The sequence below is a fragment of the Chelon labrosus genome (assembly GCF_963514085.1).
Source record: "Chelon labrosus genome assembly, chromosome: 12".
Taxonomy (NCBI): Eukaryota; Metazoa; Chordata; class Actinopteri; order Mugiliformes; family Mugilidae; genus Chelon; species Chelon labrosus.
In genome coordinates this window covers 6,263,079-6,407,257 of record NC_140345.1, presented here as the reverse complement: position 1 = coordinate 6,407,257, position 144,179 = coordinate 6,263,079, and the positions used below count along the sequence as shown (strand labels likewise).

Below are 144,179 nucleotides of genomic sequence, written 5' to 3'. Positions count from 1 at the left end.
TTGTCCATATAAAACCTGACAAACAGTATTTATGGATGTTATTTATATGCATACACTGATTGTGGGAAGCCTGACCAGAGTGGCTGGAATTGTGTAGGAGGCAGACTTGTGTGAAACTGTGCCCGGTTATTACAGAGTGGTTTATTTACATGAATTGCCACCATGCTACATGTGCAATCAAAGACGTGCAAAAAAATCTAAACCAGCTAAAGAGTTAACTTGACCTCAACTGATATTAGCATAATCCTAATTTAACATCACATCTACAACCCCATGTACTTTCTGTTCATAAATCATGTGTAAACACATCACATTTAACATACGATGAATATCACTTAAATACAACACAAACATTCTTTATCTAGTTCTTTTCACAGTTGGTCTTCCCCAGTGAATTCATTGGCGTGAGAGGGCATCGCCTCCTTATGTCCCTATGTAACAAAATAAATCACACACTTATCAAGCACAACACAAAAACAGTACACAATAATTCATCTTAATACTTGGCAGCGTTTTACTTTAACAGAAATGATGATGGTGTATGAACTGTAACCACACATAATGCCAAACACAAACAAACCTAGGATAGTAGCATGTGTCTGCATGCTACGAATCAGTGATGCAGCTAAAACAATTAACAGGCATGGTTATGTTAGTGTGCCATCTGCCAGTGCTGGTATAAATGTGGGCAAGTGAACTTTAGCAACTGAAAGAGCAACACAATACTAACACTACTAAATCGCAAACTTACACAATGAAACACTTGCACTTAAAGAAGTCAAAAATCCTGCTTGTTTTGTCTATTTCCAGTCTGAGAAACATTTATAGATTGTGTCCTCACTCTGTAACAGGGCAGTAGGGGTGTCTGTGTCATTTCCTGCTTCATACGTGAGTGTCAACATATCAGGAACTGAGTCAGCTACTGGACACACTACATGTGTCCCTCCCTGAAGTAAATATCTGCTCTGTTTGTTACCTTTCTCTGACTGTCTCATACGATCTGGCTTTGAAGATGTGAAAATTTTGCAGTTCTCCATTCAGTGATTCTTAATTACTTTGTAATGTCTAATTACTATGTAATTATTACGTAGTAATTTGGACTATGTAACAGATTCAAGGCCTCATTTCTCACATCAGACCATGCAGTCAACCAGCAACAATGCTTAGCGTTTTTGTCAGCATCAGAATGCATGTTTCAGCAACTGCACATGTTGCTGATGTCAGCAGAGGAGTCTAACTGGACATTTTCAGCATGGGCTATGCAGTCAGCTCTGATAGGCCGGCTTTCGTTGACACACGTCTTTTCAAATGGCGTCAGCACCAGGGACTGTATTTGACCCTGCTTGCCTTGCCTTCATTCATGTTTACAGTGGCTGCTGGATAGTTTGGATCCCACTGTCAGTCGTGGCTTGACAATTTGTCCAATTTGAGGACTCTGGTGCAGATTCCACACAACAGAAACGCTGCAGTGCGATGTTTGTCCGTCCACCAGCATCAGAATGCATGGGGCGATGAAAGCTTTTTACAGTGTATGCTTTTGCTTTTCTGTAGGTACATTTTTCACACTTTGAAGAGGTGTAGCATCCAAACTCAGTAACCTAATCATCGGTTTATTTAATTGTATACTGATAGTTTGGCTGAATCTCTGTACGTAATGTGAAAGAATTCACTGAAGCACTATATCTCAATATTAACCTTCATGCCGTTCTGAGTATGGGATATTGATAAGTATTCAAGCAAAAGGACATCAGTGTCAATCAAAGGCAGAGTTAGCCATGTTTCCTTTCAATAATCTAAATTTCAGCAGTCTATCTCATGTGGTTAAAATGTACTGTATTAACGAGTGGATGTTACAGAATAATAAATAGCTTCCTGTGCACGTTGTGATACGCTATAGCTTTATGATTTAAGGGTATTACATAGAGTCCATTTTCAGGATGACATTTGGAGATTATCTACCCTGTAACATTCCAGGTTAATACGAAGGATTCTCCTTGTAATCGGAGTCATATGTTCGCCCCAGATTACTGAAATTTTGACTTTGTCAAAGGTTTTTGTTACCCAGCTGAAGATGGACTCTTATGTAGTGATATTTGGGATCTGCGCTACCCCTTCTCATATTAATGCCTCTCAATTCGACATGTGGCCTGTCACTTCAGCTGTATTTTACTTTCATGAAAATCTCCTAAAGCCCCATCGGTTCGCTGTGGCTGAGGGATTCTTTATTTTACAGAGACACTGTTGAGACCACTTTGTCTGAGAAGTGAGAAATAGTTCTCAACATGTAACACAGCCATTTCTAATGCCTATAAAAAATTTATCTTTTTAAGAAAAACTACAGTACGGATTCAGAGTGAAGCACTATTTGTTCTGTTGCATATTTAAATGTCCATTATGTGGAATAGTATGTGTGGACTGAATGAGCAGATCAGTGTTAATGTGTAAGCAGGATCAGGGAAATAAATAAATATTTGCACATGTCAGAGTTGCAGCAGATTTCAGGATGCCTGCCTACTATTCATTTGTTATCATCTGTAAGTCCAGTTTAATGATAGTGGTAGTAATCCTTTAGTTATGCTAGGAGCTAATGCATCCCAATTGGCTTCCTTCTCTCCAGGCAGACCCGGAGGTGTCAGACTTCATCCGCTCCCGTCCTGCCGGAGGGGATATCACCCGGTTTGATAAATGAGGAATTCCTGAAGGATCGCCTCTAGTCAGTCAGCGGACAGAAAATAGCTCACAGCTCACATGACGAATGTTACCCTACCCACACACTCCATTTGACCCAAGGAAAGATGGACAGCCTGCCTTTGTTGTTATTTTTACTCTATCTTTTTAAAACAACACGCTTGACTGTCAGTAATGCTAACAATTACCACGTCCACCCACCAAATGGGTACATTTTCTAGGGACAGATTTAATTCCTTTAACATACGCGTGAATTGATTGTTAGCTTCAGAATCGTTAATGAAAGCACAGGACATTTCCTGGCAAGCTGCACATTGATGGAGAGCAGATCATTAGTGGCCCTTTGGGTCCTTTTAATATACTCTTCCGACAGTGGCCGATTCAGCAGTGACTTGTGTGGGAGGACCCAACTCGCAAATCAACCTTGTTGACCTGTAATTTGTTGTGGGCTGGATCTCAGCTGCACTAAAAATAAGGAGACACTCCCTGGCATTTACCATTTATTGCTCTTACATTAGCTATTTGTTGGAAGAAAGCATTGGTGTTTACATGTCTAGTAAAATTACAACGGACACATAACCAGTAATTACTAAAGACTTGAGGATTTGCAGTAGTTCCTATTTAAATGAATCCAGTGAACAATAACAAGAATCCTCAATGTCTTTATTTAATTTTGTCTGTGTGTGCCTCTATTTGCCTGCATATCTTCCACACTGTAAGTTGTGTTTGAGCTGTTTAGACGGGCGGGTCACCCTGAGGCCCATGGTTCAATAGCAATGATCACCAATCTAAAAAATCAATTATGTCCTTATTTCCCTGCTTGTAGTATTGGCAGCTTGATAGATCTACTAAGTTCAGGGTATTGCGTAATTAAAATAAGTGAAAAGGACCCTCATGGAGGGAATGCATTGTATTACAAATGACTTCAGAAACTCATATTCTGCTACAAAAAGAGAAAGAAAAATGTGCACAGAGGCATCGACCTCAACTTGAGCACATGAAACAAAACATTAAACTGAGCGTCCCCACACACACCGTAAAAGACTTGTGACCTTTACGAGAAGGAAGTGCTCACACTCCATTGACTATGAACTCAGAATGATGGGGAAAATGACATTCTTTTCGAGGGCACCATTTTTGAACAAAAAAAAAAAAGAAAAAAGGAAGAAGAAAAGAAGCAATGAACCAATAGGTTGCCTATTCTCGAAGCCATATCTCTGTGGGCCCAAACATTTGGAGGAGGCAGCTCTCTTGTGGCCACCAAACCCAAAGAACAGAAAGACTTCAGGTCACAAATCAAATGAAGCACTCGATTGCATCTTCAACCAATATTGATTACCCGGGTCCGTAGATGACCACAATTCAATGTCTGGCCACTGATTAAACACCAGCGGCATGTTTGACAAAGTACTAGAGGTTATCTCCTGACTGTCAACGGTACCAGTGGGAATCCAATAGTTATTTTTAAGTGGTTAGCTCAATGAGCAGCTTCTTACTAACCAAGCAACCTCTGACATATGGGGGCTTCTACTGATCTTGATACAATTACAGTCACGACCAGAAAATGGATTTCAGGCCCAGAGACTACAAATTTATGCATGAAGAAAAATTAGGTTGGAGCAGAATGAAGTTTAAACTCATTGCCCCCTGATACTGAATGTAATTGCAGAACCCTCAAGTGCAATTAATCGGGAATCAAGACAAAACGTAACCTTTTATGACCAAATAATATGTAAAAAAAGGACTTTAATATCCATTCTATGCATGTACAAATGAAAGTCTCTGGGCAGACATGAAGGTTAGAATTTGCCCTCAGCGATACTGCTGCAGCTCAAATGATTTCTGTAAAACATGGTTCTCGTCCATGGCTTTGAAATATTCATAGGTGCAGCCAAAATGACAATGTCTGTCCTTAGTAAAAGAGCAATTCTGTCCTTTGAAGCCAAATTAAACATCACTTCAAAGTATTATGAAGTATTTGAGGTATACTTCAGTAACATTATTTGTACCTATCACTATCAGGTGCCCTTGTCAGGTGCTACTGATCTCCAAATTTGATTCAAAATCTGTGTGTGGGAAAGGCTTAACACAACAAAGATTCAAATATTGAGGCACAAATTTTGCTAATTAATATGGCGCTATTTTAAAGCCATTCACTTTTGAAACCCGAGATGAAAAACGCACAGTTTGACCCTCCAGAGAACAAAACAGGCTTGTACCATTTACAATTTTATAGCTAGGCCCGAGTCTAGCGTTATCTGGTAAGTTGCTGAACTCCAGATAAAATGTGCAGTAAGGAGTTTTCCCCTTCAAGGAGGATGTAAACGGATGGGGTGCTCTGCTAGAGTGAATTTGGGGGAGCCAGCCGAGGCTGACTAATCAGAGGGTGCTTGGGAGAGCATTAAGACAGACGTGTGGAGGGGAAATGTGACACCTGGAAATTACACAATGTAATGGAATCAGCCAAGTGGTAAATGTAGCTTTTAAATAGGTTTTGTGTTCTCCATTAACTTGCCAGACACTGATTGGTCCTGACAGCAAGGGAAAGTGACGGTCAGCATGTTGCCCACTCCCCTCCAGTAAAGCCTCGACACCATGTGCGCACACACAAACGCACACTTCTCACTGTGGAACACAAAGTTTGCTGTAGTTAGTAGGGTGTCTGAAGCTGGAGCAGGTGATCACAGCACAGTGGCTGCAGTTATGCTCCAGTGGATTATTCTTTTAGTTATAGTATGTGCAGAAACTGAAAATCTGAGTGATTACAGTACAACAATGTTTTGAATTATATAAAACTACTCCACAAACTAACTGCAGTTGTATTTTATTTTATTTTTGGCCGGTATTACGGAGTGCCTACTCATTTTGTAACCATACTCTTTCCATATTTCATTCTTCAGGCAAGCCAGTAATGCGCCTGTGAGAACAGTTATCTTGTGCGGAGCTATAATTTCTTGGTGAGATTTCTGATTAAATTTCCCGTTGAGAGTGGATTGGAATTTTATTGTATTAGTGAGACGGGCTTAAAAGGCTCCTAAGGCTCCTAGTTTGATGATATTTCATAGTTAGAACAAAGAAGAATGACGTGACTAACGTTCTAGTGTGGGGTTCGGAAACAACTACTACAGTTGTCTCATTGCTTTATTATTGTAATTTCCAAATTGTAAAGTAATGCCATGTTTTTTAATTTCTGTCATAGAGGAGTTAGGGGAATCCTTTTTATCATCATTTAATCAGATTTAGACACTCACGTTTTATGCTTAGAAAAATGACAGTGTAGTTAATATGCTCTATTTTCTTATTGGTTCCACAGTGATTTTGGTCATGTACAATTATTAATTAGTGGTACTTTCCTTTTCTAACAGTTTGTTTTCCAATTAGAGAAGCTAGCAAGACTAATTGGGTCCTCTTTGGAAGCTAGCTAGCTTCACATAGCATCATCCTGTAACCTCTTCACTCTGTGGGGAATTTTGAAATGGGATAATATAAGGAATCACAGCGGATCCTAAATGACCGAAGATACTAAGCAATGGCTGACAACTCTTTTGCTGGTTAACTGTTTCTGTGGTCGCTGACAGTGACTTGATATTATCAGTCACTGTCTGCTGTTTGATACCAATCAAATAGCAGTTGTCGTGGCCGAGTGGTTAAGGTGATGGACTATGGATTTAGGGAACTGTGGAGCAGTGGTTTGCCTCTATGTCCATGGCTGCGGTGCCCTGAGCAAGCACCTAACCCACAAATTACTCCCCGGGCACAGTCCCTAGAGGCTGCAGCCCACTGCTCCAACTGTACACACTACTGTCTGAACGAATGGATGGGTTAATATTAGTAGTTGGTCCCTAACATTCTCACACTACAGTATATGGAAATTTTTAAGGAGCTTTTGCTGTGGAAAATTATAGAAATTAAAAAAATTTGTAGCTTCAAATTTTTACTAAAATTGCCTTTTTGTTCAGCCTACCCAGGCAGGTTGTAAAATACATCATTGTTAAGATAGTCTACACTCCAGTATTTACTTGAATTTCCGTGTCTATTTTATGCATAGCTGCCGAAAATGTGACTGGGGGCAGTGTGTGCTGTTTCCCTTGCCTTTTCTGGGAGCTCTTACATGTTCTCCAACATGTGGGAGTATGAACTGGCTCAAGGGGGCCCACACAGTGCCATGAAGCTCACGAGCCTCAGCCTTCACATGAACCCTGCAGTCCTTTCAATGCAAATGAGAAAGGAAAAGAGAGGAGGGCTTAGCTGGGTATGTTCAGTATCTGCCTCCCTGCTTTTGCATTTCAAATGAATAAATGATAAAAGCCGCCTTTTTAGTTAGTTGGTGACTGTCCTCCCTCTCTCTCTCCCCCTTTTCATTTACTGAGCACCCTCACTCTCTCCACTCCTCTTCTCATCCTTCCTTTCCTTTTGAGTTTATTGTGACTTTCCCATGACTGCGCAGCTATTCTACGTCTTATGAATCTGAAGTTCCTTGTGCATGATATCTAAAGCTCATATTTAATGGATAATTTGACCATTTGTTAGTTGTTATTCTGGCAATTAACTGCATTTATTTAAAGGCCCCTTAGGCTTACAACTAGCTGTTGAAGGGAAAAAGAAACATTGAATCACTGGAAGTGGATTCTCCCTGAAGTCAGTCTGTTCAACAGAGCCATTCTTGTGTTACTGTGGATCCCTTGTGACAGGCAGGTGCCCCCTTTCAACAACTGTTTCCACCTCTGCTCTTTAGCCTTAGCAGCCAGTGGTAATGCTATCGTCGATTTGCATTTGGCCATTACTGCTTCTGTTTCAGAGGAACCCCGGAAGCCCCTAATGTTAAGTATAGTGGGAGCATATGAATGAACCTGTGCCCCACCTCAAGGGATGGAAAAGTGTATGATGGAGTCAAAAATCAATTACCGTAGGCACTGAACTCTGGATAATCTGCAGCGAGAGAAATAGAAACACTGTAGAAAATCTGTACGGTCGGAAGTTTTGGTTCCAGTACAAGATGGTGCTCAGACCACATACCTGCCGAAACTCTCCTGGGAAACTCCTGTAATTTGCATGGTGCTCAAACTCTATTATAAATGACTGTCACACATAGATCCATGAGTCATTCAGCTTTCCAAATCATGTATGAAGCACACATTCCGTGCTCCGCATATAATTTCAATCCATCTGGTGTTAACCTGGGAACTTCAGATTCAGGTGGCATGTGAACTTTGCGCAGGCAGGTGCAGTGGGCCAGCTGAATGCTGAATGAATCGGCTAGCTAACCCAGCCGTTGTCACAATGTCAGGGAATGACAGAGTTCCACATATAAAGCCAAGTACAGTTTCAAATTAGAGCTGAGTTGAGCTGATTCATTTACACCTGTTAGGCAGTAATCCAAGTTAATAATGTCTTACAGTTATAATAAGATAAGATAATCCTTTAATTTATTCCACAGTGGGGAAATTACTTCTAGCCAGTAACTAGTTTAAAGAAACTGGCCTAAAGTACAATCACCAATTCCAGAAAACTATTCTGGAATTAGTTCAGCAATTGTGTCAGATTTTACACAATGTTAGATGCAGAGGTGAAATAAGTGTCTGTGTGTTCAGAGCACAGACAGTATAAAGACGGATGGTGGAACTGTTCCTCAAAAGCGAAGCCAAAGCAAGTAGAGCTCCCCCTGGTGACTGGCTGCAGCATAGGTCATAAGCGCCCCCTCCTTCATGTCAATATTGGCTCTGCATGGCTCTGCATGGCTCTGCTCTCAGACCATACTGCGCAGACTCTAGCTCCAGTTACAAGATGCCGGTGCCCGCATCCCCGAGAAAATAGCATCAGTTTGGCCACTGTAAGGAAGTGGCGAGACGTTGTCCATGTTTATATACAGTCCATGGTTCAGAGGTCCTGAGATGTGCTAGCTTGGCACAAGGAGTTGAGTGTGTGCAAGGTGTTTGCTTTGAAAAATGGGACTCAACTAACTTGAAAGTTATGTTTTAACATGTTGTATATTCTTAGCCAGCATTAGCTATGAGTAAGGCCACATTGAGGAATCAGCTGTGTTTTTTTTTTTTTTTTTATAGAGGTGGAGGTTGACGTGAACCCTACAGCTTCACTTTGAGGATTGGGCTACTAGGGTGCTTTATGCAGTATTAAGCTCACAGTTTGAATCTGAGTATTAAACCATAATGACTGAACACTTATGTCAGATGTGAATATGCCATAAACTAACAATAAATATGCCGCAAACTGAAACTGTTCAACGACAGAGCTTTAATAAAACTAGATTGTCAGGAGGAAACAGTTGGCAGGATTCAAATAATGGTGAGTTCTGAGATCAAGAGCTGACACAGAGACTGCAAATATAGACTAGTTGGTCACCATGTGTTCAGTCACTACACCGACTGGGAGATATTCACAAAAACAAACTCATGTTCTGTCTACTGTATAATCCCCTTCAAGGTAAATTGGGCAAAATTGTAAAAAACTGGAGCATACACTGGCAAACGTTTCAATTTTGTTTTCAGTTAAAACCTCGTCCTGTGGATAAATGAAGGTGACAATGAGAGGAAACTGTGTCACTGCGAATCCTAGATAATACTGTCCATCTCGAGGGACTCGCTGGAGAGTTACAGCATAACATTCATATCTGAATAATTCTCTGCAGGCTATTTTCAGTATAAAACATTATTCTTTGATGAGTTCCTAAATTCCTACTGACATAAAAATTCATAGGGAGCATATATCCCAGTGTTGACAGCATCAATTGAGGCTTATGTAGTGAATTATTCAAATTACACAACGAAATACATAAAAAGAAAATAGACACAAAAAAACAAAAAACAAAAAAACAACTAGGTTAGGTTTTTATACTAGAGTAGAAAATGTATGAAATTAGATATTGCACTTCGAAATGCATAATAGATTTTGGAACTGAAGTTTTTCTCATTATTTCAACACCAGAATGAACATAGTGACAATGTTAAACCACATGACCACGTAACACACATTATTATGAAGTAAAAACCTAAATGTTTTTTTTTGTCTGACAAGAGATATCTGGTTTCGGCCGCAGACGATTTGCAAGCTGGGACAAAATCTGGGACAAATTTATTCATTATTAAATGAATTTTATTTCCAAACTTTCTCATTAGATTATCTGCTTTCAGATAGGGCAGCTCTCATTTGGCTTCACACATTATTAATTAAGGTATATACCAGTGTTCAGACACAGTTAACTTTCACACTCGTGCTATCGTGTGTCTTTGTTACAAATTTATTGTGGCTGTGGGATGTTTTAGAAAACCCTGATGTCACTGAAATACAGTAAATGGGTATGGTGACAAAAAATATATAAATATATATAATCATTATTGTAATGTAGTAACGGAAGGGTTCAGCTTATTCCAAGTAGGGACTACTCTGAAGGAGGAAACACAACAATGCATTAGTCAAGGTGTGTTTTTCTGTGTGTTCCAGTATTTTCAGTGTCTATGTCTGGTGAAAGCTGGAAGGTGAAACTCTCCACTGCTTCCAACTTTAGCTGTTCGTGTTTTCTGCCCTTATGATGCTATGTGAGTAGAAATTCTATTAGACTCAACATTTACCACATTTAATCTTTAATGAGACCGCTTCTAATTTTATCACATTTCCCTTTTCCGAAGCATCAGTCAGAACCGTCCACGCCTTGTGGAAACTCATGGCGCGAGACAAGTCTTATCTGGGAAGACAGATGGGATTGTCGATAGTTGACAGACATGCTGATAAAGGATTTTGGTTTTATCTCCAATCGCTTCATAGGGTGGAAAGCCTGACAGCCTGCATCTTCAAAGCGACAAAAGGCCATAAACACACCATGCTATGACAGATGGAGAGACTGTGTTTGTAATAACCTCGGTGCCACCCCGGCCCAGCAGCGATGCTGGACACAGGGGTGCCAGTGAGGGATACCGCACTGTTGTCCCTTCTTAGCTGTCACATCTGTAAGGCAACCTTTACAGATAACATCTTTTTCTAGCATTACAAAAATGGCAATATGGTAGAAGGGGCACTTGTGGTGTGGAATTTGCTCTTTCATTTTGCTTTGAAATGTTAATATCTCTTTTTCATGTGGTCAGATTTAAATGGAACAGCCAGATGTCTGGTCACACGTTTGCATTCCTTTGAGGTTGCTTAATTTGAAAGTTAAGTTAATGCACCATTCCTGAACAGTGAAGTTCATATAGCACGTCAGATTTTTTTTGTCTTGTTTACTTGTTTCACATTCATGCCACCGCCTTCAAGTAAACACAGCCACTGTCAGGTCAAAGACATTTATCTTCGTAGCAAAGCTCACTCATGTGACGTCTCCACAGCTGGACTGACGTCTCCCAAGCTCCAGCAAAGCTGCTTTAACTGTCTCCCTGACAGTTACAGTAAGAGCCACAACTGACTGCAGAGCGTTAACGTGAACCGATCTCATCTTTGAGCAGCGCACTGAATTCTAATTCAGTCCAACAGTCTTGCTCATTTTTCATTAGCGTTATGAATCACTGCCTCTGCTCATCATACTGCTGCTTTAATGACTCACTGCTGTGTAGGTTTAACACAACCAATCATTCCCTCAACAACTCACGGAAGCAGCAGAGATTCGCTGGATTAAAATGCAGCAAAGATAATCATTAAAAGAAACCAGAGAGCATATACGATAACTCTCGCGTACTGAGACACTTGAGCTCACTCACACATCATATTGCAGTTAAGTAGTGGAATGGAGAGCTCCACCGAGTAAAGAACTGACTATTGACTGGCCGGTGATAAATAATATATAACTCTACAGCGCAATCTGATGTGAATGGCAGAATGGCTGTGCTATGAGGTTCTCTGTTTAATGGGAGCACCATGTAGAGGTGTTGATGGCAAAGGTCTGTTTAGTTATTTAGATGAACTCAAATAAATTAATGAAAAAAATGGAGTGACAAACTGAGTGTTGAATCCTCCCTATAGCCCCATCCACACAGAAAAATATCCACTCATTGCCAATTGGCTTATAGCTGACAGTTGGTTGCTAGTGGATGTTCCAGGCTCTGGTTGCCAAGGTAACCGTCTTGTATATTTCCCACCCCAAATGCTTCCAAGTGAAACAAGCAGAATATAAAAATATGGCTACTCTCCTTATTTCTAGTCCTGAGGTCTATTTTAAAAGACGACACCGTCAACGAAGCAGTTTCTCCATTTGGGTTCAGCTGATGCTCCAAGCCCACTATCAGCATTGTGAATTTGGCGGTGACTTTGGTTCATTTGGTATGAACCAAATTTGTGGATGGTGACTCCTGGATGAACTCCGTGTTTGCGTCATATTTCAATACACTGTGTTGGTTGCTCCCATTAGTCATCACCTCAATCATCTCAGTAGCTTCTCTTGGTACCTGCCAACTTTGTGTTGCTAAATTATTATTATTATTTTACGTGTTTACAGCAGGTCTGGATGATATCTGTGGACTAGAGATATTACAGCATACTGCGGTTATATCAGGTAGGATGGGTCCTTGGGTCATACAATATACAAATACTTGATTTATAGAGGATGGACTGCAGATGGATGAAATAAGGGAAGGTTTGTGGTCACCTGAGCCAGCCACAACTTTAAGCTTAATCAAAACATGAAACTTTAAGCCTAATGTTCAAAGTGGAGAGGGTGACTGCCTCCTGAACCCAAACAGAGATCTGGTTCCAAAGGAGAGGGATGGTAGCTATAGACTCTGTCATTCTCATTCAAGTAAATCTAGCGGTGCTGGTACAGTCATTATTTAGTGCTAAGCATCAGCACTAAGGTACTGTTCAATATATAATATGGAACTTTTGTACATATTATACATTGAAGATATATATATATATTTATTCTCGGATGGTATTCAGTCGTCGAAGATTACGTAGAGAGGCCGAGCAGTCAGCAGAATCCTGCTGGTGTGTGCATTTTGTGATTCAATAGATTTACTGGTGCTACATACTGTAAAAATAACCCACACCTACATCCTACAGTTCGTCTGTCAAATGCCACAGAAACTGTCCTTACAGTTTTAAAAAGTGGACAAACCTGTAGTCTGTTCTCACTAATGGGATAAGAGAGATTTATTTTGATTTGTCAGCCCTATGTTATTAGTCTTGTAGGTTTAGCTTGCCCAACCGCTATCTGAATTCCCAGCACAACAGGGGAAATGACAAATTTGTTTGCTCCATTGTTTTGACTGAGTCACCTCTACCTAAAAACACAGTGTACAGCTGTAGTACAACCTGCCCCTAAAAATAACAGCAGACTGTTGATGAGCAGCAGGGAACCTCAGGCTCAACTATGCACATCTGTCAGGCAGGTTTGAGCAAAAGTATGCTGCATTATTAATGACGCGCCGCTCGGAGGCTAAGCCTAGGGATGGCATCTGTCAAAGAACGGCACATCTCTTTCTAGGTTGGGGTACTTCAGTCCAGACTGACGTGCGGGGCGGGGAAGTGTGTGTGTGTGGGGGGACTCTTCTAGTTGACCTTCACTTTACTTAAGCTTTATTCATTGCCCATTTTTCCAACTAATTTCTTACATCACATTATTTTTCACTGTGTAGTGTTATACTGCTTTGTCAGACAACACACTTGAGGCTATTATAGAACTCATTAGTTTAATTGGCAATAAAGTGCAATTATTTTTGCAGCTGCAAACTGCATTTCTAAGCTATTACGCATACTGTTGGACTAGCAAATGAAAATAATGCCAGCTTCCCTGGATTTCTGCCTCTCTGTCCTGTGCAAAGTGATCATAATTACTGCTCAGGGGGTAGGGAAGTTCATCTAGAAAGATCCGCGGCCCCAAAAGAGTCGATTTCTTCTCCCATGCTTTAATAATACTACATTTGTAGGTTTGTCTGTGGCTTCCGTGACTCAATAAAAAATAGATGAATAAATAATAAGCTCAATTGAAGGCACTTGGTCGACATCCATGCTCCAGCTTCTTCTCCCTTACACAGAAACCTCCTCTCTCCCTGCTCACATGAATTATTTATACATTTAGGAATGCAAGTATGTGGTTGGAAACCTTACTGATGGGACAGAATTGTACACATAGATACATAGACCAATATTTTGGTACTCCAATTAATCTTGTCACTACAGTCACCAAATAAAAAAAATAAAATAAAAAATCTAGAGTCAAAGGGTGAGTTTTACATAATACATGCAGTATGGTGCATGATGACATCTACTGTAGGGGTGCAATAGATATGCCTGTAATTACAATATAGATATTCTCGAAGTTTGTAAGTGCACAGAGAAAAGCAGAGCATTGTAGTGTATCTGTGCAATGAAAACTGAAGGTTGAAAGAGACAGTGATATTAATTTACTAACCAAAAGATCTAAACTCATTTCAGGCCAGTTAATGGCCAGCTCCACAACTGTATAATGTATCCCAAAGAGGTACAAGGTCTGGTTCAAGACTGGTGTGTCAGAGGTTGTGCAATTAACCTCTGTGAGAGAGTATTTACTGCAGAGACGTGGATGTGTTGTGTGCGTGCGTGCGTGGATTTTTCCCCGCATTTGTTTTTCATGCGTACACGTGCGCATGTGCATGTGTGAGTATATCTCTGAGGCAATGAGACCTTGGACAGGAGAGTAATTGATTCAGAGAATCTTCAAATCAATTCTTAGACAGCTGGGGCCAAGGAGATTAGAAGTGAAGCACAGGCGGCCCGGAGTGCAGTCAGACAGGCCCCAGAGCAAACAGTAATCTCAGGATTATAGACCTGGGGGAGATGTACCTGTTTTCTCTCATTTCGTTCCCTCTTGCTCTCCCAGCAGTGACAGTCTATATTCACTACTAACCACTTTCCACCAAAATGCTGCGCTCGCCCCCTTCCATCTGTGGAGCCTACCAACAAAAAGGTGACTAAAAGCTTCTGCTGACGTTGAGGCACAACTTCAGCGAGAGCGTATGAACGCGAGGCAATTGGTGGAGGATGCAGTCTGACTGATATATGCCGCAGAATGACTTTTGACCTTTTCATTCTCAGCATTTTCTTTAAAAAAAAAGCTCATCGCAAAAGTAGCCAAGTCAGAGGCAAGCGGAGATTATCTGGCTGCACAGCTCAAAGGAACCACTTAACCTAATGAAGTAAATAAGGTAATGTGTTCAAAGGTCATTTGTATAATTGTTTTGGTCGGACTGACTGTAGACGAATGATGCAGACCTTTGTCCCATGGCTGGAATATATCTTATTGCCCTTTCCAATTGACTGAATTAAATCACAAGAGTAAATGTGTCAGCTTAATGGGGGAAAAATTGGCCTAAGAAGGAGGTAAGGAGGGTTACTTTTAAAAGAGCCTGGAAAAAGACAGTACCACGGCTGCAGTAGACTCAAAATAAGTCCTTATAGCTTTCTCTATGTGCCATTTTTTCAGTTTGACTGCTTGTTTTTTTCTATCGCTGCCTCTGAGCAGTCATGAAAAATACTCTATACACATAAAACACTAATTAACCAGAGCTCACAAGGTCCACAGAATATGTGTTTGAGTTCACAAAGTGTGCCTTAACATGAGCATCCATATGAAAATCCATATCCATTATGTCGTCTGCAGCATTTTCCAAATTTTTAATTGTTTCTCAGGGGAGTTTAATGAACAATGCCATAGCTGAACATAGGCCAGTGGGCTAGTGCACATACGACAATCATTCACACGAGGTACTCAAACAGAAATGAATCAGGCTCGTTTTTCTCGTTACTATTTAGAGAACGAACGCTTTCTGAATAAAAGTCTAGAAATTAAAATTTTGCTTCCAGCAAATGACCACCTTAACAGTGTCTCACAGTGTTTTCTGCTCATTACTATTTTAATAGGCTGTGGGACAACCGTTTTCCTCCACCACATAGTGGCAGTTCTGGAATAAAGAGATAACACGAATGCAAAGAATAACAGAATACCTAGCAGTACCACTGGGCTGACACTACCAAATGAACAGTGTTGTACAGTTGTCCAGGACAAATGAGTCACTAATTTCTGACTGATCAGTCTGTTTGTCAAACTACCTCATGTTACCCTTCCATTTGGCGCTTCAAGACTAAAAAAACAGCTCTTATTCGTCTAATATTTCAAACTTCTAAAAATCACAATAAATAAATCAATAAGAAGGTCTTCTGCAAACACATCCAAGTTCTGATTAATCAGAAGTTGCAGGGATTGTTAAGGTAAAATATCAAACAGAAATGTTGAACATTTCTGGGATTGCCTCTTCAGTACTATTATAAACTGAGCTCCTTTGCATTTGTGACTGTAACTGTCGTATTTGGTTCAATTAGTACTAAAGAAATAATCCATGGAGTTTGCGTGTTCTCTCTGTGTCTGCGTGGGTTCTCTCCGGGTACTCCAGCTTCCTCCCACCGTCCAAAGACATGCTGTTAGGTTCATTGGTGATTCTAAATTGGCCGTAGGTGTGCATGTGAGTGTGAATGGTTGTCTGTCTCTCTGTGTTAGCCCTGCGATAGACTGGAGACCTGTCCAGGGTGTACCCTGCCTGTCGCCCAATGACAGCTGGGGTAGGTTCCAGCACCCCCGCGACCCTTCACAGGACAAGTGGTTACAGAAGATGAATGAATGAATGAAATAATCCATCTAATAGTGATTAGTTGCGACGCTACTCTACATATACATCACAGACACTCTCTTCTTTGAGGAATGTGAGATCAGACGCTGACATCCTCTCCTCACAGTAGCTTAAAAAACAAAACACAAAAAAATCAAATTGAAAATGTTCTGTGTGACGAGATTAGAGCAGGGACAATAGCTGGAGGATGAGTATCCCTGTCAGCATATTCCTGCTGGAGGGAGTTCAAATGAGGCCCTGTAACAGGATGCGACTGCTGTCAGCTGTGTGGTCACATTGATGAGAATGGTGGCTCCCACAACGCTCCATCAAGGGCTTGACAGGCTCTTAAGGTGATTACTGGCTGATTAGCATTACGGTAATCACAAGATGATTCCTGATATGGAAGTGATTGTTTCTCCGGAGTTCACGACCTCGGCAGAAGCATCCTTTCTGGCAAGTGAGTGAGATGAGGCTGGACAGTTGAGAAAACCTCTGACTGTGGTCCTGACACAGGAACATGATGAATTCAGCTTACATCTAAGCACTGTCATTTTGTATTTTGCAGTCTGTCCCTCAGTATGACATTAGAACCCACTGAATTACTGACCCTGGGTAATTTACTCTTATCTCAATGAGCAGGGGGTAGATCTTTGAAAGTAACAGTCACCAGTGATGTTTCACCTAAGAATTGGTAATCTGGTGTGACTGATATTATTTAGAGAAGTATCAGGAAGCATTTTTGTGATGATAGGAGGATGTGTGACAGTGATCTAAACGTAATACTAATTTCAGCATGTTAACATACAATCACAGTGTGGGTGACGTTTATGAGGCATAATGTTGACTGTATTCACTCTTTTATGTCATGATTTGCTAATTAACACAATGGACACTGGGTCCTCTTCTAATTGAAGAAGTGGACACCCTGAAAGTGATGGTGCTAGAAGAAAAGAAAAGTGAAAAGGCCACAAAAGTTATTAAACATCACCCTGAAGGAAGAACGTGAATATCTAAATTTCATGGCGAACACATTGCAATACACTCATTTGCCGGTTCATTTGGTACACTAGTAACCAAATGAACCATACTAGAACTAACATTCTAACATCAACAATGTAACAGCCTCGCATTAAACCTGAGCTTCGTGAAGGTTATAGCATTCTGCATGCGTTTAAAATAACCGAGGAGCCGCTCAGACTTGGTTATTTAAATTTGTTTTCTGCGACCCGATCACAAGTAAGCAGCTAAAAATACACTGTTTACACCTTACATTTTAAATGCATCTCCAAAATGCGTCTTGAGATGTAATCTCATGTTTCGCGCTCTTGTATGCAAATAAAGACTGACATCATTCGGGGCACAAAAGAATACTGGAACAGCTACTGTCTCTAATGGATTGCCATTGGTGTATCAGAACTACAAACAACACTGTTTGTTGTGTGTGGGTTGTGAAATGAAGACTTGTACTGTGTTGTACCGTTACATGTTTCTATTATTTGAAATCTCTATTATAGTCAGTGGGCTAGACTAAATAACAGAAACACTTTTGTGTTTAATTGAGTACAGTTAATCAGGACCACAAACTACATCCTACAAAATGTCAAAACAGTTGAATGACCAACTTTCTTACTTTCTTATGCTGCTTCAGCATAAACTGAACATTAGAACGGTTATGAAGGAGGATTTAGAGCAGCTGTTACACTGGAAAGCATTCATTTTCCCTAGGTCGCCTAATGTTTTAGCAAGTAAGTGTATATGCTAATCTCTTTGTTGATTGTGCAGAAATAGTTAAAATTCTGGTGAGCCGCACTCTGAGCACAGCCAGGAGGCCTTGGATTAACGTTTTCCTATGATGTCAAGTGAGGGAGTGGGGAAATCTTAGTGGGGCGTTTTTCCAGAGGAATTTTCGAAAAAAATCGAATGCAAAAAAGGAGGGAAGAGAGGCAGCCGGAGCTTGTGAGTAGCATTGGTAGTAACACACCATGGTATGTGCGCAGTGATCCCCCGGAAAAAGAAGGGATCAGATCAGAAAGAGAAATTATAAGTGCTTCTTCTCGTAAAGCCCTCCACTGAAAGCCTGAGGTTTGACAGAGCTCTGCAATTTTTATACTTGTCAGGATTTGTACCAGATGCATGACATGTAAATTGATCTGGCAACAAAACACAGCCAGTGGGCGATGAAGGCAACAGAGGTCTGACGTTACCCTAAAATATCCATGTGCCATTGTAGCTGCTGGAGGAGCTCTATTACTCTCCGCAAAAATAGTCAGGGGGGTTGAAATTCCTGCCTCACTTGTCTACCATTGCCAGTGCCAGTCAAACAAAATCAATAAGTCCAGAATAAGACTGCTGTGGCTCCAAAGCCTCTATTACTCCCACGTTACCAATAAGTTCTGCAAACAAGCACTGTCCTTAGCCACCCTGCCTCAGATAAACTAATATGAGGTAAGAATGACTTACAATGCATCATGCAGTCTTTTAGAAAAAAGGGAGGAATCCACTCTGGAAAACATTGTTATCTGCACCAATCACATCAGTTTTTTATTTCCTGCACAAAAAGAATAACAGTACTGTAAGTTTGCTTGCTGGTTGACATATGTTGACTTTTTAAGCAGGCTCCCAGAGAAGAGCAATTTGGCATTAACCTGAGCTGTTTTGGTCACACCACAATGTGCAGGATTTAGGCAGGTGTAGTTTTCTTTTTATTGGTAGTAAACAAAACCTTCAGTGTTGACCGCATGGGCCTTTCAGGCCATCATTTTATGAAATGATTTTATCTCCTTCCTGAGCCCAGACAATGTTTAGTTTATACAGTAGTATACATCGCCAGGATGACTTTCAGTATATCAAGAGAAGAAAAGCACAATAGCAAACTAGTGAAATTAATAAAGTTAATAAAAGATGAGTTGCACCCATTACTCAAAAAACTGCCCTTCATCTTTAATGGATTTAGGCCACATTTACACATAGCCGGGTATTTAGAGAAACGAATATTTCCTCCCCTCCGTTTTCAATAATAACATTGTGCACACAACATCGTTTTCAAAAAACTTGTCATTTACATCAACCCGCATAAATACGCCGTCGAGCGCCATAATAACTATGCCAAACCTATGGGCGGCAGTATAGGGAAAAGAATAAAGCCATGCAAGCCAATCAAAATCCTCAGAATCGACACCAACGAATAACACGAGCGACTTCCTGTTCCTTTCAAAACAGCAAACATGGCGCGAGGTCACATGACGTTAAGCATTTTCTGGCGCATAATGTGACGTTTGAGAACCTAAAACCCCGTTTCTCCCAGTTGACACGGCAACACATAACCGGCGTTATCAGAAATCTCCCCTTTGGCCGGAGTTTTTAGAAATAATCGTTTTCTGTGATAAAAACGGGGTTTTCGTGTAAATGAGAGGCCAAACCACAGGGAAATATCTGCGTCTTCCCTTCGTGTAAACGGGGCCTTATTCTGATATAACTGCTGAACATGAAACACCAACATAGTTTTAGAATGAGGTCCTTGATCTCTGGATCTCAGATTGAAGCCTGATGTTTAGATATGTTGTATACATCTTAACAGACCAGAATGGAGCTACATTCAGATATCTCAGGTTAACATCACATGGTCCACAACCAGACAAGAAATTTGTTATACAAAGTACTTCACTGATAATATAAAGGGCTGAAATATAAATACATAGTAAAAGACAGACTTCATTAAATGAGCATTCGTATTACATTATTTGACACTGCAACCTTTGTTATAGTAATATTAATTTTTTGTTTCAAACACCGCTCACCGCCAAATTTGATTTCAAGTCTTCCTTATGTATTCATGTATGCAGCCCCCCCTTTTCCAATTTACTGCATAGGGAGCACATTAGTTTGATTACCAGGTGGCCCCAAATGTTGATTAACGTGATTTGATGCAGGGAGATAATTCTGCCTGATGCCTAATATTTAGCTGATCCAAAAGACAATGGACATTAATTATCATTGTTACTAATGCTTCTGGCGTGAAATGTTCTCATTACCTATTCCCATCTAATTTAACACCAGGAAAGGGAGAGGGAGAAAGAGAGACTCAGAGAGGGGGAAAGAGAATTTGCATGCAAGAGAAAGGAAGAATGTAGATACATAAACGGATAGATAGATTGATAGACAGATCACATGGTATACATGTTAATGCACATTATTGCAGCTTATTTATCCTTTCTATGTACACAATATATATTTACTTGTGTCTGTATTTCTTGTATATTTGTTCATATTCAAATTTTGTACATTTTTTGCTCATACTATTTTATTTTACTAGATTTTTACTTATATTTTAAAGTTAATTTTACTGGTTTTTTTCATTTTTTTTTAAAAACTTTATTCACCTCTCCAGAGTGTTTTTTACGTGCAACTGAGCTACTGTGACCAAGCGGTTTCCCTTGTGGATGAATAAAGTCTGTCTAAATCTATGTCTAAGTCTATTATCTACTAGATATTACTATAGATATAATTTTTATTCGCTTGATTTATAATACAGTGTTACAGTGGATGCAAAAGATTGCACTCTTATACAGGACACACTCTCTGGACACAGGTTATCAGTCTCTGTAGAGCCAAATGTTTTAACATGTGGACAATTCCAAAGCTTCACAAACCTGAGGTGGTTGCCGAGCCATGATCAGAGAATTCATGCTTTTTTTTGATAAACTGTCAAATGACCCACTTTGGTTGTTTTGTCACTGTCGATGAGGACTTATGATGGTTTCAGTTCAATAAGTGATTGAGAACACATTTTGAGCCTGTAGTACACGACTTTATATTGTGTTGACGTAAGTAACTGATCCTTAGGCAGAGCTTAGGAACTGCCTCTCCTTGAGATGATAAAAGAATGGTGCAATGCCTCCCTATCCAGCATTCAATGGGAAAACAATAAACAAGCCTGGAGGGGGAGACGGAAAGATTGATAGGCATGCAGTTCTGATCACTCAACCAACAGAAACTCACTTTACCGGTTCTGTGCTTTATGCACATTTGTGTTTATGAAATTGCAATCGATTGTTTCTATTACATGCGTGGCTGGACCATAACGTTGTCACAATTGATGTGCTACTCCGAGTCAACCTTGGTTAAAAAAAAAAAAAATCATTCCAGTTGTGAGTGATGTTAAAAAAACAAGTTTTTTTTCCAGACTATTTTTTGCATCATACTGCAGGTTGAGGAGATGCAGGCAATAAAGGAGACTATAGTGGTGAATATGGAGACATCCCAGACAACAAAGTGGTAGCCTTTGTTCTGACCCGCATCTTTGGACTCAAGCTTTGGCTAGTGACCATAAAAAAGAGATCATGAGTGGAAGCAGCTGAAATTAGGTTTCTCTGTAGGTTGGTAAGCCCATCTCAGTGATATAAAAGGACCTTGGATTCAAACCACTATTTCTTCAAACTGAAATGAGTCACCTGCTGTAATGTAACAAGGACACCTGGTTAAAAAAACCCTGCAGCTGACCACTTTCTGTAAGGGCTGTCACTAAAGCAGACTCTTGACTCGCTGGAGAGACTATGTTTTCATAGAAAGCTCTTGTTACTGTACAGTACATTGGCAAACACTGGATTCTCAGGCTGAATTATCAGAGGCATTGATTTTGTGTATGTAGCTTTTAGAGCTTAGCTCAATGGTGATTAAAGCTGCCTTACTTACAGGTTAAAATCTCACTGAAAGACCACAGAAGCCTTCTTTAGTACTTGAAGCTGACGTCAAGGCTATCCAAAACAGCGCCTTCAAATCAAAGTGTGAATGTGGTGATGCATTTGATTGGGGACATGCACCAGAACCACATTTGTATTCATAGGAATTAGGTACATATTGGGAAAACCTGCATAATTTCTCCCCAACACCATGTTTATGAATGGTTTAACAACAAGCTTTTTTCCTACTTTCAGTCAACCGTTCAAATGGCCTTATTAAGTTCAAAGAAAAAAAAAAGGGGGATTTTTAAAATGTTGTCAATGAATTTTCTATAGATTAATTAAGGGTTACTATTTGAGAGTGCTACGATCACAGTGACAACAAGCTAAACGAAAGAAACCAAATCAGTGACATGTTCTGTATTTTTGCACCTAGTTGGTGGAAACTGCTTAGTTACAGAGGAAAATGCCATCTTGGCTTCGAGCCTGACTGGCACAAGCACCGCAAATATGGATTGGTGCCTTTATTCGAATGTGGATGATTTAAATCAAGTGTACTATGCATAATAAGTTTAAAGTCCCCATGATGAGTGCTTTCCCAGAGGCTGTTATCATTTTATTGCTCTCCGAGGAGTGGATGATGTCGTTCGGTTGAAGCCCCGCAATCCTTCCTCAAATTAAGGGTGAATGACTTAGTTTGAAGAGAAAAATTTTTTGGTGTTGTCTCTCCCACTGTGCCAAAATAAGTACTGGTGTTTTTTTGTGATTGCACTGTTAAAAGCAGTCATTGCACCCTGCAAACATACCACACAACTTACATAAGCAATGACAGGAAGGCAAAGAGAAATCATGTAACCCACTGTTAATTACCGCTACTGCACCTGTGTTTGATTACTGTCTACTATAGATCATTTCTGGGTTCACAGACATGTCAGCACACCGTGTCAAAAAGGATCCTCATAATAGGATGGCAATTAATTGCTCTGTGCCTCAATTAAATCAAACAGCGCTAGAGGAATTGAATATTTATGCCCTGATCGCAGCAGGGCTAGAAAAGATAAGGTTGGCTTGTTGGTCAGCCCATCTCTTTGTCTATCTGTTGCTCATTTCCAAGAGCAAGACATCTCAGATTTCTGGGCAGATTTTCTTAAACTTTCATAGTCTTTCATGGCAAAGGCTAAGTTGGGGAATTGTTTGTTTCAAAGGATGTTTTCCGTTCATGGTATCCCTATCATCTTCAAGCACCGCCTTTTTCTTGGATTTTCCTTTGTTTTCCTATTTTCATGTTTCTCTCAAGACCTTCAGGAATACCTATGACCCTCAAACTTCATTATGATAAGTCATCGTACACAGAGCCATAAGCATTCATCAAGTGCAATTTAAGCCAACGTCCAGCAATCCAACGTACAATATCAACCCATCTGTTATCTCAACCTGGGAACCAGATTCGAGGGGCGTCTCCGCAGCTGTTCCATGTGCGGGCATGTTGTCAAAATGTCAGGTTGTGTTCCGCCAAAAAACCCAAATACACCTGTAAATTTAAGCCTGTTTGGACTGAATGATGTCAATTCAGAGGCGCTGATCACCAGGATTGTGGTCATGCCTTAGGCCAAAAATGTCATGCTCAAATAGCACGTGGACTATATGGAACAACTTTATTAGACCAGCTTGTGGTAACATTCATTCATTCATTCATCTTCTGTAATCGCTTGTTCCTGTGAAGGGTCGCGGGGTCTGCTGGACCCCTATCCCAGCTGTCATCGGGCGAGAGGCAGGGTACACCCTTAGCAGAGCTAACACATAGACAAACAACCATTCACACTCACACCTACGGCCAATTTAGAATCACCAATGAACCTAACCAGCATGTCTTTGGACAGTGGGAGGAAGCTGGAGTACCTGGAGAGAACCCATGAAGACACATGGAGAACATGCAAACTCCACACAGAAAGGACCCAGTTGGCCCATGGATTCGAACCTGGGACCTTCTTGCCATGAGGCATCAGTGCTGCTTGTGGTAACAATCTATTTAAATAATCTTATTGTCCTTTTTAACATACGTATATACTACAAGTTCTGTTGGAGTCTTGACCTTTCTACAATTTATTTTTCCTTCGGAATGGACCATGGAGAAGTAGGTGAAGTGATGCCAGAAATACAGTTTATTTCAAGATGTTCAAATAAAAGTCACATTTCCTCTAATGCTATAGTCAAGCTGTTCAGTCGAGTCCAGTCAAGCTGAAATATCTGTATAGAGATCATATTAATTGTCAGTTTTGTAATTGTAATATGCTGAGTGCTTGGTCGCTACCCAAACACTTTTGTGACAAACATTTAATTTATGGCTCCACTGCTGGCAAATCACAATCAAGTGATGTAATGAAATAACAAGAAATGCAAAAATGCAGCTTAAAAAAAAAAAAAAACCTATTATTGCAATTGTACGTAATTCTCAAGCTTCCTCCATAGTGTTTTGTCTCATTTAGTGTGACAGCTTGAAAGTTTTACGATTATAAAGTAAGCGATCGTGTTTGTTCCATCAACTCTCAGCCTGGTGTCGCATTAATAACAATGACATATGAAACCCAATTTGTTTACGTTCATTATGCCAGACATGGACATTCATCCTCTATTTGTATTTTCATTTTGTGTGCTTATGTGTTACTGATGTTTCTAACCATTTTAAATGACATAAACCTTATGTATTATTTAAGAGTGGCAGAGACATTTGAGACTGTGCCTGTGTTTAAGGGCAATTAATTACACTTGACTTGCCTAGAAAGACCTCTTGGGCCACCTTAAATTTTCAGCGATTGTGATGCCTCCCTTGCAGTCCTGTTTCTTTGCATAGTTATAATTCACTGACAAAGGTTGGATGCACCCCACGAGTAAAATAAAAACTCATTGTCAACTCATTTGTCCTTTCCCACAGCTTACAACTCCCCTCCCTCACCCGAAGTCTTTCAATTTACTGAGGTAGCACTAAGGTGTTGATTGAAATTTCATTGACTGTACACAAATCCCTGGCCTCTAATCCCCATAATACCAGCATATTGTATTGTCATTAACCACTCTCTGGCTGGTAAATACAAATCCTTTCACCTTTCACTTTGTAGCCCATGGATAATTGCTGTATCCTCTCCTCAGAAGCATTCCCATGGGGAGAACCAAGCAGCACACAGGAAACAGGCGTAGTTGTGCTTGACAGTGTATATGGAGCTACAGTAAAGTGAAGATCACTTGGCAGCAGAAGGAGAGGCCTTGTACAGGTCTGCCATTGCTGACAGAGCAGACACAGTAGCTAATTAGACCTTTGCAACCTCCCAGTGGTGAAACACTTAAATGTCTGGTCTTTGAGTTGAAGCTCCAATCTGTGAGGTTGTTCCCTGGTGGAGGCAGAGTTTAGCACTTTACTGGTTTATTTCACAAAATGAGGGATGCTAACTTAAAAGTGGAGATGTCAAAATATAAAAAATACAGTAACAAATATATTTGGAAGAGTGGCCACGGGAAATTTGTCAGGAACAATAAACCGGCAGCTGTGTCGTTTCAGATGCAGAAGAAATGAGCGCCAGTGTTCATTTGGTTACACACACAGACAATACAGCAACTTAAATAAAATTTATGCTCTTGTCAGGTCACTCCCTCTTATTGACTATGCAAGGAAAGGAGGAGCACTCGGTTGCATTATTTCCCAGAGGACCTTCAAGGGATGTCACCATGAACAATACAGGTTAATTAATTCCCAAGAGACTTGTATCAGTCAATGACAAGCATCTTCACAGAGATTTATTTAATAACTGAGCACAATCAAAAAAGCTGCTGATGAGGTGCTGATGGAGACTGTTGCCGCAAGAGGAGCATCAGTAGAAGGAGCTTCATTCTTAGATGCAACAAAAATATACTTATATTCACCGATCAGGCATAACACTATAGCCACCATTCTAATATTGTGTAGGTCTCCCTTGTGCCTCTAAAACAGTTGTGACTCATCAGAGAATGGACATGGGTCTTCTGAGGGTGTCCTGTGGTGTCTGGCAACAGAATGTTGTTAGTGGGGGCCATTGGGTCCTATGGGTTGAGGGGAGGGGCCTTTGTGGATCAGACTGATACTTGATCAGTTTGGGATCTAGTGAATTTGGAGGCCAGGTCAACACCTTGTGCTGTTCTTCATGTTTTTTTGAGTTATTCCTTTTTTGAGCGTTTTTGTGTGTGTGTCTGTGTCAGGCTGCATCCTGCTGGGGATGGCTGCTGCCATCAAGGAGTGTCATTGCTATGGGGTGGGGGTGCCTGGTCTGGTCTAGGTGGGTAGTACATGTCTAAGTAACATCCACATGAATGAATGCCAGGTCCAAAAGTTTCCCAGCAGAACATTGAATTGTCACAAGATGCTCAATGTTATTTACTTCTCCTGACAGTTTGTGGCTGATCGGTGTAGAATCATCTCATTCAACTAAAGTTGAGCTAATATCAGTTTATTTCAAAATTATATTGCTTTGAGTCTTTTTTTTAGTGAAAGCCAGCTTACATGATACAAGAAAATATGGAACATGTCATATTTTCATCTTATTTTAATGCTGGTATCTTATTTTGTTTCTTTATCAAATAAGCTGAAGTAAAAATTGCACTGGAAATTAACTGAATATTTTACCTTGTTCTTCTGCATAAAGCTCATAATCTTTAATTATCAAAAGTTCCATTACAAATCTACCAGTGTCTTCACCAGTGTCTTTGGATTACAAAAATTGTGGTTCTACTTCATGGTCCCAGCAAGTATGACTCATTTAATTATCTGCAGACGTGGATTAGAAAAAAACTACGAAAAGATAAATATAAATAGTTTCTGGCTGCTTTTCACTCTTGTCAGTCATCTTGTAATACTCTCTTGAATGCCAGTGAGCGTTCCAAACTCCAATTAGGAACCACTGCAAAAGCCTGAGTCCAATCGGACCTTCAGGACATGAAACATAAATGATTATATAGGGTATTATCAAGTGATGATTCGTCAGATGTTTGCACATTAACTGCACTTATGATGTTCTACATTTTCCACACCTCCATCCGCAGAATGACTGCCTCTGCGTAGTCAGTTTAAATTGTATTCCAACCCTCCATTACTCACAATCAACATCAAACTGTAACCAAATGGATACGTGAAATCTATCTGACAAAAGCGCTTTTGATGTTTTCAGCTCCGCACAGATAACATCACATGCAGCGATCCACCGGAGTCTGAGTGAGACTGACTCCTGTAACTCAATATATGCAAATGTCAGCCAGGCAAGGTTCACTTGTAGCGATTATCCATGTACAAGATCTTTGATTAAGCCAGCACGGTGCAGTGTACATTGATTGAATGAGCACATTTCCAAACGACCCCTGTCTCTCATTACAGTTATTTTTTTTCCTCTCTTTTTTCTTTAACCCACCCCGTGATTACTAGTAGGTGTGGTGGTCATTATTCCAGGGCACTTACAGCCATAATCAGTCAGGCATTAAATAGGTGTTTTATATCTAAACAAGAGCATTGTAATCACCAACTTTTCAACATCTAATAAATATTCCATGAATGATGTATTGGGGGTAAATCTAATAAATAATATCTGTAACCGTATTATCACAATCTCAGACTCGCTGCACCTCATCGTGTTATTTGATCGCTTGTCTTCCAAAAGTCTTTTAAATCCTCTCTGTGAATAAGTCTCATTATCATATAAAATATGAAGAAAGGAGGGGAGGGAAGAAACTGTATATTTATGTGAGCTAATTCTTATTTTCATCCATGATAAAGTATTAAACTAATTGAGACCGTCCAACATTTTTAATTGAACACCGTACACACTCACTCAGTTTAATGTGAGCGACAAAAGATAACTGATTTAATGTTGAATTATTTTTTTTTTTTAGTCCAAATGCCTTTCTGTTTGCTTTATCTTAAGTTGATTAACAAAAGGTATAGATCTTAAAGTGTAGTCGAAACAGGTTATGAAGTAATCACACTACAGCTTGTTCCTTGACTCAAGTGTGACGCGAGGGACCTGCCCAACATGAAACCGTGAGTGACATGCTGCTGGTTGTTTATGTGCTTCACTTCACACTCATCTGCTCCAGCAATGATGGACAGCACACATGCATTCATCTCCACGGGGAGATACGTCCCAGGCCCGGGCCATACAAGACATAAATGATCCACGGTGCCCGAGGAATACGTTACGGTGGCTTCCTTCATTCATATTTTCAATCTATCCATCTCCGCTATTCGCTCTCTCTCCCTCTCTCTGCAAAAGAACGACTTCAGCTCCCCTACTGCCTTACAGCCTCTGCAAGCATTCCACTGCTTTGCTACGCATTATTTTTAAATTCCTTATCACGCGCAGCACAAAGGATAATCCCCGACTCACATCAACAAATACCATGGTGTGAGTTTATCTCCCAAGATTAATAAATGTGTTTTTGTGATTTAGGAAAGCTAATTCTTGTACAACAGTGAATGTAATTGTTCAAGACTCCAGCGGAGACATTAATGCGGGAGAGCATGAGCACTTTGTAACATAATTAAAAGTTGTCCAGGGGTAGGGACTGCTGCAGGGTGTAATTACTCATAACTGCCAGTGATAACATGAAAGTCGGTGGATCGCTGTATTGTGCAACACGGTTCAGATTGGCGAGCCACTTTCTTTCGCAGGTTGCCTAAATTTGCGTGGATGCACGTGTTAGATAAAGGACTAACGTTTGCATCCAGGATGTTGCAAGCCTGTGAGACTCTATGACGGCTCTCTTTGACTGATATTAATAACATGTGTCCTGTTCCGTTAAACAAGAGAAATGAAGTTGAAATGCAGCAAACCTCATGGATCATTTATCCACACAAGGAGACGTAGCATGGACATCAAAATCAAACACGTGTGCTTTCGTGATACCCATTTTATGTTGCTGCAGATTTTTTAATGGGCCATTTATTTGGCAGACGCAAACGAAAACAAGGTGGAAATGCCTTCTAAACCATTTATAATGTAGTTTTGAAGCCACTACGCTTGTTTGGGTTGGATGCTGCATATAATTAATGTCTCATTGTTTGTGTTAGTCGGGGTCATTTAGGTTAATTGAGTCTTACTTCAAAATTCTGGCTAGGGGCCACACGTGCAGTCTATACTGTACATTCATTTTAATTAATATAAAAAGAATAGGCAGCCTGCCTTGCCGAGCCTAATGACGGGCAAATGCTGTGTAAACAACAACAAAGGCTGGCCCTGTTCCGCTGCCTTCGCAATATTAGCAGACATAACGTCTAATCGTACTGTGGCTGTCACCGCTGCTCCTTTCCATCACTGATAGATAGGCTACTCGAGTGAACTGTGTAGAGGGTGAGGATAACCTCCCAAACAAATCCTTGTGCGTACTGGCTGCTGGAGCGTTTACGGCACATTTCATGATACAAAGCTCTGCCTCTGCTTGTCTTTGAAGCACTCTCTGGAGATAGCAAACACACATTTAGGGGTTTTGCAGATGGCCTTAGTATAGTTCTAAAACAAAACCCTCGGAATTAGTCACATATTTTTATGCATATTCGAAACCTCTAAGGCCAGCACAGCTAAAAGTCCAACTGTTTCCCCACTCCTGTTCAGTATACAGTATTTTTATATTACAGTAAGGAAAGTCAGCATCTGAAACGATCAGTCAGTTAATTAAGTAGAAATTAATTTGATAGTTGAAGAATGACTTCAGTTATTTTGAATGAAATTATTACAACTTCTCGTGGGTCTGTCTGTGCAGACCTTTGTGTTTTTGGATTCTGGTGACATTTGAAGGTGTCACCATTCACTTACATTTCATTAGCGTTTCAGGGACAAAACAATTGATTAGTTGACAGGTAAAATAATCGTCAGCTTTGTAAATAATGAGAAGATTTGTTAGTTGCTATGGAGATATGTCCATGTCTGTGTTGTTTTCAAATTACTTCCTCCACTAAATTCACTGACATACTGACACGTTTCCCTTCTGAACCCCTTCAGCTTGTAATTTACAGAGTTTGTAAATTATTTTTATTCAGTACACGCTTGTTGCTTTGTGTGAATTATATCTATCTAGATAGATAGATAGATAGATAGATAGATAGATAATATAATGTTAGTTATAAATGTTGATGGAATTAAAGTTTACAAAAGGCAGTCAAAATCAGATTTGGAAAAAAAAAAAAGAATACAAACAGCATGACAAAGTTCACCATATGACGTAGTATGCAACAACAAACTGTTCAGCTCTTTTTCCCTGTCACCGAGGTGTTAATAGAACTATATACTGAGGTCGTACTTTTATCCAAAGGTTTTCAAATATTCTGCCTCTTGTGCTAATGTGTAGGGTAGTCTCAAATTACCTTCTCCAGGTACATAATATACTATTGAGGACTTGAAAATATCGAATAACAGTGATTAGAAATTCCGCCCTAATTAGAATTTGACATGTTGAGCTTCAGCATGTCCAAGGGGCCATTTGCAGAGGTTTGGCATTCACAAGTTGAGTTATGGCTCATAATGTGTTTCGCGAGGCCACAGTGACCTTGACCTTTGACCACTACAAATTCTCATCAGTTCACCCTTGAATTTAAGTTTGAGGCCACATTTGAAGAGATTCCCTCGAGACGTTCCCAAGATATCGATTGCATTCACAAGAATGAGATGGATGTTAGGGTACAGTGACCTTGACTTTTGACCTTCAACCACTGGCATCTGATATTTGATAAACTGGTTTATTCTTGAGTCAAATGGAATGTTATCACACGTAAATATTGTTGTCTGCGCTGAGGCACAAAAATGAGAAACACTTATACAATATGCAGTGCAGTGCATCCTTTACCTGTGACTGCAGTAATAAACATCTCTGAATACACGCATACTCATCAAAGTCAAGAAAAACTGAACATTTTGCAGAGGTGGAGTTTACGGCATACAGTAACTGAACCGAATAGAGTGTAAAGGCGCAGCTAATGAAGTGGGCACTGAGTGTATTTTGAGTGTTTAAGCAGAGAACATTGCAGTCTGGTCGACACAAATATTATGTCACACAAAGCAGGGGTGAATTTATCTTTCTGAAATATAACATTGTCGTGTTAAACAGCCACATAACACTCTGAGCACCCGTTATATCCAAAGCATGACTATATGAATAACATGACCCAGCGTAAGGCAAAAACAACGTTCTCATCCTAACTGCGTTCAGATGACAGCCTGAGTGTAGGCCAGGACCGTTGATGCATACAGCGCACACGGGGTCAAGTACAATCACAGGGAGTTTTGTGAGAAAATTAATCACACCTTGATTGCACTCTATAGGTTCTCCAACAGAGGTGTTCAAGTATAATTTTAATTCCCCAGTTTGCCTCCTTGACCTTAAATGTCTCCTTGAACATCAAGGACCAGCAAGAACTGAATGACTTTGTATTTTGTTATAATTGCGTGACAGGCTCACATAACCATAAGCCTTTCTGACTTTCGCACTCATCATCTCATTTCTGTAGTAGCTAAAATCCAAAAACAGAGGTGCTGATTTACAGGTTGCGAAGATGTGGCCGGGATTTTTCTGCTTCTTTATACTCACGTCACAATTTTAAGCTGGCATTCAGTAGTTATTGAAGATGGACGATGGGGATGATAAGGATGATAACACTAATAATTCAATTGATAAATCAGGTTGGTCAGGAATCTATTATTACTCAGTGCCTTTCTCATCTATAACCAGTGGCTGAACCCCGCTAGCAGTCATTTCCCATCTCACAGACTGTCTGGATGACTGATCAGGGTTGTGATTGTCTCCCCTCGCCCCAACACACCCGCCGCCACATACGTCACCAGCAGCACATACATCTTGAGCAGTCTCTAACTCCGAGCTAGAGCAGTCCAGAGCCCCAGTAAACGTTGCAATCAGCAGCAGAATTGAGCCAATTCCTCATAACCTTGTCGCACATGGCACCTTGCATTGAATCAAAAGAGCGTGAGGCTGTAGCGAGTGTTCAGTCTGACAGCAGAGCAGCTATATTGCCGCAGCGCAGTTGAAGAGGGTAAAATGACATGGACATAAAAGCTGTATGGGCACTGTGGTCTTGACAGTGTCATGATAGCCAAAAGTCACAGCCTGTTTCCAAAGGCTGTTGTGTCGTGATGTGTGACAGCAGGCAGGTATTTTGAGCAGAGGGTTTCCAAGTGTTTTAATTCGAAGTAAATACAAGCTTTCACAAAAGAAAGACGTATAAAACAGGCATCACAAGTGTACTTTGTTCCACTCACAATGAAACCCCAGATATGGAATATTCACTCCCAGGCTTCTGTGCCTTCAAAAGCATTTTTGATTTGTCACTATCTTTTCTTCCAAGAGATCAATACAACTCTCTCATAGTTTGAAAAGTTGACTCTGTGGTCTTTTAATGAAACAATCATCTTTTCTTTAAACAATGCCAAAGCTGCACCTTCCAAAAAACGAAACGCAAATCCCATCAGAAAGACTTCAAAAAATGGCTTATAATTTATAACCGCATTATACACAGAGATGAGTTCCAATTGACCATTGTTGAAAGGAGAAGTTCGATCTTCAGCATTATGTTCAGTCTGGCAGCGGAGTTCTTTATGTTCCTCTCGAAGAGAAAAGTAAAATCAATGGCGTAAATGTTTCACATGATTCATTTGTGAGGGTCGATCGAAGTAGCAGCAATTTTTCCAAATAATTACGAACAATCTAACATCTTGAACTGCACATCTTCACCAGCCAATCATAGGCGCGTAAGGAAGCAGTGCAAGGCGTCGTGGAAATTGATTGTCCTTTCTCCTCTCTCAAACTCTTCCACAAAGATACAAAAAAATAAAAAATAAATAAACAAAATGTGCTGATCAATCTAGTCGCATAAGCACCCCCCTCATCAATATCTCCAGCTTTACAGCTTTTGGAGACTTGATGTTTCTGGAGCCATTAGTTATGACCAACTTGTCAGACGAGGCATTGATCGCTGGCCGGCTGTAAATGCAACAGCAATCATTTCACAAAGGAAAAAAATAGAGCCGAGTGCGCCGTTAGTGGGTGTGTGACCTGCTTAAAAACTTGAACGACTTTTTAATTTACTCACGGTAGAGTCTGTAGTTATTTCAAAAGCGGCTGTTATTATAGACCTCAAGTGTCACTTTTACACTTCTCTTTGCTTCAGGGTGGCCTTGCACAGCCACATCAGACATCACATAGACAAGAGGATAGTATAAAGCTCCAGCACATAATACCCCATTTGTGTAAACCTCAATGGAAAATCTATTCATACATCCAGTAGGCACACGTTTGCGCATCCTGCTTTAATTATGTTCAAGTGAATTGACACTTCTGACCTTTGAGAAATGACACTGTGGTGAAAGGCATCAGCTTAAGGTTGGAGCACCAGCGTGTATATATGCTTGATTTTGTTTGAAATATAAAAAAGTTTTAACTTTATGCTATTTTTACATTTCTGAGCCAAATTTTGTTGCTTCACATAAATGAGCTTATAAAAGTATTAAAGTATTAAACTACACGTCGCCATTCATTTATTTTATCCTGTGACTCTTTACAGTCGGAAGTCTATGACCTGTTGGCGGCTCCAACAAAGAGACATTTCCATTTTAAACATGACACTTTAAGTACATTTTTATTTAAGTACATTTTTCTAATGTAATTATGGCGGAGCACTGTATTGGTACAGTAAATAGAGTATACCAGATTCTCTAAGCTTTTCTAGTAAGTAAGGTAAACTTCCCAATAATATAGTATATTTATTTAAATAAAGGGTCTGACCACTGAATTCAAACCCTTCTGTACAACATAACATGAACAGCGTGGATGTGTTAGACACCAGAACTGCTCTGGTCTTTTCTAATAATCCTCTTGGCTTCGCTCTCTTTACGCCAACACTGCCAACTGTATTTCTCATAATGGCTGAGACATTATAACATATGGCACTTCTTAGAATGACGGGGAGACAAAACTGATGGCTCTGTGGAGATTTAATGTCAGATGCTGTTGATAACAGAAACAGTCCAAATCCAGTTTGCGTCAACAACTTACTAAAATGTTGGAAATTGACTGAGACAGTTAATTTGATGTTTTTCGCATTTCCTCACTGTCACAGTGGGGTTTTTCTCCTGCTCCTGGGTCTGACTCCCTCCACTTATCAGCCTAGGTGATTGAGAGCACAGACCGCCATCTCTCCATAGAGGGCACCCACAGACCCGGAATGTCTTGTTTGCTAGAGCTGTGTACATTTTGTATTTGAAAGAGCAGCAAGTCAATGAATCTCGATAATGCGAGAGCCGGGCCACATAACTCAAGTTGATAGTCCTTACATTGTGCCAAGAAGCGATAAATCTGCTCTGGGAGACATGAATATGCAGTGGCAGTCAGTCTGGCTTGTTCTTTGCTTGCATGCCCCCTGATGCACAGTTTATTCCTCTCCCCCATTACAAACAGAAAAATAAAACCAATGAGCCGCAGCACTATCTCATCAACTGCGTGGTATTAAGCACAAAAAAAAAAGCAGCAGTGCATTTTTCAGAATATGTTTAATAACTGCAAATCATTAATGTAAAAAAATACAATTTGTGGTGCTCATTCAAATTTAGGATCTAAAATATTAACTTTTTTGTGATTATAATACGATTATAGGTTTCCAGAGAATCTATTTATAATCAGGATTTCATTGTTTTTGTGGTGCTAGAAGTTTCAGTTATATATTTTAGTGTATAATGCGCAATACACTTGCTGAGATCTGTACCACAAACACACAGTTCTGTACATCCAACCCAGCTTTGCCTCGTTCTCCGCAGTGGTGAGAGAGGCATAAGCAGCTCTCTCTCTTTACGTGCTTGCATATGTAACCTGCAGCTTGTCTCGTAAGGAATGAAAAATGGAAAGTCGAGATGGGCGCCAAACAGTTACGGTGAACTGCTGTACTCACTGACGCAGACAGAATGTTTGAAATTACTGCGATAAGAATCCTGCTTTGTCAGTGGCACAACCCTCAGCTGACACTTATTTCCCTCGTTCAAATCATTTATCCAATTCACAGTATTGTAGGCAGTTCGGGGGTTTCCTTGTTTTTGCACGAGGCAAATAAACATATTGTAAATGCTGTCTCGGTGCCAGAAAAAAAAAAAAAAGAATCTGAATCAATCTAGAGAACACGTAATAACACAAACCCTAAATCTCATGAGAATAATGTGATGGAATTAATGCATATCGTAATACAAGCGTATACAACATTTGGAGATGCACATAAACAGGTGACTGTTCGGAACACTGTCACCTCCATAAAACACTTCTTGGACATAGTTGACAACTATGCGTAACGACGCGTGCCTCTAGTGGCACCGTGGAAGGAGGGTCGTCAGACGCACGCAGATGCACAGCTTTCTGCACTGCCTTTCCATCCAGCACAAACTGGGGATTTGTAAAATGAACACTGTGTAACAGAGAGCCCTGTGAGCAGATCTGGACGTTCTTCGATGACCAGCCTCGTGCAATCACTGTGCGTAACTGGAGAGGAGCGTCGTGGAGCGGGTTCCCTTCATTGTGTTCTGAACTGAAATCTTTAGCGGAATTAAGGACTGGAGTCATTAAACTCTAACAGGCACTCCTGAATCTCTTAAGTGTGTTTAAATTCAACAATTTAATGCACTCATCGTGCAACGTTTTTCTCCGCTTGTCTTTGGGACGACAGAATCATTCGAGGCGACCCAAAGTTCCGCAGGCGCAGTTCTCCTCTTCCACAGCGGTGCAGGAGCCCGGCTCGGCTGTTGCCGTGGAACTTGCTTGTAGACAGATAGTATCGTCGGTAGGAGGGGATACAGAGACTCCTGCAGGCTAATTGTAGCAGCCTGCGTTCGCAGGTGTTTCGCTGATCCTCCGCGAGGGACTGAACGCTTCATCCAGATCGAGTCGCTCTCAGACTTGTGAGAAACTGAAAAAACCCCAACAACAGAAAGCCTGGGAGAATGTTGCACCAAGTACAATGAGCGCAGATTTGTCGCAGACACCAATATCCATACATGTTCCGTCGAATTCAGTTCTGATGAACAATTTGTCTTTGGAATTTTAAAAAAAGTGGATCCCGCGACTTTAGAACCATGCGAAATACTTGGCTGTCTCCCCGGAGTGCGATTTGGGAATACTGGACATCGCTGATTGCATGTCTCTTTTGGATTCACTACTCTTATGGGATGCCTCATGTCATTCGAATAGGTAAGCTGGCCACATTTACATCTACACATACAAACACCGTTGTATTGTAACCTTGAAAGTTGCTCTCCACTGAGCGCATTTCTACACCCGCGTTTTCGCGGCGGCTCCACCAGGTTTTGTAGTAAATGAGCAGTCCCTTTCGTTTACCGTTCGCCTCAGTCGGGTCTGGTGCGATTTTCTTTATTTTACTTAAACAGGGGGTAACCAGTAAGCAACAGGAGAGGAGTGCATTTTAGCACACAATTGCCTATAAAATTGAGGATGCCTTCTCCACTCAGAGACCATGCAATGAAATATTGTGGGTTTGTGTGACCTCTATGCACTCTGCTTTGTCTGTTCCATTTTTCACAGCCAGCGTGTTGAGTCACCGGCTAAATTCAGGCTCACTGCCATGCCTTCTGGAAGTAAGTTTTTTAAGGACAGTATGTAAAATGAAAGAAACCAGTTTTAAATCAAGAAAACCATCTCGGTCTGAAAGTTTTAAACAAGATCTCAAATTCTCAGACAAAACGCACAAAGCACGGCAGACAAACAAGTTTCCTTGGATATCGATTACTTCTTCTAATAAATAATGTGACAGACGCAGAAAGAAGGAGTCAGCTTTGTGCTGGCGTTGTCTCCTTTTAATCACTCACTGAGGAACAATGTGAGAATTGTCATTCCGAGGCTGGCGATGCGTTGAAACATTTTGCGCGGCCAAGAGATAGGGACAGAATGAAGATCAATACGTTTTTTGTCACAAGGCAAATCGTTTTTGACATTTGGCGGAGTGCCATGCAGGACAATTACTCAAAATGGCATTGGCCCACATTAACATAGCACTACAACAGCCCGAGTAGCAGGCAGTGAGTGAGAGCATCGTAATGACACGGGGCTCTTTGTCTTCCTGGTATAAATAATGGGTTAAAGTGGATGAATGCAAAATTGCATATCCCACATGTTGTACTCAAGCGGCGGTAAATGACCTTTTTAAACCAATTGTCTGTTTGTGTGAGATATCTACAAATCATCAACATCCCACTCTGTATTTCATAATTCCTGGCAAGGGCTGTGGGTGGTCCCCGAAAACTGCAATAATTTAAATCAAAGTTATTAGACATGGAACAAGGTGAAGTCTTGCTGCATTTTATAGCAGGTTAACCTTGGCTGAAAGCTGTTGATCTTTTGCATATTTAACACACACATATAATATATATAACATATTTATATATAAACTCAAAGCACTAAGTCGTAAGATTTGTGGAATAATGTTTGCTGCTGCGTATCATGTGCAGTCATCAGGATGACCCAGCATGTACCTGTGACTGACCTCTAATATCGCTGTGTATGGACTTAAGTGATGTATTAGAAACTACATAAATCCTACAGCTCTCTTTGTACTGATCTGAACCGACATCGTTTGGTCAAAGGGCCATTTTTTCCCCTTTTATTATTATTATTATTTTTTTTTTCATATTTTTTTTTTTACTGTTGCAGCAGCTCAAAATAAAGACCTGAAATAGACTTGACAGGCTTTGTTTTTGAAAATGTCAAAGTGCTGAGACAAATCTACCCTGAAACGTGCTACAGTCGCGCTATTGCTTTTTATAGAATCTATCATTGCTGGTGGTGCAGGATCAGTTTGGCTTTTTTTTTTTGTGTGTGTGTGTGTGTGTGTGTTCCCGAGATTGTATTTTGACAAGCTGAGAAGAGGGATGTGCGAGAGAAGGTCGCTGAATTCACCTCAAAAGAAAAGAAGAAAAAAAAAGAAGAAGATAAAAACACAATTCGGAAGGCCTGTGTCTTTGTATGATCTTTTGAGTGTTTATGTGCAACGGCCATTTGTTTTATTTGTTCTTAAATTGAAAAAAATCAATCGGCATGTGTGGTAATAACATAAAATATATCATAATATTCTTTAAAATCACCTTTACATGATGCAGTTTTATTCATGATAGTGGATAGGCTTAAGGGAGTGTAGAAAAAAATGCAGCGTGTGTGCATTATTGTAAACATAGTGTAGTATTGTCTGTGTGTTCAAAATAATCTACTGATTCATTTAAGGATGAGCGCTTCTTATAGTAGGCGTGTAGTGGACCTTTTTTTTTTGCCTTTTCTTTCCAATTTGGTGTGCAAGCCCGCGCGCTGCTATGTGTCACAGCCGCCCTGCTAAAACCAACAGAGGGCTCTCTTATAGTCAGAGCACGGTGGCTAATGTTGCTCCTCCATACTGGTTACCAACACGAGCGAACCAGTGAGATTCATGGAGGTGGGCGGTTGGTATTCAAGCCCGCCGCTCTCTGTCTCTGTGCTGTGTCTGCTCTTGGTTAGGTGGCCTGCAGTTCTCCAAGTACACCATCTGGGTAATGGTGGGCATCCAAGGTAGAGTTGTTGCCATTGATTTTAGTGCTTTTACAGTGCATTGCTCTAAGTTGAGGCCAGATGGTCGCTCCGTCTCATTCAGCAGCTTCTATTTGTTGGAGGGAATAAAAAGACTACTCCTCCTGTATTTGTCCTCTTACATGCTGTGCTTCTCTTTAGTCTCCCTCGGCTTCCTTTCATAATACTTTTTCCTCTTCCTGACATGTTTTGCAACCTCTCTTCTCATCTGGGAGCGATTTCAGTTGAAAATGCAGTGGTTTTAAAAAAAAAAAAAAAAAAAGAGCAAAGTGCTCAGGGATGTGGATATCATTTTTCTTTTCTCTCTAAAGAAACGACGTGTCCGTGGATTCTGTAGATAATTTTTATTTATGCCGACACAAAAATAGACAGGTCTGAGTTGTGTATGGATAATTTAATTGGATCTGTGTAGATGATTTTTTGCTTCATTCTGTAACGCCAACTACCGCCATTCTAACTGCAATTTATTAATGCCCGACATGCACGGCCTATGTCTCCAGATCGGGATTGCCCAATTTGGAAATTTGTTCGGATGAAAATGTATTCATAGCTAAATAATTAAAGCACACATTAATGACAGATTATTATATATTGTCTCTTTCATCTGTAGATTAATGAAACTAATTTATCTCTTTTTTCTCTCAGTGAGGTTATTCACTGCCTGACAGGGATTTATTGAATAATCAATTACTTTATCTACCTAATACTTAAAGCACTTTATCAGTGCCACTTAATCAATCTCCCTCATGATTTCATGTTGATTTCATTTCCTTAGCTCCTCTCTCTGCCTCTAGCAACACCTGGTCACATGCATATTTCATCCAGCTTTCCAGAAATGCTTTGGGCAGGCAAGAAACCCGATTTAATTATTGCGTGTGAAACGGCCCCAGCGTTTAAACGTGAGCTGACAAATGGCACTTGGGGCTGTATACAGTGCGGCCACTCACAAGCTCGTGGTCACTTTTTGTCGAAGGCTCCAAACGCAGTGCCACTTCAGTTGCTTGTTGTTACCCCTGCACCAGCAGCAGAGAGTGACCGAGAAGTTTTCATGTGATTAACTCTTCTAGCGAGCTGGGGAGAGTGCACTCTCCACTCGCACGCTCCCTGAGATCCTTCTCGCTGGGGTTTGTGCAAATGTCTCATCTGAAATGACTCAGACATATTTCAAGAGACCGCACAAAGCTGTAATGGTACTTTGCAATTCTACTTTTAACAAAGTCAAATCCAAAAGGATGCTTGTACTGAGAATTACCCAGAGGAGTATGTGTGGGTGGGAAGATTGGGAAAAGGAGAACATATATATAAAAAAAAAAAAGAAAAGAAAGAAAGTTTGGTGATGGCAAAAGAACAATAAGGAAACACTGCATCAAAAATTATATCAAATTAAGATGGCCATCAGTTGCGGAGTTGAAATGAATATTTCATTCTCATCTAAATTTAATCTCTCCCTAGACAGGGAGAGGAAGCTGGGAGAAGCCTCCTGGTGGAGGCTTGGGGCCGGGGAGTTGTTGTGGTAAATATGAACAAAGGCTTGTAGAGGTCACAGAAGAATTGGATAGAGAAATAACCTTCTTTGAAGTGCAATTCCATTATCTGTTAGCAAAAGCAGAGATTGAAATGGGAGGAACACAACAGTTGTTTTACATGCACTAACACACTCCCCTTCATCCACTTGTATAAACATGAATGGATAAACGAACCACAAAAGAAATAGCCGGGACCCATTTTGTGCCTCTTCCGCTCCCGGGCCGTTGTACTTCAGCTTGCACTCACACACACACACACACACTCACACCCGGACACACACTATATAAACCCATCTTCCATCCACAATATTTTCTAAAACATATGTCTAGTCTCAGTGGACCTATTGTACACAATCCAGTTCCATTCTCTCTGTCAGCACTCTCGTGGCTCATCATTAGCTTCAATCTCGCTGATGAGAAACGGCAGATGTTCGTTTTGTTGAGCGGAGGACTCGTTCCTGAATGTGCCGTCTTCTCTACTCATCTGTGATGCTTTTAGATGCGCGAGGAAGGAACGCTTTGCGTCCACAAACAAATATGTGCTCCAGACATGCCGTCGTCTGTCTATATGTTAGGTCAAAAAAAAAAGCATACAGTCTAAGTATATTAAATAAACAGCATGTGTAATGTCAATGACAAGGTGCAGTAAATGCATATGGCTCTCAAGTGTGCTTGTAGTGTGTCCGATCACTAAAATTAACAAGACTGAACGGAGAAAGGAAGCGCAGGTCCTTAGCTCTATGTTCAGTCACTCATAGTAATGATCATCCAATAATCCAAGCCACTAGGGGCTAATAGAACGGATCTACCATTGAGTAAAATAATCCTGTGACACAGCAGGGCCCTATCCAGCCCCAGCTAGCATAGCCTAGCCGCTGCTCACACACCAGATGGTGTTTTCATATCGTACTACAAAGTGTGTGCTGCGTAGTGAAAGGTCTGCTGCAAGCATATGCTTCTTCCTATTGAAATAAATAAGGTGGCGAGTTCCTTATGGTTATAGATGTCATCTTTTTCATTCAAAAAGTGAGGCGATCATTTTGTTATTTGCTTGTAAGGTCATTATGGAAACTATTTAACAGATTGCCAAATGGAACCTTTGAGGCTAAAGCAGGAGTTTTAAAGGGTCAATTTATTTACCCATAGTGCTATGATTCCATGCAGACAGTTTTGGTTTTACACCTCAATACTACGTCAGTGTATATGGCTTAAAAAAAAAACGTCCGCCCTATTTCTATATCATTATTAACATAACACACTGTTACAGAAGAAAGTAGTTTTGGCGTAAACATAAAGTCTGTGGATTATGCACAATATAATCCATGGTACTGTGGTATGGAGGCAGAAATCTTATTCTATATGTTTATAAAGTCAAAAAACAAATTCCATTCAGTGCCATTGCAGTGGACCAGACAGTTCAGATGCTTTTCAGATCACGGTTTAAAATAAAATAAATTCGCTGGATTAAATAAAGAGAATGAAGATGGAAAAAAAAAAGTAAATGCCAATGTAGTAGTAAACGGGAAGGAAAGGGTGAGTCAAAGTGTATAAATCGCTTGGTGATTGTCTGGGAGGGAATTCCACAGGTTGGAACCCTAGCAACTAAAAGCATTTTTAGACTGAATTGTGAAGAAGGCTTGCATGTTACCATGCAACGATCTAAGTGACCTTTTTGCTGCCACAAGGCCATGGCTGCCTTTAAAGACTATAAGAAGAATCTTAAATATGACACGGGTTGCAAAATCTGAGAAAATAAAAGTGTGTTATCTGATATCTGACCAGTCGAGGAAGAATTAAATTATTATATATATATATATATATATATTGGTAATTTGAGTGAAACAATCCATTAAACATCTTCAAACAGCTCAGCATAGAGATGTCAATCAAAAACAACAACCTGATTGATTTGGTCCACAATTTCCCTGAGTTCCCCTGCAGGCCCCTCAGGGACTCGATGTCATTATAGCAGGACGTGTGCTCTTTGGATTTGACAGTGTTTTGAAATTCATGGCATGTCAATGTTGGCTATTTCCCTGTGAATATCTCTGTACCAAGGCAATGAATCAAATTTCATGCTCTGCCCATTTGTCTTTATTATGTGCCCTTGTCCTTTCCATTTGACTCTCCCGTCTCAGCCTTCCTCGGGGCTCTGCCGGAAAAGTCGAAAAAACATCCGAACAGTTCCAAAAGAAAGCGTGATCACAGGGCATTTTGCTTTCACGCTAGCAATATAACATAGTTAATTAGAGTGATCTTGTTGGAGGTAATTTGGTAATTATTTTTTACATTTCAGCGTGGGGAGCAATTTGTCTTTACAGACACACTGTATATGTTGGCAAACCGCACACACACACACACACACAATGGGCATGCAAAATACTGCAGCAAAAGAGGTACAGGGAGGGAGAAATAACCAGGATGGTTACACAAATGAAGCTAGGGGACTCTTATTTAGCTGGTTAATTAGCTTGAACCTTTTGATCCCAATTTTAAAACTCGCCACGTTGCAGTGCTGGCTCCTTTTGTGTGTTGCCCCAAGCTAGATAAAACTCAGCTTTATTCCTGCGCCTTTCAAACGCCGCGGCATTCACCGGAGCTGTATGAGCTTAGCTTTCCCTCCCTGCGTGCGAGCGTCATTCTTATCTATTCCCAGACGCTCTGTGTAAACTTGGTCACCTCTGACACCTCAGTTACATATAGTTCCACACATGCGCTGCAATAACAAGACCTTTTCTTCTCGCCGCTTTAAAGCAATCAGAAATTGACAGAGGAGGTATCAGCCGCAGTGCACAGGTTTAAATCCTATTTAACTCGGGCTAAGGACAATGAATGCAGGGTGACACTGTTTCATTCTGTCCTTTTAATCAAGCCGGCATTGTTATAGGTGCGCGGCAAATGTCAGGTCTTGGTTGTGTGATTCCCTCAAATTGCTGTTCCATGACTGTAGGGTGTGCATGAGCGTGTGTTTTGGATAGGGGAGGGAGTGCGAGGAGGAGAGGAAGTGTGAGTGTGTGCATGACAAGGGGATGCATAAGGGGAGCTGGCATAGAATCCCTGGAGCGTAGGGGTAGAGCAGGAGTTACTAATCAACTGTGAGAGAGCAGGCTAGACAAGACTCACCCTTTATTTTCCCCCCGGAGAGAAAGAGAAAGAACAGATAAGACAAACCTCTTCAGGCCAAAACCACTACAAATGAATGGCTATCACCAAAAATATTAAGGGGGGAAACGGACATCCTTTCCTCACATCTTCTTTTCTTTTCTTTTTTTATCCCCACACCTTTGCATCCTGGCAGTAACAAATGCGAGGACTACTGCAGGAAGTGCATAAGACTCGGGGGTTACCTCTCTAGACCCTGCGCTCATCCCTCCACTGATGGATAGCCAGGAGGTGGGAAGCCAATGTCAATTTAGTTAACACAGCCAATACCCAGAAGATTCCACTCAGCACTCGCGCTGTGTGCAGGCAAGACAATCTGGGATGGTCTGTCCGCCGCCTCAGCGAGTGTTTTACCGGCTGCCGATCTACTGTCCAGGTTGCCCCAGGAGAGCAGCGCGGTTAACCGCAAAACGTTCCCCCGCGACTCATCTGAAGACAGCGTGTCTGCATGCGACCACCTTCAGATATATGGTAGAAGACGGAGATTATCATTGACAGGGAAGGGGGGAGAGGAAAAAAAAAAAATTAAAAAAAAAGCAAGAGTCTGTGGGCGGTTTGAGGCTGGCAGTACATTTTAGTAAAGCTATTAGTGATGCTTGTATGAATTAGGCTCTTTAATGTAAAGCCAGACAAGACCAGAAACCAACTGTCCCGCAGTTGTTGTTTTGTTACCCTCTCAGATGAGGTTTGAGATTTACAGATGGCTGTCATAGTAACCACTTAGTTGGTGAACTGGACTGATTAGTGGAGATTATAGCTTGTGATTAAGCAGCAGGCTTTTTTTTTTTTTTTTTTTTTTTGCTCAAATCAATTCTCTGTCACAGAGAGTTAATGAAGAATTAGGCTTGTGATTGTTCTTAAATCACGTTTTCCAGTCTCGAGTGCTTCTGTTTCCCGCCTCAACTATTTTTTCCTACCTCTGTGTTCAGTTTTGAACATTGCTGTTATTTTTTTTACATTGCCACTGCACCTACAGTCAATTTTAATTTAGTTAAAATTCATTGATTTTCATTGTGTGCTGACAATGTGAAAAAAATCTGCCTTAAACAACAGATTTCAATATACTGGATCTCTTTTTATTTTACCTCCAGTACTGTACATTTTCCAGACATTAAAACATGTAAACCACAGCTGCCATTTACTTTTTCTTCTCGTGTTCACTTTCAAGAAAATGAAGCAGAGCATTGCCCGTTTTTCAAACACTTAACCTCAGAGTTATGTTTTTACTTGTCCAGAGAAATGAAAGAAAATTAATTCAGTGAAAGCTGGCTAATTTCTGTATAACACCAGACGAACTACGCGCTATGCTCCTAATTGCTTTTCACCAAGACTGAACATAATACCATGAAATTTTCCCGTGCCAAAATAATCTGCAATCAGCAAGTATTATCTGGTTTGATGAAAAGGATCAATTGAAGCAATGCTGCGATAATCATATGCAAATTTAATGAGGCATCTGCGTTGTATTAGGCTGCTTATTTTCACTGCTAAAGCAAACAATGCATGTCCTCCTTGGCTGCCATGTGAGTCAGAAATGCCATAAAGCATTAGCGTTAGATATCATCAGGCGTCTTTGAAACACATTTAAAGTGTTTGTGACATTTAACAGCTGTAGCAATGACAGTGTGTGCGTGTGTGTTTGGGTCTGCAAAACCACAAGTGGCCACCGTATCAAAATGTAAAACAGTCCTCAAACAGTGACTCAAAACGAGGAAAACAAAAATAAGCTCTTTGCTGTAATTACATGTCTAGACTTACGAATCTATTCAAAAAATTAGGAGGTAACACTGTTTAGAAATGTCAATATTCTAAATGTCTTGAAAGGTTTATTATAAATGTCACAAATTATGGGGAAGTGGGGGTGATGCTGGTAAATGGATACGCGTTTAACCAACACAGAGGTGTTATATTTTATTCAAAATGAAATTTCCGTCCAGTTCCACCTACAAATTATCTCTTATTTTGGTCTAAGGACATTTTTAGTGGATCTTCCAGTTACACAAAGGAGCTTTTGTTACTTCCATTGTGACTTGGAGAAATTTATGACCATCAGAACACTGACCACATTAAAAATAATTGGCATCATGCTGGCATCACAGAATTAATGCTCAGTTAATGTCCTGCTCAGCCTCCCTCTGCACTGTTCACTTATGGATTGCCTGTCTGCCAGAGCGGTAATTACTTCAAATGTGGCTGGGTATGGAGAAGCCAGACTACAATACGCAGTATATGGGAAAAAGAGCAATCTCTTAATGAATATATTAAAACGACTACTCGATTAATCTGTCAAAAGAAAATCTAAACCTTTTTCGGAAGATATTAGCTCGGTAGCAAACAGTCAGTTGTACAGTGTCGGTTATGATGAAATAATTTATACGATTAAACTACAAGTATACATCATACAAATGGCATTTGACTTTAATTTCAATGTTATTTGTTATTGAAAAAACAATTTAGAGCTGAAACAACTAGTTGATCAGTCAATTAGCTGATCGTTCATATTATATTTATTCTTTGAAATGAGTTCCAGCTTCCGACTATGTGATGATGTGCTCTTTTCCTTGTCTTATGTGATAGTAAATACAATGTTTTGGGGATTTTTACTTTTAAAAGTTAGTTCTTTTTGGGGTTTAGGAAACTGTAAAGATTAGTTTTCACAATGTCTTGACATTTTCCTGCCCAGACAGTCAGACATAACCCCCAAAATACTCAACGGTCTTGTAGTTTGATTGGAGCTCGCATTTAAAATAACAGTTATGATGGTCTGTTCAGCAGCAAGCACAAGACCTTGAAATGCCTCTATGGAAATATGTTGTAAAAATTCAATATTTCCCCTATCAGAGATATAACCAAAAGTTGGGTGTGGGTGTGGGTGTGGGGGGTGAAGGCTTGGGGACAATCAGCAGGTTCCGCGATCTGGATTTCCAGTCTGTAATAATCTAGCTTGAGCAAAGACAGAGCACGTATTTTGGTCGATATTCCGCCATTGGAGGACAGTGTGAGATGACAGAATGATTCTTGTGAGTGTGTGCTTTTCTGAGTGGAGGCTATTACTGTGGGGAGCCTCTCCAGCCACTGCCAGACTTAAAACAGAGGACAGGAGGAGATATTTCCTCCAATTACATGCCGTGGTGCATTTGAGAAGTCGGAGCCCTATCAAGCTGCAGGCCTGTCAGACTCTTTTCCATTTATTAATTCATTTTTGTTTCCCATTATATGTATCATGGCGATAGAAAAGAAGCCCCGCATTCCCCTTGTCTTGTCTCCTTCTCCTATTCCCCACCTTCCTGTCCTTATGAAAAGAAATGACCATTGAAGCCGTGTTCTTTTAAGAGGGTAAAATAAAAGCTTTTGTTTAATTCCCATTCAATGCTCTTCCTCTTTTCTTACCAGACAGAAAATGTGACCCCGCTAACATATGCTCATTGTGTTAATCCCTTGCCAGGGTAAAATGAGAACTCTCCTTTCTCACCTGTCTTGACCTGTACACCTTCTGTCTCCTCAGCACACTGTATTACAAGACTTGCATTTCAATTTGCAAGCCCAATCACTGGGATCTTATGAGCTGCTGGTTGGAAAGCAATTGGGTCTCATTCAATCTGTTCCCCTCGTGTTTCCAATCCTGCTATGATTATTTAAAGATATTAAATGGCTTGAACAAACCGCTTGCAGATCCAAAAGTTTTTTTTCTTTCCCGTTCCTTTCTTCCGTCTCTCTTTTTTTAACACTTCATTTGATTGCACCCACCAGTCACCTTTGCTTCCATCCAGTGCTTCCCTGGTCATCTGTGCACCTTGATTTGAGAGTCGGAGGTTGGGGGTGGGAATAACAGCACATGGAAATGGGTTGGTGATTGCCTTCCTCCTGGCGTGGTGATGGAGGGCTTGAGTGATCGCCCCCCTCAGGCCCCTCCTTGGTGGTTGATTAGCTGTGGAGCCCTGGAGCTCCGGAGTGACACGCAGGCTCATCAGACCCAGCTCAGCCTGTCAGAGACCCCCTTGATTGCACAGTGTTTCATAATTGTCCCCCTTTCTGCTGTAGTGTCCGGTATGCTGCCTTCTCATTTTCATGTCGGCGAACGTGCCGCTACGCGACGCTCAACTTTTCCTGTTGCTCTTCACAGTGTACACACTTTAAATGTTTTGCATAAAAGAGAAGTGTCATAAAATCTTCAGCCATCCAGAAGACGCGAGTTACTAATAAATGACAACATGGTATTGCTCTTGGAGAGACATTTGGTGCACAGAATTTATAGTAAGCCTCAAACATGCCATCCCTCTGACGCCTGATCTCTCAGTCACAACGCATAATAAATAGAAAATGAAAAGGTCCCTTCCAGATGCCAGTAAAAGGAATGCTGCGTTGTAATAGTACGTACTGAATTGTATGGATGCAATTGGCAGCTACGCAAAAGCGGTACAACATTTATGTCAAGGAGTGCTTCTTCTTGCTTCTTGTCGGTGTCGATGCCAACACCAGCAGCTGCAAATGGGCCTGGTGTAATGTCTTTTTTAGTAAGGCAATTGGAAAAGAATTGCCATCATGGCATTTATAATCACTAAGTTGGTAGACATGATTGAAAGTTAAAGCAGTCAGAACGGAGAACTTAGAGGGCTCTGACCCAAGTTATTGATTCATATAGCTTATGTGGGTGAACTGCCTGAGGTGGGGAACTCATCAAATCATAGACTATATTAATTATTTTTATGTCCTGGCATTAGCCTCAGGTGACACTTGAATTTCTTAAAGTTGAGACTTATGCCCACTCCACTGCGATCAAGCTGTAACATTAATTTGAAGCAAGACTTCGTAGCCTGCACTGGATAGCTATGGGTTAGGACCTAGAATGTGTGCAATATATTCAGAGGTTTATTTGTCATACACAGACTCAAGGAAACCTACACTAAAAGAAATATACGACAATATACATACAAAATCTATGTTGAAAAAAAAATATAAAAAGTACATGTACATGAAAGAAGCTTTTGCTTTTTGTGAGACAGAAGCATTTGCCTGACTGTAGAATCAGAAATACCCAGTTACTGGAGTGGCGAGGATCCTTTATAATCCTACTCGCTCTGGTTCTGTAGAGCAGGGAGTACAGATCCAATGGTTTGCTTTGCTCAGCTGAGCAAACCACCCTCTCCTTCCTAGGCAGTGTTGTTTCAGAACATCTCACTGGTGCCCCCTGTTATGATGCTTTCCACAGCAACATAGTAGTAGATCTTTAGGGCTCTGTAGGTGGTCCATTTCAGATTCTGCGTATGCGGCTGGCGGATGCCGAAGATGCTCATCTTCTCCAGCAGTGTGTGATCCTCTGAGTAATATAGTTCCTCCCGAATTCCACAAATAGCTGTTTGATTTAGCTGGTAAGAACTCTTTGACCTCCCACAACAGCGAAGCATCATCCATCTCTTCCATATCTACCAAGAACTATTGGTAATGTTTCCTATTACAACCATAGACCGTATATAAATATGGACAATGTGTCCCCACTTCCTTGCATTGGCCAAGCTGATGCCAGTTTTCTGAGGATATAGCCACACAATATTGCGACTTTGGAGCCAGAGTATGCACATTGCGGTCCGAGAGTGGAGCCACACAGAGCTGCATTATCTATAACCAGTCCACACTTCCTCCAGACTCACTCTCCTTTTCATTGAATACTGCGCTCTGCTCTACCAGTTTCAATGCAAAGTTGGGTTATACACTGTATTTATTTATTAATTGATATTTCCTACTCTCACGGTCCTACGGGACCGCTTCATGGAGCGGTTGGCATGGCATCTTGTAGTGATCATGACGTCACATGCTGTTTCTATAACGTCAAATGACTAACTAAAATGAAACTTCACAGAAAAATAGACAATTGAGTATGCATCAGGATTATATATATTAACTACCTAAAATTACTGAAACCATCCTTGGAAAAAAAATATTTGACGTGCATTTTAGTGTTTTAGTTCGGCCCAAGTCCCATCCACTTACATGGAGGAGGTGGAGTTTATGACCTATACTGCGGCCAGTCACCAGGGGGAGCTGTACTTGCTTTGGCTGCACTTTTGAGAAGCTGTTCTGTTGTCTATCTTTATACAGTCTACGGTCACAACTTGAGCTTTTCTTGAACACATTCATCTGTCTATAAGTAGAGCAACTGGGGGCCAAGTCCACCACCTTGAGAGGTTCCTGTTGAAGCATTTCAAGGTTGCTGTCTACGGTGCCATTGAGGTTTTTAATCCCATGCCTAATAATGGCATGTTGCCCAGGAGTCATGGCATGTTGCCCATGAGTCATTGCATGTTTTTAATCACCTTTCATCCAAAAGACTTGATGGTTTCATATGAGTCTTGGCTTAGCTTAACAGAATAACTCTGCATCGCATGCATCAGACAACCATTCCTGCTCTCTGGTTGTGGTTTCAGGACCATTGTTTTGCTGCTGGTGACAGCCCAGCAGTACAGCTCTGTCTACACATAATTGTAGGGCTTTTCCTTTTACCAGATAGCTGGGATGAACTCCAGTTACTCAACCAAGGCATATGAAGCAATTGCCGATGTTCGAGGCCAAAACAGTACCTACGTAGTAAGATGTAAAATGTAAAAGATAACTTCCATGTTTTGTAGAATGACTTGCCCCCTGTTTAAGATACGTGCAATTGCATTTTAGTCTTCTTTAGTCTGTCTTGGAAATTTGGAAGTGGTGACTGTGGCCACAGGCATATTCGTGTCCAGACGTTTTACTCATCAACAGGCGATTAACTGTTGTCAGGCTTTGAGTAAAATCCCTTATGAGTGTTTGTTGTTGTGTTTTCCTTCTTTTCTTTCTTTCTTAATTCTTATTCCTCTATTTTTTATGCCAAAAGTAAAAGCTTGATTTCTGATGTCTCATATCTGCACTGACTTTTTCCCACTCTTGTGGCTTTGTGTAACAATCTACCTTGGCACATTTAACCATTGTGTTTTCAATGGTTTCTTCTGCTGCACATTCACAAGACATGGAGTAGGTTACTTTTTCCTGTGTTACTTTGATAGAAATCTTGATAGAAATTATAGTATCACAGCTGAAAGCTCTAGGAATCAATGTCTAGCCTTGTACATGATGATAGACTGTCTAGTTCTGGGAGAGACTTATATTCTATATTGCAGCAGATGCAGATGAGCAGCTCATTGTTACATTACACATTTGCTCAGTCAATGAGTCAAGGTGTTTGCCATGCACCAAAGGCCTCAGAGAAAATATCAACTTTTGGCAAGGGTCCCTGAAGACTGCTGTAACCAGGGTAAAAATGACATGTTGGTTTATATCACCTCTCTATTTGGGTGTCTGTGTTTATATCTTTTTAAGTGTGCAGCACAAGGATAATGAAGATACAGTAAATGATAGTATGCCATTTTTGCCTGAACGGACTGGAAACTGATTATTTTCAATCTTTCCGAATTTTAGTCAAATGGTGTGGTTCATGGCAATGATGCATAGGGATCAAATACATACATTTTTGTTTGATTTTGTCAGCTTCATTTGAACATTTTGTGTTTCTATTTAATTTGCAACAGAGATATGCGATTTGAGTGTGTTTGCAAGTGGAGATGAATCTAGTCCTCTGAACAACGTTGAACTGTCAAGCAAATTAAGATAAATTTCTCTGATGAATTTGTTTCCAATTTTCAAGAGCTGAAGAGGAATTAAAAGACTCGTTTTTAATTCTACTGATTCGATTCACGATCACGATTCACAGTATGACTGGTCTAACAAAGTAGATGGTGCTACAAACTTGGTGACATGATGGCTGGTCAGTTATTTGGGCCGCTGTCCTTAGTGGCAAGATTGACATGAAGAAGAAAACTCTGTCGGAGGGGTTTATGAGAGCATCACGTTTGAGTGAGTCTGCTAGCCAAACAGTGCCACTTTTCATTTATTTTATAACATCGTCTACTTTCACAAAATTTACATTGAAACACCATTTTCCACGTTGTTTTATCTGTTGTTTATCCAGAAAAACATTTTCCCAATGTAAAAATCAGCAACATAAACTCAACTGCATCAGAACTCATTACAGCTCTGACCAGATCACATGCTGCTTTGTTGTTAATGGGTATTAGTCAGTCAAAAGCGGAATTGAAAAGCAGAATAAGAGTTGTCATTCATCTTGCCATCATATTGGATGTTCGTTGATTAATTGAGTGCATAATCACAACGGCACAGAATATTTTCAAAAAAAGCAAAAAGATATGCGATCTTCTTTATTTACTGATGGAATATAGGGTGAAACATGACTCCTGAGTCCACAGCCTACCGTCAGTTTATTCCATCTTTTTGGACTGAATGATATGTAAAATCTTGGTAGCTCCTGGTAGCATGTCACTGCTGGAGACAGGTACACTCCCCTCAGTTCAAAGTACAACATGTCATTTTGTTGACACGCTGTGGCTGGATGCTGGTGAGAGAGCTTGGAAAGACATAATTCTGTAAAAAATCTGTATCTTGACAGTCTGTCAGAGGCGTATGCTCTGATCACTTAACTGGAGCATTTATATGTGGCTGAGAACCTAAGGTCAAATGTTGATGGAGCTGAAGCAGTGTTTAAAGCAGAAACAGTACACTGCTACTAAAGAAGCAGATAAGGGGCAGTGTAGGTGAGTTACAGCCAAAAATTCATAGAAGCTTAACAATGATATATTCAAAGGCTTAGTGTCTAAAATACATTTGCTGCAGTTCAGCTTAGAGGCAGTCTGCAGAGTTTTCTTGTAAACAGTTGTGTTTTCAGCGAAAATCATGGAACACTTTGAATGCATTTTCTTCCTCATAAAACATTTTTTGAAAATTTGCAAAAGAGTTGATACTGACTGGCAGTCACGGTCTTTTGCTAGCATATTGAAATGCAAAACCAACTGCTAATTTTGCTATACCAAGAAGTCCCGTACTTATTTTATTTACATTTGAACTACTGCCACTTTTGTTGGTAGAAAATGACAAAATGAAACACTGCTCTATAGCACCACCAGTGGTCAAAATCTCCAAAGGATGCCTTTAATTGGTCGTTTGAAAGACTTTCTACTCTAACATGAGTTTTAAAATGTAATATAAAAATGCTGTTCAGCTTTTGTTGTTCATTTTTTTTCTTTTCATTTTTTCTTTTTTTTAAGAAGGCATTCACAGTTCAATTAGTTGCCTGAGATGGTAGTTACTGTGAGTGAGATAAGATCTCCTTCAGGCTACATCCTTGACCTCCTGGTTTCCAAACCCACTTAGCTGACCTCAACTCCAGGCGTTAGGCCACATGAATGCTAAACAGCAAGAGCATGCATATATAATATTGCCTTACCTAGTGTGTCACATAATTCATTTTCAATTACATAAACTCTCTGAAGTAATGAGAATTGTTGGAATCAATAGGTTTTGCCTATTTCACATTGCAATGAACTTGTCCAGAGATTCAAGATGTTGCAAACTGAAAATAACTTCATATTTTAAGAAAATTAGTTATTTTCAGTTTATAAGTTATTTATTTATTTATTTATTTTACATTGAGTTTGGTTTGGGAGCAGAAAGTCAGTGCTGTGGTAAATGGCTATTCGCTTGTTGTTATTTAACATTTAGCAAAGCAGAATTCTACCTTCTACCCCGTTGCCACTTCTGCCAGTACTTTCTGTTCGTATTCTGCAGAGTATAAACATTACCTCTTGAACATATTTATTATTTAAGTGTAATTGCAAGACTCTCCCTAGCACACTATCATGTGAAATGACCTTCAATTAAAATTCTGCCAGAATAAGGTCAGTGTATCTCCAAATGTATTCGGTGCAAAGTTTGTTCAAATATAAGTGGAACTGCTCCTCTCTTGGCTCTCTTATTAATTAACAAAGGGGTTTCCATTAGGTTCCCTCTCACATCACCTCATGGTTGTCATGCTCTCTGACAGTGTTTAATTGAAAAAGGATGTCTGTAAATTTCTTAGCAAGTTCACCATCAGCTCTGATCACAGAGTGTGTTGATGTAAAGTGAAACTTGTCCAAAAAGGACACTTTGAACACTTTCTGCTCAGTGTCACCATGACCATTACACATCCCTCTCTTTGCTCCATTCCTCCCTCTCTCTCTTTCACCACACATTCAGATTAGGGGTTTCTGTTTTCTGGGCTACATTCTATCACACCATGCAACAATGAATGTGAGACAAGTCATCCATTAGAACAAGAACTTGATTGTTTCTGTAGTGGTAAAAAAAAGCCCCATTTAATGCCAGCGCCGCGCACACACGGTTGCACACACATACCTCAGTGCAGCCTGGCCAGCCTCTTCCATAATTTTCTTGTCAAACATAGCAGACAGGGTAATGTGAGAGGGCAAGCACAGAGTAAACAGTGGACAGATTTTAGATGTATCACCGTAATGGAGTAATTACCCGTCAGCATGGGACTGCACAGTTCTGCTTACCAATACTCCAGTTCAAGAAAATCAAAACGAATCTTCAAACAAGGTTTTAAATTTTAATCACTGGTGCCTTTTGGCGGCTTAGTTTAAGTTGCTCCATGTTTTTGTATCCTTAATGCCAATACCCACTGTCCTCAAAAAATTGTTGACACAGTTTTCATTCATTGAGTGGTGGAACAAGAATATTGGAAGGCACTCACTGACACCACAGAGATAAAAGTAACATTTTGACAACTCATGGTTTTAGCAAGCCACAGAGATTCAGACGCCTCTAGTTTTGTGATTAATTTAATTAGCAGATAATGGCCTAATCAAAAAAACTTATTAAAGAGAAAGTTAATACTCCATTTTAACTTGAGCACACCCTGCCACGTGGCCAGAAATTGCTCAGTTGATCGTGTAAGTTATTTCATCATTTGCTGCTCTTTCTCATTGCAGGTTGGTGTAATTGCACTGTTGTTGCAATTCTGCCTTTCTCTTACTGTTTTAATTGTTTTTGGTTGTATGTCATGTGTCTGTTCACATTATACTGATGTACACAATTGGCATAAAGCCTCCCAGGGGTTGCGTGTTGTACGAAACAACAACAACAACAACCATCTCTGGGCAAGCAACCTAAGAGCTGAAAGGCAAAGAAAGAATCTGTTTACAACATTTGCTCTTTAACTGGGACGTACTTGCATCATCCATTTTCTGACATGGCCATAGTCAGCCAGGGTTTATTTGCCACAAATTTAACCTAGCAGTGGCATGCACCTGTTACATCATCACCTTCAAGGGCCAGTAAAAGTCGTATTATGCATTTGACTCCCTGTACGCCGTACTATTTTGTTGCCTCTTCTTTTCAGCCATTTTAATGACAGTGCTTGCCTCCACACAGGCAAATTCCCCGACACTGTTCTGCAGGGACATCATCAATGCAGCCTGGGCTTCGCTTTTACACCAAAGTGACTGTGATTAGTTTAAAGAAATACAAAGAAGCCAGAGCATTTTCCCCTATACTGGAATGGTAATTTATTATGGGCTATTGAAGACAAGAGTAATAACTATACAGATTTATGCTGCAGTAACTATCGCTTCAGTATCTCTTGATCTATTGGAACAGTCAGTCAAGTTAATGAGTAGGACTGCTTTATTGGAAAATTTGATAAGTTGATATGATTTTGACATTAATGTGTCGAAGTGTTTCAGGTGTTTAAATGACTGGAACAGACGAAGAAAAACATGTTGGTTAAACTGCTCCATTGGCAGTTTTTCGTCTACACTACTCGCTTTTTCTTTGTTGGCAAAGCTGCTGTCAGGGTTTTGGTCAACATCGATCAGTATGATGGAAAATTACGAAACAGCCTCAAAGATGAGAACGATGGAGTTAATAACCATGTGGCAGATTTTCATCTCACTTTTTCACTGGGAAGCACGCAGTAGGAAGCACGGGATCTCTCTGGTGTTCACAGTTTGCTCTGACTGCTGTACTGGAAAAAAAAGAATGATTTGATTTAATAGTATGTAGGAGAGAGAAAAGCAATGAATAAATAAGAGGTTATACAGTGGTGCAATTCAAATCAGCCTTGGATTCAATTTGTCGATGGAATGGTAATAGGAAGGCCAGAGAGAGGAATCACAAAATGGTATGTGATTTCCTCCGCTCGCTTGCACCATGCTAATTTGTCTTTCATGCTCTGCGAATGCAAGCATGGAACGCAAACCTTGGCTCACAATTAGATTTTTTTTTTAGTTTGTAAGTATTATTTATTTAATTGCTTTGAAAAGCACTGTCCTCAAAATCAGTTTCATCTGAACTGGTGTTTAGGGCTCTGTCATGAGAACTACAGTACATTGTGCCCGAGTGGCGGCTCACGTTTCGTTTCCATGATGTCTCTGTAGCCTTGTGGCTTCCTTCAAAGACCGCAAAAAAAAGTGTGTGAATAAGAGAGGCACAGTGTAAATGGCCCTCTTAATGACTCCCAGCAGGACTACTCCTTGTATCTTTTATGAGCCAAGAAGAAAGCTGCGCATCATTATACAGTGCCCATCTGAAATTCACCAGCAGCATGATGCTCAACAAAAAGAATCCCCTCCTGGCAAATCGGGCGTAATGGGACACATTAGCGTATCGTTAGCCTGTTAGCATGCCTGGAGGTCAGACACTCTGCCAAATTCCTGCTGCTGTAGAAAAAGAAGAGCTGGCTCTAGATGTCTATTCATTCATCTGTGAAGAGATAAAACGCCGGCATGTCTGTGAGATTTTACATTTCTTCAGGATTTAAGATGACTGATTAATAAATGCATTCATATCTATTGTATCAAGAATAGATAGTCAGCTCAGCAAACACTGATATTCATGAACAGACTATCTCTGATTCCACAGAGCCGCAGCTTCGTTCCTTACAAGGCAAGGGCAAATGTTAAACCTATGCAGTAAGAGCTTTGCCTCTCACTTAAATAATTCTGCTTTAACAAGGAATCATTTTGGCTGCATCTATTCTGGGACTTTCTAGCGGAGATATACTCCAGGTGTGCTTTGTTAGAGCTAGATGATAATATAAGTCTATAGACAGACACGAGAGGCTGTTGAAGATCCTCTTTGCATCAATCAAAATAAATCATTTATATTGAGTGGTGCTACCAGAGAGGCCGGCTGTATTTGTGTTTCACATCCTCATAAGGTAGCATGATTCATACCCACCTACTGTTAATAACTGAATTATAAGCAGTCATTTGTAAAGTGACTAGTCCAGGACCTGTCACTGATGTATAATACAGGTCAGCTAGGCAGACTCTGATGGGAAAATGAAAGGAAACCATGACGATGCAGCACAAGAGGGAAGAGAAATTTAAAGAAAAAGTGACGAGGGCTGTGACGGTGGCAGTCACCCAGTGTCATCTGTTGCCTGCTTTACAGCGCTCCGTTCAAGGGGCTGAAACCCAAAATATCATCTAATTTCACTCACCTTCAAAATGATACGCACCGTTGCAGGCTGATCGTATGTTGCATTATGGGGAAAATGAATCCGTAATAGTAGAACAAATGACCTGCTAGATCCGGCGGCACTAGCATGCAGCAAAGAGCAGGAGATGCTTCGATTTCCAAGAAATGATAAGTGACATTTCAATGCATCACTGTGCAATCTAGTCGGGGGTGAAAGGTGGGAGAGTGGGGAATTGTAAGGCTAACAAGTGCAGGGGCTAGTCAGCAAATAATGGGAAAGTCATCTGTGAGAGATGACTATCAATTAAAGGCACTTAAGGCACTAATGATCAGCAAAGGCTTCCTAATGAGGATATGTGAAGGTGGGATCACATCAAGTGCAGCGTTAAGATTCCAGCAGTATGCTAAAAGCCATGAATGCACACAGGCCCACTCATCACACTATCAAGGTCATTAGACGCTGTAATCAACTTAGCTAGCATTGTTTCAGGGAGAAACAAAGTTGCTTCATTTTAAAGCAGCGTTGGGAAACCAAGTGCCTTGGTACAGCAGGTGATTACACTAATTAGTTCCTTCTGTCAGCTAGAAGGCATGATAATCAGTGGAATCGCCCTGTGCAGCCTTTGGTTGAAATGAAAACCTGCTCACTCTGGGCCATTTCCTGTCACACGGTTGCTTATCCCTGCGTTATAACGGAGAATCGGAGAGAGTGACTCCAGCTACCTCCCTTTCAGCTGCTACAATACACTGATTAAAAATAAATGATCCAGTAGTCTGTTTTTTCACTCTAAATCATGTATATATAATAAAACTATTTAAGAAAATGTGTACAGTATATACTTAGAAGCTGACATACAGAATTTCATATAGTGCAAATATAAAAAGAAACAAACAGGGATGCAATAGTCATGATGATTCATACGACAGATGATAGAGATATCATGCAGTTACTATAAGTAACCAAAATATGTTGACAGTCACCAATAAAGTGCCTGAAAACCATGCGGATATAAAGGCCTCACATCAGCCAAAGGCAAAGGCTCTGGCCTCTGCAACCTCCTACCACTGACAATCTGTGGGAAGCCCTTGACTTTCTCCAACAGGAACAGAAACTTTCATCAGCATTGGGTTCAGTTGGCATATTTCTGCAGCAATGTGTGCTTTGTGCCCCATCGCCTGCTGGAGGATGTGAGAGCAATGCTCTTATGTTGTACTTGCCCCCCCCAAAAGAAAAACACTGCATCATTGATGATCCCACTACGTACTTGGTATTAAGAACACCGCCTTCTAAACTGTCTGCCTGCCCTGCCTGCTGAAATGACCAGGTCTAATGCACATCAGTAAATAAATGGTATGGATGGAACTCACTCTGTCTTGGCTTTAGAAAAAGCCAACAGCAGAGGGAATGAAAGAGCATGATACCACTGACATCGCACACCCCCGAGCACCTCCGGGTATTTTATTATCTCCGTAGCAACCTGCTCAATGATGACCTCCATTACCTAACTGGCACACAGGTCAGGCACGTTTTGCGTCAAATAAAACTTACCTCATGACAATCTCACACACAGGGCCACAAAAAAAAAAAAAAAAGAAAAAGAAAAAAAGAAAGCGCTGAGAGGCTGCAGGAGGGCACTTGACAACAATGGAACCATCTGTGCATCTGTGGGTTAATTCAGTCATGAGCTGCACTTCTACATACTGTATTATCCCACCCAGATGTCGGTTTGGAGCTAAATGAGAATTGTGAAATATTTATTTATACTTAGGGGAAGCTGTTGGTGTCCAGGATTGCAAATGTGATTTCCCCACAACTTCACTCTGCTCTCCACTTCCTCGCATGGTTATTTTACTCATAAATGATTTATGACTTTGTTTAGATAGTCATCCAATGGGATACCTGGGTTTGTAGAGTAGATATGGATAGATAATGGTCCTGATGGTGTATTCAGCCATCAAGTTGACGTGATGTTAAGTGAAATTGACATTATTAATTCACAAGTACATCTTTAGTGGACAACTTGCAATTGGTATGCAGATTATCAATTTGCTTATTTAAATAATTATTCTTTTCATTATTGTTGGATTAGTGCCTTCCAAAGGTTCAAATTCATTGTTAGATTTACTTCGGACAAATGACACCTAGTAGAAAAACACACACACACAAAAAAAATATACTAGTAGTGTCCTCCAAATTCAGACAGAATAATACAGAATTTCACAACCGGTTTCAGGATTTTTCAGGATTAAATTTATAGTTAAATGTAGATAAAAATAAATATTATATATATATAAAAGTCAGCATTCGGTTGTTGACAGCCTGAGTAATGTCACAGCCTTCGTTCAATGTTGCCACCGAGCATGTCTCTGGGATTTCTGGAATGCAATTTCTTATTCCTTATTGCTGGCCTTATACACTGCTACCACTGTACCGTGTTTAAAATTCCAGTATGAATTGCCCCATTAGGTTTTCGTAAAATTCGCCGAATCACACAAATCATTCTAGTTTTCTGACAGGTCATTGTCATAAATTTCAAAAAACCTGGTTTTGATAGTTGAAGCTCTATTTATTCGATGAATCAGGAGCATGGTGACAGTAACGTTACTGTCACCATGCCAACGAAGCCAAAGTAAAAGACAAAGCCACTTTATGTCAGAACTAAGTCAGAATAATGGATCAAATGCCAGCTTAACTATAGGACTCCCTATATTGGTCTTGGAGAAATTGCAAATTCATCTCTAGATACTGGCATCTGTTCGGGCGGTTTGTTTATAAGGCCACTACCATTAATGTGTGTAAGGCCCTCTGAGAAAAGTAGAAAGTGTGATTTTTATGAATGCCAAACCCAGTAATTTCTCAGCTATGAATATGTTTTTAATAGAGGTATTTTTCACCCTGTTTCCCTTGGCAAAGTAGAAGCGTGACTGAGTATGTCTGTGTCATTTAGCCACGTGGGTGTTTTGGAATAGAGTGCAAGCTCTCACATATCTAGCAGGTTATTTTTTCATTCACTCAACTGTGTTAAGGAAACGTACATCGGATATTATGTTTCTCACATATTAAATTATTTTCAAAATGGTCCTCCACGTTTCTCCTGGACTGCAAAATGAAGTCGTATTAAAAATAAATCATACTTTGCCAGGCAGCTCTGGGTGTTTTCTGTCACTGTTAGCTTCCCATTCATCATCATTCATTCAAAGGATTAAGCATAACACACTACTGGATTGTGTTGTATGAATCGAATGTCTGAATCAAATTGCCAGTATGGATGGCATCATGTTCTATAGTGAAAACTAAGGTAGGGACACTCTGATGGCAGAAAACTGAACTTTCTTTTGCAGATCTTAAACTGAACACCACAATTATACTGATTTCCCAGTATAATTCAAATTAATTTAGTTCAACTATAACAAAGACTGCTGTTTCCTTTAGCGCATTTTTCTAAGTGAAATAAACATTGAGTTAAAACATTATGCATAGCTTGGTGGAGTAAACATTATGGCGTCTACAGAGACTTCAAATGACTAACAGGGCTCTGGTGGTACCATACAGTCTTCGGCAAACTGAGCTACAGTCACAGCCCCTACGTGAAGCTCTCAAGAGAAGTCCCGAGCACCCTCCCACACCTGCCAGGGACAGGCCTTCTTGCGTTTGCCTCTACTCTTCCTCCTCCCACTGGCAGCAGGGCAGGCGGTAATTAATTTCCACATTTTAACTGGGAGGCAAAACGCTAGCATCCTGGGACTGAGGCGCATGCCACCAGCCTACATTCTGGATTCAAGGGATTAGGATAATTAGCCCCCGGAAGAGTGGGCAAACAGATGGAGAGAGGAGATGGTGGCACCTCGTGGCCGGGGAGGCCGATCCCTCCCGTTCCTTCGTCTACCTTATGGAGGCAAAGAAAGCTGTAAACAGTAGTTTTCTAACTGAGAGGCAAAAAAAAATCTAAACACAAACAGATTGCTGAATACTTGTGCCTCAGGATAATCTTTTTTTTTCCCCTCTCTCTCTCTAGAGTACATAGTTTTGGAAACATTTCAAACTGGATTCCTTGGCTGTGCAAAATTGGCTAACTTGTTGCTAACATACGGACAAGGATGTGATGTGGTGTGGGTATAAACGTAAGCAAGCCATGTTATTTCTCAAAATGGGTGCCTGCTAATGTGTACGACGGCTGCGCAGGGCGTTTTTGACAGCAGCTCTGCTCTCTGTTCTGCTCAGCCTCCAGGATCCCTCAGTCACTTAATGAAAAAGAGAGTGGACTTGTTGCAAGTCACTGATGCAGAAAACAGATTAACTCAGCTGGGCTGTACTTGCCCAATATCATGTACAACAAAAGCATCACCTCAAGTGGCCGGCTTGAGGAGTAAAAATACAAGAGGGATGGAGAAGTAAAGGGAGGAGGGTTGATGCAGTCATGTACGGTTGTAAATATAACATTAGTATATATTCTTATTTTTGATAATATGAATATAGGATGATATTTTGTTTTGGAAATTAAGTTTGGCATTTTGCATTTGAACACTAGGAACAAATAGGTTCACACATTGCATATTCTTTTTGAATATACTGCACATGTCTTCTACAGCCACACCACAGTTTTAATCAATCCAGGCAACCTAACAGTCGCACTACATGTAGATGAAGATTTGATGTGTTTTTATTTCCTTTGTCAAAGTCAGCTCAAAAAAGGTTTCTTCAGCCAACCTGCAGGAGTTGCTCAGAGCCTGTGTAATGCGTTCGACTGCCAAGGAAGAAATATATGGGTTTGGACTGAAAATGAGAAACTCTTCTCAACATTACTGCAGAAGAGAATCAGTCAAACAACCAAGAATTATAGCTGCCACAGAGGATGAGCCCCAAAAAGACAAAAAAGTGCAGTGACTACTTTCAAGTGCCAGACAGGGAGTTTGTGATTGACAGACAATCTACACAGAAATCTACACAAAGTACTATCTTCTCCTTGGATTAACGCTATCTCAGATTTTTTCCCAACAGGATGACTGTAAAAGTTTTTCTTATCCTCAAAAAGCTACGGTGCAGCACACTGGGCCGTAACAGTCGTGTTCTCAGAAGCAGAAGCTGGAAAAGGGGGGGCCAACTATACAGTGTAGACAGTGTACTGTATATTGAGGTTGGGTTTGAATAAGTATTTGCTCAAGTTGTTTAGTTTTGTTTCCATTTGAGTAACACATATTCATAAAACTGTTCATTTTATCACAGTAAACTAAAAGCTGAAAATTAATTATTCACATTAATTCACAGTAATTATGAACAGCAATTTTGAAAATTGTTGAGAACATTCATTGAGAACAAATAAGACAATCCTTTAATTTTTCCTGGTTTTAGGCTATTTGTTGATCAAAACCCAACAGATTTGAAAATATATAATACAGTGACCGTTTTGAAATGTTCTGCCATTATACAAACAGTCGTCTGCCAGTCCTTGTACACTCTAGTGCATTCCATAATAGCGCAGTATTTATGGCAGCAAATCTATGATACCTGATTGCCTGTTCTTGGATGGCTTTATACAAACACATTTAGCTCAGATAAAAACACGCACGTTAAGAAAAACAAGAAACAACACAATCCCTAATCAAATCATCCCTAATCATCAGTCCCACATAACATGTCAGCTGTTTACCAAAACATGTTTCAATTTGATATTAAATTGATTTTATGCTGTTTTTGAGTTCTGTGCGGTGTGACATGGCCCACAACTTGACTCTCTGAGGAAAAAGGAAGTATGTCCAACTGAGGCTTTCCTCAAGGGCACCTCACAATTCTCCACAGGCGCATCTTGATTTAGTAGGCTAGAGCCTTTCCACCATGTCGGTGCAGCATCTTGGGCCTGGCTATGTAGGCATTTATTGATGAAAGTTTAAATCTACATTAATTGATTTTAAGTCCCTCGGGGCCAACACGGGCGGTAAACTCAACGCTGACAAGTTAGCACATTGTTTTTTTTTACGTTTCCGGCAGACATGGACTAGCAGTAACATTCATGTTGAGATGTGAATGCACATGCTTCACTGTGTTTTTCACAGCGCTTTTAGCTAGTAGCCAGCTGTGTTAAAAAAGTCACCAAAACAAAACTGTCTTTAAAGACAAAAACAAAAAGCTGAAACCCATAGTCTCTGAGGGATCATCATTAGTCATCTAATATATTGTTTATATCAAAAATGATATCATTTTTTAGAAAATGGCTTTTACAATATCAGATTATTGTGCCCTCACTTTTACACAAATGTAAAAGCATAAGATATAATGTGTCATGTCTTGCTTTGAAATCTCTCTCAGCAAACAGCAGCCCTCCTGACAATACTAATGTTACATGCCTCCCAACATGTGTATGGCCTAATGATTTCTACCACAGACTGACAGCTCCGGCCATATCGTTCCTCTCCGAGCGTGTTTCTGTGCTGTACGCTCCCGCTCCCCATGAAAAGCGCCGGGAAAAATAAGTGACAGTTAGCTCCAGAGACTCCAGCGCAGTGGTGCACCATGTCTGAGGACGGCATCTGACAGACCGCAATAGGGGGCCTGCTATTATGAATAGGCTGGAGTAGTGTGGGGAGCTGAGAGTGAAGGAGGGCAGCCAGCAGTACAGTGAAGGTTTTTGACAGGTAGACAGCAGGTGTGTGTTAAAACGATATATTTGTACCTGCACTGAGCGGGCTGTATCATTCCAAGTGTTTCTCACATCACACTTTTTTATTTTAATTTTATTATTAACTCAGTGGGCTATTTGTAAAACTGTGGCATTGAGATGCGAGGAAGCTGTTCACTTCTTTTAAGGCAGTGGATCTATCTGTTCTTCCCGGTCCAGTGATGTGCTTTGTGGATTTCGAGTTTAAAATGTCTGAGGAAGGGTTTGTTGTTAAAAGTAATTGTAGTGAACTGGTGCAATAACTCTCTATCAACTGTTTGGAACATGCATTAAGCGGAAAACTGCCTTTGAGTCACTGAAGTGCTACTGTTTCCATCCTGTAGACTATAATTAGTGGCTCAATCTGGAGTTAACAGCATCTCATGAATTAATTCCTGTCTAGTCTTAATAAATTTGACCTTTACTTTGAGTTGAATCCACGAGTAATGCAGCTACTTCAGTGTGACATTGTGCTTTATTTCAAAAGCTGCTAGGATTAGGTGTAAACTCATCATAAGTGAGGTTTCATCTTAAAATAAATCACTTTTTGATTTGTACAATACCAGACATGCTACACCTGCTCTATTTACTACTTACTAAGTTTCAAGTAAATGCTTACCCAAGCATTATCCTTTTTGTGTTTCGTGTGAACGCTCTCAAAGGCAAACAAAATCTGCTGTTGGTGTCAGATTTCATGCTTCACAACTGATATTAAGGCTAAATGTGGGTCACCCAAAGTAGAGAGGGGTGCTGAGCAAGCTTAATTGCTTTGTCTCTCTTAAGGTTTGAAAGGGGGGAAAAAAAAGTGTCCTTTGTGTGTGTGCAGTGGATTTAAGTCGATTAAAGTTGCAGAACGGCGCGCTTACGCTATAATTTTTTAAGCATATATGCCATAAACATGATAATTTAATATCTTGTGCATCACACCAATCATAAATCTCTTCCTGGGAGATGAGCAACATCTAGAGCACATGCATCATTTTTATATACTCCAGTCTATACATAGCTATTTTCATCTTTTGGGAAATGCACCCAGACTGGTTCTTCATCTTAAAAACAGCACCTGGCAGAGACAACAACCCCGTGCACAGTAGACCATAGCTTGAAAGAGGAATAATTATGTTCAAATTACCTGGTAAGCAATCATTTAATTCACCTTGTCACATTGAATAAGGATTAATTTGCAGCCAAATATTACACAATGAATTATTGAATAACTCATTTCCCAAGCCAAATTAATCTTGAGGATTGATGGTGTGGATGTAACCTGTGATCGGAGTAACATATTTCATGAGTCACTGGTGGCGCGCTACACGTCCACAAGGGCATTACCGCATGATGTCTTGATTCCGACTGACTGTCCCCATTTGGATCCAGGTTATATAAACAAACAGAGGACGTTGGTTTGGAAGTAGACTGAATTATGATTTTGCAGTCACTCAGCATTTTAATTAAGTCTGTTAACGGATTATGACAGTGCATAAAACACCGCACATCACATGTAATGACTCGTGAACCATTTCTTCCTGATTACTCCAGACATCCCAAATGATTCAGTGCAGTGTCCTTTAAAAGTTGATTGAGGCTCCCTTGATGTCTGGGATCGGGACTCAGTGGTGCACAGCAGTTACGCAACTGCACAACTTGATTTCCTGCAGTCTGTCATCCACCGTCGGAAAACTATTACAGGATATTATGGACAAGGTAAAGCAGGTCGCATGTAAGTTTCTTCAAACAACTTAGCACTCCAGGCTGACTCTTGCTTTGAATAACAAAATAGATCCTTGACTTCATCCACTCACTGGCTTTACAGTATCCCTGCTTTCATGTTTCAAGCAGCGTTGGAGTGACTGTTACTAAACTAGTGCTGTGTGAAAGTCCTTAAGGAAGCAAGTGTATCACGGTTGTTTCTCTGTGCGCTAGTCTCTTCTCTCGCCGCCACACTGTTGGCTCTCTTTAGGTCAGGCATTATGCTTGCTTTAGGCTCTTGATCCCACAAGCACCCTTGAGATTGGCCGGGCGGGTTTAGTTGCCTCTTGGCACATGGCCTTTATTATACTGTGTTAGATTGGCAGATGAATACTATTGCACTATTCTCTCTCTGTGTTGGAGGCTATAGACCAGGGTCTCGCCAAGTTTCAAGGGTGTCCGCAGTATGCCCAACCGCATTCCCCAGCCTCCCACAGTCCAACCTCGTTTCCTGGAAATCATTTGTCTGTGTTACTAAATTTTTTTGCTTGTGTCTTTTAATGTGCACAAACGCACAGATGTCAGCGCTCTGTCAGCTGTCGGCACAATTCACATTCTGCCATTGATTCAGTTAATAACAAAATTAGTAAATATTCCAATTTAACATTTCTTAATTTAAAAAATGATATTATTTATAAAATATTAAATCACTTCTTTTTACATATTTAGTGTAGACTGTAATCTTTTACAAATGACTAGTTTCTAGTCCTTTGAGTATCTAAACACTGACCCTAAGCCACAGAACGGTTTATTCCACTCTTCATTTATACCATATTACAACATATTTTCTCATTGATTTCCGCTCTGTATCAACATTTTGCAGCTTGATAGAAATGTCAATTGCGCAGTATGTAATTTCAGCTGCAGGGGTCTCTCAATCAAAACAATAGCAAAAAACGCACATAACATAGGATCTTCGGACGTGTTGTGTTCACCACCATTACAGTCGAAAATATACCTGCTGTTGTTGATATGGTAACAATTTAAATGGATCAGCATAACGTGAGCAATATGAACAATGGCATGAAAAACTCAGCAGCGTGGCTATCAAGTTGTCTGATGTCTGCACTCTACAGATTTCTTAACGTTTGAGCATTGTTGGAAACAGTTTGGATACTGGATGTTCATTTTGGACATTTTTTCATTTTCATACATTGTAATGCAGAAATCTTACTTAGCTTCAGTTAATAACGACTCTTTAACATTTTAGAATTCAGACATGTTTCTTACAGCATATTTGTAATTCCGACATTAAAATATCTCCGATCATCAGTTTATCTGTCATTCATGTTAATCAGAATGCATTTTGTATGAACTGGACAAGCTGCGGCCTCCTCAGTTACACACAGACTATGGTGTTCAAAACATGACCTTGATTTGACACCAAGCCACCGGCATTGTGGTGACCAAGAGAGAAACCGCAGCGTGTGCAGTTATTTCTGAAACCTTTTATTAGTAAAAGCCTCATAAGAAAAGCCGTTAACCTGGTGGTTTCAGTGGGTAATGAACTTGTCAGCTCTGAGCTTTTAGAGTTTGTTGGCTTTGTCGTTTTTTATTATTATTCTATTCAGCACCTTGGTCACTCTTCTCCCCACTGCTGATTTCTCAAGTCTCCACTTGGCTGCTTTTTTTTTTTTTTGCGCCAGGAACACATTTTAGCTCCTCTCAGTGGACCATAAGTATCGAATTGCCTTTCTTTCAAAATAAATAATCTGCTCCTGTAATGCTCGTACTGTGTATTCCCACAAATGCTAAGCAGCCAAAATGCTGTTGTGGCAAGGGGATTTTCTGTTCCTTTTCAGCAGCCTATCAATAGTATTAGACCTGCCAGATAAAAGCACAGAGACTTGACTGCACAAGAAGGTGAGTTTTGTATGAGGTATAGATTTGCCTCAGTCCCTTTTCACTTCATTTGAGATTTCTTGACTTTTTCATTTGGCCGAGGAAAATGCCATCGGCTTAGGTAGCATGCATTACTCTGCAATGGGAGCAGGGGCGTTTTTATGGCACTCTGTATGGCCTTGTGATATTTTTGTGGACAAAAAAGAGTGGAGCTACTCATTATATGACAACTGCCAGATCAGATTATTTCACTGGGTTGAAAATGCACTGAAACGTGCATGACTCCTTCATAATAATATTTTAAGTTCCCAGTTTCCTATTCAATTGATTTGCTTTTTTAATATGCTTTTATTGGATAGTAGTCAGTAAAGAGAGACAGGAAGCCCTGGGATGAGAGGGAGGGAACAACATGCAGCAAAGGGCAGAGCGATAAGGGTCATAGCTTCAGGTCGTGGGGAGACGGCTAAGAATCTATTAATTATTTTTCATGCTACACCACACATTCCCCATATGTTACTCCACATGGAAGTGAAGAACTGAAGTGAAGCTTGGCAACCCAGCAAGTCCAGTTGCCTTAGTTTTTAGCTTATATATAAATATGTACCCTGACCTGGGTGACTGAGAACCTTCACTGACATATTCCTAAACCTGACCTGATGTTTTTGCTGCTTAAAACCGTAATCTAGCAGCGGTAGAAGGCGAATAAAATCAGCAACACGAAGCAAGAGAAACCAGCTAACAAAGATGATTGATGATGGGAATCAAGCCCTAGTTTCTATTGTGAGCTGGTGCTACACCTTCAAAAAGTCAGCCAGTCAAACGTTTCACACCCATGTATAGGCTATAAATATGTGTTGGAACAATACAACAAGTCATTTTATGAAGACTGGTCCTGGAATGCGAGATGGATTTTAACCAAACACATAATCCAAACAAAACTTGCAATGAATGGACTAAAATCATGTGACTGATTTATCAAACATCATTATCAGCATTCCTGTACATATGTAATTAAATCAGGAATTGATTTGTATCTTGACAAACTGCTAAACTTGATCTTGCCAACAACTACGCACAAACAATATGAGTAACAGCACCATCAGAAAAACGTTCCGTTCCGCCTGTTTGTAAATCATCAGCCCACTTCAGACATGTCTGCATGCGTTTTTCGGTTGAGTGACCAGACATGAAGCTGAGCCCGTTGTATGGGCGATTGACACGGTGCACGCATGTTCTGCATTCTCTTAACACACTGTTGGATGTACCTCACACTGGGCTGCTTTAGCATGATACCATGTCCATGTCAGGGATCAAAGCAAACAGAGAAGGCAAATTATGCTGTGCAGAGTGTGTGACCATCACTCGGCGGGCGAGTGGGGAGGAAGCGATGTGAGAAAACATGTTGTAGCCGCGCTCAGAAGTTGCTGCCAAGAAGACAGAGCTTTTCCAACTCCCTCTCAAGTCACCTTCAAGTAGGCTTGAAATATGATGTGCGTGGTTGGCTGAGCTCAGCTGTGGAAGGGCGTCACTGGGCACACTTTATTTTGGAAGACATTGTGACCTTGAAATTTGCTTGTTTTGGGATTGTTTGTCACATAAGGCTGTTGCTTGGAATCAGGGATGTTATGGGATGATGTCTTCAATTTTAAATGGCTTCCACGCCCTTCCAACAAAAGTTGCTTGAAGCATAGCTACCTTAAAATTATTTGAAGTACGTCCCGTAGAGATAAGTATATTGCATGCTAGAATGCTATAAACAATATAGTGCTGCATCCTCCTTTTAAGAACACATACTCCTGACGATCGGATATTTGTGGTGTATTTAAGAGAAAATCTAATAAAATTGTTTTGTTTTTTTTAAAAAAAGTGCATTTTCTTCGGTATTGCCTCAGGACTTTATCAGTGGCTGTGTAATGAAACACATACTTAATGGGTTTGTTTAAAACGGCCTAATGGTGTTCTTGGTCTGGGTCCAAAGATACTCAGAAAGGCAATGCAGGAATAATTTAAACATTTAACTCCAGGCCGTATATTTTTGTCAAGGGCACTGATCTCATTAGAATTATTCCCTTATGCCTCTGACTGACGTTTCTTTTTTGCGCTCTGGCTTTTTGACTCACAAGTGTTTGCTTTGATTTTGCCGCGATTGCCGGTGCGAAGGAACTTGGCACTATGAACAAAGATCAGTGATGAGACTCGTTGCACCTGTCAGAGCTGACCAGATCAGGTAATGAGGAAAGTCCCTCAGGATGTTAACGAAGCCATTAAGCACTCATGTGTGAAACTGCGAGGAAGCTGGCGTGCTAAATCGTAGGAGCCAAATTAAAATTCACTGCACATGGCACTGAAATGTAAATATCCTGCCTTTGCAAGGATGAGCTGGCCTCCTTCTCCGTGCTCTAATCGGCTTTGAAAATACGGTGCAAAGTGCTTAGGAATAATGCTTGTGCTCTGTGATAAAACAGGCAGTTTTTATTATAAACCTACAATAGTCAAGCCATGTTTGAAAAGGAACTCAAATATAAGCTTTGTGCATTTTGTTCTACATACGGAGAATAAATTACTCCCATTCAGGACATATCATGCGCAACAGTTTTCCCGCACAGCATCTCCTGTTTTATCAAAGTGGATGTGTCTCCTGGAGGCTGTAGATTGTTTATTTAACAAGTCGGTTTTGAAATAAAGATCATAAAATAAGGATAATTCTTGTATATTGTTTGTGATTCAAATGTAGAAATAACTTGATTTATCTGTTCCATGACTGGCAGTGGAGAGTGTGTTTACAAGAGAGCCCGAGATGTTGGCTGTCAATCACATCAGTGCATGTTGATTTACATACAGTCATGAGGGAAATGTGCTTTGAAGCTGATCATTAGGGCTAGTTTGGGATTTTTTTTTTTTGTAGGATATATTTTATAGCAGTGAGTTAGATATATATAAAAATACCTGTAATAACTTAAGTTTTGGTTCCATAAATGTCGAATTCTGCTATCTGTTAATGTCCCCCGGTTGACTGGTCCTTCAAATTCATTGCTCCTTGCTCTCTGCTAATCCTCATGAGCACATGGCCCTCTATACACGCCCCGAGGAGAATAATCTTCCTCCTCATACCACCAGGAAAGTTGGATAAAAACGAGAGCCCGGGGCTTCAATTCTGGTGCGCTGAGATTGGTCTTGTTCCAGAGGATGTGAACGCTCGCGCAGACACAGTGAAGTTAATTTCCATTTGAGTGCCTCCTGTCCCAGAAACTAGCTAGAGGTGTCCCAAATGATCTGACCTGCACCTCCCCCTCATTTGTCTACATTAACTTTGCATGTGTGGTCCGTCCAATAATAAGTGGGGCAGGTTTATATTTAGCTGCACCTGCAGTGACTTTGAAAAACACGGTGACTCTTGTCTTCAAACCGATGTCAACCTCTCCCTTCCAGTTCCTGTAAGAAATCATAAGTCTGAGCTCTTTTTTTAATGTTAATATGATTTGGATTTATTACACGTATTTACACATCTGCTTCTTTGCCTTTGTATTGACGCCATGCTTTGAGTTTTTTTTGTTTTGCAGTTGAAAATGCAGTAAAGCTTTTCAGAGATGTTTATTGCCTTCTTCAAAAGTAAGGCAAGCGATCATAAAAAGATACTTATACCCTGTTTTCATTATGCCCCTGGCAAAAGACACTAATTTCTATGGGTGGGTGCCGATAATAGCTCTGTCAAAGAGTTTTATATGTAGCTGAACTCAAACTCTTGTTCTAATTATGTTAAGCATTAAAGCAACTAAGTAGTTGTCAAAACTGCACGGTAATAAGGTGGCCTAAATTAAACAATGCCTTTCCATTTCAGTGTACACTTGGAGGCAGCTTGCAGGGATAAACACAGGCCTTGGTATTAATTGTACCTTTGGTTTTAAAATCGATGTCGGTTACGCAGCACTATTTTTGCGACCCAGAATAGTTATCTAACCTCCCACTTTGAAACCATACATCCAACGGCAGTGCTTTAACCCTCAGGATGAGTCAATTGGTCTGCAACAGGTTTGCGACCGTAAAATTAAAAGCTTCCTCCAAAGTGCTACTAATGAAAACGAAGCCCCGGAGCGCCCAAGTGACCAGATGAAAAGAACATAAAACTCCACAGTGAAGCCTTGAGGTTGGAAGGCTATTACACTCAGCCTTCGGTGCTGCCGTCGCACCGACGCTCGTCACATTATATTGATTCTAACGTAAAATATAGCATGATGAAAGCCGTGTAGGAATGAAAACTAAATGTGTTTGTGTGGCGAAGAGTGTGATATGTTATGAGGCGTACTGACCGAAAACAGCCCGGTGTAACACATTGGTGGTGGAATACAGCTTAGAAAGAAAGAATCAGGTTTGAGTAATACGTGTCGTGAAGGTTTCAACAGTTTATAATCTATCAAGAAGGCTTTTACAACTCTGGAAAAATAGCTGATATCAAACGCACCAAAGGCATTTTATATTATATATGAAGTAATCTGTTGTACCATGTGTGCTTTGACAACAACAATCCTAAGTTTTTTGCCAGACTTGCAGTGACATCTCTGCTGTGCCAACAATAGAATAGAGTATAAAGCGTCCTAACCAGAAACGTCACATACTTGCATGAAATGCGAACTACCCAAGAAAGGAACTGCCCAGAACGTCATCTGTAACCATCCACGGAGCATTAGTAATGTCAGTTAAATGGATACTAAAAGACAATACCCCCACCAGAAAACAGTCACGCACTGTGCTGCCATCTGACAAGCACTACGAGGTAGTCGGCTGTGTTAGCACCAGACTTTCGGAGCAGTTTCTTTCGTCAGGCTGTGAGATTACTGAATTCATCCTCCACACTCCACCATGTGTGGAAATTAGCTTCAGCTGTACACAGTATACCGTACGACAGACATTGCTTCTGCAACCGTGAGTGTCCCCCCCCCCCCCCCCCCGTAGTTGCCCGTTACAAACAAACTAATAAATAAATACACGGAAAGGTTTGCTGAAATTTTGCTAAGCACCTTAGCGTTGCTTAGTGAAAGTTACACTGAATGTTGAATCTTGAACGTTACATGGTGGACTGAACTGAATGAAGAGCTTGCATTGTTGTTTCCACACAGTGCCGTTTTCTGCATGGATAACATGGTCTTACTATGCTGCAGTGCGAAATCATTCTGTTTAGCCTGCCTAGCGAACTGAGTTCACTTACTTGCTCACTTATGTAGATCCCTTCTTTGAAGTAGTCAGACTGAATGTGAATGTTGCTGTACAGCAGTGTTTCCCACAAAATGTCAAGAGACTCTCTTTTTTTATTTCTTTTTTTTTGGAGGGGTTCCACTGTCTTAGTAAAAGCTCCTAATTGTGATGCTATCCCAACTATTAAAGACTATTCATACAGTATATGATACAAAACTCATAATTTATTTCTATATCTCAGTCCCTCTTTAAATTACCGCAATTAACGCAAATATTGGAATTAGCAACAGATAGCAGCAGCCTGTGCAGTTCATCTGTTCATACACAGGAAAACTAAACAAAATGTTTTTGAGACGTGGCATTCTATGGGAAACCGTATGTAAGGTTAAATGAAGTATCTAAACAGTTGGCTTTCAATCTAACTTTGCTAGCTAGCGCTTATAAAGTGAAGCTAGCTCACGTCAAGTCTGAAGTCGTTTCCTTCGAGTTTTGAACAACTCTCTTTAAATCATTTTAAATCTCCATGGCCTAAAGTCAACAACACAAACATTGGGTTTTAAAATGTGGCGGTAATGTACATTTTTTGAAGAATATAGTGGAGAGGCCACTGTCATCTTTCCCTCAGTCATCTGTGGAGAATTACTTGTAAAATTAGCTTACTTCTGAACACATACTATAATTAGCCTTATCAAGTATAATCAGTGGCCTGTCACTTTTATTCTCACTCCGTTTCTTCATTGTTGTTGTTACGTCATTACAAATTACCTATTTGACTGGCATTCTGGTGGAAAACACCCTGTGTGACTAATCACTTGTGCGGGGTGCTTGAAAGTTTCAGCACATAGAGAGCCAATGGATTTCTGCACCGTGTTCAATTACCCTTTAAAAAGTGAACAAGTGCAAGGTCAAGGCCAGTTTTACACAAACGTATTTGAAGAGTTTTGCAGTGTTCACATTTGCATGAATACCACTGACATTATAAGTCTGTGCCGAAAAAATGTGAGAGGGTATAGATGGCTGACGGCAGAATAAGTATAAGGCTTCGCAGCTGGTGTGTGTGGAGCAGACTCTTCTAGGCACACTACCATGCTGCAGTGAGGTAAAGGAGATTATTCTAAGTAAAAGATACGACTTAATCATAATAGTAGATCTAAAATGAAACGATTTCTTTAGTATTACGTGCTCTAGGCCAAGCAGCAATGAATTACTTTCTGACAAGACAAAACAGACACAGTACAGTATGTGGACTGTATTTTTAAACCAGAGAAAGAGGAGGCAGCCACAGCTAGCTGGTGAGTAAGCTTGTTTGGGGTCATGACCAAATTGCTTATTGACAAATGTTGCCAAGGATACAATCCTTATCCTGTATTTATCCTTATGTAAGTCCACTTCCCAAACACACAAACATTGAATTGAAGGTGCACCTTCCAAAGCTGTTGTTTATGCACACTGTGGGGCTTTTTTTGTGCTGTTGGCCACCTTCGAGTCCCACTGTGACAAAGAACCAAGGCAGCAGGTCTGCATATTTTCTGCCACCATATGTGGACAAAGAAAGGTTGCTGTGGGTGAGGAGACGGATGGGGTAGGGATAGTGATGGACACAGGTAGCTTGGCACAGCTCAGAACCCCTCATCCACCTGGCATTAGTTACCATTGTCTCAGTCCCTGTTTTTCTGGCACAGCCTTTGATTGAACTGGCGGTGAGGTGAGGATTTGGCATGGGGAGGGTTTTACCTCCATGATAACAATAGGCCACAGACCGGGAAGGTGGCTGTTTGTATCATGCATTGTGGAACAGGATTGTCTAATGGAGGTTCGCTGCGCATTGTGCAGTGTTTCTAGAAAGGGATTTGTGGTTTGTTAAAGGGCATCTGTGCCCCGCTGCTCGGTTTGGCTAATCAATTCAGCATCCTCGCTGGGTTGTCCCACAGATGTCCTCATACAGTATAAGGCAGTTTCTCTTCAGTAGAGGATCTAATTGACGTAGGGAATATTTTATAGCATGCAGGGAGAAAGATATACCCATTAATACTTGTTTGGTTTAAGGAAAAAAAAAAGGTATTTTCATTGCAAGCACGCCCTGACACCCCTAATCATGACCAGGGTGCCCTGTACGGTGCAGAGCACAAGCTCCCGCCCTGACAGATTATCCAGTGTGAATGTTTGGGAATGATAATGAGATCAAAACACCTCACTAAGCTGGGTAGAGAGGGTGGAGACTGGAGAGGGAGAGCGAGTAAGGGGAAGCTAGCAGGAGAGAGCTCGGGAGAAGGTGAGCGATAGCTGCGATAAATTGCAGAAGCAGAACCACTTGAGCATAAAATTAGATTTTACAAATGTGTTGTTACCTGACAGTCCTCTGACAGAGGAGATATCACAACATTATAGGGCTGCATGAGTACTACTAATCGTATCAAATAAATAAGAACGCCTCTCAGCTGTGATGGAACTGGATGGAGCTTCGGTGAGGACGGCGAGTTACATGGAGAAATAACATAATTAAAAGAGCTTTTCTCATTATGGACTCAAACATTAGGAAACACAATTCAATCTATATGATAATATGTTATGCTGTGAGAAAGCTGTATGCATTATTGTCTAAATGCTGTGACACTTAAAACATTGTCACTGAGTGTTGATTCAATATTTTGAAATGTGTCCTTTTAGAACATAAGGACACATTTATCCAGTTTCAGAATGACCACCATGATTCAAGGACACTTTTGCAGGACAGTACTTGATATCAGGAAGGCCTGAACCTGCACCATATGCTGCAATCCACCACTAGGTGGAAGGCACAATGCTGGTGGCTTCAGTAACTGGAAGAAATCAATGATAAAAACATAACAAAACTTACATTTATTACATGCACAGCCTGTCAAAGTAAGAAATATAGACTGTCATTCCACATAATGGATTGTTATGTGACAGAGTATTTGAGGAAACAATTATTTGTTACTGGCAGTTACAATTGTAAGTTGAATACATCATTAAGACAACAATGGGGACAGAATGAATCTGTCTGAATGACAAATAGAAGATCTAATTCAAGTCGGCTCAGCAGAGAAGACAATGTGTACGAGAAACAAGTGCGCGGAAGCGAGCTTTATCTGTAGTATGCTGCTCGCAGAAATGGCGTGTACGTGCGTGAACCCGATGCACAACGAATAAATATATAGAGGCGATAAATCTACTTGAAAATGTTTAACCTGATGTTTATTGCTTGATATTTCAAATAGATCATTTCATCCACTATAGCGCAACGGTCTTCACAATAATGTCAATAATAAATAACAATCTCCCGTAAAGAATTGCAGACACTTTTATGTCTGCAGTTTTTTTAACAGCTGGTTTCGTTTTCTTTTCAGTAGGTGAATATTGTATTTGGAAAGTTCTTTTTTCTTAAAATACTGATCACTCAAAATAGGTTTTCAAATTTAGACCACTTTAGCACAGAGAGAGACATTCAAATTTTCTGTACCTTTTAACCAACATTAAAGGCTACAACAAATGTTTATGTATTTATAATTTGGGGTTGTGTAAAGTAATGTAGTGTTGTTAATTTATTTTTTATGACATTGTGGTTCTGAGAAAAAAAAAAAAGAAAAAGATTTAGATTATTTATTCCATGTCAAAGCAAAATGACTCGGGAATCACTTAATTGTCAAGGTTATGAATAAGAACCTTAACAGTCAAGACATCTCCTTGCTGTCATTGTGGTTCAGGTTGCTAATATGGAGGGGGCACTTGTCAAGGTTAATTTGTGAGGCAAATATTCCCATCCTGCTTTCATGTTAAAATTAGCCCAGTACAAAGACATTAGTTAACTGAACTGAGACTATTAGTACCACATAAAATATCCAGCTACTGCATTATAACACCTATATTCACCAGGAATCATTTAATTTTCTTACTAAATCCACATACAGATCTTTACTAATGTTTTGCTAATGTTTAATATAAGGAGGAAAAGGTAAGCAATACTGTGACCAAAATGAATTTTCACACTGCACAGTGACATGAAGGAGATCAATGAAAGGTACTATTTACACTGCTAAACGCTTTTTCAATAAGATGATTCTAAGTAAAGATCAGATTTTTACAGATTGATATACGAGGAGGGTTATCCTTACTGAGTATAACCATACATTCATAAAAGTCTAGTTTAATGTCATTGTTTATCGTGTAATGAATGTCATTCATTTATAAATCATTTATACTGTTAGCAGTCACTTCTGCCATTTTGCTCTTAACGTGTGCCAGCATCAGAGCACACATACCCGTCACTTGATATCATTCTTACTACAGTTCTAGATTAAACACTAATAAATCAGTAGTGTGCTTTAGAATTTAATTTAATAGTTTACACTTTGATTAAGTCTTAACTCTGGCTATAGATTATATTCCTCTAGAGGGTTTTTCTGTCATTATTCTGTACCTAACCATGAACACACCATATACCACACGATGGTGGCCTGAGTAACAGGAAAACTGTCTCTCTATGCTAGGGTTTAAACTATTTGTTGAGCCTGTAAAGCATTAATTAGCTCATTGCTTGTTTTTCGTAAAGGGTTGAAGAGGGATTGGAGCATTAGCAGAACGACGTGGAAACACTCTAAACAGGTCACCGATCTGCTGCCGGGCTAACGCACAGACAAACATGTTCACACTAACACCTGCAGGCAATTTACACTCTTAGATCCACCTGACCTGCATGTGTTTGGTGGGTAAGAACAGACCAGAGCAGTTGGGGGGAACCCAAGAGAACATGCGGAGAAGAACCACAGCTAAGATCAAACTCAGAGCCGTCTTGCTGTGAAGTGACTTTGCTAACTAATGAGCCAACATGCTGCCAGACACCATTAATTAACCAGCACCCTTAATTTCCTGTCATGATACTCATCATTGATTAAATGTAACAGATTCCTGGCCTGTTTGTTCCCTATACGTGCTGTGCAAAACGCAGCAAACTTAACCACATGTCTCAGTTAGTCCCCAGTGTTGAGCTGTTACCCATAATTACGAAGGAACATATTCTTCCCAAGATTGGCTGCGTTTCCGGATGTTCATGGTGGTTTGTGTGTGCGCTTTATGCTGGTCATTGTTTGCTGCCATCATTGTGATGCTGAGTGCTGTTGCACATCCAGGGAGACGGGAAGCTATTCACAGGGAGATTGGGAATCCCACCAGCGAAGAGAAAGTACAAAAGAGCAACACTCAGAAATGCTGTGGGCGAGCACACATGTATCCAAGAGCATAATGAGCTACTTTCATTGTTCAGGCTTCTGCATTGGTTTGCCTGGCTGCAAGGAATTGGTTTTGACAAGCTCAGTGTATCTGACAATGAAGGGCAATAAAAATAAAACATCTACTTTTAATGGAGCTGTAATATATATTGATCTAGTGGCAAACTGTATATATGATGACTTTTCCTTATTGTTTTTATACACAGTGGCTTTTTCTGTTTAGTCATTTTGACATTGAAAACAAATCTTAAATTTAGATTCTAGTTTAAAAAAACAAAACAAAAAAGAAACACGCTGGTTGTAGCTACAAGTAAGGTCAGACTGTTGCTTGGCGGAAACACCAGAAAAGTCATTGATCTTGCTTCTCCTCTGCACAAAATTTTAATGTTGCACATTGCAAGGGCAATGCTATCACAGATTTTACCTCAGTAGTAAAAAGTGCAGACACAGAAAATGACCTTGCCTTGCTTTAAAACTGTGGTGACTGCATGTATTTTGAACAGACATATTGTTTTGTTTTTTATTGTTTCAGTCTTTGCAATTATTCTAAGGATAGAGACCATCGTCTTCTCATAAACACTGATATTTATATTTTATTACCAACAAAGACTTTTTTAGGATGAAAACACTGAATGAACTGCCAACATACATGTTCATTCAACAATAACTTGGAAACAACATTAGATTTAAGTCTATGCAGGTTGTTACATGGCAGAAACATGTTAAAAGTATCTCTTCCAAACTAGTCAGTGTATTAGGATAATGTTTCCTTGTTTTAGTAGACTGTCATGCTATCACTCAGTTGACACTCTTGAAGTCCATACATGCAGTAGATGATGAACACAAGTATTTTCAGAAGTACCCAGATGATTCCAAGCAAGCCACCTAAGCTGGTTTGCAGGCAGCCTGCCACTGCATAACTTCAGAGGTTGGGTTTATGCTTGTGCATTTGCCCGCATTGTTAGCGGGCACATAACATGTTTGGCTTTCATGCTACAACATCGATTTTTGCAAGGGCATGTGCAGCTGAAATGTGAAACCTCTGGTTTTGACTCTGCACAGCTTGTCTCTTTCAGTTCCTGTAGGCCCTGCAGACCCCTCTGCATACGCAGCTTCTGTTTAAGTAGAAAATTCAGCCTGATTTCCATTCACACCGCAGATCACCACAGGCATTAATTTGCATGGAGGCCAAATGTTTTAATGTATAATTTAAAAGCTTAAATAATAGCATTTTCTGAACTTAAAAGCCATGCCTTGGACACATTAGTTACCTGAACAATTGTCATACCTTATTAAAATCCTCATGTTGTTTTTGTGTTCACTGCGCACCTTTTGTCTGACTGGGTAAATTTGACCTGGGCTGTTTTGACTGCTTGTAAAGCATGATGTATAAAAAATTTTAAATGTTTTTTTTGTTTCACCTTTTTAGTGAAATTCTTTCCAACACATTAACATTACATTTTACATTTATTTTTGTAATTTATGGGATGATGCACCTAATTTGCAAAAATGTACAAATCGTTTTTGAGTTGAAATTCTGAATTATTTTCACTATGCTTATGATCAGAGACATATATGTTGAGCCATTATCACAGACTGGTATATGTCAATGTTCAGTCAGGATATTGTTTTGAAACCTTTTTGATTTCTTTTAATGGTGGCAAATAGTGACACGTGTTGTTGTTTTAACTGGTTATAAAGCACAATGTGTAAAATGATCACACCATTCTAGGTTACATATTTTTAGCCAACTTCATTACAAGTCATTACCATAGATGTTACACCTGTATTTATGAAAATAAACCTAATTTACATGAAATTATTAGTTATTTAGCATAACTACTGATGGTTAAGTCAAGCATTAGCCAGGATACCCCCAGGTCAAAATTGACTGATGCAACTGTTTTCATAAATAAGAGAGGAAACAAATATAATTTGCAAAGTGCAGCATTTATTTAAAAAGACCTTGATCTTGTCCCGAATTGGAGAAAGACATATCACAGGTGCAAAATTAACATGTTTTTTGTGTTGTCTGGAGGCCAGTTGCACATCAGAGATTGTAAATTTTACACTGAAAGAATCTAGGAGTTGGAAGTTGCTTTGACGCACGTGTGTGTATTAGTTTGTGTGTGCAATAGTGTGACCCATTGCACCACTAAATATAACCGGGTCAAATTGAGCCGGGAAGACAACAGGTGCCATGAATTTTGATAAAACACACATAATTTAACAAATATAGTCAGAATTAATTTGACTTGTAAAGAGCATTGTAGGGAACATCCATGTCATTTAGCAATTATATGGATTATATGGATATGGAGTTATGGCAGTTTACATTTTGAAATCAGGTCAAATTGACCCGAAGACAACAGGAGGGTTAAAATGTCTGCATTGGTTCTAAATTCAATACAATAATGACATATTAAGATATATATATATGTTTATTGGGTTGTAGCCTGTTATACCAATTGTACTTTTTACTTGAGTAACTCAATCTGCCAATCTATAATATTAAAATAAAGTGCAAACTGCATCAGATCCAAGACATTAGGAAAACACTTGGATACCATTAGATTAACAACTGGAGTAACTAAGGTTTGTATTTTTAATTACACGATAGATGTCTCTCCTCTCTCTCTGTTAACGTGTCACTAAGTTTAGGTGGTCTAGTTGAACACATTTTGACATTTAGGTTACAATCATCCTCTCTTCACATACATCAGTCTGCGCCTTTTGAATGCAGCTGATCCATAAAGTCCTCAAAGGAGAAATTATGGAAACGGCTGCAATTAGTGGCTGATTTATATATATTGTGGCGAGACCTTGGAGACTAATTAAAGGCCTTTGTGTTCTTGTCTACTGAAGACATGCTCATTTAAAAAGCCTCTTGACTGAGATTCACAAGAACAAGTCAGACATTCGTGCGTCTAAATTTTCACCCAGCCGCTGCAATAATGAACATTCAGTGTAGTTGTTTAAATGGGAATTTGTAAACATGCACTATAATATTCCAATCTCGGCATCATTAGAGTAAATACGATGCTAAAGAGAACTGCTCGGACTTTATTTGATGGAGGATGGAGTTGCGGGAGGTCTTGTGCTTTAAGCCGTGCCATTGTGCTTATGGCAGATTTCTAAATAGGGCAAAGCAAATTATCTGCAGGATTTTCCTCCCAAGGAGCAGGTTTCCCCCCTGTTTATTAAATTTGTTAGAGTGCTTCTGAGCAATGCACGTTTTATCCGCTTAACAGTCAAATTACTATATACTCCAGCAATTACTTAATGTACTCTAATGAGATTTCCCCATGAAATGGAAGAATTCATTTATTTTAATGTGACGCATTCCACCGGGCAGGTTTATGCATCACGTCCCCTCGCAATCCAGACAGGCTTTGAGTCATAAATAGTAAGATGAGCTTGGCTTCCAGAATTGCCACTTTGCCCACAGCAACAGAGGTGTATGATTCTGTAATCCAGGCAATGGGAGTCTGTTCAGGGGCATCAGCGGGTCACAGGTGCTATTCTAAAGCTCAGCTCTCAGCGACCAGGTATTCTCTAGGATTAGTGAAATAATACCGAGCTGACAGTAATAAGTCAGTGTTTGTGTGATAGACCATGAGAGTTCGAAATCCAAAGCACTAATAACACACAAAAATGTCACAATCGAATAGAATGCATCACTTTGAGCATTCAAATTAAGTTTTTTTCTATTGTACAGTGTATTCCCTGTTTTTACTATAGGATATTAGTATGCATTTAAATTCATCAACAGGGTAGAAAACTTGTAAAGTGCTAAAACTGGAGTACAAGACTTTTTCATATAAATGCCAAATGAGTTTTACACATTGGTGATTAAGCTAATCAACAGCAGGTAAATCACACTATTTTGCAGAGTTTTAAATCTGGTGTCTGTGGCGATGTTCCCATGCACACTAACAGCTCATAACTCACAGCCAAATAAAGCAAATGTAGAATACGTAAGAAAAAATAATGGAGCAGTTTGTCAACAGAAAATGAATCATCAACCTTTTGAAAATATATTAAAGAACAATGATGGCACAGTTAAATTACTCTTTTAGCTTCCTGGATAGAACTCTAAGTCAACATGGAACTGATTGGCGAAAAACAAATCGGACTCAAGAAAGCTTTTATTTGAATTCACATGCCTTACTCTGAAGACATCTGCTGTGGAGTTTTACTGTTTGGAAATCTTATCTTAATGCAGAAAAAAAATAAGTTTGAAAGGTTGTCTCTGCAGCTGAAATGATAGCTATAAAATTTAAGTGCAGACATTTGTAACTTTTGATGATGGTGAACTTTCTCTGCCAGAAGTGACAGAAGATAGCAGAGACATTTTGCTTTGTTACTGAAATGGATAATATGTTGAGAGCGGAGGTGGAGAAGCCAGTCTCTCCATACGCTGATGTTCCTGACGGCATCTTTTAAGAAGCTGTCTGGACTGTCTTCTTTAAGGCTGTAGTCAAGCTCCAGAAGGGCTCGGCTGTCGTGTATTTGACAGTACATGTACTGTATTTTACTTTACCAATTACACACAAATAGTAGAACTTACACTATTTTAGTGTTAGATGCAGCATTGGCTTTTTAAGTCATTCATTTTATATAAATTGTATTGAATGGGAGGGCACGTGTCACACTGCAATGTTTTAGGTCCTCCATAATTCACAACATAAAATCACATTTAATGAAGAAATGTCAGAATAGTGAAACTACTTTGTAGCAAATGACTGAAAGAGGCAGTGATTTCAACCACCACCCTTGAGTTTCCAAGGTAACCCTGATGACATCACTATGACAACACCACGTTTATTTCCTCAAACTATAGAAATCTCAGGACATTTTGCATTTTTAGTCTGTAATTACCAGTTTTACCAGTTACCACTTACTAGTGGCAGTGGCGACGGCAGCTTGCAAAGGGTTAAAGGCCTGGACACATCACAACGATCTTAAAGAACTACCAGCGACAAAGGCAGAATGACAACGCCTGCATCTGGAACAGAAAATTGCATATAGGTAGATAGAGCTACAAACCGCCATGCCGGGCAGTCCCCTCCTAAATCATGCTGAACAGCTGGTCCACAATTTATTCATTCCAGATGATTCTGTTGTTGTGAGAATATTTGTGTATTTGAACGTTTAGAGAACAGTCTGTGTTTGCACTCCTGATTTTGCAATTTGCTTACTTTTGGGACACCCGTCTCTCCTCGCCAACTTCCAATCAAGAGAGATCTCCCTCACTGAGGCGCTTTCTCCGTCTACTCAGCCAGATCAGTCTGCTAGAAAAAGCCACCGTCAGAGGTCAGAACTGGTGGAAACAATGCGGGGGGGACACAACCGCAAGTCCGACTGGCTGAAGCTGCTTGTGCTCTGTCCGAGTCAAGCAGTTCAGCAGATGGGCTTCTCTCCTCAAAACCTAATTAATATGGTGCTGTGAGTTTGCAGGGAGGACGGTGGTGCAGCTTATGTGCATTACAAGATGCTAAGACACACCCGACGTTTGATTTCAAGTCAGCAGCAGAGAACTCTGTTGTGAAGAAAAGAAAAGAACAGGAAATGTTACCTATGGGCCTGTAGGCCACATTTGATACCATGTAGACATAACCTTTCCTTTTTTTTAGCAGCCAGGAGGTTGTCATTCAAGGTGCATTGTTTACACTATATCTGTAACATAGACCATTAAAGACACGTGACCAGCAAGATTCAAAATTTCCTGATAAGACACATATAATCTAAACGACTACTTTGAATGGTAACATTTTAGTTATTTATTTATTTTTTTGCTGTTTGCGTGCAGCATATGAAGAAAGATCCTCTAAGAGCTGCTGTTTTTCCTCCACACAGTGTGTAGTGCAGGACTGATGCTCTGACGCACACACACACACCACCACCACCATCTAAAGCAGAACTCGACTTTGATGTTCATACAGACATGTTTTGCAAGTTCTGAGCTGAAGTCCAGTCCATCTAAAAATGAAAAAAAGAAAAAAAAAGAAAATACTTTCCTTAGAATTTTATGTAAAAGAAGAGTGGCCAAGACCAGTTATCTGCTCCACCAATGTGGTATTCAGGTGAAATAAAAGGATGCTTTAATGGAGAGACAAGAGCCCGAGCCGAGACATGCTGCTGCCCTGATGGAACAGACGGACAAGCACGAGCGCACACACACATGCACTCCTTAAATCCATTATGGCTTTAGACTTCAAAGCTGATATTGTTTTTTTTTCAGCATTCCCTCAAAATGGAGAAGGTTGCTCCGTGTTTGCTGAGCAAATTTAATACCTTGTGTAATGTGCACTGCTCCCTTCACTGCTAGTCCTAAGTGCAAATGCCTCTCTGTATTTTTCTCCATTTTAGTCCTAACTGGAACTGTGTTTCTCCTCCAGCTTGTGATAATGATAATGACCGTCATGGCCCTTCTCTTTTGTTTTTCAGGTGGGATTTTCGAACAAACCGACGGACCTGTTTCTCTTGTCAGCGCGGAGGAGCTGGCCTTCAAATTCGCTGTCAATAACATTAACAGAAACAGGACTTTGTTGCCAAACACAACGTTAACATATGACATACAGAGGATTAATATCTATGACAGCTTTGAGGCGTCAAGAAAAGGTGAGTGACTTGTTCTGTGTTCCTTCAAGGATTCTGATCACATTGTGGATGAGGACTAGAATGGTGTTGGTCAAAAAACAACAATCAAAAAAGTCTTGGATTTAAGTTTTTGATAAATCTTACTGTGACAGGTGATCGCATGTTTGCTTCTCAAGCGCTTGTCTCTCCTCCTTTCTAGCTTGTGACCAGCTGTCTTTAGGTGTGGTTGCAATATTTGGACCCTCACATAGCTCATCATCAAACGCTGTGCAGTCCATCTGCAATGCACTGGAAGTGCCACACATCCAGGTGCGGTGGAAACATCACCCCATGGACAACAGGGACTCCTTTTATGCCAATTTATACCCGGATTACTCATCATTGAGCTATGCTATCCTGGACCTGGTGCAGTTTCTCAAATGGAAAACAGCCACTGTTGTATATGACGACAGCACAGGTGCACAGGCAAATAAATACTGCATTTATTGTGCTCTCTTAAACACGTGCGACAAGCTCAGTTGTGTTTCTTGTCTTTTAAGGTCTTATACGGCTACAGGAGCTGATAATGGCCCCGTCAAGATATAACATCAGACTAAAGATCCGCCAGCTTCCTCTCGACTCGCAGGATACGAGGCCTCTTCTCAAAGAAATGAAGAGGAGTCGAGAATTCCGCATCATCTTTGACTGCAGTCACCAGATGGCTGCCCAGATCCTGAAACAGGTCAGTGTGAGGCCTTTGTAGACGCTCCTGTTATCAGATCTTATCTTATCAGACAAATTACAGCACGTGTGTCACTATTATCATTCATGACTGGAGAGTCGAGGCCAGACATTGTCAAGACATTGCCCTTTCACACATGCGACAGACAACAGGAGGCGCATTCTTACCGACTAGAAACACCTTGCTTGGTTCTACCCAAGTGGTGGCACTTGGGCAGAGTATGCACCAACAGGAGGACTCATCAGAATAATGACTGCTTTTGTACTGATACGGACTACATGTATTTGGGCCTGTTGTACAACACAGAACCAAGCACAAAAGAGTATGAAACAGCAATGTCCTTAATATCTTCAATTCACCCAATTGCTCGCTTGCAGCAAATGTTCCAGACAATTTCCTTCTCTATTCACACACTTGGACATCACATGAAATTTTTACCGGGGAGCTGGCAGGATAAGGTCTGGTTAATGTCTGGGCCAACTGATTCAGACATCTGTTCTTGTACAGTGCCAGGTGACATTAAGAAAATGTAAGGGCCGCAGGAATATGGGGAGGTCCACAACTAGCATCAAGCGCTAAATTGCAAATCCAAAATTGACCAAATAATATTTATACACTTTGTGTTTTTTTTTTTTTTTGGTTTAATATTAAACCAACTTTAACAAAGTTGATAAAAATATGTGTTTTACGTTCAAAACTGACAACTACTCTGTTAACTACCAAGGCAAGAATAAGATCCAGCATGTTTCATTAGCGAAACAGTATAGACATGTGTTCTGATATAACTGTTTGTCAGTTAACAAAGAGCTGTCAGTATGATGCACAGAGCAGAGCATGTGTGGGTGGTCTGATGCTCTGTAGATGTCAGGAACAGGCTGGTGGATCCCCCCTGCATTCAGTTCGCTGTCAGCTTCTGTTAACATGTTTACCAAATGCATCGTCTCCTCCAAAGTTATTTAAATAACTCAATGCTCCCTAGTTATTGAGATCTAAGGTGACATATATTCGCTCCTGGCCAGTCTGCACGTCTTCTGCTAAGACATCAGTGTCCTCTTGAGAGAAGTAGTGAGAGAAGGCTTTGAGGCAAAAATGCTCCAGACAGTCCTCTTCCATGACTGAGCCGACCACAGCCTTTATGGATAAATAAGGGAAAGGAAGTGAACCTTATTGCTGACTGCACCATTGATCAATTAAAATAGAGCCCTGCATTTGCATATTTGAAAGCAGCTCACTGCTGTACAAATATATGAGCCTGCAACTGAAGGGTTGTTTTGTTCTGATTTGCATTGTGTTTTGCTGTGAGGGTTTAATTTGTAGAAAATGCATTAGACACAAGTAAGCCATAATACCTGTCCATCACAGCCCCGCAATATAAAGCAGAGCTGCAATAAAGGATTTGATTTATGATTGATTAATCTAAAGAATACTTTATTACTTGGGCTGTGAAATGGGAGAATGAGAGAAACTATTCACAACAGGTTCCTAGAATCAGAGTTGACATATTGAAATAGCTCATCACCTGGTGCAACCAGAGCATTTGTGACATTTTTGCCTGAAACATAGTCTAGATGACTAACTTGCAGCTAATTCAATTTCAGTCAATCATATGTGTCTCTGATACACAGTAGATGATAGCATATTCTAAAAATCCAGTAAATCCCGGTATATTCACCCAACTACATTGATTAGCAGGAGGCTTAAAAATATTTATCAGAAACTAAACTACAACACTTCTTATCGTTTTATATATATATGTATATATTATTTTTATTTTTTTTAAAAAAAGGTCCCTATAAAATAAGACAACAAGTAGAAATCAGAAGAATTTACAAGGAATCAGATTTATGCGCTGTTTATACTTCTGTGCCAATTTGACGGCATAGCTACAGCGTCAGCCGAGACCCTACGTGGACCTTAATGCCGTAGCCTGACATGCACCTCCCCAGAAATGTAACTACGCGTCATAGCGATGCAGACCACAAGAGCTGTGATTGGTCCGCTTGGTGGTACTTTCCGCATTAGTATTTCTGGCTGCTTCTCCATCTGCGCAATTTTCAAATTGGTCAGTAAAGATGGAACACATCAAGGAAAGGTTAACCGAGGAGGTTCGGCGATACGAACATTTGTATGGCTCGTCTTCGGCGAAATTTCAGTCGCCATCGTTGGAAGTGAAGCAGGAAGTGGAAAGACAAAATAATTCCAATTGGCAAAGAAGACATAGCGCCCACTAGTCTTTGGGCGGCATCTTTACAGAGCGAGCCAGACTGTGGGCTACATGCGTACGTTACATTGTCTATGTCGTGCAGAGACATGAACCGCACTTGAGTTTCAAGAAGCACGTCATCTCTGCAGTACTGCATTACGCCCTTGAAATGTTTCCTTTGACAGGCATTGATCTCAAATATTTGTTGGGTGCCATCCTAACGCTGACAAGCTCATGTGCACTCAACCTGCTTCTGTCAAGTTATATATCCCTCTCAGATTGGACAGGGTAGAATGGAAAGCATGTCAGCACAGTATTTTAAAAGAAGGACTACCTTTGTCCTTCGTCGTCACGTGTTTTCCTTATTACTTTTTAAAATGCGACTCTGATGTTTGTGGGAGCAGGGACATATGAAGGTTTACCAAAATAAAATGCTGATGAAGAAAGGTAAATCTGACAGAATATTATATACGGTAAATTCATCCATAATGTATTCTATTAATGACAAAGTCCTGCGTGCAATACCAAACATGAAACTACGCTTCAATGTCGTGTGTTTGGCTTGATGTCTATAGATTCAGAAGTAAACTTGCTTCCACATGAGCATATCATCTTATTTACATAACCTTGGCTTTTTTCCACAAACAGATGGTACAATTAAATGGGAAGCACAGCCGCCATGGGAATGCGGTGCCTTTGAATGTAGATGGAATGAAACAAGTGGCAGTGATGGAGTGTTGGGATATGAGGCAAAGATTACCGAGCTCTTTTGATTGAAGGCTCTCCTCTCTGCCGGGATAACGTCACATGCCCCGAGCCATTCCGAACCATTTAAATGCATAGGAAGGCATCAAGTACCGTTCCTATTCTTTAAGGCTGTGGACCACATGGTGCAGAAATCCCAGCAATTGAGAGCAAAATCCTGTCCACACAATGAACAGCATGTTCGTGAATATGCTGCTCATTAAAACCTGTTATCTACTGGTATATCTTGCTGTGCATCTCTTTAGCATTGTTTGTTCTCACAGTGCCGTCGACTCTGAAATGCTCTGACAAAGTGACCAGTTTCTCTATCCTGTCTCTATTCATTCACACCTTTCTTTCCTGTCTTTCCTCTTTCCTCTGTCTCCGTGTACTTGCAGGCCCAGACCATGGGGATGATGACAGAGTATTACCACTATATCTTCACCACTCTGGTAATGTACCATGCTTGTTAATGCAAATAGAGTCTCGTTTGTTCTCATCTGCCCGGCGCTTGAGTTTTTGATGAATAGTGGCTAATTGCCAGTGGAGTTTGGATCCAGTCCACAACATCAATTTTGTTTGACAAGCTGGAGGCATAATGGAGTCTTCAGTCCGCTGTAGTCAACACTCCGCTTTATAGGAAACTCAACACAAGTCTTTGAGGTAGAAGCAAAAAAAAAACAACCAACAGATTGAGATTCAAAAGAGAATGTGACTTCGGAGTCAGAGGAATATATTAAAGTTGGTTGTCTGTGAGCTCTTAAGGACATAAATAATAATTAAAGGGAGACAGTGCAGGTAAATGTGGTACAATTTAAACTAACAGATATTATCATTAAACCTCCACAGTTGATTTCTTACATTAAGACACTTTTTTTTTACATTGATTGTTATTATTATTATTGTCGTTGTGGTTATTATTATTAGTTTAGGTATTCTAATGGTGTGTTATCTGCTTAAAAATAACTCTGCTTAAATGTAACTATAATTCTTATTTTACTTTGCTGATGTATTCGAGTGAAAGGATTTACAAACAAATCAGAAAATAGTCTGAAGAAAATCTATTTTTGCCATATTTTTAGGAATAAAATGTTACATAAGTCAGGCCATGAATGATATATGAGCAAATTCCCCTCGTAACAAACAAAACAAACAAACCTACCTTTAGAATATAGATAGGAATAAATCTGAAAAGCTCGGTGTATGCAAGTGCTACTGAAGTGGAGATTATTGGCTCACAGTATGAGAATTTATTTATTTATTTTTTTAAGAAAACGGGCCATTAAAAATGTATATTCCATACCTGCTAAAGCACCTGCATTTTTGTAGGTATGGAATATTGATGGAATGGTTTGTTATATGACAGCCACGGTCGAACTGAAAGACTGAATACACTGTGAATCTCTTTCTGGTGACGCTGGAAATATTAACTAATGACCTTAATAGAAAAGTTAATATGATTACAAATATGATTTGATCCACATGTATTTGCTGTGGTAAATTAGTTGTATACTGGCTGATGTGCTCCTGCGGTGCAATAAACAGGCGCTGCAGTTTATTTTGAGTTGATCCTTCATACGCAGTTCTGCTGCTGGAAATATTCCCTAGAGTGCCAAATGTGGATCAATCCACTGCTGAAAATAGATCCCAGCAAATAACTACTTTCTCCTGTTTAAGTAAGATCCCCCAGCCTTTTAGAAATAAATGAAACAAGATTATAAATACTGGCCAGTTGATCCTTCTGTAGGAGCCAATGATCTCAGTGCCACAGACGGGTAGTGAACAACGTATCCTGGATACGTGCCTGTTTACATCCCCTCTTGAATATTTCGAGCCCTTACTCTAATAAAATCATCGCGTCTGGCGAACACAAGTTGACCCAGCAGGGCGCCGCTGCCGTTCTTCCCTGTGACCCTGGCTATGTGGTGACAAACAGACTGAAAGGGAATGAATACCAGCATGCTCTGTGCCGTTCTTTTCGCTCTCTGTTATTGTCTCGGTTTTTGTCTGTCTTGCGCGCACACGCACTCGCTGCCTCTCTGTTCTTAGCCGGTCTGTTGTGATAATGCAATATGACACAGAGGTCCGTGCTTGATGTGTGTCATCTTTCACGCTCGACGCCGTGGCAACGACATTGTTCTGCCATGTGTCATGTTTGTGTAGCATGCCTATTGCTTTAAGCAGGGAAACCCAAAACTCCTTTTATCGCTTGTGTGCCAGTGTGTTTAAGTGTAACTAGTTTGTGCAGCGAGGTATTTACTTGAGAATTAGCCGAAAAACTTTCAGCAGATTTACTATATTTTTTGCATGAAGGTAGGGTATCTTTATAGAATCATTGTGAGGTATATAGCTAAGGCTGCTATGTGCTGTCATATTGACAGACACACCATTAAGAAGATTATACCTGGCGGCTCCATCGGATCCAAAAATGATGAATACTTGCATGGTATACGTGGCAATACAATTTCATCTTGATGGAATTCACTGATGTCTGTGTTTTATCTTCTGAGGTGAGGGAAATGCCGACTTATTAGAGCGTGAAAAGGCAACAGCAGAGTGGTATGGGGTAATAACTTCCTTGTCCTTTGAAATGAGTCTGTCATCGCTCCCGCTTTGCCATAGCCATCTTTGAGAACCTAAAGCTTAGAACTTTGTTATGTTTGCCACCACCATAACACTCCTGCGTGCACTTAGAGATATGAAGTGTGTTCTCCGAGTGAAGACTCCAGTATAATGCTGTTGCAGGATTATACTGAATTTGTGTTACACATATGTGCGGAGGCAGCACTGCAAATGAAGATGTCACAAAAGATTAATTATATTCTACTGACAATTCTGCCCCAGTTAGTTTGTAGTCTTAGCTCCAAAGCGAAGAAAGCTGCAACCTGATCTCCTTCACCGAACATTTCTGAATGTCATATAGAAGAAAATAGTCATTTACTTGCAGTCTTTATAAAAGAAAGTACCGTAATGCATTCTAGTGAGAAAGTGGGGGGGGGGGGGAATATTACAGAGACTAGCGACGACCGTTCTTTAGTGCCTTACACGCTCTTCTTCCCCCAGCACTAACCCCACAGGGTGCTAATGAAATATCTATGCTCATCCAAATGTCTTTTCCAAGCCCCCTGGCCCATTCTGACACGACATGTGTCAACATGTGACTTCACACTTCAGCTACAATGGCTGCCCCAGAAATTACAGCTGCTCAGAATGAATTGCTTTTTTTTGCTGAGGAGTTGCAGAGGGAATGCAAGTGTTGAATTATTAATGTGAGCCATTAAAATGGGTGTTTTTTTCCCCTCTTGTTCTTTAATTTAAGCCAATATAAAGGTATGTTTTTCATGACTATGATTGAGAAAGGTAAAATATGTTAAAAAAAAAATTTATATCATTATGTACATACTATAACAATAGTAAATTGTCAGTTCTAAAAAGGATTTGCCAGCAATGACTCCTCCAGTTTTTTTAATTGAATTTATAAAAAATTATAAAATAAAAGGCACTAATTTATCTCCTGATACATTTAAAACTATTATGAAATAATATGTCTCCATCCATTCACTTTATTTGGTTTTAGTAGAGTTACCTCTTTAATCAGCTATTGTTCTCTTTTTATGTGATGAGAAAGAACCCTGGAGAAATGTTTAAAACAAAGATGCTACCAGACGAAATAAGAATGATTCCTTTATTACTTATGTCTCTCAAAAGGACCTGATGGCCATTGACCTGGAGCCGTATCGCTTCTGCGGTGTCAACATGACCGGTTTCCGCATTCTCAATGTGGATAATCCCCAGGTCGCGTCCATTGTGGAGAAATGGTCAATGGAGAGGCAGATACCGCCTAAACCTGACTCTGGCTTGCTGGAGGGCGTCATGACGGTATGTTTTATTACTCCTAGTTACATTTAAAATCAGTCTTCATAGAGAACACATCTATGCATCAGTCTGTGTTCTCTATCTGCCTATCTATCCATCTATCTTGCGTAGCTTTTGCCCTTGGTAAGAAATCGTTTTATCACTATTTGGAAACCATGAGAAACTGCTCTCTCTTAGCAGCAATCACTACAGTAGCCTCTTGATTAAGTACATGATCTGATTTCAGATGGCATGTTGAATGGGAAAGATGGAAATTTTCATTGGCTTTAAAAGTGCCATAGCTACTGGGGTTTTGTCAATGTCTCTTATATACTTATGATTCTTGTGTGCAAAAAAAAACAAACATCTTTTTGATTTGAGACTGAAGGCACAAAACTGTCTTACACAAAATCAGGATACTCCGTGAAACCGTTTAAGTATACGAGGGATCTCAGAAAGGACAACTTGTCAACCCTTGCCATGCGCAGCATAGTCTGCAAAAATCCTGTTTCTGTTAGATATTGGCAAGAATAGCACAACGTTATGATTTATGAGTGATATAATGGCATAGAGAACATTCATTTCACACCAATTATAAACGCACCAGTCCCCCTAAACTTTTTTTTTTTTCTGTCTGGTTGCATCCCTTCATAGTCATTCTTGTTCAAATGGGTAGTTTGTAATGGTTCATGCACCATTGTCTCACTGTGTTGCCAGGAAAATCATAGTGAATGTGGCTTTCTCAAATGGCCCGCACAGTCCAGACAACAAGTCATTATAGCCCTTTTGGGGTGAGGCAGAGGAAGATGCCTGCAGCATGAATGTGCCACCAAAAATCTGCAGAAACTGTATACATTGTTTATGTTATTTATCTGGTCAGTTGTGTAAAGAAAACAAAGAAAATTGTATTTCAAGAGAATTTAATCTTATTTCATCTGACTATACAACGCCTGGCAGCGAAATGTGTCAAAGCACAGATTTTTGGAGACTCTTGGTAACACTTTACTTCTTTCTACAGCCATCAGCTGAAATAATGTTCACCCCTTATTCCAGACAGATGCAGCTCTGACCTATGATGCGGTCCACATTGTATCCGTCTCATACCAGCATGCTCCGCAGATGACGGTGAACTCACTGCAGTGCCACCGCCACAAACCCTGGAGATTTGGAGGACGCTTCATGAGTTTCATCAAAGAGGTGATGGGGCTCATTTGGCCTGTTGCTATTTGATTTGAGACTTATTTATATTGGAACATGCTGCTTAAGTGTCAAACAAGACAACAGGAGTGGAGTGGGGGCCGCGTAGTCATTGGGGACTCAGATATTCACCCAGCAAATCAATCATATCCACATACAAAGTAAACCAAGCCTTGATAGACACATTAAAGCATCCTTCTTGTCAGCTTTATAAATTCCCTGTATTCATAACCTATTTTTCAGAAAGCATGTACTGTAACCTTTTGAAAACACAACTTGTGTAATCGGCTCTTATTTCATCTAACATGAGAGGCTGACAGTGCCTCAGAATACAAAAACAAGTCTGTGCAAAATGGCAGATTAAGGGTGTGCAGAGATGCTACTATTTGTATCTTGATTTGTTCAAACAACAAGACCTTTTGTATTTGTCTTGGGTGTGGTTTGGAAACGTTACAAATAGAAGGAATTCCATTTGGGGTTTTTTCTATCACACAATCACTCCTGTTATTGCCAAATTAAATCATTAACCTCTTGAATGTACGATGAATTACACAGGCTTTGCTCTTTAACCAGACGATGCTTTCCTCAAACTCTCTCTATTCATAGCTGGAGACGTCATGGAGACGAGGTCTCCATGTTTGACCGCACCTGCTGGTGTTTCGCATGCCTCAGTGCTAAGCATGCATTTGTAACCAATTTCCAGGAAAGCTTTTTGGCCAACTTGGACCTACTTCCTAGCTCTCTCTCAAGCTTTTCAGTGGTGACGAACTAGGAGAGGATATTTCTGCATAAATGTGTCCGTGCAATTTCCCTGCCTCAGTAATAGCTGCTACAGCGCTGAGGCACTAGGGCCGCCTTCACAAAAAACATGATCCCTTTGTCATCACCGCCTGGTGTGCATTTTGCCCCAATGAGAGGCAAGGGAGCGGCGGGTAAGCAGTCTGTCCATTGACCTTTCCCTTCAACACAGGTGCACAGAGACGGGAGAGTGGATTTATGTTGCTCCTCATCTGCTTGGTGCCATTGACTGAAGAGACTGTAGGGTGACCCCAAATACACTGTATCAGGGGCCACTCCCACTCTACTCTTCAGTGCTAGGACTTGGTGAGAAGCTAAGTGCGGGGTAACCGATGGCCCGACTTACAGTCCAGCTCTGTGGCGAGCAGAGGCGTAATCAGGGTTCAAAAAGTAAAGAAGTGTAACCTTTGTTTGCCCTTTGAATGAAAGTGAGGGTGCATTGGAAGTTCAAAATGGCCACAGCTTACGGCACCTCTGAGGGTTTCCTCCACCAGCAGACAGCATTCTTGAGTGAGCAAAGCCTGATCTTTCCATACGGCACCCGTCTCATTCTGTCCACAAGTATCCAAATACCATGTTTGGAATTGGCGTAGCCCAGATCCTTGGCTCGCTTCAGTGAATAGGAAGTGAAATTGCATTTTTGTCTGACCTGCAAAGATAAGTAGGGGGGGTGACCCTGTGTCATCTCTGGTATCCATCCACTCTCTCTTTAGGAGCCTTCTTCAAGTGTGTGAATTGAACCTAAAGGGACCTGTCAGGATAGACGGCAGGTAGCTGTTCTCTAAGTGCAGCAAGCTAAGACCAGTGAGGTGTTTGCAAGTTTGCCAAGTGATATCAGACATATGCATGTTTTGGGTTTTCTGCTAAAACAGTGTCCTGTGGCCACTTCACTGGTTTAGTTCATGCGCTAGTGGCCCGTCATAAAGAGACTGAGAAGCCCGTCTGTCTATGAACACATGTGGGCTCCTCTAAACATCCATCCCGACTGCTCCTTGAGTTTAAGGAGACTCAGTAAATGAGGGAATGGGGCTATGAACAATGGAAATATTAATACTGCATCATTATTGCTATGTTCATCACTGCTTTCCACCATTCAACAACTTTCACAATTTATTGTGTTACCTGCACAATGAAATATGAAATCATTTCCAGCTACACATCACCAATTAGCACAACCTCCATACATATTATTAGCTGTGTCAGGGTTGTCGAAACATTTCTGCTTGGCTGCTAAATGTGCAAGCCCACTACTGAATAGGCCAATATGTAGTATATTGGACATGTGTTTGACTTTCCTTGATTAAAGCAAGGAAATATTATTGCACTGGTGTCTGAATACAAGCACACTGTAGTGCTGGTTATAAAAACAATAACTAAGACATGATTTACGCTTCGAGAAAGGAGTGTGACATGTTCTGAAGGTCGAATCGACCCGTCGGCTGTGATATGGCTGAGGCGTTTATGTCACTCTCTGAATTAGAGCTGTTTGAACATGCCACCCACCTCAATGGCAACAGGCCAGAGGGAATGAGGTATGAGGGGGTCTGGAAAAGTAGAGTGCCACAAATTTCTCCTTGAGGCTTCGATCTTCTCACAAGAAGTTCTGGCAAGCTGCAGAGCAGACAGACAGCTATAGCCTGTAGGTTTGTCAAAGTTTGGACTATCAGGAAAGCAGTGCGGCTCGACACACAAGGATTGTTAACCGCATTTTGCAAAGACCTGTTTGAGATGTAGCCTTGCATCACTGGGTGTGACTTAATGAAAATGACACCAGCTAATTAAAAGTCAGAAAGATCTGAATTAAGGTTATCTTGGCACAGCATTTAAACAAAAGGATTTCACCACAGTGGCTGAGCATGCAGCACAAACAGAAAGACAAAACAAAAACTGATAACGACAATCAGTGGAGTCGGTTTCATCAGCGCCGAAAGATGGCCGACTCTGTTAGCATAAGCCTGGGAAAAACAGGTACGCAGCAGACATCGCCGTGTTTGCTCGCGCTTGCTTGTGCACACGTCTCCGGAGGTGGCGGGTATCAGGGAATCGTAATAGGGGGCAGTTATATGTTTTTCCCCCTCATGGGGAATCAAGCTAAAGGAGATGGCTGTTAATTAACTCCGTAGTCTGGAGGGGAAATGCGTTGGAGGCGCTGAGATGTAAAATGTAATTAAAAAAGGAAAAGCAGCCAATACGGTTTGTGTTTGTACTTTCGTCGCCCGTGTGTGGGGGTGGGAATTTGCTCTCAGTAAAAGATAAAGTGCGTCATAGTGTGTTTTGTTGACTTATATACATTTCCCTGTGCCTGTTTGTTTAGTCTTGTTGTAAAGGTATTTTGTACGGTTCCAAACATACAGTATATGGAGTGTAAAATGGGTGTGACAGTATATGAAGTAAACAATGTAAAGGAATGTCACACAACAGTGGCATTTCTATCACGTGAAAGGAGTAAACTCTGCATTTAAAAGGGATAGTTTGATCTGACTTTTAAGTTGTGGCATCTAAGGTGTCTATTCATCACCCGTGTATCACCCACAGAAGATGGTGTTTGGCACGCCTTCACTTCTGAGAAGCAGACAAGAGAACCGGCACAGAAGCCAAGCAATGAACTGCTGAGGATGGGGTCAGTTTCAGAATGTATTGTAGCCACAGAAAACAAGGCCTAACAACAACAAAAATCGATATCAGTTTAAGTGTATGCTTTATTTAGAATACTATCACTGCTTTACCAAGCCTTTTCTGGTGGAGATCTGAAGCCGCTTGCCAGTCTGCTCTTTTTTAGGCAACCAGACTCCACTGACAAAAATAAATAATCTCACCTTTCAGAATTTATGAATTAGTATTATTACTTTGGTGCCTTATCATGTTTGTCCGGATCTCAATTAAGAGTGTTAGCGCACCGAAGTCTCAGCTTAAGTGCGGTTTACAATTCTGCGGGACATAGACAGCGTAACCATTTATACTTGTGCGCTTGTCAGTCTGGCTGGCTGTGTAAAAATGCCACCCAAATCAGTTCAAAAATTGCAGAGATGGAGAAACACCCGGAAATACTAAAGCTGAAACACGCTCCTACCAAGCGGACCAATCACAGCTCTTCTGTGTCACTTCGCCACACATAGTTACATTTTTGGAGAGGTTCACGTCAGGCTCATTGACTGTATATACTAGGTCAGGCTACGGCGTTAGCGTCTGCGCAGGGTCTGGGGCTGACACCGTAGCTAGGGCGTCAAATTGACACAGAAGCATAAATCATGCATTAGCGAGGCTCTTTCTAGAGTGCCATACAGCGGCTGCAGTTCCCTGTCAGAAAAGGCTGTCTGCCTGCGAGTTAAAGCGATGACAACATTAAATGCAGCATACACTTAAACTGATATGGATTTTGTTTTTGTGGTAGGTCTTGTTTTGTGTGGCTGGAATATGTTCCACAGCAGTATATTGCTTGGCTTCTGGGCTAATAGTCGTGCCTGTCTCTCCAAACTGGGGCTGTGCCAATCACAATCTACTGTACGTGACACACAAGCTATAGACTAAGAATATAGGTTTTTAAGAATATAGGTATACATATGGAGTTGTATTATCTTTCAGTCCCACTGGGATGGTCTGACGGGGAGATTGTCCTTCAACAAGACAAGTGGTCTGCGCACAGACTTCGACCTGGACATCGTCAGTCTAAAGGAGGACGGACTTGAAAAGGTAACTTTTTGTTTATTTTCAATACTTTCTTTGCCAAGACTGTGCAAAACTACAACAGCAATGTGTCATCGCATGCAGTGTATAATAGTATATAATAACTTCCGCAATCACTATAAAATAAAAAAAGAATTTAACGGATTATTGATTTCACAGATCTTTTTTTTTGTTTGTTTTTCCTGATGCTCCTCTCGATGTGGAACCGATAATGCAAAATTGACTGTATCATTTACCTCCTAACAAGGAAGCAAATTGGCTGTTTGAACATAAGCATAAGTTAGTGGATCATAAAGCAAATTGGATTAGGGTACGCATTAGGGTGTTAATTGCAGTCTCTCTCAATGATAATTTGAGGTGATGCCCAAAATGCTGTTTGGTGGTAATGAGCTGTATAAACATGTTTTACAAAAAAACTAAAAGGTTGGTACTGTAGAACTTATTTTATTATACTGGAGGGGCTCGAGACTACAACAGCTATTCTCTACTAAAGGGCTTTTATACATTATGAATACATCAAATAGGGATAAGTCCCATTATGACTTCCTCAAGTGCTCCCTAAAGGCTCAAGACTATATAATAGCAGGGGCTTTGCAGCGTGTAACCCTTCTGTTCAAGAATGGCGCTCATAACGCCGTAGCTTTGAAATGATGATTCTTCTCCCTTTCTCTGGCATCTCGTCCTGCATGTGGTCAATTAACTTGAAGCACAGTCATCCTGCGAAAGTATCTGATACCATATTAGCACCCTTTCACTGTGCGCCTGACAAATCCTGCGCTCAAGTACGTCAGCGTTGATCCGGCAGTGTGCTGAAGATAGCTGGATTTTTTTTTTCTTCTTGTGCTGTATATCCGTGGAATCGGCTTTAACCGTTTGAGCCTGTTAAGATGTGGACTTTTTTTCCCCCCTCAACTAATCCATTGTAATTGAATATTAGCCTAAGTTTGAGCTCATGCTGGAATTATGAACAGGTTCTCAGAGTGCTACTTTCACTCAACGCCAGCGTGCTCAGGAGTATGAAATAAATGTAATGCTCTCCATGTGGTTGCATGAGTAAATAACTTTTGAATCAAGTCTTTTGCTAATCATGTTTAATGAATTGAGCTAATTGTAATTGGGCACAATTAGAAAGTATTTTGCAAAGCGGAAAGCATTCAGATATTTTTAAATCTCTCTCCTGGAGTCCTCTTTGGTTGTGTGACAAGCTGTAACTAATGTGCTTTTCAAATTAGAGCATATTCCTCTCCTTGGATTAGGCTAGGACGACGTTAACAGACATTTTTCATGCTTTTTTTGTGAGGGGGGGTTGTATGTCTTTAAATGGATCCACCTCCAGCACAAACCCCAGTGAATATTAAAAGCTGTGTGTGTAGTAATGGAGAAAACAGGGAGGATGGGAGGAGAGTTGGGTTGAGTGCTCGACTTGCAAACAGAGATTGTTACCGACAGCCACAGGACTATTTGTGCTAATGATATGTTCCAGAGTGTGTCTCTACAATATTCAGAGATTTTTGCCTGAGGGGTTCTTGCATGTATAACTCCTTTTATTTGTTCAAATCTCTTGGCTTTTCTTACCGAGACTACGGAGCAAAATCACTTTCACTATGAAATCTTTATGCAATATTTGCAATTTTTAAGCCTATTTTTGTTCGTCTCAGGCTCATTTTTTAGCTTAATATTTGTTTTACCTGCCCATTTGGATGCAACACAAAGACACAATCACATCAATTCCTCCAGTGATTCCAGTGTTTTGATTTGCCCATCATGCTTGACTTCCTTTAAGACATTCCTTGCTTTCCAAAACACCCTGGTCTTCTGATGAAAGGTGACTCAGCCAATCATCTAATGCTGCCACAGATGCGTTTAAACCTGGCATTCATGAGCGCGATGCTTGGCGGGGGAGCCCGCTGAGGTCACAGCCCACCGACAGACGCGGAAACACTTAGCTACACACTTTTCATCTTCCACAGGTAGGGAAGTGGAGTGCGTCGGGAGGTCTTAACATCACAGAAGTGCCGAAGCGAAAAGGGATGAACATCACCGATTCCCTGGCTAACCGCTCCCTCGTCATCACCACCATCCTGGTAGGTCAACTGTGTAGCCTGACGTAAAAGGTGTCCTAAGCTTCATGCCTCCCCCAGTTTTCTCACAGAGAGTGCATTGAAAGATTTAATAGGAAGTCTTTTTGCTATCTAGGCATGTGTGTGATATACTGTATCTGTGTAATATACTGTATATTTGCCAGGCCTAAACAAACAAACACAAATCCTCAACTGGACATTAGATACGTTATTATAGCCGCTGTAACTAAACTGAGCAGACTTATCAGCTTTGAAGAAAAGAGAAGAAGAAGAAGAATGAAGTCTGTGATATACAATAAAGTGTTCCAGAGAATGCATTAATAACTCGTTCACACAGAAAGAACTGCATGATCCCTCCTCCAGATCCGCAGCACATTCATTTGTAGATCCCCAGTTGCTTGTACTGCGCTGGCTGCTGGGGTCTTTGTGGAGCTGTCAGGGAGGTGCTTCAGGACAGCTAAACAAGCTACAGCCATAAACACTGTTATTATGCCCATATAGGACCCCAAAGCTATAATCATGACAAGTGAGGTCAAGGTGGAATATAATTAATGCCTATCAGGTGCCGTCTATATTAATTCTGCCTCAAAGAGGAGAAATGGAGAAAAAGGATTTAAGTGGTGTAATGTTGGAAGTACCAGTTCTTGCTGATTTTTTTTTTTTATCACAATGGCATTACAACTGCGCTTTCCTATTTTTTGGGGGATAATTTTTCGCCTTAAAATATATTTTTTTACATTCCCTCATTTGCAGTTTCTTTGGGAATCATTAGTTTATGACCATAAAACTATTTTCAAATTTCCGAAGAGAGCTTCAACTTTAATATCAATCTCGCTTCTTAGTGTAATGACATTGCATCAAACTGATTCTTAGTGATGCATGAACAAGGCGTCTGACAGTGCTACAGCGATAACTTTGTAGAAGAGATTAAGGCACTTAATGTGTTTTTCCCCTTACATTAATTGTTTGCACTCCATTGCCTGTAATGTCTCTGCACAGGCCCACCTTCCTCCTCTTTCGGTTATGCATGCCCATGCTGCGATTGCGAGGGTAGAACTGGTATAAACACTTTGATTTGAGTCCAAACCTTGGGGAATAACAAGAATTGGAAGGCTAGAAACAGACGGTAATGACTTTCTCCCTTAATATGCAAACTTTCTGATCAAGTTAATTGGACAACTTACGCAAAGTTTGGGGCTGAACACTTGCTCTCTTAATGCACTGTCATCACTCATTATTTAAGAGGCCATCTAAACTGTAAGTGCCTTTTCTGTATATTTTGATTGTAAACAAAGATGCTTATCATTTATTGTATGCTTTCTATGAATTTCTATTGTATTCTAAAACTATTCTCTGTAGTACTGGATACGGTGTAACTGTGTCCACATGCCACCAGCCTATTATGTTGTATTTCTGTTTCCACCACCTACACTTGAGCCATCTCTGCCATCCTCCATAAGGATAATTTCCTTAGGGAATAAACAGTGCCACGACTGCCTGCTTTCTCCTCTTTGACTGCATCCAGTGTCACATGGAGTTGAAAAAACAAAAAGCAAGAGGTCACCTTCAGTGGAGAATCAATTACTCTGCTTCTGAGCTCAGTTTGTAAATTATACATCTGGCTATTGAAGGCAATAAATTGTATTACATCTTTTGCATAAATGGACCAAGATGTTTTGAAATGCGCAGCGGGATATGCAAGTCTATCTGGCAGAGAAATGGTAACAGGCACTAAATAAAGGAAATCATTTATGAGCAGTTCTGTGCTAGTCATTGTCACTGCAGGCATCTGCTCTGATGCTCTCCCTTGGAGGTTGGTGACAATTGATGGAGGCAGCATTGTGGGAATGTTACATTTCACTCTTGTTTTCTGTTCCTAATCAAGCTTTTATGCAGCCCAAATTATGAGCAGCCAGGCAGGACATTACAGGCCAGTAAAGAGTGTCGGCAACCTGACCATAAAATGAACCGACCTGTGCACCAGCTATATAGGTCAACGCACAGCAGTGTGTGGGAGACAGTAAGCTCAACACTGGAAGCACATTAATAGTAACATTCCTTCTGTGGGCATTGGCATCGCTATAGGAAATACTGTATATAGCTTTGCCAAATGAAAGCTTAGGTCTCCTTTTTTTAATGCATCACTGCATAAAAAACCTCAGCCTTGTTTCATATTTTATCGCTCCCTGTATCCACGCGCTCAGCTTAAATCTGCTGTCACTGCCTGTTAAATGCAACAGTGACTCGTCAGCTCGGATCACTTTGCGTCAATTAGGTGCACGTGCTGAGACAAATTGAAAAAGCTGACCCCGCCATTGCTTTTCATTTGATCTTTTTGGGCCGCGCAGGAGGAGCCATACGTCATGCTTAGGAAGTCTGACAAGGCACTGGTTGGGAACGACCGGTTCGAAGGATTCTGCATCGACTTGCTGAAGGAGCTGGCCAACATCCTGGGCTTCACCTACGAGATCCGCCTGGTGCCTGACGGGAAATACGGCTCGCAGGATGACAAGGGCCAGTGGAATGGCATGATTAGGGAACTTATAGAACATGTAAGTTGTACTACATATTGTTTTATTAGGTGAGAAGATGGCTTTAACGTCTAGCTCAAGCCGGCAGTCCATTAGATTAGCTTAGCGTAAGGACAGAAAATTGCTAGCCTAGTTTTGTGGTAGAATACACCTACCAGTACCTCCAAGTTTATTAACACCCTGTTGATGATTTGTTTAATGGGTGGAAAACACATATTTGCCATTTTGCAAAGGTGTGCCAGACTATTTCTTGGCTGGAAGCAGTTGCCAGTCAACCAGCAAAGACCCTGTGAACAATAGCAGGAAACGTGTTACATGTTCATTTTGAGGCACTGCTACCACTGTTACCTTTGGACAGCTTCCTGTTTCTTCTAAGACTGCTGGATCCAGCTACTATACAGGCATGTATTGGTCTCGCTCTTAACAAGAAAACGAGTGATCATATTTCTGTTCATTTAATAAATGTAATCTATGTAGCTCCATGCACTGCAGAAGTGTTCTCCATCACTGCACAGACGTACAGAAAAAAATGTCATTGAACTGAATCTCAGGTTTTGTCCTCCATGTGGACAGTGATATAGTTATGATTGAGTACAAGTCAGGAAGAGCCTGCAAAGCTGTCAGTTACATTTATGGCACAATTATGTCAAGGTTGCCTAAAAGTTACAAGTTTGTTGATGCCGTTCAGTGAGACAAATCACTTTCTTAAGCTGGACAAAGCGGACATCTAGGATCAGCATGTAACACAGCATACATTGTAAGGATTGAGGGGGAACGCGCGGGCTACCGTGTGGGATAGCGGGCAATCGCAGCTGTCTGTGTCAAACTCAAAGCCTCAGTGGCCTTGAAACAGCCTCACATCGAAGTGATGGTGGCAATTCTCTGCTGGCATTTCATAAGTGTCCCTGTCAGTGCTCTCTCTTTGTCCTCAGCCCCATCGGGTCAGCGCTGTACTCAGCTGAAAACTTGTAATAGCTTAAGTGGCATTTAGTGCAGGGAATTGTATGGCAGGAGTCAATGGCGTGGTGCTGAAAGGGTTAGAAAAGGTGGGCTCCCACTGCAGCACTTTATTTCTCCATCCAAGCTTTTTGCTAGATCCATGTTGATAACAATAACCTTTAGGCGAACAAATGGATTACCAAAGGCAGAGAATGCCGGCACAAAATGGAGAAGCATGAATCCATCATTAAACAGCACATTCTTTGGTTTAAAAGGCAGGAAGTGCAGTTAGATAGCCTGTACATTGGCTCACAGCCAAATACACACACAAAAAAATAAAATAAAAAAAAATAGTTTAATTCTGCATGAAAGGTTTACATGTGTTTTTAAAAGATGTAGCATCTGGTAGTTTAGGTTTTGCACTGAGCTAAAATATAACGTAAGCGCACACGTACATACAAATGTGTAGCTCTGTTATCTATAGCTTGGGCAATTCTGGAGTAGCAGATTTAAAGACATGAACTTTTTAAAATGCTCATAGTGTATATTGTGCAACATATTTCTGCCTTTTTTGTGTCTATTGCCTTTGCAGCAGAAGGGTAGATTAGAATCTATACTGCCAGATATTGCCTTTACCGCCTCTTATCACATGACCAAGGATGCAAGGCGACTTCTTTGTGGAGTTTTAGTCGGTCCTATTTTGTGGTCTAGTGCTTTCCGCGCCCTGTCGATGTGGAAAAGCTGATCATGATTCAACGGACCAGAAACATAAACTTCAAGGCAAGCTCAAGAGATCGGGCCCTCAGATGATATAGGAGACCAGAATGGGTGCAGATTTCAATTTAGAGAGAGACAAAACCACACCATACTGCATCTGTAATTCTTTACTTTTTCTTTTATGTGCCTCCATATTTTTTAGGAAACACATTGTATGAGCTCCTTGTAAGTAAATGTACTGTTAACTTTGTATTTATAATTACTTTCCATTAACCTTTTAAAAGCCGTTGCGACCTCTTTGTAATACAGACAGAAGAGCTGTAGTACAGTTTACTGAGGGTCACTGCCTTTAGTTAAAAGAGGTTACACAGTTAGATTACGTCTGATACAAAAAGGGGAAAGCACTTAATTTAAGCTAATAAAATGCTCCTAAAACACAAGGTTTGTACATTCATAACATTCATACATAAATGGGAAGGAGATGAGTGAATTAAAATCAGATGCACGCCTTTGTCTTGTCAGGATAGCTACATGGTGACGTGTCAGAAATAGAGTGAAAGTGTGTTTGGCTTTTTTGCTATGAATATGAAAACATGATGTGATTTAATCCGCATGTAAGTGCAGTTACTGAATTAAAAACTGCAACGATTTAGCGCCGGGTAACATGCAGCGCTTTATTTTCCTCCGCGTAGTCACGAAGCTCACTGCGGTGCCGAGAGGTATCGTTTGAAGGGTGCTAAATGATGCAACAGGCCTGTTGTTAGACTTGATTTAGTTACAATAGATGATCGCAACAATAGATCATTAATCATGCTGTGATGCAAATACTAATAGTGTCCTAAACCCATCATTTCTTTTTCCCATGGCAATTAATCTTTGCATCAACAGGTACGCTGAAAGGTTATGGCCAGCCCACTTCCTCCTTGTCTGCGCGTATAGATACTTGCTTAGATTTGTGTCTGAAAAAAGAAGCATGCATGCATATGTATGAATAAGCGTGACTTTTGTGTACTCAGATGACCTGGTGAATAGAGTGACTGACCCATGCAAGGACACAAGTTCAGCTAGTACAACAACAAAAACATGTCCTGTCGTAGAGCCCAAGAGTAAACCACGCTTACAAGCCACAACACCTTAAACCTGCAGCTTATGCAAAGCAACACTCTGCGCTGTGTGAGCATCATAATTGTCCCTTTGTAGATTTTCACACTAGACTACATTATATAAAGGAGATCCACGCACATCCGCAAGCTGTGTTTCTGTTGCACATTATTGTCACACTGTGCATTTATTTTCCGCCGAGGGTTTTGTAAATGCTATTACAACTGGCCAATCAGTGTTTTTTTTTTTTATATTCCCTCAGCATCCCTGTTGCAAAAATTGCTGTCTGTTATCTGCAGTAACCATTGCACAGTTCAGCAAAGCGTATTTTCTTCAATTACAACACATTCTGTGGAAGCAAAATGTGCACTCCGGTCTGCTCTAAATGTTTATGGAAAGAAAATGCAGAAAATCAACTGGGCATTAATACATGTAAGCGCTATGTTGTACAATCCTGGATGCATATTAGAAAATGCAAATGTTTTGATAAAAAAAAAAGTCTTTGCCGTAATCAGTGTATGTTTGGAGAAGGAGCAAATATCCTACATGCTATATTTATTTGTTTTACAAAAACAAAGAAGAAATATTTCACAAGAGCAGCGCTGTGTCCTGTGCGGTCATTGGACGGAAAATGTGTGGCTCGTGTTAGCTGTAACGTGAATCCTCGAGTCTGTTGTCAGGTGAAGAGGTCCGGAGGGAGAACATCACTAAGCCCACCATCTGCAAACCCTGATAACACCAAGCCATGTGGCACATAGCAGGGCACTATCAGGTTATCTCGCCTGTGCCCAGTTTGTTTGCCTAAGCAGAAAGGAGAACAAGGACGTGCGGCATGTATATTAGCCCACCGTAGGGATGTGTGGAGTCACGTACAGGTTGATCTTATGGCTGAGTGGCAGTCTGGTTCAAAGCTGCAGTCGGCAGTGAAGAACAGAGGGAGCAGTATGCGATGTAGAAATTTGAATAGTTTAAGAGAGACAGCAGGTGTGAGGCAGGATGCACTGATTTCCCCAGCATTTTTTTTTTTTTTTTTTTTTTTAATCATCTCTGAGAGGCCACTGTGTATTTAACCGGCATGGTGTGGACCACAGGAGCACGTAATCTGCGTTGCTGCACGCAAAGTGAAAATGTTTTCTTGCTTTATTTGCTGCTGTGTTGTTGTTGTTATCATATGGGTCAGAGGGGGGAGCTGTATAAGACACTGAGGATGTTTAACGCATGTTGAGAATAGCCTGAAGGTCTTTAGAGGAGAATTTAGATTTTAAAAAACGTTCTTATACCGTTCATCAGTTCACAAGAGGAGGCTCATTTTCTTTACGTTAGATTAACATTGTGTGTGTTTAGGTAATTAGCGGATGAAGTTTCAGCAGGGTTCAGCCCTGTGGCTTTCCTTAAAGTTCCAGATCAAACAGAGAACTTATTTTAAAATGCTAAGGGTGAACTGCTGTGTGAACAAGCCCTATTCCACTCCCATCTCTCAGTATGTAGGAAGTAAAGAAAGCCTCCCTTTGTGAGTTGTGTCGTTTCTTGGAGGAAAGAGGTATCCGAGCGTGAACCAAGCAGCTGGTTTCATTAACCTCCTGTCCAGCCGTGGTGCAGGGGAGCTGTGGGGGCGGCTAATATAAATGGTAACCTTCTGAATATACAGCCATACACATATAATAGGTGACTGCAACTTATCCTGCCATGTTCAGCCATGTGTATTGCATAATATAGTGTCATATGTCATTCCCGTGACAGTATATAAAGGCTTTATAAATGGGACCTCCTCTGATACACCGGAGCGATGTGTCCGCTTTTTCCAAAAGACATCATTGAAGAGCAGCCATTTTTCGCATTCTCATCATCGTTTTGGATGAAAATGTCACAGCCATATATTATTGCATGTCTGCAAACTCGTGTTGCGTTCTGAGTTGTGAGGTAGGACCCAAAATGCAGGAGCCAAAGGGAGGCAGCAGAAGGAAACAAAATAACTTTAATAAAAAACTTTGCTGCAGTTGTGAAGCAGGTAAAATCCCCCCAAAAAAGGTATAATCAAAGAACCAAAAGCAAGACAAGAACCCAGGAACACAAGGGAACGTACACGGCGGTGAATTCACAAGACAACCTGACAGAGAACAAAGGGAAAGGCAGGACTATATATACACATGGGCTGAGGGGTTGACGAGACACAGGGGAAACTAATGAGGGCGGAGCACGCAAGGAGAAACCAATCCAACAAGTCTTTTGTTTTTTGTTTTTCTGTGACAGACTGTGGAAACAAATTTCCTTATGGGACAACAAAGGCTATCTATCTATCTATCTATCAATCAAAGGGGCACAACACAGGAAGTAAAGCAAGACAAGAAACACCAAGGAAGGACAAAATAAAAACAGGAAACACAAGGAAAACCAAACTACCAAACAAAATTCATAACCATGACAACTCCAGACATATTATATAAAATAAGTAAGGGGAGTTCATTTGTGGGTAGTTGTCATCCCAGTCAGTCAAACATTGTTAACTTATCGACAATTTACTCAATAATACAACTGATGATGGGGCTGACCAACTCATCCATGAATGCTGTCTTTGCTGCCTCTGTTAGCTTGATAAAACTTTTTTTTTTTTTTCCACTTCCAGAGGGCAGACTTGGCCGTGGCTCCTCTCACCATCACCTACATGCGTGAAAAGTTCATTGATTTCTCCAAGCCCTTCATGAACACGGGCATCAGCATCCTATACCGTAAACCCAACAGCACCAATAACGGCTTCTTCTCCTTCCTGAACCCCATGACTCCCGACATATGGGTCTACATCCTTCTGGCCTACCTGGGTGTTAGCTGTGTCCTTTTTGTCATTGCCAGGTAAGTGCTGTAGTTACAGGCTATTTGTCCCATCAGCCCTTCACGCATTCCTCCGTGAGGTCTTTGGGTAGACAGTAATTTACTCTGTTATCATTACAGGCTGGGCTTTGAGTACGCGAGCAGTTTATCATACTGTGTTAGCGGCTGGGTTGTGATCAAGGTAGTTATGTCTGCATGGGCTCTCTACAGCCTAGCAGTGGGAGGAGGAATATAGAAACACTTTGAATTCAAAAGTCCCATTCGGTGTGTAATTTCTAGTTTCTTGTGGGATGTCTTTGGAATCAGCAATGCAGCTTAAAACGACCTTTTAAAAAGAAGAATTTAGCCCAAGTAAAGAAGAATAACTAACCATTATCATATTCAGCAGCATAAAAAGAAAAACTAAATACACACCTGATGTGAAATGACATCTGAGGAGGGTATTTTTAGCTCATCAGCAGCATTTACATATATTATAAATAAATTTAAAAAAATAAATCCAAACTGTTATACGTCAGTCAAAATTATGGACGTTAAAGATGGAGATTATCTGAAAAGTGTGTCACTTGTAATTTTCTGGGGGGTCATGAATGTGATGAATATCCTTTCAGGATCATTGTCTACATTTCCTGCTGCTTCTCATGCAAAGTGGTGCTTGAGGAAGTTCTAGAATAGCGGGCGTTGAAAGGAGTTCTGGGGCTCGAGAGCAAACAGCTGCACTTCTCCATCCTCATTCGTTGTGGTGAGACCAAACAAATTCTGGAGTGGCTTCACAAGTACAAAATGATCTTAAATCGTTGCATCAGTTTTTGTTTTTTTGGGGAAGCTGGCCTAGATAGCTGAAAGGCCGCATCGGCGCATCCATAAAACTGCAGCGTGCATACCGAAGGTCTCTGAGAACAGTGAGAGGGCTACGTCGAGTACAAAGAAGTAACTTTAAATGTTGTCAGAAGTCTCAAAGTACCAACAATATCTTGTTCCTTAATAAATTATGCTCCACTATAATAACTATGCTGCTGGGTATGTTGAGATTAATTTGTCCAAAGGCGTGAATTATTTCATAGCTATAGATTAATAACATGTACAATACACCGAAAGACTTATTATATAGGTGAAATAAAGCTGCTGACCTTCGTTTTCTGATATCAGCCCAGAACTAAGAACAATTTAAGTGGTGGAAAGGAAGAAGATATTTAGCCTCTCATTCAATCTGTAACTCAAAACTAAAAAACAACAAAAAAAACCCTGTAAGCACTTTGGGTTGCCTTTGGTATGAAATGTGCTATATAAATAAAATTGCCTTGCCTTGCCTTGCCTTGCCTTGCCTTGTAGAATTCAAATTATTCTAAGGTTTTATGAGCATTTCAAGTGTGTAATGATAGCAGATTCCTACACAGTAATCTTATATAGTAATGCGTAGAGCTTTTAATGGAGTTCAGATGTCTACATGACTATGCACAGGCACAACAGAATACAGTTTAGCCCGCAGCAATGTCTGATTTAACACGTTATAATTATTTATTTTGTCCATATCTTCAGATATATTTCAGATATTTGACCGTCCTTGTCTTGTCGACAAATTCGGCAAAAACAGTCATAAAAATAAACAGATCTATCAAGAGCTACTACATGGGAAGACAACGTTTATTTGTGCTATTACACTATAAATAAGTAAATAAAATGCATTGTTGCACCAGGTGACGTTATGTTGAATTCATTATATTTCTAATAACAAATGCAAACGCACTAATTACTCCCGTTGATATAAAATTGCTTAAAGCGTCGATGCCCGGCTGCTGCAGGACGGTGTTTTTGAACATTTCAAGGAACCAAAAGGAGGTTCTCCTGAGAGAACCGGCAATATTTTCTGAGGAAGTTTTGAATAAAGGTGTTTTGACTTTTTGTTTGTTTGCTGCTCCTCAACCAAATACATCTTTACATAAATGGTACAAACTGGTGCAAGCTCATGGGCAGTAGAAAAAAAAAAAACCTGCTTAGGGTGTGAAAGTAAATGTCACTGTGTGACAGTAATGAAACTTCAACGGACATTGCATGATGTAAAATTGTGCAAAATCATTAAAATGCTCCCGCTTCAAGTTATGTTTAGACACTCCTTCCAGATCTGCGCCTCTAGGTGCAGGCTACAGTGTTGTCAGCGCTCGGTCTTAGGCAAGCTTATGTCTCTGCTTGACAGCACGACCTTTTTAGAAACCAGCAGTATTGAATCAGTGCTGTTACATTGTCTGTGTGGAAAAATGCACTCAAAATAATGACTCATACTGTCTCTCACTGTCTGTGCCCCTCCACTATCACATATTATATGACCATGGCTTTCAATTTAACATTAAAGTGAAACACAATGAGACTGAAGGAATTCAATGAAATGGCAGGGAGTACCACATTTGTACAACAGATGCCCAAGGCCTCTGTGGTGTCTGCAAATGTTATTAAGGGCGGAATAGTCGGGAATGTTAATAGAAATACTTTGAGACAGAAACACTGGTGAGACTATTTGACAGTTGCCATTTCAATCCAAAAGAAACAACACTAAGGGAAGCCAACACAAGGCGGAAACAGTCTCTTAATGTTCATCAGTTCAGATGTCTGAATGCTTAACTAAAATGTGAAATACTTGAATGGTGGCTGGAAAATGATTGACCTGTTGAACTGTTTCATGATTAACCATCAGTACTGTTCAGTGTCTGATTAAAACTGAATGCTTCCATATTAGAAAATATTTCTGCAGCATGTAATTAGACTGAAGTGCATCAGTCTTTTGAGTACATTTCAATTAATTAAATCTCCGTGGATTATTCTCGCAGTGTTCCATCAGAATGGAAAGTATGCACCCGACAATTCACCGCACTAGTTTCTTCCATCATTGTCAAGTTCCAGCATATCTCATGTCGTCGCATTGTAACAGATGTGCCATATTTAAACAAAATACTACCTATGAAGTTAAGGGGCATAATTCTCCTCAGCAGAGCACCACCCCGAAGAGCCAGAACAATGTTTTTTTTCACATTATATAAGTACATTTTAAAAGAGGAAAGTACTGACATTTAGCGCGTTCGATATCAGCATCTGCCTGTGAAAACGACTCATGCAGTAAAAATGTGCAGCAGCTCCAGCAGATGTCAAATGAAATGGCAGATATATGAAAAGATGCATGTTTTATGGTTTCATGTGACTTTATGAGGAGTCTTCATTCCTTACGTTCTCAAACATGACATTTTAGGCCCTCTGAGATATTATATTTCTGTGCCTCGTTGGTCACCTTTAACTACAAAGCGGGGAGGGGAAAAAGTCGAGGGGATTTCTAAAGGCAACGTTTAAAAAAAAAAAAAAAAAAAGTCGATTTAAAAAATGGGTTGATGTGACATTTGATAGTAAATGGACAACATTTACACATATAGAAACGGTAAACCTAAAGCAAAATAAACAACAATTATAACATCTGCGACTGCACTAGATAATGTCTTTCTGTGAACAACTTATCAAAGGGCTGTGTAATATGAAAACTGACGATCTAATAAGGTATACCCATAAAGAAATTATAATAATTACAAATTCCTTTAGGGCCTACAGGTTTAATGTGTCGGGCTACGCATCTTCTATCAGTCTCATATAAAGCAGCAGGTAGCCGTTTTCCGCAACATAAAATGCAATTGCATTTATATTGTGCACAGAGACATAACCCTAATTTATTGCTATTGTTGCTCTATATCAACGGTTTGTGTAAATATACAACTGTTGGCCAACATGTTCACCATATTAACTTTCTATGGTCATTACCTGTCAAGGTTAGGGACCTGTTCAGATGCTGCATTGAGAGGCAGTCTGGGTGATCCAATCACATAAAAGACAGGTGCATTTGAGAGATCCGATCTCTGACCACATTTGGAGGTGGTCTGGGTCACATGTGTTTGCGTTCCTTTGGTAGTATGAACTAACTGCACCCTCAGTCACATTAAAGACCTCCTATATTGAACAGTGGTGCTCCTGCGTCAGTGGAGTTTTGCCTGATTCATTCATTCATTCATTCAAAAAAAAAACAACAAAAAAAAACACACACACACAATCACTATTATAGCTGATTGCCTGAAAAGGAAAAAGCACAGCCTTTTAAAATGTTCTGTCCTTGCAACTGTTAACTAACTAAAAAAAGTACTTGGAGCCACATTGAGCTATAAATTACATATTTTCTCATTCTCCCTCAGTCTTTATTTTACTTTATTACCAGAGATTATGGTTCGTATGGAAGCTTCCAGGGTTTGAGTTATAATCTGACTTTTGTGCAGGTCTAACTAACGTCAGGACAGAGATTAATAAATAACAACTTAACGTGTGAGCACGAAACTGAGATCGGACCTGGAGACGCATGTTAATGCCAGGTCTAAACAAGCTGGTCACTTGCAATCAGATCGCCCAGATCGGATCTTAATGCGAGGTCTGAACAGGCCCTGTGTTTACAGCATGTTAAACTGCCCTGCGTGGGGGAAAAAAAATAAAAATAAAAATCTATAAATGTTCCTTAAAGAACTACTTGAAGCGGTGCTGTCCTAATGCAGTCAACAGTTGTGTTTCTCCAAACCAAAGGTTCAACTCTTAAACAACAGGAATGCTCAGAATAACCCCCAAAACTGATATGATTCTGTCTACGAAATTCTTCTTAAGGAAGGACCGGATTTCAAAGGATAAAGAGGAGATCATTCTACACTTTCTGAAATATCATAAATGTTAAAGATTTCATAACAACTTCCTCTCTCAATCCCAGGTTCAGCCCGTATGAATGGTATGACGCCCATCCTTGTAATCCCGGATCAGATGTGGTGGAGAACAACTTCACCCTGCTCAACAGCTTCTGGTTCGGAGTTGGCTCCTTAATGCAACAAGGTATGACGACGCACACATCTTCTTCCCTGTCAAAAACAATAACATCACCCCGCTCCACCCCCATTTTCCTCTTCACGGCTAGCTTCCGCTTTCTGCCTCTTTAACTGACAAGCTCCGTGATTTCCATTCCGTGACTGTTTCATAAGACATTTACCTGTCAGGAACAACTGCAGAGCTCAGTCTTACACGACAAAGAAAAGCTGTTGTCACCTACCTGCTGTTTAAAAAGGGAAGAGTAGGTGCCAGGCACTTGTCAGAGATTGGCGGGTAAGGATGGAAAACAATGTTGCATTTATTTTTCCGTAACACTGTCGCTGGTCCTGCTCAAGAGCTTGCCGAGCATTGGGACGAAAGGGTAAGTTTAAGAACATGTCTGACAAATGCCAGCTGTCAGCCATGATAGAAGTGGGTGGTGGGATGTTTTCAGCACTGCTCTGAAAGTGATCTGCTGGAGAGAATCCATATAATAACTGTTGAACGAGTAGCTCACCAACTAATGTCACTGTGATCTTGTTTGTATAATTGATATCATTTATTTATAGTGTCACAACAAGAACGCTTTCTTAGTTTCGTCCATTAACAAACCTCTAACCGCAGAACTGAAAAACCAAAGGAATATAAATACGCGTTCACTCACTGGGTGTCCCTTAAAGCGATAGGTAAGCAAATGAAGGCCCGGCAATAACATAATGAAGTCAACTGTGGAGAAAAAGACCCAAGTAACAAAATGTTTAACCTCAATGTAACAAGACAAATCAAGGAGGCTTAGTGAGACTCGGCAGTGGATCTTTGCCCGTAAGGATAGCAAACACATTCAGCAATTCATTAAGCACAGAAACCCAGCAGCACTCTTCTGAAACTGCATAGCAGCACTGCCAATTTGCTGGTGCAGGCAAGGAACTACGAGCGTAGCACCAGTGTGCTGGAAGGGAGAGGAGAGGGAGAATCAAAACAAAATGAGCTAGTTAGTAGGCTGTATTATTAAACGAAAGGGGAGAATTTTCCATTATAATTTATTCCGCGGCACACTGTGTTTTTGTGTAAATGCCTGAGCTCCTGTGTCTCTCTTATTTACAGTAGCTGTCTGACTCTGCAGCTACAAATCAGCCATTATGCATAGTCCCCTGAATAAAAATTTCACTCTGGAATATCGAAGTTAATATGAGGTTTGTTTGTTCTCTAGCAGGTTTTTTATGAATATGAACACATGCCACGTTATTTTTGTTACATAACTGTTTCTACATGATTTTCTTCTCCCCCAAAATATCTTGACAGTAAACATATGATCTATCCAAGTTGAGAACAGACACAGACTGGTTCTGGCTTTCCGGGACACCCATGAGTGCTACAGTACCTTGTAACACATGCTGCATGCTGGTATCTGCAGCGAGGTGTATATATATATATATATATATTTTTATTTTTTTTATCTGTGTCACATAAACAGACATCCGTTGCTTGTCTGCCAAACACAGTGACAGCAGCTGAGGCGGAAGCCATTTCCTTGACATGCTTAAAATGCAAATGGACGTGTTTGAGAAGATCCACCAAAGAAAAAAAAAATAAAATAAAATCTACCAGCTTGTCTGTGGGAGGGAGGTGTCACAGACAACACAAAGAACATAAAATATGAGGAGGTGCAAAAGCAAACACTTTGTGTACTTCAGATGCGTTCCTGGGGGTCTCAGTGGGGTTTTGCTCACAACAAACATATGTCTGATTATTTCCCGTAAATCGTCCTCCCTGTATAATATCATTTTTGAAAGTTCTGATTTATAAGTTCACTTGTTACAAGTTCTCTCTTTCTCTGTGACAAAAGAGATTTCTCTATAATATAGTACTTTTGCACAATATAATTTTTTACAAAGCATAGCATTCTTTGTTCTTTATGCAAGAAAGAATCTGTGGTGGCGTTTTGTCTCTGGTGAACAAAGTGAACTTAAGACTTTGTGTCTTTGATGAGATTCAGATCCTTGAAACGGAATAAACATTTCCATTCACAAGTGTCATTATTTTAAAGCAATTAACAACAAGTCTTTGTGCAATCCACAGAAGAGAAAGCTAAGTGCAGGTAATCATTCCCACGGGAAAGCCCGGTTTTCTCGTCCTGAGGTGAGGCATTGCTTGTGAGGACAAACGCTCCCGAAAACCCGGGGCACTGTGTTTAGCATGATGCACCACTGAATCCACAGAGAAAAACGTTTTTATCCCCAGGATGAGAATTCAAAGGGCGTCATTAGATGCACAACAATCTCTTTATTTATTCAAAGGAGAATTGCACTGTCAGAGTGACTTCTTTATGATCTCGTCAGAAATGTATCTTTGGGTGTTAATAGGGGCACTAGATGTAGTCCATCTACTGAATATTACCTCCCCCTTTTTGTTGCAACTAGTAACTCGCTTACAAGGCATTTACAACTGAAATGGTTTCACCCTCAGACAACATTAAGTTCAAAAACACTCACAGTTTCCCCGAGTGTGGGTTAACAACATTTATGCATAGCCCAGTATTTGAACATCGAATGGGAAACTTCATGTTCATCTGGATTTACAGTATAAATCACAATACTGCACAGATGGTTAGGGATGTCCCGATCCGATCACGTGATCGGAAATCGGGGTCGATCACGTGGTTTCAGACTCGATCGGAATCGGACGTTACATCCCGATCAGGGATCGAATATATATATATATATATTTATATTTATTCTCATTATTTTTTTTATCAGATCTATAATATTTCAAAACAAATGGGAAAAATAACAGCTTAGTATTTGCTGTTATGTGGTGGTACAGAGTCAGACCGTCTCAACTCCACACAGAAACAACGTATGCGGCATGACGTCACTTTGGATCGGATCGGGACTCGGTATCGGCAGATACTCAAAATCAAATGACTCGGACTCGGACTCGGGGGCAAAAAAACCTGATCGGGACATCCCTACAGATGGTGAAATGTAACAGTTTGAACTGAAATAAACCAAAAAAAATAAAAAATTCAAGCACACTTTTATCTAATTATCAAACACACCAAACATTAGCAATTTCATAGACTGATTTTATGTCCAACAAACACAATGTCAACTCCTTATATGCTAAATAAGGTTTGGTGTCAGTGAGGGATTGTACTCACTGTTCTAAACCTGTTGTACTTCACAATTCTTCTATTGAGTAACAGTGAGGTATTACAACATGGTTTGTGTGGATCCATGACTACTAATGCATGGCTAGACAAGAAACTATCAATGTTTTTTAGTAGCTGCACGTTGGTGAATGAGGGTTGTTGTGCACATAATTTGCCAGGTAAACTTATGTCACTAAACTATTTCATCATTCTGTGTTTCTTTCCCCAAAAACACATGCTGTATAACTCCTTTACGGAAACAGAAATAGATTATCCCTTGAGGAAATACAAATTTTTACTTTTCTTATGAGGGAGTTGGTTAAAGCAAATGATACCACTTTCACATACATGCTTTAAAAATGGAGCTGGGAAAGCTTAATTAGCTTAGCTTTGGGAAACCTCTCAGGCTCACTCTGCAAGAGAATAAAATATTACTGACTGCACGTTTAAAGCACCTTCTGCAGGTCTTTTGGGCATCCCACAGTGTAATAATAACGCAATATTGTTCCTGAATGGGCAGTGCAGCAGCTAGTGAGATGGATGCGCAGCTTTGTTGACAAATACTATCATTGTTGTCTTCCCCGCAAAGAACATTTCTACAGTATTTTCTTGGTTCAGGGGACAAGTCCTTCTTCAAAGAATTGCATGGTATATTGACACCATTTTATTTCCCTGACACTATATGACTGATCTGCTTTTTGTATTTATGAGAGTGTTCGGAGGCAGCACCATATACCATCCCCTGCTGACAACAAGCACTTTATAGTGTGGAATTCAATTGAGTTACCCATTGCTTCACTTCATTTTTAGTGCAACCAGAGAAAGTATCTGGTGTCTTCCCTCTCTGAAGTCACAGTGAATTAAGGGATGCTACTGTCTTCCCTTGTTTGTAACCATGTAGAGTCTTTGTCAAACCACAAAGGACAAATCCAATCAAATTTGGTAGAGGAGGTTAAAGAGCTGACCACTCTGGCCCCCTTCTGTGGGCTTGTTACTCTTCAGAATTGCCCCCATAAATCTTCTCAGTAAAGTAGCAGAGTGCGCAAAGCACAAGGGTATTTTAAAGGTTGTCAGAGATGAGATATAAAGTAACTTTAACACCAGTCAGTGAGCCATTGTAAACATAGTATTACTCAGCAGAGGACCACTCAATGTCAAGGCTGATAGAGAGGTGTATTGTCAGTCTGGCTTGATTTTTTATTTATTTTTTTTCTCCATTATCATACAGGCTGCGATGATTCTGCAGTTGTTTACTGTGTACTACAAGCAGTAGACCTGATGAAAAACTGCATATCATGAGATAACATGTTCTATATAGATTGTTTTCACACATCAAATTGTGACAAAAGGCATAGCCACAAAAAGTTAAGTGTGACCACAGTGGTGAACAGTTGCTAGATTGGAGTAGCTTCCCTTTTAAGAGTATGTTTGAATGGTATAGGAAAGCTTCCCTCCATGTTGCAGCGACAATGCAGCAAATCCCAAACTTTGAATTGTACTACAAATAAGATAAGATAAGATAAGATAAGATAAGATAAGACTTTATTCATCCCCGTGGGGAAATTAGGGCGTTACAGCGGCAGGAAACAACAGTGCAAGATGCAGAAGCTACAAAAAAAATAGAATAGAATAAAAATAGAATACGGCCAACAAATATGTTATGTACAAAAAATATTTACATATTGCATCAAAGAGATGGTCTGAGTTGAAAAAACCAATTTGGATTGAGGAGTTAGAGTGTTAAGGAGGTTAAATATATATATATATATGTTGACATTCATGAATATCATGAATAAAAACAACAACAAACTCCAATAGGAGTTAAATTACCACGTATTGCAACTAGAAGGTGTGAGATGATGGTTATATATACTGTACACTGTGCATAAGTCCTGAAAAGAAGCTCAGCAGCTCAGCAGCAGAAGAGTTAGGAAATGCTGATGTTAAAGAGTCTGACTGCTGAGGGGACAAAAGACCTCCGGAAGCGTTCCTTCTTGCACTGTGGGTGCAGCAGTCTTTGGCTGAAAGAGCTTCCCAAAGTCCCAACTGTCTCATACAGGGGGTGAGAGGGGTTGTTCCTGATGTTGGACAGTTTAGCCAACATCCTCCTCTCCCCCACCTGCTCCACTGAATCCAGAGGACAGCCCAGGATGGAGCTGGCCCTCTTGATCAGTTTGCCCAGTCTATTCTTGTCCCTCTCTGTGACTCCACCACACCAGCAGACCACAGCGTAGAAGATTGCAGATGCAACCACAGTGTCGTAAAAAGTCCTGAGCAGTGTCCTACACACACCAATGGACCTCAGTCTCCTCAGCAGGTGGAGGCGACTTTGTCCCTTCTTGTATAGGACATTGGTGTTGTCTGACCAGTCCAGTTTATTGTTCAGGTGAACACCCAGGTATTTATAGCCATCCACGATGTCGATATCCAAACCCTGGATGTTTGCCGGCGCTGTGTGTGCTGCCCTCCTTTGGAAGTTAATCACCATCTCCTTTGTCTTGGTGGCGTTGATGTGAAGGTGACTGCGCTCACACCAGTCGACATAGTCCTCGACCACCTTCCTGTATTCCAGGTCGTTCCCGTCTGTTACCTGTCCAACGATGGCTGTATCGTCCGAGAACTTCTGGATGTGGCAACTGTCTGTGTTGTAACGGCAGTCTGAGGTGTAGATGGAGAAGAGGAATGGAGAGAGTACTGTTCCTTGTGGAGCTCCTGTGCTGCAGAGCACCTCATCAGACACACAGCCATGAAGCCTCACATACTGAGGTCTGTTGGTGAGGTAGTCGATCGTCCGTGCAGTCAGCTAGCTGTTTACCCCTGCTCCCTCTAGCTTCCCCTTGAGCAGCGATGGTTGTATTGTGTTAAAGGCACTGGAGAAGTAAAAAAACATGACTCGCACAGTACCTCTGGGCTCCTCAAGGTGCAAAAGGGATCTGTGCGGGATCTTGAGTCAAATCTGTTGAAGAACAGATTAAGTTCGTTTGCCCACCCTCTGTCTCCAGGTTCTGAGCCATTCCCACTGACCCCGTTTGAGCCTGAAATTGTCTTCAGCCCTCTCCAGACCTTCCTGGTGTTTTTCTTCTGATAATTTCAGGATAATTTCATATTCCTTTAATAAAGACTTTTCATACATTGTGTTATTAATCATCATATAATAGTTGAACAGCAAACGTTATGGGCCTGGGCAACAAACCGTTTTTCTGGTGTGGTCTGCCACTCCTGAATCCTTAGCTTAGTGTTTGACTAACCTGCCAAGCTGGCTTCCATTTCTGTTTCCTCGCTGACAGTACCTTGATCAACACCAGTGGCACTGCCAAAAGCATTTGCAGGCTAATTAATAAAAATGCAAGCGATCATGTTGCTGAATTTGTTGAATTCACTTACAGTGTTGGCATGTACAATTTTAGTTAACTGCTTAATACGCTCCCTGTGTGTGTTGCATACAGGCTCTGAATTAATGCCCAAAGCCCTGTCGACCAGGATAATCGGTGGAATATGGTGGTTCTTCACACTTATCATCATATCATCGTATACAGCTAATTTAGCTGCTTTTCTCACTGTGGAGAGAATGGACTCACCCGTGGACTCAGCTGATGACATTGCCAAGCAGACCAAGATTGAGTATGGTGTGGTCAAAGATGGAGCAACCATGACTTTCTTCAAGGTAGAGTACAAATAATACAGAGTACTTATTACTTAGTAACATAAGTTGGGTTCATTACTAATAATTGCCGGAAGTATTAAGCCGATTCTTTCTTTGCTTGTTATAGTGTGAAATAAGTCAAACAGTAGCCAATGAGTACGCACAAATATGTACAGTAATAACAATGTTGTAAAATGCATAGGAACAAAGCCAAATATCTTTGTATTGGCATGGAGTACTGCAGGGCTCCATTCTAGGACCATTTTTGTTTTCTCTTCATTTAGTTCATTTACACCAAATTTACAAAAATTTCCTTTCATTGAAACACTGTTGATGCTCAGCGTATTTGGCCTACAAACCATCTGAATCAGCTGAAGTTATCCTTGCTGCATAATTGCCTTGCAGCGGATAAGGACAGGATGGCAGTACATTTTCTTCAGCTTAACTCCCCCAAATCCTTATTATACGCCCGAAGCCTGGTCACGGCAAAACCAGCTCAACATGTGGTACCTCCTGCTAAATACCTTGGAGTTATTTGAGAGCAGGGCCTGTCTCTTCAGTGCCATGCTAGATGGATAGCCCTGTCAAAGTATATCCAGAATTGGAAGGTTTATTTCTTTTCAGGATTTTCAAAAAAATGCTTTCAGCAATTCTCTTCTGGATTAGTTTGATGCAGTTGTTTGGATGGCCTAAGATATGATTGCATTGGTTTCAGGGTGTCAAAAAACCATGGAACCAAGCAACCTGGCCAAGCTTTTTAATTTTTATTATGGAGATTCAGCCGTAGCTTGACATCTTTATATAAGTTCCTGGCTTTTACTGTTTGAGCGCCATCTCTCTAGCGTAGTTTACAGAGCAACTTAGACTAGACAATTCTTTCTCTCGCTTTGAATCCTGTCTTACAACTTAATTGTATTGTATTCCTTTTTATGTGTTAGATATTCTGTTGCTATCATCCATTGTTGTGGTTATTTTACTTGTTAACTGTCTGATGGCAATTATTATTATTTTTATATACATATGGACATACGATATACATAAAATCCAATTGGATCTTAATTCTCACAGCAAAAGCAAATTATTTAGCTTATCGGCTTGTCTAGACTGTTTGAAGTGTTCCTGCTAATTTTTTTATTACGAAGTTTCAGCGTTTGCCCACAGGGTCTTTGTGTTTATTTTATCATTTTAACTTTGCTTTAGTTGCTGTTGCAATTTCTCAGTGCAAGAAAATGAAAACCCTGCACATTTCCAATGAAGACTGTCCATAAGCTTGTGGCTTTCATTTGCAAAAAAAGAAGAAGATGCTTCCAGGGCAGTTTTATGCCTTTTTTTTTTTGCGTCTGCTGAATGGCGTGTACACTGGTACTTTGATTTTGTGTGTGGGGGTTTTTACTTATACAATGTACCTTTAAAACAACAAGGATGTCTAACAATTTCACACATCTACTTCCAAAAAATAATGGTATAATGAGAGTTTCTTTACGGTTGTACAATGTCCTATTATGATAAATATGGCATTTGAAATGAAAAGAAATCAACCAGCACTTCTTATGAATAGCTATGTAAAAGAATGTTTTTTTAGATCGTTCTCTGCGCTTAGATAAATCAAGGTTGTGATCATTGCGTCATAAATAGAAGGAGACACAGGTGTCTAATTACCCAAGGCTCAAGTGCCCTCTGCTCCCTCTTGCTTTAACAGAAAGGCTTAATGATGTTAAGTCAATGAGGCAGAAAAGAATGATAAATACTGACGAGACTAGGGAGCAGATAAAGTCTTGGCAGATCTATGTAACCGGCTGCATTTCGTCCTAAACTTGCGTTACAAAAAATATATGAAACTGGTTGTTGAATACAGTCAAATCTGCTGTGAGTTACCAGATGGCTTGTTGTGAGCCAGATACAATTTCAAGATAAACAAGAAACAAGGATTCGTGTGGAGACGAGCCGATTTTGTGAAGTTGATGTGGACTGAGACAAGACATTCTCCATACATATGCATCAAATGCAGTATAATTCTATGTTCTATTGATTAGGTCACGTGTGAGCAAATGTTTTAGTGATACCTAACATGGTATGAATATACCCAATGTAAATACCATACATTCATAATGTCTGCATTATTAATACTGTATAAAACTCGCAAAATGAATTGAAAACATAGGCAGTTTTCACGACAAATGTAAGACTTATGTGGTTGTAAAATAACTGTGACAGCATAGAAGGGTTCACCTGAGCAACTGCTCCTAAGGAAAAGTGGCTTTCACTTAGTAGTACTACACCTATTACAACCACTGGAGTTTGAAAGAAATTGCTGGGTGTACGGCAATTTGCACACTGTGCAGAGAGCTCGGATATACGGAGACACACATTGCGAGCTGTTATGAATTACATGTTGCGGTAAACCACGCAAACCAACATCAGCTGTTCTAAGTTCCCATATGATCAGATGTGAACTTGGTGACATTTACCATACATCCTAATTGATACTTTTAAGTTTTAATGTCATGCTATCATATCTCACTTTTAAGCAGCCAGGCCTGGGCTTCTACTGGAGTTAACAATAATAGAGGGCCTTTTATAATAGCATCTTTCACAATTTGAAATGGCTTATAGTCTTTAGACAGTAATTATCTAGGATTAGACATGGCATAAATGTGACCTCACAGAAAATTGCATGAAATACCACATAGCCCGATGCAAGACTAATGGCGAGGCGTTCCATTATTGCTGCTTCAGTAGCACTCATGAGAATAGATGTGTGCAAAGCTTCAATTTACTGTTCGTTAATCCTGTGACAATGGAGATCTGTAGGAGTAATCATTTAAATCTGTTCGGTCAATAGCTAAAGAAACCATACTCCTAAATGTTGTAAATGAACAAATACTGTGTGTGTAATCAGACTGTAATCTGTTCAGGCCTCCGAAGAAATCCCCCAAGTTCTTCAGCCATTCTTTACGTTTACAGAGGAACTTGAAGGATTTCATTTCCAGCTTCAACACCTTGGGCTATAACATTTGAAAGTTATTTTGTTCGAGTTCAGCCTCTTTTTTTTTTTTTTTTATTGCAGTAAAAGCATTGTATATTTTTCAACTTTTACTCGCCTGCAGCAAGGGAGATTTTTCAAATTGGGTTCAAAGTTGCTTCTTTTTTTTTTCTTTTTTTTTTTAACTCGCTCTTGCCATTCCTTTCAGAAATCTAGGGTTTCTACTTTTGAGAAGATGTGGGCCTTTATGAGCAGCAGGCCAAGAACATCACTGGTGAAGTCTATCGAGGATGGGATTCAGAGGGTGCTGAAGTCAGACTACGCCCTCATTACGGAGTCCACCACTATTGATTACATCACTAGGAGGAACTGTAACCTGACTCAGGTGGGAGGGCTTATCGACAGCAAAGGCTACGGCATTGGCACTCCCCTCGGTAAGACTTGCTAATGACCAGAGAATATGTCTTGATAAAAAATTCAAGCCCTTTTCATAAGTTATATTTCATTTTGATGGATTGGAGTGAGGGATTGATTTTCAGACGCAACAGCGGCATAAGACGTGTTTTTTAGCTCCTAGTCAGACAGTGTGCCGTGACGTGTTTATGAACCTTATTATCGCAGCTGGTGTCTCTTCCAAAGTAAAATAGGCCTTATGTTGCTTGCAGGCTCCCCGTACAGGGACAAAATCACCATAGCAATCCTCAGCATCTTGGAGGATGGGCGCCTGCACATGCTGAAGGAGAAGTGGTGGAGTGGGAGCAGCTGCTTGGATGAGGAGCGTCGCGAGACAGGCCCCATGGGTATCCAGAACCTGGGTGGTATATTTATTGTGCTGGCATCTGGCCTAGTGCTGTCTGTTTTTGTGGCAATTGCCGAATTCGTCTACAAGCTAAGGAAGACTGCGGAACGTGAGCAGGTACTTGTCCCCATAAATCACTTGAAGAAGTATTTGATATTTACCTTGTGATTTGGATGGAGATAAAATTAACCTCAAATTAATTTAATTACACTCTACAACGATTCCAATGTATTTTGCCCTGATGCCCTTTTCGTTATTCTTCTGCCACATACCCTCTAAAGCAAAGCTGTGCTCTAGTCATGGTTTTTAGTTCAAACATGTTATAAAAGGATTTGCATGCCTTTAGCTAATCCCCAAGAGTACTGGCCATAACACCACAACATTTACTTACTTTAACGGGCATAACTGCAAATTGGAGCATAGAGAATTAATCCATTATTAGTCACTGGAGATGTTGGAATAGCATGAACCCTTTACTGTTACAAATCATTAATTTGAGTCATGCTAAGTGAGTAGTTGCACGCGTGCTCTTGCACCACACTTGTTCATTCTTTCTGACACAGCACTAATAATGAGCCATGTGCAGACTGCATGTTGAGGTGCAATCTGACATGGCTGACAGCCGTGTATGCGCATGCACACATGCTAGCAGTAACACAGTTGAATGTTCTAATCCATTTTGTGCTCTTAAGACTGTTGACACTGTCTACTGTCAGAACAATTTAAAACTAAGCCATTTACCCCCCCTCCCCCGTCCCTTTTCCCTACTCTTCTTTCTGCTCCCCTTCCCGCATCCTCCCTTTTCGCCCAGAGGTCTTTGTGCAGTGCCATGGTGGACGAGATCAGACTGTCGTTCACCTGCGAGAGACGGGTGAAGCACAAGCCTCAGCCTCCAGTCATGGTGAAGACGGATGCAGTGATCAACATGCACGCCTACAACGACCGACGACTCCCAGGAAAGGACAACATGAGCTGCAGCACTGGGATGACTCCCGTGTTCCCGTGACAATGTGCTCCCCACAGGTGAAGAGCCTCCTGAGCAATGTGTCAGGGGGGATTCCAGAGACTAGAGACAATGGCATAGACGGGATCACCAGATACACCATTAACCACAGTGACATGGGGACACTAACAAAACATGGCCAACTCAAAATGGCAGCGTCAGCCACACAGGTATGACAACATTCACCACTGTAATCCAAGACGTAAAAAAATATATGGGGAGGTCCTGGGGGGAAAAAAGAAACATTCTCGAGTATGGAAAAGGTATACCCAAAAAAATCTGTTTCAAGTCTGATGTTTACGTTCGCAACCAAACAATTACAATGTTCACCAATTCCTCGATCAGTGAAAAGGCTGAATATTTTATCGGAAAAAAAAAAAATGTCCTAAAAAACAAAAAGGCTTGGTGAAGAATGGCAATAAATGACAGAAATACAGTTCAAGGAGGATGAGGGTGTGCAGTTTTCTCTGGCAATTTGACGTGTTTTGCCACACGTGAAAATTATGATATCAAGTTCTTACCATTTCCTCTTGATTTAAACACTCCTGAATGGCCTTTGACAGCAGAAAATAATGTTACCTCAAACATGTTGTCTGGGCTTGAATGGTTGTCTTTGAGTTGCAAGCTGTAGGAATAGCAAGATGTGGAATGGTGCGTTTAAGTTTGTCGTCGTGATAAGAGATTAAATATATTGTTACACACAAGCAATCATAATCACTGATGCAAAGTGGATCATGGAGACATCTATAATTAAAAACATCCATCATAGACTACTGAATCACATTGTTATGGGATTAAATTAAATTGAGCTGAAGTACATTTTATGTCAAACGATTTTGTACATGATTGTGTTTTAATCAGTTAAAATATGGATTGCCAAAGATCTGACCATTCAAAAGAACTATACACAGAAAAGTATGGGCCTGTTCGTCAAGCTGTTCGGAGCATTCATCTTCCTTTCAGTACAAGTCATCTGGAGTGGTTTAAATGGGACTGTTGAGGAATATTCCCAACCGTGCAGGGTAACATAAATCCAAAGCAAATTGTATTTGGCACAGTCGTGGCATTGCATTCGTTCCAAACCTCAAAATAAGGTTAGCAAGACTGTAATGTAAAATAACCATCGTATAAAAAAGCTAATTTTGATTATGTATAATTTCCAAAAGGATAATCATTGAAATATTGAGTATTCATAAGAACCTATTTCTACAGTTTGTGCTCACGTTTATTGAAACGGTAGCATGTCTGAAGCTGTATGTATCGACTGGGTAGGAATTAGAACAGGCATTTCTGTTTCACGTAAACCTTAGTTCAGTAAAGTCACAGAGACAAAAGGTAAGAAACTGTGACCTTAAAGCTAAAGTGCATTTCTTGAGTGTACTTTAATCATGACGTATTCATCATCATTCAAGTATGTCCTGGTCTTCATTCACGTGTAACCACAGGACCACCGGATGTCCCAAGTACTTCTGAATTTCCTTTTTTCAGGTGTGATCTCCAGGATTTTTGGCAGGAAAAAAAAATTAAAAAAAGGTTGTTTTACACTATAAAACTAAACAGGGGTTCAGTTTTAAATGAGAGAGGAGATGTTTTGATGTATTTTTTCCTTTCCCTGTTAGTTTTGCTTAATTGCCTGATGTGGACTAAGTAAATCCATACATGTTGTGTGTGTGAATATGCCGAAAGACAATGTGGTGAATAGACAGAAGACGATTCCGTGTGTTCATGTTGACTTTTACGCCTATATCGAGAAAGTGTATATCTTCAGCAAGTGTAATGCCGAAGGAAGATTCGAGGAGTCAGTGAGCCACTGTCACTCCGGAAGCTGAAAGAACAGCAAACCTCTGTGAGGTTCATGTTGACGATACGCGGAAAATAAAAGACATCGTAACTGTCTATGATTTAAGAAAACTCCAATCTGTAAAATTTAGCGTCGGTTTGGTAGAGATACACTGTATAATTGTTTATCGATTCCCTTCTGCAAAGTAGAGTATGTAGATAAGATCAGCAGGAGAAAATGTATTTTGCTAAATTTATACTGTTATAAATAAATTCTGTTCACAGTCAAATGTTCTAGATGCTATTTATGTCATTAGAGAGGTCACTTTAACCTACTTCCTCACTTTACCCCCAGTTCCACAGCCCCAAACCTTGTTTATTTATTTAATGGAAATGCATTATAGTATGGTATATTGGAATACTATCATCAGATGGGAAAATGTATGTAAATCTTTTATGATGGCTAATATATTTCTACAAGGTGAACATGAAATGGAAATGCAGAGTGTCTCTAAGAACTTGAGGGACACTCTTATAGACCTTCATGAAATCCCGATTACAACCTGGTCTTGAGTATAGCCACAGCCGATACATGGTTATACTATATTACTGTTACCCTCATGTGTACTGTAGCTTATCATGCAAGTGAAGACTCGAGATCGCTTGTATTTCACTTCTGTAATATGTGATAATAATTGAAAATTTCATCATAATCTAAATTAGTTGGAATCACAACACAGGGTTTCTGATTTGGCGGATTCAGTCAGTTTGGTTACTGAATATATTCATCTTTTTTATAAATCAATGTGAATAATAATGTCATTTTACACAAAATTGTATGAAACGTGAGAGAAAAGTAACGCAAAATGTAAGCTACATAACATGTGTTCCATTAGCAGTGTGTGATATGAGTTTTTGATTTTCCAGACGGTATGCCTTTTAATGTATACCTTTCTCTTTGAGTTGTAAAGCTTCTATCATTTGGCAGAAAACCTCTCAAACGATACGATAAAAATGTTGGTGCCAACCAGGGTTTTCTTTGTGGACATGCAGAATTTCTATGAATATAGTTTTTGTAAGGTTTTGTAAGAAAAAAAGAAAAAAAAAAGATTTTGTTTTCCTAGTAACTGTATGTGTTAAGAGAACATTAGAGTAACTGACATCGGAGTAAAACATGGGGAAAATCAACAAAGTACTATAGAAAAGCTATTGGATTATTTTCTTTTTAACACACTGTGAATAATTCAATTGTACAGTTTGCTGTATGGGTTATATGAAGTTTTAAATAAAAAAATACAAACTTTATCAGCATTTGAGTCTCATAATTCACATGCTATTAGCAATTCTGTGGTTTTAGACACTTGGTGCTAAGCAGCTAATGACTGCTTTACTGTTACCATTTTGAAAGTTTATGCTGAATACCACAAAATGCCAACAGCAGCTCAGTTATAAGAGGACCCACCTTTAGGTTAGGCCAAGCAGCAAACGCCTAAAACTGCAGTTTCCTGAATGGCCATTGAGGCTGGCTCCAAAACCAATCATGTTTACAGCCTGGTACAAAAAAGAAAAAAGCATTTCAGTCATAATAACAAATTTCTTCATTGTTTAAGTCTCCCTGGCATTTTTTATTTTTTTTTAATAGTCAAAGTCAAGTCAAAGTCAGCTTTATTGTCAGTTCTGATATGTGCAACACATTCACAGGATTGAAATTTCTTTCCTCAAAGGCCTAGGGTGCAGCAACTTAAACATAAAATGTACAAATATGAGATCAAAAAAGAGAAGAAGAAACATCTATCTATCTCTAGATATAGATATCAAGATGCGAGCACACACATATACACACACACTATATATATATATATATATATATATATATATACACAAAATAGCAGGAGACAGGTAGATTCGGGCAGAACAACCTACACTGAGTGTTCAGTCAATGGATTAGGTTAAAATGAGTGGTGGGTGACTGTCTGATGGACACTGCAGAATGACAAAGATCAAAAATTACGTCAAATCCCTGCAAACCATTTGAAAATTCGATTTAATTATCATTATTTCCCCCTCCAAACAAAATTGGGTTGTCACTAAGCTATAATTCTCAGCATTTGGCCGTAGTTTAGTGAACAAATAATTCAAGGCTAAACATCCTGATAATTCAAGCATTTGAGTACTTTCAATTTTGCGATTCAGTACATCAGGCAGAACTATGTGACTAAAATCTAAAACCTGAAGTAAAAGCGTGACATGAAGCAATGGTCTTAGCCAGATGTCTTCTACAATAAACATGATTAATATTCATAATGTATTTTGCCACCGTTATTATTCAGTTTGGATGGAGCAAAACCAATCATGCCACATTGCTCACCATGAGATGAATTAGACAGATGAGAAGATTGATGGTATAGTTGCTACCTACAGACATGCAGGTGCGTGTGCGGAAAATACAAAATGCTGGGAAAGGCTGAACGTGTGGAACTCGTACTGTCTCGGGGTAATGGTTAGTTTGCATATATTATTGCAAAAGAGAGAAGGGATGAGCATGTGCGCGTCAATTTACGCATGAATAAGTACGTGTCTCGATGTGAGGTAGCCGATCGACTGCAATAGAGAGATTAACCTTGCTAACATTGGGATGGCAGATGCGTGTGTTAAAAAAAATCAGGGGGAACCCCAGGCCATGGCGTGGAGAAGCAGCGGGCGCCTAATGAGCGATGGGCAGGGGCCTTGCGCCTAATGGGAAGATTTATTATCTCTCACTATCAATTAATCCCTTTGGACAGACTGGGGCCAGCAGGAGCGCATCAGGAGTATGTAAAAGAGAGAGAGAGGCGGGGAGAGAGAGAAAGAGACAGAGGGAGGATGGGAGCCAGCCAGATGAAGAGGGAGAGATGTGAAAGGACAGAGTTGGAGGGAGCAGAAGCAGTGGGGCGAAATGAAAAAAGATTGGGTGAGAATAGGAAAAAGCCAAGGAGAATCAGGGGGTGATTTGAAGACGGCAGCGTAGCCACGGAGATTTGACAGGTTAATGACAAAGTGAAAAAAAGACAAATAATGAGTGAAACTACACCAGATAAAGAGAACCCACGTACTACATGAGAAACTCGGGGAACATAAAACGGAATGGGGAAGACTGGTACAACACTACAAGCTACTTTGTGCTCAAGCAACAGCAGATGTTCAAACCGAGCTGGACTGGTAGTGAAATATTGTGGATAACAATCTCTGGAAGTAGGTCAACAAGTATACTGTAATATAGTATTTTAAGAAATGAAACTTTCTGAATAACTACAGTCACTGAACGGATTTTTATGAAAAGAATTATTCCATTTAAGGGCGGTTATATGTGTGGGCTCAATTATGTTTGAGAGGCTTTTAAGAAAGGGACAATTTTTCTTTTTTTAATGATGGAAAGTCTATGTTTGATTTAATGTTAATGGGCCGCAGCCCAGTGTAGAACCATAAACTATTTATCTGGAGTTATTTTACATAGTGCTCCTTATGTTGTGAACTGCAATGCATGGGATTAAGACTTTGCATTACCTTTACAGATTCCATGTCATGTCAACAGATGTACTCTCACGTATTCACTATTTCACCTCTCTGTATGTACTGTGAGTGAGGTGCTGCATAGAGAGAGTACAACCTACAACAGACATCAAGCATCTTTGCCATTATGGAAACTGCCTTGGTCTGTTGCTCATGCCTGCTAGTTTTCTCACTCTGGCGGTGCATGTTCAGACCAGTGCTTTCTTTGATGACCTTGACAGGGCTGTCACGGGACGATGTTCTGCTTGACACTCCGGGGCAATGTACTGGAGCCCAATGGCTGTGCATCATCGACCCATTTGGGGGGGAGGGGATGACTGTTCGACCCATGCCATGCCCATCTCTGTGGACCCACTGGGTGAGAAACCCATCTCAGCGAGCAGCACCAGGGGATTGGCTTGATAGGAGGGCCAGTGTGCGCTGAACCTTATTATAAGCAATGTCATCATCCCGGAAAACTGAATTCCCTGCAGGAAGCACAGGATGTATAAAAAGCCGCCGCATAAAAATACTTACAAAGGAAGGAAAACAGATATCACCTATAATAATACAAGAAAGGAGGGTATTACAAATAGGGACTGGCAAGTTAACTTTAAAGTTATTGTGTTGAATAGTTTATATGGTTACCAGTGGGTTTTTCCAGAAGTAGTTGTCTGAATCGGACACAAGAGTAACAGACTGTGTCAATAACAATGCAAAATCAAATTTCAGACTGCCTTCACACTCACATGGGAGTCACAAAAGCACTATGTGGCATGTAATGCACCACGTTTACCCAGATTTCAATGATATCAGCCTCACTGTTCATTGGTCAGCCTTTTAAAGCCACATGAGAGGCCAGTTCAGAGCACAATGTGCATGTGCACATGCAATCATTCAGTTAAAAACATTTTTTGTCATGCTTATTTTTGCAACCGGAACCAAACCAGAACCAGTCAGAATTTTCACATGTACACTACTTTTCTGAATAAAATATTGACATAAATGGGTGTAGCAGTCCAAGTCACTATTCCTCATGTTTTCACTTGTGTTAGACAAACCAAATGGTCAAACTGCTTTTAAAAGAACACTTTTCCTTGGGATTTTTCTCTCCCACATTCACTGTTGTACACATTTTGTCCTCATGCTACTGAATATAGTCCAGTCAGCAACAGGCCGTTCCATGGAGCACTGCCGGTCCACCACTTCTGGACGATTTCTGTGTGGCTGCAAATCACTTCAATCATTCTTATAGAGACTCGTATGAGGCAGTTGTTTTTGTAACTGCACACACTGCAATGCAATCTGAACAGGTTGAGAGTGGGCTTGCACTCGTCTGCTTTTGTCATACATAACCTGCTTTTTCTGGATAGCTGAGGCTGTCGGTTAGCGAGCGATGAAGACATCCCTGCAAAATTCAACATGTATGTTTGCAATCACTATCCATGTATTCCATGGACTGTGGATGGTTTTTAGGATATAAATGAAAAGGGAAGGAATGAAAGAGGGCAGACATGTTTGCATGGTCAAATGAGTCTGCTGCATGCAGTGGAATAGCCATGTAGACAATTTAGGAGGAATACCGTATATACTTTTTATAAGGGCAAAAACCCAAACATTTTGAGCATGTTAATATGGCCAGCGAGCTATTAAATGCAGAGAAGAAGTCAACAGACTGCATAGCTTCTATTCCTGACCAAGTGTGTTTGAGAAATGTTTCTGTAATTCATATGCCAGGACAAAATCAAAAAAACATAATTTAGCCCTGAGGCCCAAAAATACAAAACAAAACAAAAACGGATCGTGCGTACTGAGGCTGACGCATTTCACATGTGGGCAGTGAGCCAGAGTAGTTTTATGGGACTAATAGGTTGACTGTCCATCCCAATAACATTAAAAATGATGAACAATTAATGAGAGTGTAATTACAGTACACTGTAATGCTCTAATGAAGTGGTAGCACAGTGGGAATACTCATGCATATTCCACCTTCAGTAATGAGCCTGGCATTACAATTGTCGTATTTGTACAGGGAGACACCATATGGCAGAGAGTCATAATGAGAGAAGACCATTGTTTATTCCAGACCCCATCTCTTTCATTGCAAATCACTGACACTAACCCGCATCAGAGCTTTATTTTCACACCATCTTGTTGAATTATCCATCTGAGTTTTAAGGTGAGATGGGCTGATGGAGTCATTGCTTGTGATATGTCTAAGCGACTTGTTCTTTCTCTTCTCGTCTTTGACCCTGGTAATGGCTGGAATCATTTCCTGAATATAAATATACATCTGGATGAAAGGCAATTTTCTCCGGTGTGTGTACAATACCACTCTCGAGCATTTAATGCAGAGCAGTGTTTGTCATGAAGGTACCGTGCAGTTTGACATTGCTTTGTGCACACAGTGACCATTCCACCTTTTCATTTATGTAAATCACTCCTCTGGAGAGCGAGTCACATGTTAATGCACCCTGTAAAGAATATGTATACTATTGGGCTAAATGTGAGAAGGAACACGATGCAATATGATAGACCTTACCTAGAATTACATTGTGCACACACAGCCAGTGGAACCACGAGCAAAAGCAAAAGAGCAAAACCACCTTGTTCATTAGAGGTGTCAGAAAATCATAAGCTGACAGATGCACAATGTTTATATCACAATGAAGCATTATTGTGTGAATAACATTTCATTAAAACACAGCTCAATGAACTGTAACATTGATAGGTTAAGCTTAAAAAAACAAGCTTAAGCTACTGTAAAATGGCAAGTGTGATCGAGGAATGGACCTGGTATTAATTTACATGTACAATGTAATGCACTTGTTACTATGCCCTAATGAAAGCATAAGGGTTTGGGTTAATCACTTCATTATTTCATCAGACATTTTAAGCAAAATGATTTAGTGGGAGGACAACAAGTCATAGACATTTTTCTGTTTCAGTCTTAATATGGTTTCCTGAACCCAAGACTGCAACAGCCTTCATAACCAATAATACTCACTGTTTCCAGTTCTGCTCAGCTGTCAGCAGATATATCCAGGATTTGTTAAAGGGTGTAGATGTGAAGTGATTTTTCAGCAAGATTGTGTTCCCACACTTCCTGAAATTATTTTCTGCTACATCGAAGACAAAGTGCTACTAAGAGAAGGAACGTTACAAAGCAACTTCGGCTAATGCCCGATGCTTTCCAGTCATCAAAGACTGGGATTCCTTGAACACCTCTGGCATCTTGTTGAGTCCTCAAACAGAAAAATCAGTTCTCGATGAAACACTAATGGGTATGTATCATAGTCACTAATGAAAAGTTCCTACAGAGCTCCGGGCGTCATGTGACTTATTTTGTTGACGCCGCCATATTGGCAGGACAACTCTGAGGAATAATGAATGGTGCCAGCGCTGATTTCAGGCCGTCAGGGTTTACTGCGCACTTTGAAACAGCCGGCGCGGACAATGTTCCTGACCTGCAGTATATATAACTACCTCGTTAACTTTCCTTCGTCCTACTCCAGAGAGTCACTGAAAGCAAACATTGAAGTATTTTTCTGTGGAGGTTCATGACAGTAACGCAACTACAATAACAAGTAACTGTTTAATCCCAAATTTCTTTCTCATTGCGAGTAGTTTTAGTGCTGAATGAGCAACACCTCTTTGTAATCCAAGTTATAAACATTAGCCTAACTTGCCTTTATGAAAAGAAATCTGTTGGACATCCCATTAGAAACATACTAAATAAACAAGACATTCGACTTGGAAAACGGTTTCCCCTTTGCGTGTCCCCGACTATTCTGACATCCCGGGGCACAACAGCTGTGGACCATTTTTGGATGTAACTGGTACAAGGACTGGTAGTTAGTTGCTTGCAGTTGTCATCCGAATAGAAATTTGAAAAGTGCGCTTTCCTGCCAATATGGAGGTGTTGTGATTGCTGGTGCAGGGTGAAGTCAGCTACCGGAGCTCTACAGACAGGTTTCATCCATTTTTTTGTGCTATAAAGTGCAGGAAGCACGAGTTCAATTTACAGAAGGATTTAAGTGCAGCTGCCATTGCTTTTCTAGCCAGAAGGTGCACATGTGAACTAGATTACGCTCCCTTATGGTCACTGTACAGTCTGCTAAATGTGCCGCCATTTGTCCATCTACTGGAGTTTTAAACCACTGTATATTGATTTAGTTTGCATCTAAACAATGGCCCAGGTATGGTGTACTCAGCGAAATGGACACTAAGGTTTATTACATAAGGCCAGTCTTCCTCATCACCAAACAGGAACTCCAAACTTCTTTCCTTGCGTCTACCTGAGTGGATACCGTCAGTGTTTGATTCCAAGGTTGCCTGCAGCCTACAGCAAGGCTGTTTGATGTTGGCCCTGGACCAGGCTCCATTCAGTTCCAGAGGGGGATGAAGTTCACCAGCAGATGATTTGCTATTCTCTATCAAACTTCATCCCTGCATTCTTATCCATCAACTTGGGAAGCTGCCAAAGTATGCAGCAGTATTCTTTCATGTAAACCTCAATCAAACTTTCAACAATAAGATCAAGATCAAGACTGAACAAAGGAAATATTTACCATTAATGATTTATCTTGGCCATGATGGGGGAGATGGTTTGTACTGGCGCTAAAAGAACGCTTTCAGAATTCGCTATCAGCAGCTACTCTGGCTTGGCATTTTCTCCCCAATGACTTTATCATGATGATAAGTTTAATTTGTTATACTACAAGAGGATGAGGCCAATGTTGCTTTACAACGGCCAAGAGGGATGTATGTCTTCTGAAAAAGCTCTAGTTGCCTCCTCAAAAAACATGAAAAATCCTCAGTGAGAGCAGTCAGACAGTTTCTATTTTCATTTGCCTCGTCTAGAAGAGGACACTATAAGACCTGTGAACAAGGAAGGTGCTAGAAAGTGTCTGCCTGCTTGGTGGAAAATCTATGGTCTGTCAAGGCCAATGTGCACAATCTGCAAACGTAAAAAATGCCACGGCGCCTTCCTCCCTCTATCGGGTGGAAAAATACTATCGACAAAGTAACAGAACTCTTGTCAGACAGTTTGAAAGTATTTGATACCTTGCAAGGAAGTGCCACAGATTTGTGTCTGTAAACTGCTCATTAATATTAAATAAGGAAGTGACAGTTGGAGGGACTTGGCATACGCTGTTGGCATCTCAAGCGGAATTGCAAGTGAAGGCTGGGCGCTTTGTTGAGCTCAATATGCGGTGGTTAAATGAGAGAACAGCTGCTTCCCACCTCTAAGACCAAGTTGCTGCTTGGCTGAGTCAAGATAAGGTTATCCGATCACAAAATCCAAATATAAAATGTGAACTTTATAGGGATACAGTTGTAAATTTTTTATTTTATACCCAACATATGTTTCACTTAATATTAAACAGACTGTGCATTTGCATGACAAATTAAGGCCATCTCTTTACCGTTATTCATTTATTCCTACTTTCAAACTCGACTCTGATACGTATCCATCTATTCTGCGATAGACAAGGCTACCCTTGTTTCAGACAGTTAACCAACGTCACCTTAAGCCACATGCTAAATATGTAGTTGGAAACAAAGCTACACACTGTAGCCATAAAGCGCGTGATTAAAATGTGTGCTGCGCTTTCAGCATTTATGGCAGATGACTTCCGTTGTGCTAGACTGGGTTTAATATCCACACAAAGCCACAAAATTGTTAATGTGTAGCCACTGAAAATAACAATTTACGCCCCCCATTGTTCTTTATTTTTTGCGGCTTCTTGTTCCTACCTTGTTTACGAGTGAGGCCAAATGTAAAGTCAAATTTAATTACGGAGTATCATTGCTCAATGAGGCTTTGTTAATGCAAGCTTGTGTCTCAGACATAAAAGATAAAGAGATGGCACCTGCAGCCGAGAATAAACGGGCGGTGGACATTGAATAACAGAGTAATTCAATTTATAAGTGCATATCAGTGAATCTGGGGATATAATGTGTCATCTATAATTCTCTGTTAAACTGCCTGAAAAACTAAACTCTGTGGGTATTGTTAATTTGTTAAATGAAGGGGATCAGTGTTAATATGTGTCCGGAAAGGGATCTGGAAAGCAGCTTACTGGAATTCCTCCAAGCACTCAAGTCACACTTGGTAATAAAAAGCCTCCAGTTTTGAGAGAGGATTTGGGACCCCCTACAAAACTCTCCAATTCCTTGCCTTCGACTTTTGCCACTAAAAGACCGTTAGGAAATGCTGCCTGGCACGGAGCGAACGGCACCGGCTTCGTTGGCGGTTTGTGCCATTGCATATGGGAAGTCCTTCAAAGTCAGGCGTCATGCCGCAGGCAGCATTCTAATGAGGTCATCAATAACCTGCAACAGCTGCTCAGAGAGAGAGACCTCATCTGTTGAGCTCACGCCACCAGTGATTCTGCTGTGACTGAACAAACAGCTCCAAAATAATGAGAGGTATTCTATGGTACACAGAGCAGTTCTTTACTATGAACTATTAATTGGTGCAACCGCACTAGATTTTATGAAGTGACAGCAGTGAACGGGAATGAGAAGGTGGAGAAAATCCCTCAGGGCCTGTCACTTAGTCTACTTTTGTAAGAATGAGCCTTTCTAAACAAGGACACAGCAAACATGGCATCTCTGACAAAAGAATCCACTCTCATTTTTGGCAAAACTGACTTATTCTGTCCTTGTTGTTTTCAACCACAGATCAATATAAATAAACTTATCTATGGGACACATAATTCTGTTGCATTTGAGTAAATACAATCCACAGTATCCAAACTATTGTGCAATAAACACATCTACCAATGATCTCACTTGTCAAGTGCAGATTTGAAAATGTGGTCTAAAGCTATGATATTTATCACTCCCAGTTGTTCCAAATCAGATTAGCACCATCATTACCGATGGAACGGCACGGACAGACCAGATGAAGGATGAACAGCCGACAGTGCACACCCTTTGCATTGAAATACCAAAGGGAAGAATAATAGTCTACTAGGCTAGCATACCTGTATGGTGTCTGGTGTCTTGCTGCTACGTTGCAAAGGCCATAGTGACCTTCAGGTTTTGATATTGGCGGTAAAATGTGGATGAATGACTTCTGATTTGCAATTCCCTACCGTGAAACATGTCAGTGTCAAGCTTTTTCCTGTCTCACCATGCTGTATCGAAACGGTTTTCATCATCATAGCATGGTTGACCCCTTCTTCTCCCCCAACATCACAAGCTCATCTATTTGTGTGACATTTGCAGCATGGCACCTGAACCTAAAGACTCTTCTTGTAACCCAAGCGAAGGCACCAAAATCTCCCATTCCAGCAGCTCAACACCAAGACACGAAACAGGTGCAACTCTGCTTGCCAGTAACAAAGTGTCTGCCAGCCTATTTAGGAAGCCTTTCCAGGGACTACTGTTCAAGTTTATGAATGTCTAGGTTCCCAGAGTATACCCAGCGCAATTCATATACTTGCCAGAACTATATGTATAATAAGAAAGTATGCACGCTTGTTTGTGAGGCATTCTTAAATATTAGAGGGGAGTCATTGCAATCACATATAGAACACTGATAGCTCAGGATGTTCACATGGTTTAATTAGTTTTTGTAAAAATGTACACTTCTTATACATCCCAATTCAACTGGCCTAAGCATAACAACTTAATCTCAAATGGTTTAGCTCATAATTACGTTGTACACAGTCTCAAAGCAATTTGTATAATACTCAGAATGTTATTTATGGACACAGTTTTTCCAATTTGTCCATTTTTTGTGACTCAGAGCATGATTTTGAAAATATTGTAATTCATTTGGAAGTATATTTTGTGCCTGAACCAGCTCATCCACCCTTGCAAAATACTCAATTCTACTAAATTTCAGGGACTGGTAAGTAGAAAGACAAAAGTTCACCTAAAGTCTGTGGGGTGCAAACTTTCACAGAAAAAAAATACGTGCATAGACCTACCTAATATTTATGGGACAAATGCAAACCGCAAGAGCTGTGATTGATCCGCTTGGTAGCATGTTTCCGTTTTATAATTTCCAGCTGCTTCTCCATCGCCATAATTTTCGAATAGATTTTGGATCAATACAGATGGAACACATGGAGGAAAGATTAACTGAGGAGGTTCGGAGATACACACATTTGTATGACAAGTGTTTGGCGAAATTTCGGCGAAAGTTTCAGTCAGCATTGTTAAAAATGAAGCAGGAAGTTGAAACAAAAATGAACCCGACTGGCAAAAAAGACACAGCGCCAACTAGCGTTTTGACAGAGCGAGCCAGACAGGTATAAACTGCACTTTAGTATGTGATGAACAAAACAGCTGAAGATATTTTCACCCAGCAGGAGCTGCCACGTCGCATTGTTTAAGATGCGCTCAAATGTGCCTTACCTTTAAGAATGCATCTGCAGGCCAAATACAAACAACTTTGCAACTTCTCTGATAAGAAGCTCCCTCTGTACAGAAGCAGGTCTTCCCTCCTATCTACTATCCATTTTAAAGCTGTCATAGCATGGAATGCAGCACTCTTAAACAAAGAGATTCGATTTGCTATGACTAATGCTAGCTCCTATCACACCCACTGATAACGCCCACCAAGTTTGTACCACAGGTGTTTCATGAACCTCACAAGAATACATTCCAGTAACCCTGTTCATATTGGACTACTGTTAAAGCAATTAGGTGTAGAGTAAGTCAAAGGTTAATGGTATTTTGTAGAGTAAATACTACTGATTTAATTAATCACATCTAATGAAATGATAGTTTGCATTAGTTCCAAATGCAGAGTCCTGCATGTGTTCCTATACATGGGATTTGTTTGCACATTTTACTCCCGTTTCTTTTTACGTACTTTTGAATGGCCAGTGGGGCTGTGCAACGTTGGGCTATACGATTTAAAAATTCTAATAAGCCCCCTTTTTTTTTTCTCTGTAGTTCTGCCAAGATGGCTCACATGCAGAGGCAAGGAAGGAGGTGGTGGAAGGATTAGGAAGAGGTTGGCTCCCCTGCAGTAGGGCACGCTAAGCATAGTGATACAGTTTCAGCAGATGCTGCTGGAGCTCGGCCATATAGACACAGATTAGATATAGAGGCCAAATCTAATTTTAAAGAAAGGCACCCGCTGACAGCACCCTTTCCATAAAACTAATACATTCAAAACAGCATTGATGAATGAAGCCAGATTTGAAAAGAAATACAGGGGATGTTTTTTTTTAAAGTACACACAACCATCTCCTACTAGTGTTAGTGTGCAATTACAATATCCATTTATTCTGAGCATTTAGACTCTCTCGAACTGCACAGTGTCACTTTTATTATTTTCTTGGATTAATACACCTCATCTGTCAATTAATTACCTTCATTATGTAGTTCTTTACCTAATGGAATCTACTTAGCTATGCCAGCCCTCTTCAAAATGATATATTGCTCTTATTGATCTACTGATTTCTGTAAACTTCTCGCCCTAATTGTCCTCACCGATTAATTTTTCCAGTCGTGTAACACGTCCGATTTATTTAGTCCACACTTTCATATGCGTGCGTATCAGAACTCAAGTTAGCAAAAAATGGGCTTCCAGAAGGTCTTGGGGCGCTGGAGATTACTTTATCATGCAGTGACAAGTGATCCTCGTTTAGCTGATAAAATCTGATAAGTTAAATTTGGTAGCAGTACAATGTGCACAGTGTGACCGCTGCATTAGAAGCAGGGAACGTGGCAATATTTTGAAAATACCTCAAGTCTATACTTCACCGAGACACTGGATACGTTTAAGCAGACAAAAAGTGAGAGGAACTCGCAGTGTGACCTCTCCTTGTCCTCCCTGTAACTTCAGCAATAGTTAACATCATAATGCTGCTATTTATGGCACCTGTTAAATAAGGCAATATCTCAGGATCGATTTTGCTGCCGCTTGCTTTCCCCTTTGGCACTCGCTTCCAACACACGTTGGATTTGATAACTCAAGCTCTATTGATTTTTCTATAAGCAAAAATAGTCTGCACAGAGGCATAAACAAAAATAATTGGTTGTGTCCACATGTTTTTTTAGAAGATCAATATTTAAATACTTTTGTTCAGTTTGACTGGGACATTTTAACTTTGTATACTTTGTATACTAGTGTTAGTGCACTGTATATTGAAACTGTATTGGCGTTTGTTCTGGAATAATCAAAAGTGGGAAAAAAAGAAAATTAAATGTCAATTGTCTAAAGAAATTCTATCAGTTTGCATAAAAATATGTGCAATCTTCCTGTTGCATCTGAATCTCACCTGCTTCAGGTATGGCACTGAAAAGGGTGTCAGTGCAAGATTGCCTTGTACACTATACATCTTCTTGACGAGGGCACGAGGGGAAAATATGTTTTTGGAGGGATGCAGATGATAGAACGATGAGATGATATACAGGGAAGATTGCTGCCCAGACACAAATGGAAATACACAGTATGCAACAAATGCAGAAAATGTAATGGTGAGGCAGTGTTTGGAAAGGTCTTGTGGGATGGAAGAGGAAAAAAAAAAAATCTCGGGGGGGAGAAATGGAAAGAGGGGGACTATAACATTCAAATGGCAGATTGCGATCTAGCATCCTGAGTTGGGGAGAAAGTGACAGAGACTAATGGATTTTTGTGCCTGGTGTGATTAAGAGGCTGTACTAAACCTGAGATAATGTGCTGATATCTGCTGGGAGCTGCTTGACGCTGGCTGATGATAATCAGTTGACCGAAGACAGCCGAGAAGCAGCTCACCTCTCTGCAGCACTCAGCTGGCCATGCTTGTCCTGTCTAGTTGTGTCTGAAGAAAGACACGCATCTCTTCTACATTCTCCTATTGAAATAATATGGAGATCATTTGGTTAAAAGCATTTAGCAACAGCTAGACATTCCTATCTTATTGAGTATTGGAATGCACACGAATGTTGTTTAGGATACTGTGTGATGTGCTGTATATGAAATGTCCCGTTTCTGACTGATTAATGAGAAAAACTAGCAAAGCAAACCTTAAAGTTTCATGGCGTAAACACAGGCTGTGGTGAATTAAACATTGCCTATATTCTCACACATGGACCTTGGGCTTCACTGTGCCGTTGCGCATTTTAAATTTAATCTTAATCAATGTTCCGTGCTCTAATGAGAACACTGGTTTTTACACGCTTGTTGACCTGCCAGATCAGGATGTACTAAATGTGATCAGAGTCTTATTAGCTTTGGGAAAGCACTAGCGTTACATCCTTACAGCACCGGAACACGAACCCCAGCCATGCTGTGGCTCTCACCGTGCAGGAATTTCCACAACAAGTAATCATTCTTTTTCTGAAGAAATAATGCTCTTTGATGAGGCAGGGTATCAATTTTAAAAGGCCGTAAAAACCATGCATGGGACTTCAATGCAGCACCTGTGGAAATATGACTCGTCAATTCATTCCGTACTGTCATTACTACTTAACTGGTCCAGTGGGACTCCTTTACTGCAGAATAACAAGTTTCTTCATTGCAACAACCATATGTCCTGGGCTTCCCTGGGGAAGTTGCCTCTGGCTACCCGATTCCTTGCTGTCAGTTTCAGGAAAAAGCCTGACAGCTATATGGATGTGGTGTTTTTGCTTTCAAACATGAATAAAACTCCACCATGACAGTATAAAGTCCATGCTGATTAACCTTGCGTGTGATCTTGTGAAAACTTTCTGTGTGACTTAGGGTAAGATTAAATAATAATTTCTAATTTATCATGACATCCAAAGCTGTACCATGGTAAGTGGTAAGTATCCAGGTTGGGTTTAGCAGTATTTTCACGACATAAAAGTTTTACCAAACATTGCTGGACACTTTCTGTCTAATCATCTCAACAGATCAGTGTTAAGATGGAATATGCTTCATACATAATGCTTTTCTAATGCGTCTGCACTGTGTACTAACAGGCATTTCAAGTGTAAGCTTTTAATATCACTGACTCTCCGTGAACTGACACTTACAATATGATTTGGAATTAATTGCATAAATGAGTAGTGTATCTCATTTGTTTATTTTTTCCTTCCTCTTGTTCATTATTGAATTAAATGACACAATCCAATTAGCGGTGCGCATTACCCTTTCTTGCAATTTGATTAAGCAAGTAAAATATTAAGGCGGATGCTCAGCCAAATTATGTTGCATTACAAATCCTCCAAATGACGGGGCTTTTTCTATTCGCGTGCAAAGATATTATTCTACAGAAACTCTCTGAACTGCAAGATGAGAGCGAGAATGCATTCATGCGCATGTTAGTGGTTGCAGATTTCAAGTGTAATACACATGCCATTGATGTAAATAAAAACTTGGCATATATAGTCATGCTTTTTTGTCAGATCATGTGCAAAAAAAAAATAAAGATATTATGTGACAATATTTTCATTATAATCAAAGTTACTCTTGTAGTATCTTTCTCCTCCTGTTGGATTGTCAGAAAAAACAACATTTGAATAGAAATGACCTCAATTTCCAGGGAATATTAAATTTGGCTGGAGTGCATGTTATGCATCTTGAGGAATAGCAACATGTCAGGCCTGCCAAGCCGAATCTAAAAATGACGCCTCTTACAGTCGGCGCCGTCTCCGGCGCACACGTGTGCTGAATATTTTGGATGTCACTACAAATATTTTACAAATCAGGTGCAGAGGATGTTTTGTTGTCGTCTCCCTCTGATTATAGTCGGTCTCTTTCCTTCCCTTCCAGGGAGAGTTGTGGCGCGCGCAGGCAATGTTTTCATTGTCAATCAAATGATCACCTGACGCGATTTCTAGAAAACACCTTCCGCTGCGCTCCGACGCATTAGTGTGACGGCGTGTCTGCCGGAGAGCAACAGCTGTTGGAACAGTTGAAGGTTATCACTTCTTATTTTCTAGAAAACATGGCAGGTGTCATTTATAATCCTCTGACAGGTTTCAGCCGGCTCTATGGAGGAACCGTTCCAGCATGGGGAGAATTAAATACTTTCTCCAGCCGTGTACCAAGGTAAATAAACCAATGTCTGACCCCAATTTCCTCAGCCCTTATGACAGATGTCTCTCCTTGCAGGTCACAGAGAAAAGTGAAGACATTTATTTTCTCTTTTAACCAATCTTGAGCAAGGGGTTGAGATATTAACTTGGAAATCCTTGTGGTCTCTAATCTGGGTGAATGGCTATGTCACTTGGCAACAGCCCTGGGTTCAAAGCCAATAGACAGAGAGGAAGATGCCTGCCTACTGAGCAGTCTTGACATAAAGATGAATCCCCTACACTTGCTTTTAGTTATACTGTACTCTACATCCTGAATGACTGATTTCAGGGCTTACCATCAATATATGTTACACAAAAATGTTGCCTCCACTGCGGCGTACTAGACCACTCTACGCAGACAACTTGATCGACTGCTGCACGGACTTTTCACTCGACATAAAAAATTGGACGCAAATGTAAACCAAAAATCTGAATTGCAAAGCCCAACCGATGCTTTGTCAAAGGGTTAGAGAACAGACAAATTGAGTACTCATGAAACAATGGAATCGAAGGGGAGAGCATCTATTTGCAGTAATAAAGTGCAAATACAAGCAGGCAGTCCTTAATGGAGCTCCTCACTGTATCACTCATTGCTGGGAACCCCCAAGGCTTAGCAAGATTGAATACACCATATGTTTATCTGGAGCTTCTCCCCTCGTAAGTGGCACTGACGGCATGGTTTTGGCAGTACCCTTGTCCTTCCCATAATGCATCAATCCAAAAGCTCATTTAGGGAGTCACTTCCCAGACACTGCACACAAAGAGAGAGTGGGGCTTTTATTTGGTTGTTAGATTACTGCTATCCATCCACTTTGTATATCTTACATAATTTATCAGCTCTCCTTTGTTGTGCTCTGTACGTACAAAATACCGCATACAAATGCATAAATCAAGAGATTTTACTTGCCTGATCAATGCATGTATGGTATGAAGGTTGAACCATGGCTAACCCCATCTCCTCAGATTACATTTATAATTTGTTTTTGATGATAAATTATGCAGTCTGGCAACACCTTATGTGTGCACGATGAGGTAGTGGTTGCTGCTGATTAACAAATCAAAGGGCAGGCCAGTGTTCACATCCTAAATCTCAAAATAGTTCATTTGCACAAAAACAAACAATGTATTTTGAACCAGCTCTAGCAATTGTGTGAAACCGCTTTGGTCGTGTGACTAAATGCTCCATAAAGACAAATATATACAAATATACAAGTGACAAAGAGATATTCATTGTGATTGGATCAAAGGAGGACGTTTGGTGACCTTGTTGTAGAGCTAAACCATGCATACAGAGAAGTTTGGGGTGGATGAAGATCTGAGATCAGCGGCATGATCAGCTTCATGTTGCCCTTGTTATATCAGCATCCGGTTAAAAATGAACTGGGAATCCAAAGGGAAAATTACCCTATGTGAACCATTTATCCAAACTGTTTTCATATGCTATATTCCTTCACATTTTGTCCATTTTGATTTTTTTTTATCCTTATGTGAGACAGGAGAAACTTTTTTTTTTATATTATTATTTTTCTGTATGTCGTGACCGTATTGGGAAATTGATAAAGAAAATCTTGAATCTTGAATCTTTAATGTCCCCAGCTCATTTTTGTCCTCAGTTTATTCAGTTGTTCCTTATTTACCTGTTTAATATTTCTACTTTTAGTTTGCCATTTATACACCATTTTGGAAAATTAATGCTGATTAAATGAAATAACAGTGTCTATGATCCGTTTCTGTCTGGTGACTTAATGGTACAGTAATATTACTGGGGGACATGGTGTTGGTACAGTCACAATTGTAAACACTTCACATTTTGATTACTATGGAAAATCAATAAAAAATACTTTGAACAACAAAAACAAACCAACACATGACTGGTCGACAAGTCACTGCATCAAAACGACAGCGGCAGCTCAACGCTGATTTGTAGCGCATCACGTCTGTCAGGCGGCAACACATGTCAGGCATCAGCTTGTAGTTTTATATCACCACTGGAATGACTTTCAGTGACTTGTAGCCGTTCCACTGGTGGTGTGTTCACAGCATAAGCCTGATCCTTTGTTTTTATGTCAACGGTCTCAAAGGTCTTGGAAGCAGACGCAGCTAAAATCTCTACAGCGTGGAAACATTTT

At 40.3% G+C, this 144,179-nt stretch overlaps 1 protein-coding gene across 1 annotated transcript; it reads left to right on the top strand.

Annotated features, from left to right (window-relative positions):
• Positions 1–35,883: 35,883 nt before the first annotated feature.
• grik3 (glutamate ionotropic receptor kainate type subunit 3) lies at positions 35,884–123,824 on the top strand. The gene is made up of 16 exons (XM_084556950.1): positions 35,884–36,193; positions 83,750–83,923; positions 84,102–84,359; positions 84,442–84,629; positions 87,975–88,022; positions 91,279–91,449; positions 92,479–92,622; positions 97,003–97,110; positions 99,075–99,188; positions 101,534–101,737; positions 107,097–107,320; positions 112,077–112,195; positions 118,766–118,983; positions 122,154–122,379; positions 122,611–122,861; positions 123,556–123,824. Exons 1-16 carry the CDS (start codon positions 36,079–36,081, stop codon positions 123,748–123,750), a joined length of 2,757 nt encoding a protein of 918 aa, XP_084413076.1. The 5' UTR covers positions 35,884–36,078; the 3' UTR covers positions 123,751–123,824.
• The last annotated feature ends 20,355 nt before the right edge of the window (positions 123,825–144,179 follow it).

Bases quoted from the DNA above. Each gene is read 5' to 3' on its own strand.
- grik3 (XM_084556950.1), top strand. From the start codon at position 36,079: ATGCGAAATACTTGGCTGTCTCCCCGGAGTGCGATTTGGGAATACTGG. The intron at 84,630-87,974 runs GTGAGGCCTTTG...TTGCAGGCCCAG, and splicing joins AGATCCTGAAACAGGTCAGT to ACCATGGGGATGATGACAGA. The intron at 92,623-97,002 runs GTGATGGGGCTC...ATTATCTTTCAG, and splicing joins TCATGAGTTTCATCAAAGAG to TCCCACTGGGATGGTCTGAC.